The sequence below is a fragment of the Athene noctua genome, chromosome 1, assembly GCF_965140245.1.
Source record: "Athene noctua chromosome 1, bAthNoc1.hap1.1, whole genome shotgun sequence".
Lineage (NCBI taxonomy): Eukaryota > Metazoa > Chordata > Aves > Strigiformes > Strigidae > Athene > Athene noctua.
In genome coordinates this window covers 19,400,917-19,545,095 of record NC_134037.1, presented here as the reverse complement: position 1 = coordinate 19,545,095, position 144,179 = coordinate 19,400,917, and positions in this window count along the sequence as shown.

Here is a 144,179-nt window from a genome sequence, read left to right as displayed (position 1 = left end):
CTGAGCTAGGACAACTGTGCAACCTGGACAGCAAGAATATCTTCTGCAGGTTCTGCTGAAACTTTGGTCCCTGTACAAGTCAGCACATCCATGTAAGCCCCACTAGGCCTGCTGCCTGATCCTGTCTGAGGGCAAAGGATAATGTGTTTGCTCCATGAAGGAACTCCTGTGTCAGGACCCTGAAGCCTTGCTCCGCCTGGTCCATCCTGGACATGGGCCCCACCGAGCCTCGGCCTGTCCCGGTCTCAATGTCTAGGGCTGGGGCTGCCCCTGTGCCCCCAGCTGCCCTTCCCTGCCACCCCAGGGAGACCCCACTGCCCCGGCGCCTGGGTTGCTGCAGGCCCATGTTGTGCCCTGGCATTCTCTATGGCATCCAGCTGGGTCAAAAGGCTTCCTGAAGAAGCAGCAAGGTGAGTTGAGGTTTCCTTTCTCTGTTTCTCACAGGAGACAGTTCTGGTCAGGTGATCCCACTCACCGCCATGCTGTGGTTGGACTCCCAGTCCCATCAGGTCCTTGAGCATCTTCTACTGCTGGTATGTCTATGTAAGGACACACATGGACATGATCCGACAATATTCTGGACCCAAACGGACAAGAGCTAGCGACTACTGGGACTTGGGATTTCAGATGATGTTGATGTCCTTGGTGCATCCAACCTTGCCCAGATGGTACTGTCTTGATACATAAAGGTTCTTCCTCTCATTTTTGAGGGATGGCATCTTTTATTAAATAAACAACTTTTCTGACTCATGTTTATGACACTCATGTCCATCTTCTACAAAATGACTACCACTCACTTCTTAATTAGCCCTTTACAAACAACAGTCCACTGATACAGCTGATACTACTAAAACCACTGTTTGTGAAGAATGGAGCTAGCCAAAGAGTTTCAGTAAAAGTCAGGTTTACAGAAGACAGAAACAGGATATTGTTCCTATCCTAACATGTCTTAGGATTGATTCTAATTTAGCAGTCAGGCAATCCTGGCTTCAAATCCTTTTGGCTGGTGTAGACTTTAGGCCTATTTTCTCCCAGCAGAGTAGCCCTGCCTGCAGTGATTTGACTTCAGCGCTAGTTTTCTATACACAGAGATTGCATGACTTTAGCTACATCACTTCACTCTTGTATGGTATGACATCAGCTATCATCAAGGGTGGATGAAACTATTTTGGTCCATTAGCTCTGCATATCATGGAATTGCCCCCTGCAGAAAAGAAATGTTATACTTGTGTAACCATTTTTTAAAAAGTGTGTTTCTGCATTTGGGGGTATAGTGGTATAACTATTTCTTCTTTTTTTTTTTTAATCACAGAAATCAGCTAAGCCTGTATGTTGACAGGTTATGTTTCCCTGGGGCCTTCAACTGCTCTTGGATAAGGAAAATATTTTTTTCATTAGTTTCACAATGGTATTTAGAGAGACCAAAACCTCTTCTATACATAGAATAGTGCTGAAAATATATCTCATTGTTTTGGGGTATATTTTCTGTCAGTGGAAGTTTATTGGTAGTGTGGGGAAAAAGAAAATTTGAACATATTTAGTAATGGGGAAAAAGAAAGAGAAAAGACAGTATTGCTATAGTTTTATCCATCCACATTATTTTTTGTATGATAGTATTGATGGTTTTTATCTTGAAGAAGAGGAATAACAGGTCTCATTGTAAAGCAAAAAGATACTTCAGAATATAGAAATGATGTAATTAGGATCTTCTGTTTGTCTTGTCTCATTCTGCAATAGCAGGGAAATATTGTGTGAATTTCAAAGGTAGCACAAGCAAGAAACAGACTAATAACTAGCTTTTTCTCACAGAATATGTATAGCCCGTGAAATTCTGACAGATGGTATTACAGAGGTTATCTGGATTTGGAAATGCAAAAAGCAGTTCAGTAACAAAAACATCTACCATTTAAAAAAATATATTTACCATAATTGAATTTGTCAATATCCTCCTTCTAGCTTTATGGTATTGGCCAGCCCATAACTAATATGCCCAGAGGAATTATTTATTAGAACTATCAGTTTTCCTGCCTTCTGAGGTATCTGCTAACTGCTTGACCAAACTAAGCAAGATGGCAAATCATATACAGCAAAAATCTATTGGATCAAATGTATCAAGAATAAAATAAAGTAGAAAGGAACAGAGTGATGGAATGGAGTGATGGAGTGACAGAATGAAAAGGTAAAGGAGAGAAGGATGTGAAAGAAAAGCAGTGATTTACTAGGATGATTTCACAGCTGTTAGACACTATTGAAATTGTACAGTGCTTTAAGTAGAAGTGAACTCATAGACATGAGTGCACTTGTGTATTTCACTCTTCTAATACCATTGTTGAAGACTGTGTAGAGATGCCACGTAGATAAGGCTGAAGGTACAGCTTAATATTTACTCCAGTTTTTAAAGACTTCATTTTTGGGGGTCTGTTTTTCATTATGAAAAAGGAATATCAATTATTGTCTTAATTTTTCAACACATCTGCTATCACAAAATAAGCAAGTTACTCTTAAACCTTACCTCCAAACTGCTTTGTTCTTTTCTTTGATCATGTGCTGTAGGCTGGCTAATTTTCTTATATGGACAACATGCTGCCAAGTAGTGTTTGGGGCATTATGGAGGCTGGGAGGAATTAATTTCAATGTGTTACATTTTGCTGGGACCAGGCACTGAAGAAAAATCAGTCTTGTGTGGTCCGTATATCACATGAAAAGTCTGAGAGACCTTAAAACAGAGGTGTTTGACAGATGCATGGATAAGGATGATCATGAACAGACACTTACTGGAGCTCCTTTGCCATAAGGAATTACATTATCCACTGCTGGTCAAGGTTGGCAGAGTATTATTGTCCTTAACTGTTCAAGAGGAATGAACAGATGTGCTGTAGCTCTGGTACAGCTTCCTGCAGCCTGAAACAGCAAACCTCCTCCTTGTAGTCTGGGGTGGTTCTGTTTTGGTTTTAAGAGGGACTCTTTACTTAGAAAAAAAACCAACACTCTCAGTACGTAAAAGTATTTCAACTGGTAACCTGTAAAAAACGGTAGAAATATGTATGTACATACGTATTTATGCCCCAAAGAGCTAAAGTTTTAATATTTTTCACTTCTAATGGTACTATTTTTGTTTTTTTATATATATATATATATATATAAAGTACATTCACTGATATTGAAAAATACTTGTATTTGGGGCAACAGAACTGTGTGAAGACTGGAGAAAACAGAAAAATGTTGCTATTTTTTCTCTTATTTTGCTCTTTTTCTACTTGTTCTTCCCTCTGCCTCAGCCTACAGTCCTGTCATATTTAACCCACTGAACACAACTCAGAAAACCTGCTGTTTAATTCTAAGGCTACAACTTATACAGAAGTGAAGATTTATATCATATTTTTTCTTCAGCCCACTATCCTAAAAAGCAGGTGCATTTTCTTGCAGTTAGTCCTTCTTGCACTTGGGAACCAGGAATTTTGAGTGAGAGGGAGATTAATCCCCTGTGTGGCAACTTTTGGGTATCCCACACCCCAAAGTCCTGCTTAAAAACGTCCTGTTAGAAGACCTTCTCTGGCTGTAACCTATGGCATGCTCCTTTGTCTCGAGTCCCAGTACTGCAGAGGAGATATTTGAGTGGTCTGATCTGACAGTGCTCTCTTCATGTACTATTAGATTTCTTTCCCCATCAGTTCATATAATTTTCCTTTTTGTCTACTGATTTTTAAACTTAGCCTTTCATTTGTTCTTTTTTCCTTGCCTCTGATGACTCATATTTTGCTGTATTTTAACTGCAGTTTTAATGGTCTTTTAGCCCTCCTGCTGTAACCTCTATGGAAATGTTTTCTTCCCCTGTGCCTGAATACTGGAGGAAAGGGCAAGAAGAAGGACCCAGGAAACTACAGGCCAGTCAACCTTACCTTGACCCCTGGGAAGGTGATGAAGCAGCTGATTGTGGAAACTCTTTCCAGGCATATTAGGGACTGAACATCAGTAAGCAGACTGTTACTGTGAAGGTATCTGAGCACCAGTACAGGTTGTCCAGAGAGGTTGTGGAGGCTCCATCCTTGGACATAATCCAGAATTGTCTGGACATAGACCTGGGCAACCTAGGTGGCCCTGTTTGAGCACAAGTGTTGAACCAGGTTACTTCTGATCCCTTCTAACTTCATAGAGGTCCCTTCCAAAGTCAACCATTCTGTGATTCTGTGAAAGAAAAATTCAGTGCATTGGTAAGGTTTATCTTGATGATTTCTCATTGATGTTGAATGTACATTAGGAAATTACAGTTTTCCCCTTATGCCTACTTTTATATATATATATAAAAAAAAAAGACAACCAAAAAACAACAAACCAACAAAATAGGAAAATGTGCATTTAGAAAATGATGAAGAGCAATTTTTTGTGAAGCAGTATTTCCTTCTTGGATCATTTTGTAGACTGAAGAGATTAGAACCTTAAAATAATCTAGACTGACATGCTATAGAACCCCAGATTTCCTTGAATTATGTCATGGGCTCATATCATCAAAGAATAAATCAGGTTGGAAGGGCGCTAAAGAAGTTTCTAGTTTAACAGCCTGCTCAAAGCAAGGTCAGCTATGAGATCAGACCAGGTTCCTCAGAGCTTGAAAACCTCAAAGAAATGAGACAAACTGTCCCAATGGCTGGCTGTCCTCATGGTTTCTCTTCTTTGAAGGAAGTACATCTCTCAGAAAACATCTAATTTTGATTTAAAATGCTTCAGAAATTGAAACTCCAGCACAGGCCTTCATCAGTTGTTTCAAGGTTTAATTACTTTCATTAGTAAAAAAAAGTTCTGCTTCATTTCAGCTCTAAATTTGTCTCCTTTTAATTGACAGTCACTGCATCTTTTTATATTTCTGTCTATCAGTTTAAAGAGCTCTTTGCTATCATACTCTTTTTCTTCATATATATGTACTCACAAACTGTGACTACTTCTCTCCCTTTGCTAAAGCAAACAGACTGATCTCTTTAGGTCTTTCACTATAAAATGTTTTCAGTCTTTTATCCTGACAGCAATTCTTCTCTAAGTCTCCTCCAGTTTATCTTCCTTCATGAACTGTAGACACCTGAAATTAATATGACTTTTCAGAAACAATCACATGCCACTTCCAGTTATACAGGTAATAAAGCTATTGTTCTACTCAGTAGTTCGCATTTTAACACAGTAACTTGATCAACATCTCTGGTCACAAGTTTTCCCAAGAGCTAGCATTCAGTTATAGATAACTTGCACCTTTAGTTAAAATGGAGAGTCCTTGGCTGACTCTGCATTAATCCTTCCTAAAAAGAAAGCCTTAATAAACTCAAAAATTGTTTTTCTGAAATTCCAAAGAGTTTTTCTGAGTTCTGAGACCTCAGGTGAGCCTACATTTTGCATCACTGCAGTGCGTAAGGGAAATGATGTGGTGCTGCCGTCTCACCATCGGATGGGGTCATAGTTTGGACTTCTGCAAGAGGTGGGTTATTTCAGCTTCCCAAAGGGACAGCTAGGCAGGATCACTTTAAATTGCCGCTAGATGTCAGTACTGTTCCATGAAGATACAATGCAGACTGCATTCTGTATGGCTGTAAATAAGGCAAACTGCAGAAAACTTTGGAAAACCTGTGTTTGACCTTCACCTCTAAAGATTCACTTTCTCATTGGTCTGCAAATTGCATTCGCATGGAATCCCTTCAGGGCTCTCAGCTATGAAAGTCATCTTTCTCCACATCTTTCTACTTGAATTAATCTTTGCTTTATTCTAGAGAGTCTTTTAAATTAATCATCTTTTATTATGCTGCAAATATGCAGCATCAGCTTCTTTTGGCTTAAATTGATTTACATTTAGAAGCCATTTACTAACTACATTTTACATTTGCCAAATGGAAAAAGATGAGATTAAGGATTGATTGTTCCACCACTTAGATTTTCCTTTTTTGCAATATGAACCTTTCAGATCGATACAGCTGGACAATAACGTAAGCAGAGGTCAAGTGTCTTTTTGATACAGGTATGTTGAAAAGGAGAATTTAAATCAGAAGGGACACTTGCAGGCCAGTCTTTCCTGGATGATAAAATGTGCTTGATATCTCCATTCACCAAAACCCTTATTGATTTCTAAAAAGTGAACTCATCAGCCCATGCTTTTTTCAATCTCAGAAGAGATTTATTTTTATCTAATGTAGCCTCTGTATTCCTTCCATTGCAAGAAGCCAGAGCCATGTGTGTGCATGTGTGCACACTTTTCCCCCAACATTTCAAACACTTGACAGCTGGGTGAAGTTTTCCTTCCGCCCAAAGAAGGACTTTTTACATTTCATAATGGATTGCCAGTGCTGCCAGGGCTATTTTCTCTCCAGCTGTGAGAGTGGCCTTTTAAAATGACTCACAAAAGCTGCTAGCCAGCTGCTTCACCTCAGCCTTCACAAGGGCCCTGCATTCTAAACAGGGGTAGTGCTGACTTACTTTAGAAGGGCTCATTTATTTGGATGTTGCAGATGTATTCTGCACACAACAGTTGATCCTAAAGAGACTTCCATTCAGGCAGGTGAGTCATGGGCTTACATCACTGCAGGTGTCGACTTCGTGTTAATGTTGTGAAGAGGAAACATCCCATGTGTTGATCAGTCATCCTTGGACCCCTTCCAGAAAGCACACAAAGCAATGTATGCACGATATGCTAATTTGTAGCTACTGTATGTATGATGCATCTAAAGACATCTGTAAAAATCAGTGTTTACATAGGTATTAAAACAAGAATGTTTTTCATGATGTCCTGAAATAGAAAAAATATTAAGTTGGTTGGTATTTATGTGGCAACTGGTCTTAAATCAAATCACAGAATTATAGTGATTAGGAATTGCAAAGACCTTGATGTCATTCAGACTTCCTTTATACCAGCTCAGAAGTGTTCCCTGCAGCTTTTTGCTAGCATTTGTGGGCTGAGGACAATAAATATTCTCATCAGTAGTCTGGGATCAGCTAGCACTCCCTGATTTGGTGTCAGTCAAGACATCCTTTCAGATTTAGACTTGAGGTCAACAGACAACTTCTTCCTTCTTGAAAACATAAACATTGCTGCCACAAATGTTGATTTTTATTTTTTTTAAAAAAAGCAGGCATTGCTTAAACTCTGCTTTCAGCTAGTTCAAGAACTAGTATCTCATTATTACAAATGATTGTTCATTAGGCATACTCTGCAGACCCCAACCTACATTCCCACTTTCCCTCTTTTATTGGGATTGTAGATACATGTGCTTGAGATGGATCCAGCTCATGTGATTTAGACATAAACAACAGAGGAATCCAGGATTTCCTAGAAAATGGGAGTCAGAGAATTATGGTATTCTGCCCAAGTTTTGATATCAATTCGATGACACAGTGCAGCATGGAACACAAATGTTCTGTGGTCTTGAGAACACCAACTGCCGTTCAAAAAACATGCAACTCTGGAGATGTTTGTTCAGACCAGTGCAGACAAGCCTGAGCTCCTTTGCTGCAAGCTGTCTGGACACATGCCAGTTCCAGTCTGGAATCCACATAGTCATGCTATCCACCGAGCTAATGCACTCTCCCTTGCACTACTTTGCTGAATAATTACTCATGGTTTTCTAGCTCTTTAAATAGGAGCACATATCATCTTATACATAGTACTGTTTTAACATTGGTAAATGTTTTCTGGACTAGAGCTATTTCTTGCCTGGCCCATGTGAAACACAAGCAGTGTATGGTGGACCGGTCTGTACCTCTCCACATAGACTCTGGTATTAAAAAGGCTGTAGAAACTTCTTCCACCTCAATTCCTTCCACATAAATTGTGTTTTAGCTTCCTTAAACACCTTCCAAGTATTTGATAAACCCATTCATATTCTTTCCAGCACTACAAAGCTCTGAAGTCACCTACGTTTATATTCTGAAAGTGTGGAGGGCATTCAGCTGGGAAGAAAGTCTAGAATGCTGCCACTATGGCTACCATGAAAATACAGGCTATTCAGATTTTCCTCAAACTTGAGTAGGCCAAAATCTTTCATCTATGCCAATGCAAAAGAACACCTGTGATTCTCAATATTTTTAAATGTCATTGTGATGGTTTGACTCTGGCTAAATGCCAGGTATCCACCAAGTCTCTCTATCACTTCCCCCCCCCTTCCCTTTGTTTTCTCAACAGGGTAAAGAGGGGAAAGAAGATAAACTAACCCTTGTGGGTGAAACAAAAGCAGTTTTAATATAAGCAAAGCAAAGCAAAAGTCCGCGCGCGGAAGCAAAAGCAAACAGATTTATTCTCTACTTCCCATGAAGAGGCGATGTCGGGCCTTCTCAGGAAGCAGGGCTCCAATACGCGTAGTAGTTGCCTCGGAGGACCAAGGGTGACCCCACCCCCTTCCTCCTTTCTCCCAGCTTTATACTGAGCAGACGTCATATGGTATGGAATATCCCTTTGGTCGGTTTGGGTCAGCTGTCCTGGCTGTGTCCCCTCCCAAGATCTTGCCCACCCCGTCCCACTGGGGAAAATATCAGAAAGAGCCTTGGTGCTGTGTAAGCACTGCTCAGCAGCAGCCACAACACCAGGGTGCTACCAACATCCTGCAGCTCCCAGCATAAACCACAGCACCGTGAGGGCTGCTATAGAGAAAAACCGATTCCAGTTCAGCCAGACCCAGTACAGTCATGAAGACCACTCAAAATGAAAAGGGCTTCTTACAGATAACTGACTACATGGTTTCAGCTGGTAGCTTGGGGCTTTTTCATGTTGTTGAAAGATCATTCATCACTGAAACACATTACAACACCCACTCAGGTTATTTTTAATAAATTTTACACAGAAACTGTGGATGTGACCCAGCAATTAGGATGCATTTCTGCAGGAAGTCAGGTTAATTGGACAGAACTGTTCCTTTTCACCTGAAATCTATGACTCCAAGGAATTTTTTTAGCAAAAGGAGAGAAGGCTTTGAAATATCTGTTCCTATGTCACATTGTTTAGGCCAGAAATCAGGAAAATTCATTTGTTTTGACTTCACAGAGAAAAACGGGATGAACTCAGGGGATATAAATATGTTGAGAGAGAGAAGATTTTCACAGGTTTACACTGAGTCAATAACCCTGATTGTTGGCACTTCTAGCATTCACTATCCATTATTCTGACAACTAAACCTATTTGTTTTCACTGCTGGCAGTTCTCTGCACAGTGTTTAGTACTGTTGTTAGCAAAGATTACAGAATATTTTTCAGTTGCAGTAAGCCTTCATGGCCTCAGAATTCTAGCATTTATTAGGTGGTTTTTTTCAGAACCTATTTTTCACTGTAAATCTTTACTGTGTTTCTATTTCCATTAGCCTTTCCATGTGGTTGGTAAAAACAGCTCTGAAATCAATACCCTTTTCCTATGCACCTAACATCTGTAAATACAACATATGTACTGCTTGACAGAATCCCTTGGGAGAAGGTCCTGAAGGGTACAGGGGTCCAGGAAGGCTGGGCACTCTTTAAGAAGGAAGTCGTTATGGCTCAGGAGCAGACTGTGCCCAGGTGCTGTAAGAGAAGCCGGCGACAGAGAAGACCACCCTGGCTGAACAGGGAGCTTTGGCTGCAACTCAAGGAGAAAAGGAGAGTTTACAGCCTTTGGAAGAAGGGGCTAGCCACTCACAGTGATTACAGAGAGGCTGTGAGGCTATGAGGGCAGAAATCAGGAGGTTTAAAGCCCAGCTGGAAATTATCTGGCTTTAGCAATCAAGGATAACAAGAAATGTTTCTCTAAGTTTGTCAAAAGCAAAACAAACAAAAAAAAAAAAAGGCCAGGGAGAGCCTCCATCCCCTGATAGACACAGGAAGAAACATGGTAACAAGTGATGGGGAAAAGGCTGAAGTGCTTAATGCCTTCTTTGCCTCAGTCTTTAATAACAAGACTAGTTGTATTGAGGGAATCCAGCCTCCTCAGCCAGAAGACAGAGACTGGAAGAACGACCCCACATAATCCAGGAGGAGACAGTCAGTGACCTGCTGCATCACACAGACACACACAAGTCTATGGGACCGGATGGGATACACCCGAGGGTGCTGAAGGAGCTGGCTGGGGTGCTCGCCAAGCTGCTTTCCATCATTTACCAGCAGTCCTGGCTGACCAGGGAGGTCCCAACAGATTGGAAGTTGGCCAGTGTGACACCCATCTTTAAGAAGGGTTGGAAGAATGATTCAGGAAATTACAGGCCTGTCAGCTTGACTTCATTACTCAGGAAGATGATGGAGCAGCTCATCCTGAGTACCATCATACAACATGTGCAGGACAACCAGATGATCAGGCCCAGTCAGCATAGGCAGATCAAGCTTGACAAATGCTTGACTGATCTCCTTCTACAACAGGGCGACCTGCTTCTTGGATGAGGGAAAGGCTGTGCATGTTGTCTACCTTGACTTTAGTAAGGCCTTTGACACCATTTCCCACAGCATTCTTCTGGTGAAACTGGCTGCTCGTGGTTTGGATGGGCACACACTTTGCTGGGTAAAAAACTGGCTGGATGGCCGGGCTCAAAGAGTTGTGGTGAACGGAGTTAAATCCAGTTGGCGGCCAGTCACAAGTGGTGTCCCCCCAGGGCTCGGTTTTGGGGCCACTCCTGTTTAACACCTTTATTGATGATCTAGACGAGGGGATCGAGTGCACCCTCAGTCAGTTTGCAGATGACACCCAGTTGGGTGGGAGTGTTGATCTGCTCGAGGGTAGGGAGGCTCTGCAGAGAGACCTGGACAGGCTGGAGCCATGGGCTGAGGCCAACTGGAGGAGTTTCAATGAGGCCAAATGCCGGGGGCTGCCCTTGGGCCACAACAACCCCCAGTAGTGCTACAGGCCTGGGGAGGAGTGGCTGAAGAGCTGCCAGTCAGAGAGGGACCTGGGGGGGTTGATTGACAGCCGGCTGAACAGGAGCCAGCAGTGTGCCCAGGGGGCCAAGAAGGCCAATGGCATCCTGGCTTGTGTCAGCACTAGCGTGGCCAGCAGGGACAGGGAAGGGATCTGACCCCTGTACTCGGCACTGGTGAGGCCGCACCTCGATTCCTGTGTTCAGTTTTGGGCCCCTCACTCCAAAAAGGACATTGAATGACTCGAGCGGGTCCAGAGAAGGGCAACGGAGCTGGTGCAGGGTCTGGAGCACAGGTCGTACGAGGAGCGGCTGAGGGAACTGGGGGTGTTTAGTCTGGAGAAGAGGAGGCCAAGGGGAGACCTTATCGCCCTCTACAGCTTCCTGAAAGGAGGTTGCAGAGACCTGGGGATGAGTCTCTTTAACAGAGTAATAAGCGATAGGACAAGAGGGAATGGCCTCAAGTTGTCCCAGGGAAGGTTTAGACTGGATATTAGGAAGCATTTCTTTACAGAACGGGTTGTTGGGCGTTGGAATGGGCTGCCCAGGGAGGTGATGGAGTCCCCATCCCTGGAGGTGTTCAAGAGTCACGTTGACATGGAGCTTAAGGATACGGTGTTGTTGGCAACTATCAGTGTTAGATTAATGATTGGACTGGATGATCTTCAAGGTCTTTTCCAACCTTGATGATTCTGTGATTCAAACTCCAGAATGTATCCACCGTATTAATTCCACTGAGTATAATCTTAGGCCCAACTGTGTTTACCATTTGTTTTTTTCCCCATATTTTTTCATACCCCTTTCCATATCCTGTCTTTGCATATTCTGCTTGCTAGGAGACACCAAACATGTAAAGAGCTTAGTGGTCTCTCTTATAAGAAAGAGATGTTTTTCTGGGTGCTAATGCATAAGAAGGCAGCTGGCACTAAATTCCTGTTATACTAAGACAACTTTTTCTTTGTTTGTATTTTTGTCTTTGGTTGCGTCCTCCTCTCCTTATTGTACTGTCATTGCCTGCTTCCCCATAGTCATCACAGGTATCCCCAGATTCCAGAACGAGCACTGACGTCTAAGAGCCAGAACAAGAATTATTCCATGGATGTTTAATATATCCAATAACTGTATGCATGAAACAGCTAGGAGTAAAGAAAACATTCAGGAGAAAATGTTTAAATTGCTTTTCTATTTGAGCACTTGCAGACTGTCCCACTGACATTTTTGGGTAAAACAACACAAAGGATAACAACAAATCTATTTTCTCTTGGTTTAAAAGAACAGATAAGCTAAAGTCTCTGCCAGAGTTTTACAATTACAAGCCAAATAGACATTTTAATCATCTCTCATCTTCAACCAAGATGCATATCTCCATGTAAATGTGAACACTCTGATGCACTGTGCCATGTTTAATCATGTTCTTGATACATGCCTTATGTTGCATGAAGAGGGCCCCAATATGTTGGCATATGCAAACCGTTTTGGACAAGTAGGGCATTTCAACACCCCAGGTTTCTAATAGGGAGCACCTGGCCAAAATAATCTTTCTGTTTTAAAAGAGGGGACTGAAGGAAATCAGTGTCTCCCACATTGAGTGATTCCAGGATGGTCACATCTTCAGATAAAGTCCTATTCAGAGTATTTGAACCATCAGGGAAGATGCCACTGGTGATCTTCAGGGTACACAGCTGAGGAGTTGGCCTCTAAAAAATGATTGTATGTCAGCCCTGGTAAGACCTTTAAGGAGAGTATTCTGCATAATGTTACCTTGAATGTAACTGTAGCTGCACAACAAAAACATCTTGAAGTGACTTCTTATCACATATTGCTGCAATATAAGGTACTTAAAAGAAAATTTTTCTCCTCCGAAAGAAACTTACGACAAGTCCCTCTACCAGAAAAGGAGTGGGACAGGGAGACATAGACTTTTGAGGAAAAAATCATTATGCAAGACATTTCATAGCTTCCATAAACCTCTTTGTTATAATTACTCTTTATTTGTTAACTAACAACATCTGTTTATTCATAGTCTACACTGTATATCACACTCTTTCTGACCTTATTTAAATCCCCCAAAAAAACATTAGATGAAGGAATTTATGCTTCTTAAGCTTAAGCTTAAGTTATTATAGGGGAAAGAGATTATTGTTTTATGTATTTCATTTCTCAATCTTGAATCAATTTTAGAGCTTCATTCCTGAATATATAGTTCCTTTTTTTCCAAAGAAAAACAAACAGTGGCCCACACTAATGTCTGGAAGATTGTTTTAAGACATCAAACTCCCACTGACATGTAAATGAACAATTTTCATTTGCCTGGTGCAATGTATACAAAAGTGATTGATCTACATAAAAGAATGTGATTTCTAAATGTTTTCTGTGGCCCCAGCTGTTCAATGATCCAAACATGTGGAGAATATCAAGGACAAAAACTACAAAGTATGTGCATTTTTTTTTCCAATACAATGATTGAATTGTATACCACAAGAGACTTCCTACTGGCGTATCAGGAAAAACTCATCTAAAGCCAATAAAATGGAATGGATCAATGGATATTTCATCATAGGAAACCCAGCTGCAAGATAACAAAATGGACTGCATTTAGCCCTTCAGCTCTCAAATGTCTGACACTGAAAGTGGGCAGCTGTGACTTTTTGGTTGTGATGTTTGTTTGTTTTGTGGCAGCTGATTGCCTTTAAGAATGTAGTAAATACTAGAGGTTTAATCACTTATTTGAGGGAAGGAGGGGAAATGTTACTTTCTTTTTTTCTCTCTCTTTTTATTTCTGAAGATACTTGGCATGTAGTATTTAATATGACCTAACTATAGGAGAAAAAAGAATACACAACACTTTCAGTGGTGGTGTGCTGAACACCCACACATTAAAAGCGTTCTGTAGAATTTACAATAATAGCTCATTCTGGTTACAGGAGCAATGATTTAAAAAAAAAAAAAAAATTGAAGAACTTTCAAGGCTTGTATATTGCATTCTTAAATCCAAAGAAGATTCATCTTCATAAAGTTTTTCTTTTCCTTTAAAAGAAAATGCTTAACACTTTCCTAACAAGCTCAGGAAGATTCTGTTGGTGGAAGCTTCAATGCATGTTAAATGTTCTGGTGGGCATTCACAAGGCTCTGCAATGTGTCTGATATTGTTCAACAGTTTTCGTCAGCAATCTGGAAGTAAATGTAAAAACCATTCAATAAAAAATTTCCCATACCAGAAACTTGGCAGAGGAATATGGTGGCAAGGCAATAACACTGTGTCCTTGGATCCTTCCATACTGCCTGGGCCTGTTCAAACAATTGCTCTATGTAGCCACGTGTGAAGTGAAATGTCTCAGTGCTGGGAATATGAGAAAGTTCTTCAGCATCTATCCTTGGCTGTGTTCATCCCAATGCGCTTTTGGTACCACTACAAAGTTAGCGCTCTCTCTTATCAGTAGTGAGAGCTGGGTACCTGTGATCTGTGTCCAGAGGGACCAAAGGCTGCAATGACAATACAAAGAACTTACATTACTGTGTTCTCTGAAAAAAAAAAAAAAAACCCAAACAAAAAAACCCAACCAAACCAAACAAAACAAAACAAAACAAAAAAACCCCAAACATTTTGTCCACTCTTATAAAAATTGCAACCTCTCTTCTTGAAAATCATGTCTCTAAAAAACAGGGCATGCTGAATTAGCTGTTAATTTTACATACAGTAAAGTGGAAATCAGAGTAAATGCTGGGCACAGAAAAACAACAGTTTTCTGAACAGCAGGTGAATTGACATTAAAATTAGGCTTGCATTTTCATCAATGGAAATTATTAACTTTGGGAACAGGTTCCTGAAGACAGTGATGCCATCTCCCAGTGTCCTCCCATTAAGATTGATGACTACCTTTTTACAAGGAACACTTTCAGTGGACATAAATAATGTCTCAGCTGAGGACTAGGTGTTAGGCTTCAAGAAACTGAGAAGACATTGATGTTGTAAGGTAAGTCACACACAGGATCTCATATTCTCTCTTCCCTTAAACTCTCTAAGTTCACTAGGCTCCAAAGGCTCATTCAAATATCAATCATTACAGCATCCTTCTGATGTAGATGTTATTTATCCCTTGCAGATCAATAGGGAAACAAGCAGAGAGTAAGAATTTTTCCAAACATATGTGCCAAAAGTCAGATATCTTACTTTGGTACCTGAAGGAAAAAAAGTATTTCAGCCTCCCTATTAATCTAGCCACCAGCATAAAACCAGAAATACTGTTTTAAAATGCGATTTACATTTAAACTCAGAATTGAAACATTTCCATGTTGTGGACACATTGAATCAATGGTAGAATTTGGAGTCCTCACTCTTGGAATTAGTTGTGCTATAAATAGAATCATGTATATGCTATAAAAATACATGCAGTGACTCTGATGCTTTCAGATGTGCACTATGCACTGGAAGTGCACTACAGGGCTTCTCTGTCCAGGCACAAAAAGTCTGAAACATCCTTAAACCCATGTCTAGGATTTTTTAATATCTGTGAACCTGGTCAGATGTGCAACTAGGGATCATGCTGGAAGCAGGTTCATAATCTTAGGAAAACCTGAACAGATACACAAGCTACTCAAATTACCTACAGATGAAACTTCTAAGGGTGCATTTTTTGTAACCCTTTCCTACTTCTTCCTTATTTTATTCAATATCTTTTTAAATGTGAGTAATTTCATAACTGGATTCCCTATCTTCCTATATTTACTCTTCATACCTATACCCTTTTCTGGAATTGAATGCATTCTGCTAATTCTACTTTTGTACTAAAGTCTACATTTAAAATAAGAATATGTCCACAAAAATTTCTGGTATCGCTTCTTTATTCACAAAGGTGCTGTAAACACTAACCTCTTTTTTTAAACATATAGGAGGAGATTTGTTTGGTCTTACATTTACTTACTGAACATTAAATTTCTTGAACAATACATTATAAAAGCAGGAAATATAAATTCACTCAATTCACTCCATTCACAGAATCTCCAAAGCATTTATGAAGGTAAATCTTACAGCATACATTGGTTATGTATAATTTAAGTGCATAATTGTAGAATTCACCTATGTGGGGGTGATACATTTTATTTAGAAAAGTAGATTAACTCCTTATCTGAAGACAGTAACAATTCACATGTAGATTATAGTAATTGATGTTCTTGCAAGTGAAAGTACTCCCTAATTATTTTTCTTTTCCTGTCCTAGAGGGAGTGAAACTCAAGTTGTTTAATTTATGAAGTCATTTTTGTGTTCGGTTAATGCCAAACTGCATTACATTCCGCTAATTTGTTGCCAGGTTGAGTCCCTTATACTTTTCCACTACTGATAATAGAGCCAAACTTGTTGTCAATCCAGACTGGAGTGTCTATTCTGTCAACATGTTGCTGAAACACACCCTGAAGGGAGCATTTTGAAGTTTGCAGGAGCCTCATGTCAAGCATTAACATTTTGCAATACTGTATATTTGAAAGTTATGCCTGAAAACATGTTGATGAAGACTGTAATAGTCTTCAGAGAAAAGATATATATTTTCCAGATATGGGCCCTTTACAGAGATGGAGCAGGGGAGGCTTATGTAGGTTGTAAACAGCTTCAGTATAGTCCCACTGTGACCAGCACCTGATAAGATGTTTGAAATCCCCTACGTCATACTATGTAAGTGTTTGAATCTTAAATACAATATGCATCTGAGGAGGGAGTTTATAAAATGGAAGAATGTATGCACAATCAAGGCAAAATTTTTGCCCTGACAGAAATGTTTATTCCAGGTGCTTCCAGAAGTTGGTGGTTTAGTTTTGGATTTACTAGAGCTACCATGCTGAACAAGAAGAATCAGAGATAAACACCAACCATTCCTAAGAGATATTTTCTCTCCAGATTTTCAATTAAATAATATTTCTATGTATTCAGAAATGTGTTATCTAATAAGTTAATGTTCTCAAATGTATTCTTGGACATGGCACTATGATTGGGATGAACAAGGGACTTCAGTAAGCAGCACCAATAATTATGCAGCCTGGCTGAGGCAAAATGCAAGAATGACTCGATCAAAACTCTGCATAGCTGTGTAATGGTGTTAGAGCTCTGGCAAGCCAGCCCAGACTCTCAGCAGACATTTGGCTGATGTATGCCTTAATGTCTCTGTGTGCATATATATATATATTCTCTGAAGTGTAGAGTTCAAGAGCTGACTTGATTAAGCAGAATCCTGTGATCTGCCAGCCTTCTGGCTTTGTGATTGTCTGTTAGCTCATCTAGAGCTTGGAGTCAGAGTCAGCATGCTCATGGTGTGCCTGGGTACCAGCACTTTGAACACCTTGGCTGTAGTTCTGCCCTACCTGCCCTTCTCTGACCAGACAGTGTGAGTAAGAACTAAGCCAAGAACAGTTCCAAGCAGAAACCAGGCTGAAGTGTTTGTCATATGAGACTCAATCGTTTGAAAATAGGTGGTGGGTGCAACCTTTCTCTCATGGCCTTCAGAAACACTTCTCTCTGTTCATTAATAATGCAAGGAATTTTAGGCACTTGTTTTACAAGACAACTGAAATATAAGCACAGAGTAATTAAAGAATTAAAGATCAACCCTCAGTGATATTAAATTTAAAGAAGACAAGATCAACTCTCAGTGATAGTCCCAGATACGTCGCAGGAATGTAAAACCTGTAACAAGCACCAGTGTTCGTACCTTTGTATCCCATCTTCTGCAAAGGGTGACAATATCCAGTTAATCTGTAAAAATCTACTGTTTCCAATAATTGCTTTGTTTTTTATTTGATGACTTTAAAAAAAAAAAATCATTAAAGCAGGTGCAGTTATAATTTCATTTTAAATACTGGTTTTATGGCACAAAAGTCACGTTTCCTTCAGTTAGTGTCTTCCAGGCTGTCTTTTTGCATTCTTCCACACTGCAAACTTTTTTGAGAGTTATTAGTCAGGTACTCAGATTACTCACTCCCGCACCATATGCGTATATGTAAGTGTGCATTCTCTCTTCTTCTCCCCACACATGTATGTGTTTCAGGAAAACCTACGTTTTAATTGCTTTTGTTTACCATAGTTTTGATACAGCTTATGGCTTCCATTTCCGGACTTCCACACTGAAAAATCCACACTGAAAACTTAAAACATTTTATTTATTTTTCTTGTCAGCCAAATAAAACAAACAGAAAAGAAAGTTTCCAAAACCATTTGTATGTTAAGGGAGAGGATTCTGCTGAAAATTAGTAGGCAGTTGTAATTTCTGAATTAAATCAAGTTCAGAATTTTAACCTTTTTAGCAGACTAAAAAACATTGGATTTTTATATTTTCCCCATTTCTTTCTCTTTCTTTATTTCATTATTTTATTGATATTATTACTCTCTTTGTGCTTTCTTTGTTTTGCTTATGGCCAGACCTGGAAAGACACTGCTGCCCTTCACAACTGTACTGGAGCAGTATTCACAGTAAAGTGGTCATTGGCACTGGGGACAGGCACTGAGGACCTGCCTGCTTCCTGTTCAGTTTTAATGGAGGAACAAAATTGTGTGGTTTTGTTTGAGTTTAATACTGAATGTATCCAAGAATCAGGCACTGCTGTAGTAGGAGAGCGGTGCAATGGCATTTAAACTGGACTACAATGAGGGTTTATTCTGAAGCCTATAAAATCGATCACCTTATGTTCTGATTAGGTCACAGCATTCCTCAGTTACAAGATGATTCCCTTTCTGCCAGTGTTTTTCTCTGAGAATTTCCAGAGATGCAACTGTTAAATTCATAATTGTGATGTAAAAATACCAAACAAATCTAAGCTGGAAATGATGAGGGACCTTTTGCACTTATGCTCATGGTCATAGTAGGCTGCTCACGAGAGAAAGAAAACAGGCTGAGAGGACTATCCTCACTTGAGCTCAGTGAGAGAGAGCCCACTGACGCTTTTGAAGATGGAAATGTCCCAGCTTCACCATGAACTCACATAAGGGATTTGGTCATAACCAGGAGTAGAATATCATCTGCAATCATGGAAGTATACAGCTCTATCTTTAAAACAGATGTCATGTACATAGTAACATACTTTCAAGAATCTGTAAGGACACTTAACCTGCAATGATGGCATATAACACATTCACCCAACTTGGGAGTTTCTGAAAAAACAGGTTTTTAATCTCTTGAGATGTAGCAATGTAAAGGTATAAATTAGATCTTGAAGGCAAAAAGGACTATTACAGAATCTATGCTAGCCTTCTGCACAGCAGTGAAGGTGGTTATCTCATGTCATGGACAAAGCCTTGTACATAACAAAAACATATCTCTCAGATGCATCTTTTCTGCCTTTCTTATTTCTGAGTTAAAAACATCTACGTTACTGCATTAAACTTTATTCATCTCTGAGACTACATCTAGCTCTATCCGTAACATCAGCTGAAGGATAAACAAAAGATGAAGGCTGTACCATTTCTCCTGTTCACTATTTCCAAGTACTAATCACTTTCATTATTATAAGTTTATGTTTTTTTTCCCAAGTAGAATTCATCTGCCTTTAAGTACAGATTTTCATTTGTCTTACATCTTTCAGCTATATTAAGGAAGCCTGAAATATGCAATATTTTCTCCACATGAAAGTGTTTAGACTATTCTACAGTCAAATCAACAATTGATGCATTTGTTGAGTTAAACAGATCAAGCTCCCTAAGTCTCCCATTATAAAGCATTTGTTCCAGTCCGATCATTGTTCTGTGGCTTCTCTCTTCACTTTCTTCAGTTTTACAAGCAAATTTTAAAAAATCCTTTCCTTTTTTTTTTTTTTTTGGTTGAAAGATTTTAGGATGGTAGAGAAAATATCTGTTTGCATTAGCTTTGCCCAAAATACATACACATAAAAAACGCATACCCTAACATTTTTGTCAAATTGTTGACTTTTAAATACTTTCACATTTAACAAGCCTGCATACAGGTCATCTCCTTAAATTCAATGATGGCAGATCTGTACCAGTATCTGTTAGGGCTGTCAGACTGTAGTACTTCATATAGTTGGAGAGAAGTAGTCACGGTGCCAGTCAGCCTAAGAATAACAGAATCATAGAACCATAGAATGGTTTGGGTTGGGAGGGACCTTTAAAGGTCATCTAGTCCAAACCCCTGCAATAAGCAGGGACCTCTTCAACTAGATCAGATTGCAGCATCTACAACCTCTCTTAGCAACCTGTTCTAGTGTTTCACCACCCTCATTGTAAAAAATTTCTTCCTTATATCTAATCTGAGATTTAAAGATTTAAAGGGTAGTAAATAGCTGGAGGATATTTAGAGGGTATGCCTATTCAGTGGTCATATAATTTAGCTCACCAGTTTGGTTCTGTGTCTTGGTCCTATCTGCAGTTCACCTCCACTGCATATATGTTGGTTGATATGTGGGTTTGTTTTTGAATAAATTAAAGTAGTTTCCTCCGAGAAAAAAATCTCCTCCAGATATGATTCTTTGTGGGCTGCATTCATGAGAAACAGCTGAGAAGCATGCTTCCCTCAGCCAAGTTCATCATTAGTCTGTCAGTACTATCCCAGCATGCCTTGACCATCACCACCACACACATACTTAGATGCTACCAATATCCTTGCCCTCATGCTACAAAAATTCCATTCTGGTGTACTCCAGATGCTTTGAGAGGAGAAAACCAAAATACAACAGCAATTATGTTTTACAGCTACATTCCTTCTTGTCTTGGGGTGATCTGTATGTAGTGCACAAGGAAAATGCACAGTCCAGTCCAAACAGAGAATGTTTTAGACACAAATGCTCTGCATCTTCTGGCCTAAGATCTAAGGATTGCTCTTGGTTCTGGATACTTTTGAAACTATAAACTTAGTTAAAGTGGCTGATTAAATGTACCTATCTTTATGGACATTTAAAATTGTTAGGTTCACGATAGATCAATTCTCCATTCCTGGAGGTTTTCAAGACTCTGCTAAATAAGGCCACAACTGATCTGGTCTATTTGGCAATAGTACTGCTTCAGGCAGAAGGTTAGACAAGATGGTTTCCAGTGACTCTTTCCAGTCAATGCTTCTATGACTTCAAGATCCAAGGAGTCTCTGTGATATTCCGGTTGGACGTTCTGCAGAACTGGGAGCAGAAAACTTCAAGCAGGATTTCTTTCTTTAAATTCAGAATTTCTTCCTGAGTTGGTCTTTACTTTCTAAAAATCCCAATCTGTCTTGATTTAAACACATCAGGAACAGAGAAATTCTTTTCTGAATAAGAAAATTACTTTGATTAGCCTCACAGTTCAAAATATGATTGCTGTTTTTTCTTCAAAATTAGAAGTGTAGAGGGGTTATGCCCAGTCTTGCATGCCCTCTCCCTCACTGACATTGACTAATGTCCTTGGTATCAGCTTGCTGGGAAACAACTGTAAAGCTGATGTGTTTTGATAACATTTACAGTGAGTTTTAAGATTTGACCAATTAGCATTTGTAGTAAATCTTGAAATCCTCTGATAGAAGGCACAGAACAAAGGGTGCAATTCTCATCGCCTGGAGCCTGTTAGTGTTGGTGTCATTGGCTGCTGGCATGTTTCCAAGACCACTTTGGCCTAATACAGGGTAATGTATATGAGTGGTGTTTAGTTTGAACAATATTAACAGACTTTCTTCTGAGAAGGAATGCCTTTGATTGGTGTGGTACAGTTAAGTTGTAAGTTGGCTATGGGTTTGTTCTTTCAAAGTAGAGAACACTAGCAGCTGCCATAGGTCCCAAGAAAGTGCAACGTGCTCATTACCTCCAAAAAATCAAGCCAATCACATGGACAATGAGTATGAAAAGCTGGAAGGATCTGATCCTATTTCCATTGAAGGGATTAAGAGATTCCCCATGGTTTTAATGGCAAAATTGATACTAAAGTTATTGGACCAAAACAATCAAAATGGAATTAAAATGCTGAAATGTAGTCAATATTATTTTAACATTACATTTTTATTCACCTTATTCAGCTAAGTCTCAAGCTCAAAATGAACACAAACAACTTTCCTTCTCATCCCCTCACAACTCTGGGTTTTGTCAAAAAATGCTCAATGAAGTGGGTGCTGCAATGTCCCAGTGACAATCACAGCCATGCAGTCAGAAGCATATAAATGAGTAAGAAAATTAGAAGATCTCCACTTAGGATCAGTCGTCTGCCTGTTCACACATGTGAGGACATAAATATGTGTCACAACCTCCAGCCAACTTTTGTTGAATTTAGAAACTATCTTTCACTCCATTTAGCAATGTACTTGAGTCACATATGAATTTTTATTCATTTCCTCCTGACTTCTAAAGCAGTGCAGGGAAGGTGGAAGAAAAGGAATGTTGTAAAAGCACCAACCTGATAGAATGTCACTAGGGAAAGATATAAAGTGGAGCAGAGATAATAATAGCCTGTCTGTCCTTCAGCAACGGGCTACAATAAAAGTTGAGAATCCTAAGTGAGAATAACCATTTAAGCCTAATCACCTTGACATATAATGAGATTGAAAGGGGATGGGAGACAGAAAGACAGGAATCAAAGTTCCTGCTTACTGAAATGCTCCTTTTAACAACAGTATTTATTTCACCTAGGCTGAGCAAAGGCTGTGACTTACCATAGGCTGCCTCAGGAAAAGCATCAATTTGTAATGAATGCTTTTTTTTCCCCCTGCTCACAGTTTTAAGCGGATCTGCATAAAAATATGAAAACCCAGAAAACAATCCTCTACAAATTGAATTTCTTTAAAGAAATAAAACATAAGTGAAAAAATAAATGAAACAGCACCATTATTTGGATTACATTTGTCTTTAATCCACTTTGTCCTCTATATGAAATACAGTATGAAGACATCTGCCAATATTTTAAAGGCTTCTGCTTGTGTCTGAATTATGTTTTTAAATTAGACCCTAAAGCTGCATTCTAATGCATTACTTTCATTTACTGGAGTATGCATATACTATCATACTACTCCCATGACATTCTTTATTTAATCAGTCTGAGAGCTGTACAGACCCATATCTATTCCCACATAAATCTCTGCCAAATACTGCTGACTTTTAGATTTAACCTCACTGGCAATGAATGACCTCCTTGGGAAAGAATGTATAAAATGAACAAATATTTTAGGGGAAGAAGCAATCTTTTTGGATAATCAGTGGAAGGTATGCAAATCTGACTGGTTCAGAATGGAGGTGGTGTCCTTGTGGTGAATAGGAACTGCTGCAGTAAACAACTTTAGCCTTTCCTATTAAAGGTTAGGGGGAGTGATTGATATGTTTGACAACGAAATGTAAGGTCAGGAGCAATAAAGGCAATCTGTTCTTTATACAAAAAGTACATGAAAAGCAGTACATATACTGGGTATTCTCTAGTTGGTTTTGGTGCACCTGTTATTTCAGAATAATAAATGGAGCTGAGTCCTGTTGCAGCTTGTGCAGGTAAGAAGCGTTAACTCACTCTATTCTTTGATCATCAATTAATCTCTAAAAATAAGATAGTCCTAATGAGCATCTCATTGACCCCATTTTAACTTAAAGGCTCACTTTTTTTTTTTTTTTTCCACAGCTGTTAAGGTGCAACTAAATCAACAACTGTCACACTCATTTAAGTAGAACTTCTTGAAGAAAAGTAATATTAAGCTTCAGGTAAGAGTATTAGAATCTGTCCAAATAATTTCAGTCATTTCTTGGGTTAAGGTTTCCAGAAGTATAAATTAAGGATATATCATGACATCATGCTAGAAATGGCTGTTGCTATTGCTTAGGATTTATGTATATACTTTCTATGAGATTCCAAGTGCAGTTACATTGTCTTAAATCACAGTGAATCCTCCTCCAGGCCATGACTACAGGTCTTTATTTAAATTATCTGTTAGTTTAGTTCCTTATCTTACAGTTAGCTCTGAAAGCACAACCCCCTGTCACCAACCCTCTATAGTGAAGGAAACCACATATTTCGTTGTGGGTCTATTAAATGACACATTCACTACAGAAAGTTCGTTGTACAATCTGGACTTCAGATATTAATATATCTTTTATAGCACAAGTGACTTACAGTACAGACAAGTAACTCAGTAGCAACAATTACACAAGTAAACCCAAGTAACCACACAAAGATAAACCTTCCTTTTTCAGTCAAATAACTTGGGGTAACTTGTTTTCCCCCAGTGCAGTTATTTTTCTTACATTAAAGGCAGTAGCAGACAACACAGACATCTTGTAATACTGATAGCAGCCAATAACTGGAATCATACTAGGTGTAGAAAAGACCTTGAGATATTATCTAGCTTTTTCTCTATTTGAAGACAAGGCCAGATATACCTGAACTGTTCCTAACAGCTGTTTTTCTGACTTGTCTTTCAAGTGGTGGCACTTTGGTGGCTTTCTGAGACAATCTGCTCTGTATATCATTAGCTCCTGCACATAAGTTCCTCCCAAGTTTTCTGGTTTTACTAGACCCTTTCAAAGCAGTTTAACATTTAAATAGACTAATAAGCCTGATTCCTTTTTTCACACAAAAGATTCCCTCTAATTGCAGAATATTCCTTATTTCTCAAACCCAAGTCACATTTAGATTGTGGAAGAGAGGTGTATCCAAGGTAGGTCCAATACTGCTAATGGAATCTTGAAACACTACTTCAGCAGCAGGGATTAGGTAACCCATGTACATGCCCAGGACCACAGAAGATCTTATACTGCATATCAGGACATTCAGCTGTTCATTCCATTTCTATGTTGAAAATACAGTAACTGATCAAGGACTAAACTACGTGTCTTGGCTTAATGGACCCAAGCTGAAACCTGTACATCTTCTTCAACAGTTTAAGTGATTGACCTAGGTAGTGACCAAACTCATCTGCAGGACTGGGTCCTCCCAGCTAAGACCAGTCTGCCTGTCTGTTAAATGCTTCTCTCTGAAAGGACCTGATGTTGGGGGAGGTAGGTGGTGCAAAGAGTCTCTTACACAGCTAGCAAAGTTTTCGGCTAAAAGACAGATACTAGTAATAAGTTGCCCATCTGGCTGTACTGAAACTTAGAAACAGAGGAAAGGAAAGAGCCCTCTTGCATTTGGGCTCTGGTGTCAGCCAGAAAGCAACAACTCATTTGCATGAAGAAGGCTGGGAGCACCTTCTGTAACCCCTCCTCAGTTGCAGCTCACTGCTTCATCCATACTCCATATCAGACACAGGTGCAAGACCATCTTATTTCTGACTCTCACAGTCTTCTGACCATAGCTGTGGCCACAGCAATTTGGCTTGAGGATTCAATAGTTTGTCTGTATTGTAAACTGGGCCATAGGCTTGGACTCAAGGAAGGGATCACAGAGATTTCCAGCTTAACTGAAATAGTCATAGCCTACAGCATCACCATGCTATTCCAGGAATCCTGTACCTCTCCTTCTGCCTTCAGTTTTCCCTTTTTTTTTTTCTTTCTCACTGTGCACTCATTCAATCTCACCTCTTTAAACCTATCATTTCATCATCTTTTTTCTTCTTCAGTGGGTAAATCTACCCAAAGCTCTTAACATAAATGCCTGGCCCCTGGACTGAACCCCTCTTTACCGCTTTGCACATCCCACAGAAATAGAATTATTTATTTCAGTAGGTTTATCCTCTGAAGCTAGGATTTTCCAGTTTAGATTCAGCTCTCAGGAGAAAAACTTGCAACATGAGCCATTATATATATCCAGGCAATGACTCTCAGCTGCCAGAAAATTGCAGGCCAATGGGACATTGCTGTAATCTCAGATTCCAACTGGTCCATGCATTTCCAGTGGCTTTGCTTCAAGAGACTCAGAACTGTTCATTAAGTTTGTTGTGAAACCAAGTGTTTAATATCTGTAATTCTGAAGGATCAATAGGAAGTTAAATTGAGTGAAACTAGTTTTGAACTGGTGCAGTTTCAGAGAAACAGCAGTATCACGTATCTCAAAAGAATTCACATTTTAATGTAGCACCATGAGTCTGAAACTATTTCTACTGTTTTGGGCTGATGAGGGTTTTTCATTGTTGTTGTTGATTTGCTTTTTAATGAAAGGCTTCACTGTGCATGTTAAGAAACTGCTGTAAAAAAGCTGCAACGTTCATGAGTAGAAACATTTGTTTTACTGATAGGTTATCAACCACAACCATATTATTTAAAATAGCTTGTCAGCAAGAAGGTTGATTTTGTTTGCTTTTGTACACCTCACTTGCATTTTCATGTTATTATAATACAAATGAAAAAAAACATGTTGGGAACGTTTTTGTCTTTAGTAATAGTTTTTTTGTTATTATGGTTTCTTTTGTCTATTTGGGTACAAATTATCTAGTTCACTGATTAAAATCTATTGGAAACTATGACTGCACTTCTTGGTTTTTCTGTGCAGCTGCTAGTAGAGTAGTATCTCTCCAACAACTGACAGGGTGCCAGAGCCCTGAGGCACCATCAGCACTGCCTGTCCCTGACCTGCCCCCTCAGACCTTCCCCCCACCTAGCCCATGGCCCAGACCCTCATGTTGGCCCCCTGGGTCCATCAGCCCCTGCCCCAGAGATGCTGCAGCAGGTCTGGTCTCCAGTTCTCTACAGCCCGGTCCTGCCCAGCCATGAGTCCCACCAAGCTGGTACACCTATGGGCTTGTGTCCACATCCCCAGGCAGATGTTGATGCCCGGCACAGAAGGCTGCCCTTGACTTCCCCTATCTGTCCTGCTCTAGTCTGGAACGGTGGATCAGGCCCTGGCTGTGTGAATAATTTGTTGTAAAAGGCTACTGTTGGCCTCTGATACATTTTCTTCCAGCAGAGTGGAGGTAGAAGCATTCAGCACAGGGCAGGCTCTTTGGCTCAGGAAGTTAGAAAAGAATTGCCTCTGTGGCAGAGGCAGGCTGTCAAGAGGCAGGCTGCATCAAACAGCTGTTTTCTGTATTTCTCAGAATTTCAAGTGAGTAGAATTTGTGTGATTTTGGGGCATGCTGATGCTGCTGAGCTAAGATGTAGATCATGAGAAATGATAAAGCATTTTGAACAGTCTGATAAAGGAAAATTATAGAGATGTTAATACAGAGGAAATGCATAAGTTTCTCTGGAAATTTCTTTGAAAATTTCTACTTGAAAATGATGTCTTTTATAGCTATTTAGGACAACGGTATAGTTCTCTATTATCTTAGTCAGATTATTTAAAAAGAAAATCTATTGAAATCTATTGAGACTCCTTAATGGCCTTGCTTCTTAGAAGTACTTATGTAGTTGCCTTGAAGGTTGAAAGAAGAGTCCTTGAGAATGTTGTCTGAAATAGATTGTAAGGAATGTGTCATTGCTAGCATGAGAAAAGATATACTCCATTCAATTCTAGGTAGAATGAATACATGCTTGTTAAGAAAAAAGGAGTAGGAGCAGGGGTGAACAAGTTTCACACCATGTCTTCCTTACACAGTAAATTAGAACTTGTTAAGCTGTTACTCCATCAACTGGTACCTTCATAAAACAACTTTCTTGAAGGAGGATTCTGAAACCTCAGGAGATATGAGATGAATGGATCATGGCTTTTTTTCTGTTTTAATGGTTTTTACCTTGTGGGTAGACAAAAAGCTCTAGAAAAAATATGGTACCGTAGTCAACTCTGTGAAGTTGCACTTGTTTGTGTGGGACAGGTCTGCACTCTGACATGTAGCACAGCAAAGCAGTTTTAGCAGCAAGGTAGTATCCATATTGCACAATAGAAAGATGAGCAGAATGAAAGCAATAATGCCATTGTCTCCAGTTACACAAGGGTTAGAAAAAGTAGACTTTTATGTTCCGTTCCTCTTCACTTTTTTTTTTTTTTTTTTTTTCCCTGTTGCTCTGTGAAATAAAAGAACTAGTAAAAACAGATCTACATTTGCTATAAACTAATGATGGACTCGGGATTTCTGCCTTCTGGACTGTGGTGGTTTGTATGAGAAAATGTCAGAAAAAGGGTTTTCTAACAGAGGCTGTCATGAAGAACAGAAGACAGCAGCAAGAGCTCTGAAAGGAATATGGAGCTGAGTGGTTGCATTACCTTATGTTTTATTAATCATAAAATGGAAGGAAAACATTAAAGAATATTCTAAGGCTGAAGTCTGGGAGCCTGCAGAATACAGACTCTGCCCTGCATTTTGCTGCCAGCCTTGACATGATCCCATCTAAGTTACAAACCACAAGAACTGTGATTAACTTGTGATATACTCCTCTGAGACAGCTTTTCCCAAAATAGTACAGATCATTCCTCAGCAAAATTTTTTTCTAGCAGTCTCTTTGTTCTTCATTGTCACATTGTATATTTGTATGGTTGTATACTGGTGAAATAGAAGCTATTTTCTATGATCAGAATATCATCTATAATGTAGCAGATGCTAATAAATATTATTAAAATAGAATAATATATTTTTAAGGCCAGAAGGATCTAATCTTATAATTTAATCTGAACACCTGTGTAAAATGTGCCACATAGTCCCCAATTTACCATAGCTGAGCTCTAATTCCTGTACTGCCAACCCAAACGCAACTGAATAAATACCTAACTTTTTTTGGCTTCTTTTTTGAGAAAAAGCAAGAGGTATGGAAAATTACTTTGATATTGGCTGTTTTTCTTATTCTGTAAACAGCACATGGCCATGCAGTGTCCAGTACAGTATGTACAGCAATATGGAAGTGTTTTCTTGGCAACAACAAGAAAGTAAAGCAAGAGATGTCCAAAGGAACATAAGCGGAAGGCTGGTTGCTGATGGGCAAGATAAGTCTCCCCACCGAACTAGCCTACTTTGTCATTCCAACTGTTCAAAACCTGACATTTTCCAAGATGTAATTAATATTCACTTTGAAGATGCTTTTAATGAGCTATGGATGCTAAGTTAGTCTCTAACAGCTTTCCAGTTGTAAGTAATGATTCATTCAGAGAGTAACAGATTCAGCTTTGGAATGTCCCATCTTACTGCCCAGTCTTGCTATGCTCCTGCCAGCAAAATTCAATGTCTGTAGTGGTCGACCAAGCCATGTGCCACTGGTACTGTGTAGTCTCTTGATATTAACCTGGCATCTATCCCCCTTATTTCAATATTCCTCATTTCATGTTGTTATTAAAGTAGACTCTTATTCTGCTATTATACAGCACCAAGGAACTGTTCAGTCCAGCTATTAATATGCATAGCTAAATGTTCTACTTTATGCATTTTCAAGTGTCAGGGAAAGAAAAGGCATTGAGGATTTGATTCCATTTGTATCCCATATGTACAAATGTGTTCTGTTTATGGCCCTGGAGAGAAACTTTCCAGCTTCCAGAAGTGCATACATAGCCTGGAATGTGAAAATCTGGTTGTTTTCTTTCTCTTATATTATCTTTGATAATAAAGATTGTACAGTCACATAGCTGGCATTTTTACTAGTGACTCATAAGAAAGAATAGAATTCAATTTTCTTGTCCTGAACTATCTTGGCTCTGGTGCTGTAGTAAACAGAAAGCACTTATTGTCAGACAAGTATGTAGATATGACTCAAGGATAGAGGGGGCCACAGATCACTTAAGGGTAAAAAAAAGAAAAAGAACAAAAATCCCAACACCCTGCTCTGTGAGCAAAACAACTAATGAAGCCTGGTTTGTTACAGGCTTCTTACAGACCTCCCAGCACATTTCCTCTTTCCCTTTTCCCTAAAACATCTCCTCATCTGCTTATCTGGATCCATGTCAATTCTGGTTGAAACTGATTAACAGGTTCCTTCACTTAGGGGAAGTGAAGAAATTGATGGCTCCAGAGAAAGACAGACAAGCAGATATTTCATATTCTAGCATTCTGGATATGTCTTGAGGCCCTAACCGATATCCCAGTCCTGCTGCATCACGATGTGTTAGGGCATGAAGAAAAGGAAACAACTCCTTCTGTCTGGTTATTTCCTCCATGTTGACAAGAGGCACATTCAGCTAGAAAATGTATCATGTGTCATGGTCCCCCTGCTATAAGGCTTTGGTTTGTGTTTTCCCTTAAAATATCAGTTCCGATGCAGTTGCACCTATTAGCCTTGAGCAAGAATTAATTCAGAAGTCCCTAAAGTGTTTTTCTTGTAGAAGGTCAGAATAGATGATCAAGTGATTTCTTCCAGTTGTAAAATCTCTCGGCTGAAGAATTGTATATAATCGTGTGAATAGCTTTCCTATTCCAACTAGCTCTTCGTAAAACAATCATCATTTATTTGTTCTCAAAGATGCATTACTAGTTATGAAGGCTACATTTATCAATTGAATTTTCTCTTATCTCTTTTTAAAAGAACGGAAGTCTTTGTTATTTTCTGTTTGTGCAGAATCATATTTGCGAAGGATATGACCACATATGATAGATACTGTGGGCTGATAAATGCTCAGTATCAGTTTGGTCTAGTTGTGGTAAGAAAGGGCCCCATGTATGCAGTATTTCAGAACTATGATGTTCAACATCCTTCACCTTAAGAAGCTCAGTTAAGAGCACTGCATTCCTGCAGTCACTGTTAAATGGATCTCTGTATAGGATGATGGTCCTCATGTTTCTTGAAAGTCCAGAAACCCCCACTACAATTTTCCTCCTTTGTTTCTTCTATTTCGAGTCATCTCCCATCGATATCTCAGCAAATAAAACTTTTCTGAACAAACACACATGTATTGGTAGACAATATACAGAAAAGATCTACAACCATATTTAAGTCATATATGCCGTTTATGAGGTATTCATAAGTAAAATTTTCTACCCTTGACAAAGGATTCAAACTTGTATATATGCATCAAAATGTTTTAATGGTTATATGTTGTAAATTCTTAGGTCTGTTAATGGACTGGAAAACTTGACTGTTAGCATGTATATATAATAGTGCTTGTGCTTGTACTTGGGGTAGGGTTACATCCCATGGACTCAGATATGTGAAGCAGCCCTTAAACACAAATGAAACTGCCAAGCCCAAAATATCCAACACACAGATTAACTCCAGTGTTCTGCATCTGTGTTTTAATTTTACTCTCCCATCCCTTACAGTTCTACCTCTGAACATCTCCAGAAATGTCAAAATATCTCAGCTCTGCCCCAACCTTTTCAAGCACAGATAAACCAAGGGCTCAGCCATCCTTATTACCTGGCTGACCTGGGTTGCCACACATGTTCTTGAACTTATTTTACATATGTGGACAGGATTGTCAGGGCTTATTTGAATTGAAACTCTGGGCATTTTCTTTCAAGGAATGGTAACACTAAAATAATGGATTTTGCATTCAAATAGATATCAGCAAGAAGTGCTACACTTTTTGTATTTTTTCCATATGAAACTCAACTTTTTTCTGCACCGTGCATCTACCTTAAGTTCCAGAAGAAAAGGTTGCATTTTGATTTCACTATTATTAGATCTAGAGTTAGTCGAAGTGATTCAAAGCTTCAGATCAGCACTGATGCTAAAGTCACCTTTAATTTCCACAGTAGATATGATGATAATGACAAGCACTTTGTTGCTTATTGTGCTAAATTTTTCTTTGTCACTTTCATATGAATTCCACATTTTATGTGATTTCCTGGACAGCATGCAGTTCCTAGAAATCAGAAATATTCAGAAAGAAATCAATTCAGGCTCAGCAACCTGAAAATATCTATAAAAAAGTATCTCCAGAAATATTAATATCTAGGCAAGAACAGTTGATCCTTATTGTCCTAGACTACAGTATCTGTTGACACATCTTACAACACACTTCCTGCCTTTTGATTCCATCCCAGCAATTTTTTTCATGAGAAAAACAACTTCCAAATATTTCAGCCCACTAAGCAAAGCTTTAATTGTACTTCTGACATTACCTTATATATTTCATTTTCTCTGTTTACAATGGGTAATCTGTAGCTTGATGATTCCCTGCAATTCTTCATTTTAAATTACACTTTCCTTACAAGTAGGATAAAGGTTAAAACAATATTGTGTAATTTAAACACCTACAACCTCTCTCTATGCCCACTCGATCCACTTGACACTGTCCTATGGGCTTGGATAAGGATGGGGGCCAGGCAAAAGACTTGCCTAGAAACAAGCTGCTAATATGAGATACGTTTTACAAATGTACCTTAATTGAAGCAGTAGAAGATCACGTGCATGCTAGATACTTAATTTGGGGATTTAACAGATCAAAGGTCAGAATCACAACAAAATTAGCTGGTTTCTTTATATCACCACTTATGAGGCAGAAGGTGGGGGATATGTATTGTGAGCACTCTCTAGTTAAACTGTTGTGCTAGCACAAAACATTACTGCATTAGTCTGTAGCCTGTAATCAATCCCAGCTGGAAGCTCATATCAACATTACTGTTCTTCTTGCCAGTTCCCTGTTAATCCTTTAAAAGGGTAGGTAAAAACAGGACTAGTGTCTTATATTACATAGGTTGATTTATAGAACCCAGCTATTCAAACATTTTATTCTACACAGTTTACAGGCCAAATAATTTTATTTCTGAAATGTTTAATTGGTTAATTTAGACCATACAGAATAAATGACAAAAGGCTCCAGAGGAAATTCCATCCCATAGTCTCATTTTGGAGTATTTTGTTCCCATTTGTAATGTCGGGCCTCCCTCTGTTCACTGTAGCAATGCTTTACTGGGCTGAGGAGTGAGCTTTTATATACATATGGAATTCTTAGAAATACTGTCATTGAGCCAGGTATTTCAAAATGTATGTTTTTCCAGAAAACCCAATCTATCAGATAGCATGCTTATCCATGCTGTTTCTCTCCTTTTTCAGAGCTGACACAGGATGGATAAATGGCTCAAGTCCTGCAGTTTTAGCTGCCCTGAGAATGGCAGTAACACCCTGATGTATCTACCATTTCCAAGCCAGTCAGTCCTCTCATAATGAAGCCAAAAGCCCTGTAAGAGACTGTCCCCTGGATGAAAACAGATGAATTGAAGCTGGGGAAAAAACCGATATAATCGTAGCCAGAAAACAATAAGCTAGAACTTTGTAATCTTTTTTTTATTTTGGCTTAAAACCTTCTCTTTCTCCTCCTGTCCCATAATCTTCAAAGTAGTTTGGATCCTTGGAGCCCAGTTGATTCATCATGAATTCTAGATAAGTTAGTAGCCTGTCTGATAAAAAAGCTCTTTTCTTCTGAGAGTTACTGACAAACTCCACCCCCTCTTCACAGGAGAAGCTAGCAGCATAGTGATCCCACATATTGGTTTGTGTATGATTGAATTCCCAAAACATGCTGTTACTAACCCTGAATGCACATCTGTGGTTCTAGCTGGCAGTAAATGCAGCTGCCAAGGCACAGAGGAGCTAGGAACACATCACCTTGTATCCCCTCTTTCTGTCCACTTTTGTTCCCATATGTTGGTCCTGAGTTTCAGTATCATGTATATCCAGGAGCCGGTCTTCTGGGTTAAATAGGAGGCTATTCAGGCTCTGAATACCTCCTAGGGTCACTTAAACTTGCTAAAATATGTTGCCGATTTTACTAAGGAAGTTCTTCAGACAAAAAATGCTGCTGAGGGTAAAACCAGAAAAATCTACAAAAATCACCAAACACAGAAAATACTTCTAGTCTTAAGGTGGTCACTTTGGAAAAATGCTACGTCAAATGGGGTGCAGTTTCAGGATACTATTTGTACACTCAGGGAGACTACAGTCTGTGCCAAATATGCCCTTATGCACAGTTGAGGGAAACGTTTCTTTTATGCTGACTACTTATTTCCAGACTGCAGTGAGCTGTGGTTCAACCACTGATTCTGGTTGGTGTTTTTTTTATTTTGAAGTTTTTTTCTAGCAGAGATAAAAGATTAAAACAGATCAAAGTTTAAGGTAAAGTCTGAATTCCATAAAACAGATTTCAGTCCTTTAGCCAGTAGAGGAAACTGTTCCTTGATAGTCACAGTAGGTAGCCAGAGCCTTGTGGAAAGGACTTTGAGACTTTTTTGATTCAAACCTCTAGTGGATTCCTAGCGGAAAGAAAATTAATTATGTCAGAGTCAAATATAATACACCATTTACTTCACTGACTTTTTTTTTTTTATTTTTTGAAAAACCACCACATCATACTAGAAGCTAGTAACATTTTGGTAAACAGCTTACCTTCCATAGACAAATGGAATAAAAAAATAATTACTTTAAACCTATAGTCAGTCTTACCTTGATTTTCAACTCAAACTTTTACACATCTCCTTGATATTTGAATCCCTATTATATCTTGATCTTAATCTTGCAACTAATTTGTTCTTCTAAACTTGTAACCATAGGTCCAGGGAGGTGGAGAATTTTCTTCCATTTATAGCAAATCTTGTTATGGGGGTTTCTTTAACTGAATTTAAGTCATCATTTTGTATAGAGTGACATTTCCTTTTCTGCATTCTCATTGTCTGACATAAGAAAACCTTTGGTTTAATTATTAATCTCTCAGTTGGCCTTTATCAAACAACACCTCAGAGCTCTGAGCCATCTTTTTGTGAGTTGAGCAAATATTTATTACTGAAATTTCACACAAAGCCAAAACTATAAGAACCCAAAGGTTCTTCTAGGTATAGAAGAAAAGGAGAAAAAAAAAAAAAAAAAAAACCAAAACCAAACCTGAATATTTGCTTTAGCAGAAGCTCATACTGTGCATCAATGAATGGATGTCAGATTTACACTGACCATGACTGCCATTTATTTGGTATACACATGAGGCTTCCAGATTAATGTCAGAATTTCTTGGGTAGAGGTAGGTGCACGTGCACAAAACATTGTATCTGATGTGTTTGGGGTTTATCCAACACTCTGGGCATTATTATATTATTATTATAAAACATTATTTTATGGGAAACCTGTGTTTGTTCTGTGCATCCAAATAGGTTCCGTATGCATCAGGCAGGTCAGTTACACAGCGATATGCAAAGATTCCAATACACCCCAGAATTCTTTGATACACAGGCACTATGTATCTGAACAGCAAATGAACCATAGGCACCTACTTGTCCTGGATGCCTTCCAATCACTGCGTGTCCACCAGGGCTGACCTGAACACACGTTATGATCCACTGCCCAAGGATTTATAGCCAATGCCCTGACTGGTCTGTTCTGTTATGCCAGGAATTTGCTAGAAAAATAACAAAAATCCCCTTTTATGTCTGGATAAAATTTATAGGTGAAAAAAGAGATGTTTAGAGAAAAGCCATAGGCCTAGCAACACTGTATTCAAATGGACAACTGCTCCTTGTCATTAGAAAAAGCACAGAATTTCCTAAAATCTGCTCCTAACAGATCAGGACTGGTTTAAATCATTGTTTCTCTCTGTAACTAATAGAGTAAAAGAGCTCTGCCAGAATTCTAGATAGAATCTGAAGTCTGTGCTTAGATGTGTAATAATTTACGTTTTATGTATTTTCTTTTTGGTAATCTACTTATTATTAAAAGCTTATATTGTTTAAGAAAACTCCAAATGACTAGCAGGATAATTTATTTTGGGACAAGGTACTGTATGATGTTTCATAACCACATTCTCTGTCCTGAGGCAAGTAGTATTTGTGAGGGCCACTCTGACAATCAGTCACGTTTGTGAAGAGAAAGATGTAGTACCTGCTTTAAAGACTTGCCTCTAAGTACTACCACAGAAGCCAACATCTGAAATGGCTGAAAGGTAAAAATACCACCAATGTCCATGACAGCAGAATTCAAAATATTGTATTAGGTGTCTTCATGTACAGTAGATTTCTAATTTATGAATCTGAATTACTGAAAACAATATAAAGAAAATCAAATATTTATAGAACTGGACTCTTTTCTCTATAAGTGGGCAGATAATAATGCTGATATGTTCCAGCATCCTTGTTCTTTGTTTAGTACTGCTGGATCAGTATAAAGATATATGCAGTATAAAGACACATGAAAATATAAAGCGTAAAGATACTATATAATAAAATTACTAAGCATAAGGAACCAGCAACTTCCCAGGTGTACTTTCTTTTGTCCTCAGTATTCACTGACCTTACTAAGTCCCTGATCTTTATCAAATTGAGATTCTGGAAAAGATCGTAGATTAATAGAGTTATGACCCTGTGAAGACAAACTGGCTTGTAGCCTACTAAGAAATTCAAGTGAACTGTTATGTTAATTTTAATGTAAGAAACAGATTCAGGGACTCAAGGACGTTAACATGATCCTATCGTGCTAAGACATGGTTTCAGTCAAAGTTTAAAACCTCCAAGAGTCATTTGCAGAACATATATCTCCACAAAATAGGTGCTTCTTGATTTTTGCAAGGATAATGCTACCTTACCTGTACTGGACATTTTTGACTCAGGTTATCTATTGCAAGCAAATGAAGTTTTCTATTTGTTAAATGTGTTCTATCTTAATGTTTTCATACAGATTTTGCAGAAGATGAACTGTGATTTTGGAATAGTCCCTTGGGAAATGCAAGCTTCATGGGCCCCATAGATCTTCTTCCTTCACCCTTAACTGAAGTTTTTAGCAAACCTTTCTTGTGAACTTAGTGCTTCTACTGATGTAAACATGAAGACCTAAACTTTCACCTTTCAAAACACCTTCATTTTTATTTTGTGAGGGTTGTACAGGTTTATCTAATAATAAAATTTGGCCCTTGTATTTGGATGGAAAAATGGCTGAAAATTCCATGTAAGAAAAATATCTTCTACAAAAGGTTCTCAAAAGCTAAACACTTTCAAGATGTGATAGGCACTTGTATGTCAAAGTTTATTCATTTTATGGGATTTTTTCTGAGGACTGGATTTATTCCTTATGCAATCTCCCAGAAATCTTGGAAAGGCTCTTTTTAAAAGCTGAAAATCTTTATACAAGTTCCTGCATACAAAGAATTCTAAGTGCTTAATATAAAAACATAAAAGTGTCCTTTGAACCATGAGCTCATAGGAAGGATGGATTTAGGCTGTTCGCAGTGCCTCAACTAAAATTTCTTTTTGTGTGAGGTGTCCACATGTTTTATAGTGCTCAAAAAGAAAGTACTTTAAGATGTATTTTTTTCAAGACGATTTATATACCACATTGTCAGTCATCTGTGGCATCACATGGCAGCTTCATAGCAAATATGTTTTCCTAAAGCCACAGTCATTATTACAGCTGGACAATATGGAACAGCTCTATCTCACAAATAATGTAAAAATTCTGAGGGTTTCATTATTCTGCAAGAGACAGAACTGAGTCTTTTCAATGGGTTTAATGAATCTGCCTAAGGACAGTCAATAGGTAAGGGCAAGTGCTTGAATTTGCATTTACCATAAAATACTCTGTGCATTGGTACCTAGGTGAATGGTCACATTAACATGAACTCTCTCTCTTGACCAATCTTACTAGTGAAGTTTCGTAAAAGCTAGTAAATTTCCATTAAAATTTTTCATTTGAGTTGAAATAGTATTTTAGCAGTGGGGGAAAAAAAAGGTGGAAAAATCTTATTTGGCACTTTTTTCTGTTCTCTGATCCTTTTCTCTTTGGTAGCAAATACTAGCAAGTAGTATATTGCAATGGCTAGATACAAAAATGCTTGCAATGATTCCACCAGAGAGTATTTTAAAGAGGAGAAGGAATGCCAGGAAATTTCATGTTATCAACAGGCTTACAATGGCACATTATCATGAACAGAAGAAAGAGACTCAAGAATATAAAAAAATAAACTTTCTCATTTTGTTTTTTACTGTCCTACAGAATTTGAATCCATATCAAATTCATTTCTGCAATATAATTTACTCGTATGGTTCAACAAGTGTGCAGGTCTCTACATAATTGAACAAATACACCCTGTTCTCTTACAGTTTTGGGGTTTGCTTCTGTGGTCTCCAACAATGCTAGTTCTGATTAAAGCTTTCTGTGGTATTGGTCACTGAAACATGCAGGAACTTAATATCCTTGAGAGAACTATCCCTCTGTGCAATTTGGTTGCAATTAAGTATCACATTCAAAAGTTATTAGGGAAGGACTGACTAGCAAACCGGCAGATTCTCTTTCCTGCCACCTCCTCTCCTGCACACAAAATACCCTCTTGAATTTTGGAAACTGGAGTGATATTTCTTAACTGCACCTTGTCAGAGGAATTTCTGGGGTTTGGCTTTAATCCTGTTAAATTCCTTGTAAATTTTCTCTTAGGCAGCTTTTAAGTATTTTTTACATTTTCAAGGCAAACTCTAGATACCTTTTAATTAAGTCTTATACAATTCTTATACAATATACAAATTTTATACAATATACATACACTTCAAGTGTTGTTATTTTTTGTTTGCATATTTAAGAGAGATATTGCGAGGACAACATTTAGAATTGGCTGTGTAAAAGCATGTATGCTGAGACTTCACTGCATATATCTATCGGCGTCAGTCTGTCTTGGTTCCTCAGCACTCCTTGGAAATACTTAAACACATACAGCTGTATCCAGGCAAGCACTGGAGATGTGCAAACATAATCCTACATGGTCATAGGCCACAACATATCACCAAACTAACTTTTTGGGGGTAAATTGTATATTGGTTGCAGCTCTCCCCTCCTATCTGTTCATATTCAAACCAAGTCTGAGCACCAGAGAGAAAGAGCAATGCCCATGCCATGCTCTTGGTGGAACTTCTGTCTCTTATTGAAGTTTTCCATGAGAACATAAAATAAACTGAAAACTCTCACTGTTTGTGTGATTGTGTTGTGTTTCACATACTGTAAATAATCTGAGCCATTTTTAATGGTGTAAGAATCATTCCCTTGCAAGTTATGCATGATATTTTGCACAGCTGGAAGAAATTTGCCTTTTTGGCATCATGAAATGCTGAGTGGTAACAACCAGCAGTTCTCTGGGGGACATGATTTGCTAATGTCATTTGAAATTGCTTGATTCTATAATGGATTTTCAGCTTGAAAGTATTCATCTCTTACATGGTATTTTCTGAATAGCAAAATACCTGTTTAAAACAAACTTTATGTTTCAATAAACACAACACAGACTTAAAATTCTGGCTGCTGCATGCATGGACATTGCTAATTTTATTGCTACCAATGTCACTATAAAAATGTGATAGCATTCTTAACTGTTCAATCCAAGCTGGGTCATGTGGGGTTCTTACTATTGTCAGAACATGGGAACAATTAAGCCTTGTGGAAGCACAAAGGAAGAAAGCAAGCCACTGCTGCTGCCACTTGCAGGAAAACAGACTTGTCATTTACTGTAGAAAACCAATGATTAGACTACAATAGCAGCAGCAGCTTAGTGATTTGCTTAATTTTTTTAGCAAGCAGAACTCAGCACCTGGACAATGAATTTTCCACCTAATCATCATCACAGAGAGGATGTTCAGTTTGACAGGGCAAAGATACCTCTCTAAGGAATTACAGGTTTTCATCTTAAGTATGTGCAATGGGTGCTAATTTACTATTTAGGACATTCAGTGGCTGAGTTTCAAAGCACAAAGCTAAGTCTTAAGTATTCATTTATTGCTTCATAAATTAATCAGAAATTTGTTTTACACATAAAAAAGACAATGTGAACTCACTTTTAAGCCTTATGTGATGTGTGTGTTGCAGCCTTTTGAAGACTCTTCAGTTTCATTTCCGCCTTGTAGACTGACACACTTTTTGCGAAGTTTTGTATTTCTTAGCCAAAAATTTTAATTGTGCAAGAGACAGGCTACTTCTGTGACTGAAAGACTCATCAAGTCTGCCAAAATATTTTTTATAAGTGATCTTTTTAAAGTGATTATTCACCTCCACATTTGATTTCATGAACATATTGCTGTGTACCTGTATCATTACCATTTAATGATATAATCCTGGGAAACATCCTCCTAATTAGTTCTTTACCAATTAGACAAAAGGGTGCCTTTTGTCTTAGGGATTCTTACACCAATGATTTGATGAAAATGGGCTGTTCATGTGCATAATACTTGCCACCAGTTGCAATAACTAGCCTCATCTAGAATCACATGCAGATAGTCAAGTACCTGATAATGCAAATTACAAATACTGTGAAAAACAAGAGGAGATTTTTTTTTTTTTTTTCTGATCTGAGAGTCGAAGAGACTGGATGTACTAAATAAAATATATCTTATATATGACTTTTCAATTTATGATGAGAAAACAGCACAACATCTCAGAGAGAATAGCTGGAACGATATCAAGAACTGGACCTTATAAAGTATCATGTAAAGATCTGTTTTAGACTAGGCACTTCAGAATATTGCACATGGCTGTGAATCCTGAATCCAGAGATGAGTGTTACACCAGCTAAGCTCCAAAATGTTGCTGAAGAAGTTAGGGTTGTCTCTGAAGTTGCAGGCTGGATATACCTTTCCTGGAGTTATTGGCTTGTCAATCATCGAAATGCTCTGGTAAAGGCTCCCTCCTATCTGCAGTATGTCTCATCTATGGATTCTTACAAGATGATAGTTTTGCGATTAGAAACATCAACTTTATATCAGCAGAAAGCTTCCACTAACAAGAGTTGTCCTGCTGTTGCCTGCAGAGCAGGCTGCTGTTCATGTTTTCCAGCCTCCCTGTAACACCAAGGCAAAGACAGGACTTTGACACTTACTATAAAGTAACGAAGCCATGAAGAATGAGAAGGCACAGAACCAGCTCTGGGATATTTATATGAGGACAAGTTGTTTCACACTATTTTTGCACTAGGAACTCTCTGAACTATATCACATATACTACATACATAGATCTGGTTTTATTTGCAAATCCTTTGAAGTCCACCTTTCAGCTTTACCATTGAAAACTTAAGAATAAAAGGCCAGCACATATTTAGGCAGGTTATTTTATTCCTGCACTACCATTTTACCAATTTTGGAAAGGATCTTTGGAAATCATCTGGATATTAAACTCATTCCCTCAAATTAAATTATTGCATAGTCCACTAGAATTTACTCTTCAGAACTGCATATGGACATTCAAACTACACATCCCTTTGCTTATTTTAATCCAATTATTGCTGCTTATGAAGTCTAAAAATCTCTTGTTCCTCCTCCTGTATTTCACTTTGATGCTTGTCATGTCTTCCTCTGCCACTACTGGCTATTCTCTACAGAATTTATTTTTTTTCTTTCTTACTCTTCCCTTATTTTTAGAATATTTAAATTTCCTTTACTTTGTTATCACATTCTTCTATTCTTGATATTAGTAAAATTTTGTATTTTAGCTTTATTTTCATAAGAACTGAAAGTAAAAATTTGCATCTTTTTCTGTCTTGATGAGACCTTGAGGTATTGGGTGGAAGTTGTTTTGTGTATGTTTTTGTACAGTGTCTTAAACTATTTTGGTTTATCATTGCAATTTTATATGGGATTTTTGCCATGGCTTGTTATGCATAGCCTTCTATAAGAATTATTATTTTCTTCTTTTTTTGTCCCCTAGGATTCCTGTGCATTACACTGTGGTTGGTTGTTTTTAGGTAGTGGGTTGGGTTTTTTTTCAGAAACAATAATGCTGCAGATTTCATGTCTTTTAAGATCCTAATTCTTTCAATTAATTCATTTGGTTGTTTATGTACATGAGTGTATATGTTTACTCAACTACATGTCCTCATTAATAATTTTGGAAGTCATTGTTCAGTTTGAACAATTGTTGACAGAAGTTTGAAAGCTCAAATATATTAAGTTCTTAGAAGTTTCATGAAAAATGTCTAGGTAAAGCAAAAAGATTCTGTTATTGTTCCTAATTGAGAGAAAAAGGCTGTTGTGTTAAACCAGAAAACACACACACACACAGATGTTACAAAGGCTTTCATCAAAGGAAGATCTTTTTCACGTTACTCACCTCCCTGGACAACAGAAAATCCACACACCAGACACAAAGCTATTGGAGTCCAACTTCATTGGTTCTCTGTTCATAAAATCATGTGCTTTAGGATAAACTAAATTCATTGTTTCCAGTTCCTTTTTTTTTTTTTTTCCTTCCTGCTTATCTTTGTATATTTTGTCTCTCTGTGAGCTCTGTTACTCTCCCTAAATTGCCTAATGCCTTGTATGAATGACATGAAGATGAGAAATGATAAGGTGTAGGCACCCTTATTTCCAGTGAAGACAGTTAACACTCAGGATACTCGCCATATCTAGAAGTCTACAGGAATAGTAAATGCAAAAAAAATCCATTAATTTTATTATGCCTGAGTCTCGGGGTGTGGAGGACATTCTTTTTGTCGGTTATACTGCCTGAAGGGCTAGTTCTACATATTGTCTGGTCTGAAGAAACAGTATTTTCATCTATGAATTTTTGCTTGACAAGTCAGTGATATCAAAATTTCTACTCAATTCAAAAGGCACTTTGAAAGAACTACTTTATAAAGTAGGTATAGGAAATGAGGCAAATTTTATGTGCCTTGCACCAGCATGAATCACAGACCAGTATTTCCTACCATCTCTGCTAGAATAAGGCACTCCTTTATTATTCTTACAGGCACATCAAATCCTTCAGCTTCTAATCTTCTAGAAATGCTTAAAAAAATATTTCACACTGATGTTTTTATTGGCATTCATCTTCAAAAGTTCAATTTCAGTGCTGAAATAATTCTTGATAGCTTTTTTGCCTATTGTTTATATGACAAGCTCCTGTCCTTTCATTCTATTTTCACCACTTCCAGATTGCTGGGTAGCTGACTTGTAGCAGAGGTACCCCATCACAGCTGCAGTATAAGATAGTAGTGGTATGGCAGGTTTTCTGACTTTGAATGCTGAAATAATTACAAAAATAAATATGAAATACTATCTTACAGAACTATTTTGCTCCACTTTTTTGTGGACAAATGTAAAACAAGGCAAGAAGAAGCTGGATCTGCAGTGTAGCTTTTTCAAAAGACAAATATATGTATATACCTGTATATCTGTATTTGTGTGTATACACACTTTCCAGAAAATAACATATGAAAACATTCTATTCATAAGCCAGTTCTATTAAGTCTGTACATGCTAGGATAGAGCAGCTCTCCTAAATCCTGCATGTTACAGTGCAAGCACCTGACTTCCATGAAAAAACAATTTAGCAAACAAGCACTTATTTTCCAATATGGACTGTAAGACTGTAAAAGAAAAAAAAAAAAAAAAATGCAGAAAGACACATTTTCTTTCCAAGCTTTTTTGTGCTTCAGGTTTAGGCAGATAAATGCTGGCATCCTGCCCAGCTTGCAAGACTGAGTTGTTAGCTGTGCACCAAACCTTCTCATTACAGTATGCACCCCTGGTCTCTCTGCTTACTGACAAAATGAGTCAAAGCCCACCCTTTATTTAGTGATTAACAGTTACCTGGGAACTATCAAGCTTGGAGCCAAGACCCTCCTCAGCCTGAGCAGATTTCTATATGCAGCTCCCACCTTCCCCAGCCACCAGACTGGAGTTTTCTGCCTGAGGGCCCCATGTTTCCTCCCCTCGAACAATTACTGCAGAGGAACTTGGTGCACAAGAGACGTGGGACATAAAGAGGCAGGAGGAAACTCATGAGAGCCACTGGGCTGTTGGACCTAGGGCAGGGAAACCTCCTGCTTCTGGAGTCTCAGGGGAAGTGGGCAGTTGGTTTACAGATTAAGACATTAGATGTCAGTATCTACAGGAGAGCTAGGATCACATAACCATAGGGAGTGGTTTGCTTGATCCTAGAGTAGACATTTTGTCGACTGTGTTAGGGGTCCTGCTGACTGTGTTTCCAACTCCATCAGCTTTAGGTGAAAGTTTTGTTACTTAGGTTGCTTGCAGACACCTATGTGAGGACACTTAAATGCAGACATCTTATTCTGAGATCTGAATCCCACCATTTCTGTTTTCTTTGAAAAGTATAGTACAGAATTCAAGGACTAAGACCAGAAACTCTATTCTGTTCCTTCCCATGAGAAGGTGGCCTTCTTTTGCTCTTTCCATTTCCACCTCATTGTCAACAGAGGGGATGTTGCACTTCTGTTCCCCACATACCTCATATTAAAGTGATTAAGACATGTTCCTGAGATGTAAGTGCTATGGGTTAAACCCCTCATCTCAAGAAGAGTTTACAACCCAGATTTACTCTTTCCAGTGTTTGCTAGCTACTCAGTTACCGTGGAAAACAAATGGGTCAGTGCTCTACGTTTGAAAAAAGGCTCTTCTGTGTCTACTTGCAGGTTGAAGATTGCTATATTTGTAATGCAGTTTATAACTGTGACTGAATGACCTAGATTTCCAAATAGAGATACTTGGCTAGTAGCTGTTTCCACAAATTTATTTAGCTGTCAGTATTCACTATGTAACTGGTGTTGATAATTTTCCATGTCAGCTGACACTGCTGAGCTAAAATACAAGGCCTGTCAGAATGTTTTGGAGTCAATTTGATTCTGAAATATTTTTTATTCCCATTAGATCATGAATAAGTTTGATTTTATCATCTCCAGGACACAGAACATTTAATCTCAAGAGTCTGCTGATTCTTTAATTCAGGGCTTTATCCTCTTTGCTGTATAACCACATTTAGTATTCAGAGATCTTTCTAAATCTTTTCTGTAAGTCACCATTTACCCAGAATTCTGCAGCTAGAATGGCAACTCCCATGCTACCAAATCTGTAATAACATGCTGGAGATCTCTGGGGTTTTACCTTTTATATCAGAGCAAGGATTCTTCTAGCCTAAGATGCTCATTCACCTAACCATATCCATGTTCACCTCTGATTATTTCTGAAGACACAGAACCATAGTTGGGATTTAGGTAGCAATGTAAGGTGTAGTTTGTGTTTAGCAACCATGGAGGTGAGATGTGAGATCATATAGATGCATCTTTATGCTGATTGGTGAAAGGCAGGAAAGCATATTAAGACTACAGAGTTTATTATACCTTCTGTGAGAATTGATATACAGACACTTCACTTCTGAGAATGCAGCAGATATAAAACAGAAATATGGATGTTCTTTTCTGTCCAGACAAGGATGAATCCAATTTTCTTTACTCACTAGAAAGATCTGGATAGCAGCACTGAGTCCCTGTGGAGCTAAGACAACACTGCACTGTCATGCAGAAGAATTAGAGGACAGTCAAATCTGAAATGTCATTACCAGCCAATAGAGACAATATCCCTTTACTTTCTTAACTGTCTGATTTCCCATTTAAAAATTTCTACTGAATGCATTAGAGTACACTGACCTTTGTGATGAATGTGTAATGCATGCTGTAAGAAGATCAGAAAGAAAAGAAAATGAAATGTCAATAGAAAGTAAGAAATATGGATTAAATTAGTTTAATTACAGTGGAATTCCTACTGGATTATATTATAGTCACAGTAATACTTAAAGAGTTCACCATGATTAATGTTATTAAAGTGTATGCCAAATGAAATAACAATTGTTCTCCTTTCATAGGAAAAAGTTTCCACTTACAAGGTAGTAAGATGAGATATTTCACTTTCGCTTTGTAGGTACATTAACATCTGTAATTAAATGAATCAGATACATAAGCACACATAACATTTTCTACAGATGATTTCTCCCTGTTTGACTCCATCTCTGACCCTCTCTTTTCTTCTACCTCAGCTTCTTTCTTTGCATAGGACCTTTTAGTCTTTTTCCTAGCCATACAGAATTTTAAAAAACCCTTTGTTCTCTCTTCAGTTTGTTTTTTGTCCCTACTCTCTTGTTACAGAAGTTTCTCTCTCTCTTTTTTTTTTTTTTTTAATTCCTTACAATTTCTGACCTATTTCAACGGTCCAATACCCTTCTTTCCATCATTTGCCACTTACAATGTCCCTTTCATACTCATCTTGCCTTTTCCCAATTGCAACACTAAATATTCTAGTCAACCCCATTTTTGAGAATAAAATCCTATTTCCTATTTCCTCTGGCACTTCATTTCCTTTCATCTCTGATTTATTGTGTATGATGTTTACAGCTCACCATTAGATGTTCTCTTGCTCACTGTATCGTCATCCTTCCTCAACACAGACTCATCCACTACAGTCCACTGTCCCCTTATAGTTAAGAAGTGATCATTTTTAGCAGAATTTTAGAAAAAGTATTGCACTTTCATTTTCCCAGAACTGTCAGCTACATAGAACACTATCACAAATTGTTTTTTTTTTTTGTTTTTTTTTGGTTTTTTTTTTTTTTTTTTTTAATAATAATCTCTTCTGGTTCTTCTCTTTTCTCTCTTCTTGGACATTTTGTTTAAATTTTTATTTTTTTATTGTTTGGTTTGTTTTTACTATACCTGCTCTATTCTTGTTTCTCTTTTACTTTCTTTAGGTAACCCCAAGATATTTCCTCTCATGCCTTCCTCTTGTCCTTTTTCACGTCATTGAGGAAACAAATTCTAGCAGCATCACTATTCAGTTATTTCACAGATCTGCACTTGTACTGTAAAGTTCTCTTTTTTAACTGAACTAAAATCCCACTCTGAGTATGTCCACACTTCCTCCTCTGCTCTACTTTTTTTCCTCTTGCTCTTTGCAGCAAGGCTACATCCAAATAGCATGACTAAAATATAGCCTTTACAGTCCATATATGACTCGTGTCTCAAATGTTATGTTCTGAAACTAACAAAACACAGTTTCAACACACCTTGCTATATTTAAAATAATGCTGCTCTTGGATCATCACTTTGCTTCTAATACTTCTCTTTTTGCATCCTTCCATTTGCTGTTCCATGAAACAGCTCAAGAAACAAGTTGCTTGTCTTGCATACAGAGATAACCTTTGGTAATTCAACCTTACCACTTCCCAGAGTTAAGAGGTCAGACTCGCCTTCAGTTCCTGAGTCTCACATTTTATTTCAGGCTTAATTTTTACACTGATACTATTATAAATACTCCCTCATCACTTAATTATCCTCCTTCAAATCCAACCCTAAAACTTTCATATATGAATATGTGTGACAGCAGAATGACCAAAGGTGACATGAGAACACTAGCTACTGACAATTGTGTATTATTTCCCTACACACTTTTATATATATATGTATGTTAAATGCTAGCCCAAAGTTTATGCATAAGCCTTCTTAAACTCTCTTCATTAGAAAGCCTCTTTTATTCTGTTTGTCCACCTCCTATTAAAAAATTAAAAAATCGTGGATCATAACCAAGCTCAAAGCTAATACAGCAATACAAGTATAAATAGCGTTTCTGAGTGCTTTGTTTTATATATATTTCATATGCCTGTAGCGCGATGAAAAGATAGATGGCTCAGTTACTTTGAATGAGTTCACCTCACCTAACTTCAGCTGCATCTGTGGTAGATTTCTTTTATAGTCAATAGGGAAAATAGGCACTTCTAGAATATGATTCACTTCCTCTTAATATGGATGTCAAAACTTGGTATGTAGCAAGAACGAAATCCTACACTGCTAATGTTCAGTTGGACTCTTGCCACCAGCTTCAGTAGGGCCAGAATTTATCCCCAAATATGCTAAGAGCTTTTTCAGAGATATGTTCAAATCAACTTTCCAAACTCAATAAAGCACACCAAAATCTTAAGCCAAACCCAGCAGAAGATCCAAAATCAATATGACTTTTCCAATATGCTAACTTCTAAAGTAGAAAGTTTATAAATTTCCACTTAGAACATGACATGAAGTAACAGTGACATGTTGAATAAATAACTAGCTATGATACAATTACATATTTTAATCAGAGACAGGATTTTGGATCACTTCTGTGAAAAAAAATAGATACTGGTGAGCAACCAAGCCATTGCCTCAAAATAAAAATTAATGATCACTACCAACTTAATCCTAATCAAATTCATTAATAAGAGTATATATTAGAACACGAACAGCTAAAACAAGCCAATATTTTAAAGATCCAGTTATCCTCACTCATATTTTAAGAATTCTTGATCTTGTTGAGAGTTTAGGCTTGGCATGTGCTCTAGAGAACTGGTCATTAAACAATTAAAATTGTGAAAAACAATAAATCATAAACAATGCTAGTGATTTTTAAAATGTTAGCATTTTTTTTAGAACTCACTTCCCTAAATTCTAATAACTCAGTCTAAGACTGAGTTATTAGTATCAGTAGAGAAAAATTTCCTAGTAGGAAAACTAGAGGCTGGAAAAGTCATCAAGGTGCAGTTAATGTTTGTATCTCATGCTAATTTCTTCCCAGAAAATAATTAAAGAGAAATACCAGATCAAACTGTGGAATGGTATTATTAAAATAATAATATAATTATCATCTTATCACAATATCTCTGGACTGCTTCCTGTGAAACCCCACTTCAAGTACAAAAACCACTTCCCAATAAACTATAATCATCCCTAAATGAGGAGTAAATCTTGAAATCTGATACCTGAGATTGAAAAATTTTTTTTTCATGATTTACACATGCTTCCCACATAAACATTATGCTTCTCAGGACAGTATCACAACACTGTGTATGAAAATAGGTGTGGTGGTTTGACCTTGACTAAATGCCAGGTACCCACCAAGTCGTTCTATCACTTCCCCCTTCTTCCCCTTTTTTTTTTTTTTTCAACAGGTCAAAGAGGGGAAACACTGTACTGGTTTTGGCTGAGACAGAGTTAACTTTCTTCACAGTAGTTTCTATGGGCCTATGGTTTGGATTTGTGCTCAAAACTGTGATGATAACCCAGGGATATTTCACTTACTGCTGATCAGTGCTTACACAGCACCGAGGCCTTTTCTGCTTCTCACACCACCCCACCAGCGAGTGGGCTGGGGGTGCACGAGGAGTTGGGAGGGGACACAGCCAGGAGAGCTGACCCCAACTGACCAAAGGGATGTCCCAGACCATATGATGTCATGGCCAGCATAGAAAGCTGGGGGAAGGAGGAGGAAGGGGGTGACGTTCAGAGTGATGGCGCTTGCCTTCCCAAGTCACCATTACACATGATGTAGCCCTGCTTTCCTGGAGAAGACTGAACACCTGCCTTACTATGGGAAGTGGTTAATGAATTCCTTGTTTTGCTTTGCTTGTGTGTGCGGCTTTTGCTTTACTTTTTAAACTGTCTTTATCTCAACCCAAAAAGTTGTCTCACCTTTCTATTCTCTTTCCAGTCCCATTGTGGGGGAGTGAGCGAGAAGCTGTGTGTTGGTCTGAGCTGCCTACCAGGGTTAAACCATGACACATATTAAGATATGGATGTGAGTGGCACAATTTACCTGTGCTGCAAGAATAATATTAATCTCTGGGCTTCTGCTTCATACTGTTTAGACCAATGGGGTAAACCAAACATGAAACCTATGGAGAAGTAAAGAATCTGTTATTAAATGCTTGTGTAATAGGTATAGTATATTTTTCTAAGAAATCAGGAAAATCTATGAACAAAATATGTTACTAACACCAGTAACATATTTATACAAAAGATGGACACCAGTAATCAATATAAAAGATCCTTCTTCAAAGTACCACCCTATTTTACAAACATTAAAAGGAGTAAGGAAATCTGCCTACAGTGTTGGAAATTTGCTGAAAAAAAAAGATACCGATTAAAAAATCCCAAACATAAAAAATGTTAAATCCCATTTACAAAGGGGGATGGGTATATATTCGACAACTGGCAAAGGTATAAAACCAAGTTCAAACAAGAACCATAAGTTCCACAATCAAGCGGAAAAAAAAAAAAGATGGGACCACAAGTCGGCTAAATACTGATTCAACTTGCAAGATATCAGTTGGCACTGAGTGATATATGAAATCCCAAAGATTGCCAAAATCCAAACCAGCATAATATTTAAACTATAAAGGGGCCCTGATGACCCATTCCAGAGTTTTCCTTATTTTTTAAATTATAGGTTGGCGTCTTAGACGTGCTTTGGCCAAGCTCTCAAGGCAAGGGATTTAAGCTTTTTCTTTTTTTTGGAATCATCATTTGCTTGAAGTTCATACTTCTCTCTCCAAGGCCTAAGCAAGGGCTGTATTGTCAATGCACAACAGCAGCATAGAGCAGACAGACCACGTACAATGTTACCTTCTGGATATTTCAAGCCATTTTGTCTGTGAAAAAGAACCATGATTCTGAACTGACTTGTAAGTTTAACCAGGTTTGCAGCTGCTTTGCATTGTTGAAGTGGCGCAAAGAAGCAAAACTGGACCAGGGAGTCTGGCCCTGAGAGTTGAAATTCAAAGGATATTGACTAAAACTTATGCACACAGGTTAAACTTGGAAGAAGTATGCTATTTTAATATTTGTGTTAAAGTTTTGGGTTTTTTTTTCCTTAATGGATGAGTAGAACAATTCTCAAAGACTAGAAAATTTAATTTAAGAGGCTGAGATTTTATTATCATGCCTATGCGTTTAATGTCTTTCAATTATGTTGAAGGGCAGGATCAAAATTCTGAGATGTGGCAATTTGTGTGGTATTTGTTTTCTTGCCATACCTCAAAATTCTGGAAATAGAAAACAGTTTGTACTCTCAAGATTTATAGTGAATTTCTAGACTTCCTAGGCTAGCTAATTATGCTATAGACAAGCCCAAATTAATCCTCAGTTCTGGACATCTGCAAACCACAGATCAAATTCAGTATCTACGGTCTGCAGTTTTGTGCTTTTGTAGTTTTCGATGAATTATCTGAATCAAACATTCAAGACGTCAACAACAGGGAAAAAACAGTCAGAAATATATGCCATTTTAAAGATCTTCCAGCTGTTCAGGGAAATAGAGGGATGGCTCCTTCCACAAACCCCTTAGGACTTCTGATCCACCCCAAAAAGCAGCAAGTAGAAGGAACAATATGGAAATAACAGTGGAAGCTGTTCTCACTACCCTCTTACACACTCACATTTTAGGATAGTGCTGTCTGTAAGTGATGACAAGTACTATCTGTCCCTTCTGTGTCCATACGGGATGGCACAGTTCTGTCCCACTTTTTTTTTTTTTTTTTTTAAATGAGACTAGTTGCTTTAATCTAAAACCTCAAAATGTATCTAAAGTCTCAGAAAAGGGAAGAAGGGGGTTAACAGTTAGAAATGTGGTTTTATTGGAAATTCGAGGGGCGACAATAAATTTCTTTTCAGAAAGCAAAATAGAAAATTTTGAGCAGAGGCATAAGAAATCTTACTATAGTTGTTTACATATATATATATATATGGATTATACATTTTTAAAAATTAAGTTCAACTCTGGAGATCTGATCCAGCTATGATTTCAGCTGCGGTCTGTAGATCACCATCTCCCTCACCAACAGTTTCTAATTTATGTACCTCATGTAAGTGCCTAAAGTCACCTTAATCCATATGATACAGCCATACATACAGCCTGTGCCGCTGTGAGACAATAAGAAGCTTTAGGTTCAGCAAGCCTTGAACGGTCTCAGTGCCAAGGATGCCTGGGGTTACAAAGCTGTGACACTACAAAGTCACAGGGCAGTCCCCACAGAAAGTCCTGGACATCTGCAGGCAAAAGTAAATTGGAAAGAGACCAGTCAGGTTTCTGAGAAGCCAGTTAGAAGCTTGATGACATCACTGCATGTCCATTAAACATGAAAACCTACCTTTCTGGAAAATGCCTGACCTATTCTGTGCAATGCTGCCACACTAGGCTTATGATTACTGAAGTACAGAATCACTGAATTTTATAAGAGGCCCTTGTAGGGAAGAATATCAGAAAAATAATTTGGCTTCATTGTATCCCTCAAACTTGAATGTTGTTTTCAGTATAACAAGACTTATCCAGTGCAAGAACAGGAATTTATATGCAGTTGTGTGTACTGCTGAGTGTTCCCTAGAAATAACAAGACAGTTGGGAAATGGGGAAAATGTCTGTAAGAAGACAGACACTTTCTTTTAAATTGTCACATCATAAAGTCTCAAACTGTTACAGAAGATGCATAAACCTTAGATAATTTTCACAGACCCTCTGAAGAGGAATGAGAAGCTATTCAAAACGCTACATTTCTTGTACAGGACTTTACTGATATCCTCTTCAAAGTAATTTCTCAGGTTTTGTTGTGCCTCCGTATTTTCATTTTTCCTTTCCCTTCATTTCTAAAGATACACCAGAGTGGGGTGAGATGCCAAAGTGAATTCATGCCTATAACCCAACTTTCTGAAGAGAGGAATTTGTAAAAATAAAACTGAGGAGTGGTTTTAAAACTGGTATAACTCCTCTGACTACTTTTATATCTTGTGTCATTTTATATCCACAAAGATACAGCTACACAATTTGCTGAGTGGACAGAGTATTCTGTTTTTCATGTGGTGATGACAAGCTCAGAGTAAGTCTGTTACAAGAGAATTAAACAAATGTTAACATGAGGAACAGCCTTGGAGTTGTTACAGAAGAGAGGGTATAGTATAACTGGACTGAATACCAGGTTCTACCACTGGCTGTTTGTGTTAGCCCTAGCCAATTTGCTTACACTTTCTATCTCTCAAATACCTATCTCTTAAAAAGGAATAATACTGCCTTTTTAGCACCTTCTCTATTCTGTCTTGGGCAGAGAGCGATCCTTTTCATGTGTGTTTGCATGACGTCTCTCACGACAGTAGCTGATTAGTAGTTAATACTCAGGGAAAAAAAAAAAAAAAAAAGTATATTTGCTAACTGGACAATAAGGTTTCACTGAAACCAAAATTTTTTGTGGTAACATAATGGTTTCTTTTATCATTAATATATCGCATGGCCAGTTTCTGGAGAAACAAACAGAAAACGCACAGGGCACTTATCTGGAATGCAGAGTTGGCATCCACTTGATTCAAAATAAGGATCTGGACTCAGGTCTCATAGCAGGAAAGTACTTTTTTACAGTCAAGGTCTTTTATCCGATCTTCTGCAACTGTTTGATATCATGTAATTAAATTTTCTGCGGATAAAAAACATCCAATTCACCATGACTAATTTCAGGAACCTAACTGAGGTTCCCTAATTAAAAGCTTAGGTATCCTATATACTCAGTAGAAAGACATAAGCTTCTTGGACTGTTTTCAGACCTTTTTGTTTTTATTTGGAATAAGGAATTAATCCTGAATATTTTGCATCATCAAAGCACAGTCTAACTACATTTCTTTTGTGAGAAATTCCCCAGTTCTTATGACCATTTAGAAGAGTTTCATTTGCAACCCAGCAGAATAACAAACACAATGTTGAAATATCAGATATTTAAAAAGAATATAAAAAATCTTCATACTGCAAGGAAGAAAGAAGCAAATCAGGAAAATGAAGTCAACTCTCTATGGGTTTGATCTACTTCTGGATAGCTAGAAAAAATATATAAAGATAAATAACCCTCTCTGCCCAGACTATGATCTTTCTAAAAATAATGCTTCATCTGCATCCAGAAACACTAAAATAAGATTTATATGGTATCATTGGGGATCATCTTTTGCCATTTTCCAAGTAGAGTAGCATAGCATAAAAATGGTGCAGCAAAGGCATTGTTATGAAGTACAAATGCACCAGGTCCTTAACCAAAGGCTGAAATTAAATTTAGCCCCAATAATCTGTTATACTTACAAGAGATTTACAAATATAAGTAAACATTGCAATTGCTTCATTATTTATTCTGCTTTTAAAAAGCCTGAGCCAATGAAATGGTGTAGTAATTTTTAGTTCCCATTTGGAGAACTAAGAATTGGGGGGGTGATTATTCACTTGAGAATTAGGAGAGTTATTTTCTACATGTCAAACACAGTAGACAACACAGTTATAGTACAGAATTTCATTAACACTGTAGTTCTTGTAGAAGTATATATAGTCATGAAGGGTGACAGATACTTAAACCATTTTGATACTCTAAAATGTAGGACAGTGATGCATTTATGTATATATGTGTATATTTTGCATACATATATTATGAAGGAAAATGGCAAGGCTGCCATTCAGAGAGAACTAGCCAGGCTGAAGGAGTGGGCCAACAGGAGCCTTATGAAATGCAGTGAGGACAAATGCAAAGTCCTGCATCTGGGAAGGAAGAAACATTGGCAGCAATACAGGCTGGGACTGCCTGGCAGAGATGTATCTTGTCAGGGAGCAGCATGGCCCAGCAACCACCCCAGAGGCAGGGAGCTAGAGCTGAGGGTGACCCAATGCTGGCTGTGCCCTCACTCACGGGTAACAGTCCCATGGGGCTGGTAACAAGGTCCATTGACAGCCCCCAACACAAGTGATGAACCGGGACCAAGGTACAACCAGGGGATCCAGCCAGGAGCAAAAGGAGATGGGAGCAGAGACAGGGCTGGAAACTAGCACTGCTGCAGTCTGACTGCGGGGACTGGCAGCCCCAGACTGGGCTAAAGTGGAGTCCTGGGCAGGGATAGTGGGTGGGAGTCCCAGAAGCGTCTGGACAGGGCAGTTAAGCTCTTGATGTACTCAGGGTCCTGAAACAGCTGTTTTAACGGGACCTGGGGATGCTGGTGGACACAAGGTGGACATAGGCCAGCTGTGTGTCCTGGCAGCAAAGAAATCCTGGGTGGTATGAGTAGAAGCATAGCCTGCAGGAAAGGGTTATCCTGCTCTAAGTACTTGTTAGAGCACATGTAGACACTGCATATAATTTTGGGCCCTTAATACAAGGAAGATATTGTAAAACTGGAATAAGTTCAGTGGAGGTCACCAACGTGACCAGGATTGGAGCACTTGCCCTATAAGTGAGGCTAAAGGTACTGGTCTTGTGCAACATGCATCCTCAAAAAAGAGACATCTTCAGCAGGATCTAACAGCAGCCCCCCAGTACCTACTAGGAGGTTATCAAGAAGACCTGAGATATGTGGTGGAAGGCTAAGAAGCAATGAGCACAAGTTGCAACAAAAGAGATTCTATCTGGATATAAGGAAAACCTTTTCACCATAGGGACAGACAAGCAGTCAAACAGGTTGTCTGGAAAGGTCGTGCAGCTTCCATTTTGAAGGTTTTAAAGACCTGAGTAGATAAAGCTCAATGCCACCTGGCCTGATCTCATCTCTTACTCTGCTTTGAGCAGGAGATTAATCCTACGAAAATAAAGAGCAACAGGTACTGATTATACAGGCACCAATAGCTGTTCATGTCTCTAGAACAAATTCAAGCTGAGTACTTCTTGTAACAGGCCAAAATATTTACTGGGCTGTGGAGCCAATTGCACATGTTCAGAATTCTGTGTTTTCAAGACTGAACTTTTGTCAGAGATCTCACTCTTTAGATGGACAATGTAAAACTACAAGTTCATCATATTTTTCTTGTTTATCTTTCCTGTCTGCTCTCCTAAATCACTCATTACCAAAATGCTAGGCTCAGTAAGTTTAAAGTAGTAAATGAAAGTCACAGCAGACATCTTCCTCAACTTCTGCATTAACTTTTGCTTCTATATACTACAGGCTAAGAAATGAAATCAAGTCCATTCACTTATCCCTTTACCCTTAGGCTAGAGGTAGCAGATGTTAGACACATCAAGAACAGTAGTCATTTGTCAGACGCAAGGAGAAGAGTTTGACATTGAGCTCGGTTCTGACTCAATTGTCCACAGTAATGCAAATCAATGATAGTTTCACAACCATGTGCTTCAGAGAAGTAAAAATTCTTAGAAATGCTATGAAATAAATGCACATTGAAAGCTTTTTTTAGAATTGCATTAGTGTGCATATTAGCTATCATTACAAAAATTAGGAAATAGAAATTAGAGGAAGGAGACTTAAAGAACACGTGAAAGCTTGCTTGTGAACATATCATTAAAATATTCAGTCAAAAGTTGGACTGGAAAATCTGGCATGGCCAAAATATGGATTTTTCTTATGGATAATGTTCATGTTTCATTATTGACTGTTTACATTCTCTGACTGGAGCCAAATTCCACAGAAAGGATAGTCTTTAGTCTGACTACTTATCTAATCTCCTTCTAACATCAATGGATAGAGATGGACACCCTCAGAGAACATTTCACCTATCTGTACACCTATCTTAGGAAGGGCTAGTCAGTTTTCTGAAGGCTCCTATCTTTGCCTCCACTGCCTTAAGGAGAAAGTCCAGGAGAATGTCTTGAAACAGATGCTCAACTCTTAGATGAATTCTCCTCTTCTTCACTTCTAACTATCGATTCTACAATGTGTTGAAAGTAACCTACTTTTCAAATGTTTCTTGGACACTTAAAGCATTTCAGTCTTTTCCCTTGTATTGCACCCCTTCCGATTTTGGTGTCATAATTATGGTTAAATTACATTTTAATCTTCATTTAAAAAAACATATCTCTCCAGCTAGATTCTTCCCTATTCTGCAATTCATAGGTCTTTCTTGTAAAAATTACTTTTGGCAAATGTTTCTGAATTGCTATTATGTTTTCCCCTATAAGGTATTTAAACTATTTGCTTATTACATGGCACATTTTCAAATGTCTGTATATAATTCTACATACATTTTCCATGTGCACATTTGATTTCTGTACTATCATTTACTTTTCGTAACTGGATATTATGGGGATGATAACAAAAGCACCTTTCTGAAGTTTCAGATAATTCCTGGAGCTAGAGTTAATAGTGCAGAGGTGAGTCTGACCTGCACTGTGGTGTGCTGTAGAAATGCTTTTCTACAGTAATGCTTCAGACTTGAGTAGTCTCCAGAGATGTGCTCATCTTCCAGGGGAAACAGTGAATATATGTAAGATAACAACATGCACATTTTAAGGCAAAGGCTGACTTAAACAAGTGCACAAAAGTAATGAAAGAGAGAATAGTTTGTTTGAGAGCCTGTTAACAGGGTGCTTTAGTACATATCAATTGCTGTAAGGGCAGTTAGGACTTACTTATGTCTACACCATCTGCTGTCCTTTGCCTATAACCCTCCAAAACAAACCTGCTGTTTGAGATGAGATTCAATACGTTTATAACCTATAACTAATAACCTAGTGACTGACATCTGATATTTCACATTGGTGCTGTATGTATACCTGGTGGTGAAGGAAAAAAAAAGCTCCTGAGTTCTTTTTCTTAATGCAGATTAATGGCAAGGATAGCTAATTAGCAAATGTTTCACAATGTTATCCTCTAAAAAGTTCAGACTTCATCTCACACCTTAGTCTGTAATATATGGGATCAGTAATTATTTATCACAATATTCTGTCAAGTCCATACCCTGTAGATATTTTAAGGCATTTGTCATTCACAGCATTTAAATTCTTCCTAGTGTTCTTAGAAAAGACCCCAAACTGTCCAGCACAGTACACACTGCTCACTCAGCTGTAAAATGATCAGCTTCCCTTGGAATTCATCTCTGAAGCTCCTTGCCATCCGACCCAACACCCTTTCCAGCTGGAACAGCTTCCTATCACCATGGAAAACCAAGTGCCCATTCCCTCAACACCAGATGTCAGTCATCCTCTAAAATCCATCTAGCCTAGAGGGGAGGTACATTTAATTCCCCAGTGTCCCACAGGACAAACTACAAAATGCCAAATGGCAGAGCCTTCCCCAGATTCTCAGCCTAAATTCAGGCCCATTGTCCTCTTGCAGGAGGTAGCAGCGAGGTAGAAGCAGAATAAGTTCTGTTGAGTCATACCTGCTGTCTGCCTCACATATCATTTTCATCTACACTGAAAGCTTCAGCTGAATCCTATTAGGAAGAAAAGAGAACTGGGGCAGGCAACATTTCTAATTTCTAACATGTCTATTTTCTTTCAGTTTGACAACAATATGGCTATAATTTTAGCTGAGACATGTCAGGAAACTACTGAATATATGCAAATTTTTTTAAAAAGACAACAAAATTACGTTACAAATTACATGCTTTACTTTAAAAACTATCGCAGACTTTTACAGAAATCATGCAGTCCTTCAATATATTACTTAAAAAAACCCTGAAAGGCAAGGATTGCCAGTTTAATTTTCCAATATTTGTGATATTTGTTCCATCAAAATGAAATTAATATTGACTCACTTGTATTTCTATTGCATTTTACTTTATGTATTAATGTTTGTTTGAATTAATCTGAATATTCTACATAATTTAAATTTCAGCACATGAACTGAATTAACCTCATTAATGAGAATATTGCCTATGGCACCCCTTTTATAAATGCTTTTCCCATTGAGAACCTTGCTGGGAAGACAGCTTGATTGTGGTTATATTGCCATTCAGCTTGTTACTGCAAATCTCCATTTTGTTTTAGATGTTTTCTTATCTGATGGCTAAATTGCCCTGAAAATGTACAATATGAAGCATTTGATTCATAAGTTCTTGAGGACACTGAACTCAGTACAGTCAGTTTGCTGTGATCAAAGCAATAAATGCTAGCCACTAATAATTTCTCAATTTTAATTATATTAATTATAGGGTCAGTCACTAAGGAAAACATTACAAAAGTTAGATACTAAATATTTTATGAAGGTGACACAAGACCTGCTCTACTTCCCATTTGGATTCATGTGATTTTAATATCTTTAGTTGTATTAGACCACTTACCTTTTCAATATAAGAAGCATATTTTAGGTCCTAATATCACTATTTTTTCCTATGGACAATTTGATAAGTGATACTGATTTCTCTTACTTATCATTATACAGAATATATATTATCCAGTTACAGATAAATAATGCCTCAGTATAGAAACTCTTCCCATTCTTGTTAACATATTTGTAGAAGAAACAGAGAGAACAACTGAAACCAAATGACATTTCAGGTGACAAATTTCTCATTCTGTAATTGTGACATATATGTTTATATAATGGTTTGATTTCCTCTCTGACACTTCCTATAAAATACTGAGGGTTCAGCCAACAGACATAGCTATTCTCAACTGCAAGGAATCTATTACTAGTCATTGGTCACCTTGCTACTATTAGGGTGGTAACAATATGCATGTAAATTTGTTACCTAGAAAACTGGAGGCAGAAGTTAGTGAAGTTAGCATGCCACAGTACTGGAGCATGTTACAAAGCCATCATTTCCACACTACAAGGAAATTGGATACACAGATATCTAGTCCAGAATGTACTTAGGTTTTTTACAAATATTTCTATGCAATGTTCAAACCATATGCTATGAATGATGATCCATTTTAATCAAATTATTTTGAATACAATTCATTAGGTTACAATAACTTTTTTATCCTTTGGATGAAGTTATTTTATAGCATGGATCAGGTAGAGAACATAAATAAATTGACTAGTTCTTAGGTAGCTCCATGTTGGGGCTAATTTTCAGAACTTAAGACTCAAACTACATTCACTTATACCGGCTGAAAATTTCTCTTAGCATTTAAGTTGAGTATCAACTATGTTTTATTAGAAAGTCTCTGTAACCACCATAAACCAGCCTTGAATATACCTGAAAAAGAAAGTGCTGCTAGTCGTCCTGAGGTCACAGGACCAAGGGTTGAGAGGGGTAGATTTCTTATTGCCAAAGGAAAAGCATTTGCCTACGCCTTGGTTTCTATAACTGCATAGCAAAGATGTATTCAGGGTGTAGTGTAGTGCACTGTTCATTACCAGTAACTCTCATGATATCAGATATATCAGCATAGCAGAGCTAATCTGTGGTCTCAACAGTGCAGTCTCATCACATCAATGATACAGCTCAGTTGCTTTTCAGTCATTGCCAGTTCCAAAATCTCCACATGTGACCTTGATGTGCCTTTTCCAAGTGCTCTAAGATCTCTGGATGAAAAGTTCAGTGCAAGATTTAGGTGGCATTTCCATAGCTCTTCTGCCAAGCTACCTATAAGTCTTAATTCAAAAGCCTCTTTATCAGCCTGCTCACTCTCCTCTTTGTAATAAACTTCACCCTGATAACATTATTATGAAACAGCTTTCATTAGCCCATGTTAACTAGATCCTGAAAGTAATAATAACCTGATCTCTAACCTTGTGCCCACCACAAGCTTCCTTGTACACGAAAGACCTATGGAGCTCAGATGACAAGGGAATATAGCATACTCTCGCACCGAATTGTTTTATTTTACTTTAAATGTTCTTTCTGGGAACAGGAGGTTTTGTGAAATGCTTGTGCCATACACTGGATACTATTCAGAAAATAGAGAAAAGTTAAGAATTTCCTCCAATAAGGTGCAACAGTATTCACCCTTAGTGAGCGAGGGGTTAAAGGCAGCTGGCAGGTAGATTCTTTAATCAGATAAAACTACAGACCAGTTTAACCCTGGCATGAGTGACTAAAAACCAGCTGAGAGAAACAAACTTGTAATCCTATAGGACCAAAGCTGAGTATTTTCCCTGTAACCAAAGCTGTCCTGCTGCTCCAGTTCTTTGTTCCATCTGGATTGTTTAGTTTGTATATATTAGTATGTATTTCTTTTTACCCTTCTTCATTGTCTCCCATAATGCACTGGCTTCCTGTTGGCTAGGCTTCTTTTCAGCACCTTCTTTTTGCATTTGATCAAAGCAACCTTATTAACTTTGCATCTTCTGAAAGTTTTCTTTCTAATTATTATTACCAGAAATTCCCCCTGCTGGACCAACACTAGACTGCTTGTCTTCCACCAAACATATCTGAAGCTTTACTTATTTAATATTTAACTTATTAGGAATACTTGTAAAAAGCTTAAAGATATTTTTGGAATATTCCACCATCTTTAGAGAACTAGGCATGTTATATATCCAAAAGCTAGTAAAACAATCACTTTCTCTGGTGTCTTGTTTTAACTGCTGAGACAGAGAGAGAAAAAGAGAGACTGTGAAAGTGGTCTTCTGGGATGACAGGAGAGTGAAATCCACTCCAGAAACACTGGTTGGGCACCTCAACTCATACTTCAGGTTACCTAAAGTCAGTTCTCCTTTGAAAGTGGCTCTTCACCATCAGTGAGCCAAGAGCCCATCAGTCTCCTACCTTAGCTGCTTCAGTTAGGATCTTAAAGTTGGATGTGATGAATTCAAACCTTAGAGACCAAAATAGCTAGTAAGTCTTTGAGAGATTATTTCCAGAGGGAAAAAATAAAAATTTAAAAAATCAAAATAGATTAAGGTGAGATTTGACAGTACATTTACCACTATGTGCTGTCTCTCTGTATGACTACATCCCAGCAAAGTTGAGATATATAATTTCACTTTCCATGTAACATATTTATTTGCATTTACTGTACATGAAGAGCACTCAGATGGAAAGGTGACAAGGAATAGCTAACCCCAGCTTGCCCTGTGGTAACATCCATCTGAATAGAATCTCTAAAACTGTGGGTCTATTCTATAGAAATTAAGTTAAAGAGTCATTCAGCAATACACAGGCTACTTGATATGTAGCTCAGACTTGAAGTCCTAAGTCTTTTGTGGGTTTTGTCCTCAAGATTTAGATGTGAGCGCAGTCAGCAATAATGACAGGGAATTCAAACTGTGGAGGCTTGTGTTTGTTCTCCAAACATATTTATTAACAAATTTGCTAGCATATGGATATTCGAGCAGCATCCTCAGGGTTTTAGACTGAGCATACATATCCTATCAGGGGCTTGAGGGACTCATCCCCAGACAGCCAAACTGGAAAGCTTGTGAACACATGGGTGGATGGCTTCCTTCTGGTTTATGTGTCTTGTCTCTTATCTTATGGCACAGCTCACTCTTTCATGAAGTCAGAAGACAGCTGGAGGCAGCTGGAAGCAACTTCCAAAGTGAAAAATCACTATATTTATGTACATATATCACCTATGGAAGATTAACCGGAAAAAAAAAAGGCCATGGACTTTCTAAGAATATCTAGGAGACAGTGATTAGAACTTGAAAAAACACACTTCCAGTGCTCATTTTCTAATAATTTTATGTGTTTAGTAGAACAAAGAAACATTCTTGTATGCTCACCAACTAAACAGAGATGTTCTGTGCTCATGATATAAGTCTTGGTGGTTTATAATGAATTGATGATGCTGTTCTTTTCCTGGATGTTCAACTATGTAAGAGTCATTTACAGCAAAATGAAGAAAACAAATGTCTTCACTGTCTGATGCATTTTTGTAGCTTTAATATTGGTTCCACTGATAACACTGAGAGAAAAGGAATTCCTGAGCTAAAAAGTCCATTTTACTTGGAGAAAATGCATTATCTGATTTGCTTTTTTTACTCCTTCCTTCACCCAAGATTTCACAATCTTCAGCATTAACAGCACTTATGTGACACTCCTCTAAGAGAGATAATGGAAAAGATGACAGCATTAATGGGAATTTTAACCATTAATTTTCTTGGCTTTCCACCTGATGTCGAAGGTGATCACTCCTTTAATACCAGAATATTAACGTTGTTATTTAAAAGTAATAGGATCTGGTTGTCACATGCTGACCTCTATGGAGAGTCATTTGCACTGGCAAAAAAAAAAAAAAAAGTCCATCTATTACTAAATCAAGACAATCATGTTTTGAATTTGCTTTACCCAAAGGTGAAAGTACAAGGCTCTGCAAAATCACATACCATACTGACATGTAGCTGAAACACCTCTTCTGTTGGGAAAGTACTGCTGGTTTACAAAGGTCACATTTACAGTTCAGTTACAGAGAAAATTACAGACAATTATATCTGTAACAGATATTTTTTGGAGGGACGGCTGCTCTTTTTGTGCTCTCAGAATCTTTAATAAACACCTCCCAATTCTGGGTGAGAGGATGTGGTTTCTATCAGAAACCTTTAGAAGATAATCAACAAGAGTAGAAAAACACACCTACGCAGTCACAGGTGCCTTCAGATCCTCCAGCCAATGGTGAATAAGTAGCCAGACCAAATGTATTAATGTTCTCTCTTTTCTATTACTTTGTGAACTAAGCTTAACCAGATATATAAGTTGTTTGATTTGGTTTTTTTTTTAAGTGAGAGAATGCACTATGTTGAAGGTATTTGTCTTTGTAAATGACCATAGTTTCAGTTGGACCAGAGGATGTTTACTTCTCACCTTGCAGCTATCACATGACTTAAATTAAAACTCTTACATAAAAATACAATAGCCCATAGCTTGGTGACAGGTTGACACTTTATGTAGTTCCATGCTGTTTTTGTTCCAAATAAGATATGTATATATCTATGGGGTCTCCTGAAGATCATCAAAATGTCTTCTAGACATCTTATCTTTGCTATGTTTTTCTAACATTAATAATCATGTCCTAAAGACTGTAGCCTTTATTTCTAGATGGTAAATTTGAGCTTACTTAAAATGGCGATATTCAAAGGTGGGGTGTGCCTTCTGTTTTGTGGAAAATCCCCTTGGTATAATACCTCCTACTGATCACCCTCTTTTTACTTTCACAAACTATGCTCTGGAAAAAGGCCTCTGTCTGAAATGCTGCTCTCTTTAGAAAACTGACTGGATGCATTAGTACATCTGGGCTGTTTAACACTCTCCTATGAGCTTGAAGGCTTAATAAAGTGGCTGTACCCACACAGTTAGTCAAAAGCACAGCTGCTCGGCATCAGTCAAATGGAATGATGAAAACTGGTGCAGGACCTGAACCAGGTGAAGGAAGAATTAAGTAGTATCTTCAAAGTGGTACATTCCATATCTTTACACAATGTTGTTTTCTTAAGGATCACAGTAGTATAGACAGGGCTTTGCTGGGTAGAAAAATGAGGAAGAAAAAGAAAGAAGAGTCCAGATCATTAGTAAGCAGCAGAGGGGGAATATTTTGTGTCAGCCATATGGACACAGAGTGCTGGAGGAGGTGTAAGGGAACAGCACAAGAGGGCAGGGGCACATGCAAGAGCAGTGAATGGGAGCCCATGGAGAAACCTTGAGACAAACCTGGGGGTCAGTACCTGAAGTGCAGTTCCAAGCTTCAAATCTCCCCTCTGTGATTTGGATTATTCCACTATACCTGGTTTCTGTAGTGGGGGGAAGGAAAATGGCATAGAAAATTGCATGCAACTAGGTAAAAGCCTCTTCTGTTCAATCTAAGGCAGTTACGGATTGGACGCTAATGGTCCAAGATTTCTCCCTTGATACCTTGTAAAGAGTATTTCTAACTTGTGGATACCGTGGAGGGTGGGATATGTGGATCAGAGGAAGTCCTTAAGCAAATTGTTGAAGGCTGAGTGAGTGTTCCGGAGAAAGGGAAAAACTGTTTTCTTGTTCTTATACTAGAAGGACTCAGTGTGACCAACTATAGAGCTGCTTATGTTATATTTAGTGATGCTCTAAACCAGCAGGAACTGTTCATCTTAACATTAGATAATGTCACCTTGAGAAAAGCTGTAGTGTGCCAGCAGACTGAGTTTCTATTATCAGGTTTCGTCTCTTTTTTTCTCACAATTGCACGTGTTGTGTTTCTTCTCAATCTATAGAAAATCTGTGCTTTTCAGGGTAAGTATTGTTCCACAATTGTACAAATACTGGTATTCTTTTCCATCTCAGTTGTGACTCTGATGCTACATAAGAAAAAGAGAATGTAAGGAAAAAAAAAAAGTGAAGTAGAGCTAGGTGTATCATGATGGCTTTTCAAGGAGAAATGCTTTCATTTCTATAATGTGTATCAAGTCATCACACCCTTTTTGCAGCCCCAGTCATCTCAGTGCAAGTGGCTTACTAGCAAATTCCCATTCATTTCTTTCTAAAAGAGGAATATGTTGTTTGGCTTAGTTCAGGGTAGATGAGAGTGAACCTTGATTTTCTTTAATAATTTTTTAGCAACTCCGTGGCTAAAATAACTACAAACCTTTCATACACTAAAAAAAACCATGTACAGGGCTGCAAAAATCTGTCAGTGCATTTGCAGGAGGAACAAACAGCATCTAATGTAAGTATAATGGAATTTGGAGTGACACCCAGGCTGTGAGCAGCCTTATGTTGTCATGCCTGGTGTGCAGAATATCAAAAACTCTTTTAAGAACTCTAGCTTGCTTTTCATCAGGATGTTTCTCTTTATGTTCTTCTGTGAGCAATGCATGAACCAGCAGTGCTAAAACGGACATTTGTTCTGCAAGTGCAGCTCTGCCACTGTTCTGGACTTGCATCGGTCCACTAAATCACACCTCCAAACACAACATGGCAGATGACGAGAGAGGCCTTTAGCATTTAATGTTACATTACTTCCCAGAAGCTCTTCCTGAAATGGGAAGAATCTTTCCATTCAATATTGTTTATGAGCACAGTAGGTGACAGTTGTTATCCTGAAGACCTTACAACATTGGAAAACAAAAGCAGAGGGGAAAAGTGATTTTCTGTGTAGATCAGTGCACTCTGTGAGTCCCCAAGCCTATAATACAGTCCTCATCTTACCAAGCTTATTTTGCAGGGAAATCAGCTACTAGTTACAATAAATCTTAACATTTTTAGGCAATAATAAATTACCTGTTGTGAAACTATAATAAACTGACATTACATATGAAAGGCCCCCTCTCTGCTTCAGATACAGATGAAGTTTATGAGTGAACCTGTTTTACAATATTGACAAATCCTGGAAAAACCAAGATTGCCTATTTAAGCATTTTGTTGCAAAATCAAAATATAATTGGATAAAATTCAACTCAAATTTATGTGAAACTAAGAATTTATAGATTTTAATATACAGTCAGGTAAAAACATGGCTTTCTTGACTGAATTTCTTTTTGTACTGGTAAGTTTTTTTGAACTGAATGTTGAAGTGGATGAAATTGCCTGCTTCTGGGAGTAGAGTAATGAAAATCTCACTGCATTTTTAGGGATTATGTTTCCTGAGAATTTCTTCTGTCTGGCTCCTAACTTAATGGTGGTTTTGAGGTATTGGACCTCAGAAATGGCCACATTTGGGGGCAGAGGGTAACTTCATTCTTCCAGCTTTTGAATTTTTTGATATCTTGATTTTCATTTTAAAATCGTAACTTTAGGAAATTTTCAAAACAAGTGACATGCTATATTGTTTAGAAATGAGGATCTACATGTGAACAGTTCATAATTATCTATATAAAGCCTATTAAGGCAGGTGAGACAAATTAATCTCTCTGCAAAAGTGCAGGAAATCAACCCACTGCCAAAGCAGACATGTTTTAAGGTGGCAGGTCAAATGATGCTAAAATTTTTTGCTAGTTTTTTATAGATGACTGACTTTATCCTAAATGTGCAAAGAAAAGGTGGGCAAATATCATTTAGACTGTGTCTATGATCACCACCTAGAATTAGGAGTTTGGCTGCCAGAGTTCAGCCACCAATTAGGGAAGATAAATAGAACCATCGACATAATAGCAAGTATATAGGGACAAAGATGAAATAAAAGAGCGGAAGTTGGCTACATGTGTAGTGGAGGCTATAAAAGGCTACAGTATGATCTGAAAAGGAATTGGATCTGCCAACCTTGCTGTTTTTCACTGAGCTTCATCTTTTTACTGTTCTGTTTCTCATTGACACATTAGCTGCTGCACCAATACATCACATGCACACGGCTAAGTCAATCCTGAATTAGATGAGCCATGGAAAACCATAGAATCTGCCAACAGAGAAGAGATTTAGCCAAATATTTCTAAGTAAAGCTCGAGTATGCTCAAACTGCCAAAGAGCAGCATTTGCAAAGACAGCGGGGAGGTAGACGGACCCACTCTGCACTGATCTAATCAACTGATCTTAAACCTTTGCTTGTCTGACACTTCTTGCTCATAATACCATGGAAGGAAGATTGTACAGGAACAAGCTGTATTGAAAAGTCAAGTTCCTAAATGATTAAATGAACTAAAATGAAAGATCGAAGGCCTTTGAGGCAAGTTTTGCATTTCAGATGATTACAGAATAGGCACCAGTATTACATCAGGTCTAAGTAAATATGATCTTCTAAATAAACCAGAAAAAGTAATTGTTTTTTCTCATCCTGTCCTATGCAAGTGCTTCACCTATTTTTACTGCCAGCATAAGGTAAATGTGATATGACATGTTACTTTTTTTGATCAACCACAAAGAAGTTTTCCAACATCTATGGAGCTCAGTTAGTAAGCACAATTTATAAAACAATGAATGACTAACCCCTGTAACCATTTTAATGACCCTAAAATAAAGTGCTTAGAGCAACATCTGTCTCAGCAGCTGGGTTCTCTGCATGAGTGGGCAGAGCGACACATTGGGACAAATTCTGTTCTCCCTTTTGACAGAAACAATTGCAGCAGATCATTTTTATCGTAATCAATTTAGGTACAGTTTCTTGGAAACCATCTGTGTAGTGTTCATAGATTGTGCTTAAGAATTTAAATGTGTGTATTTTTGGTTGCTTGATGTAGCATCTGCTAATGACCACATAAGTTCCACTTTTTATGCATAAAGCTGTTTCCTTGTAAAAGGATTAGTAGAATGACTACTTGATTTTATCCTTTTAACTACCCAATAAGCTGTCGCAGCTTGAATGACATCCGCCACAGAGTGTAAGTTACAGAATTAATTGCATTTTTGAGCTGGAGTTGAAGCCATAAGGATAACAAAGCATTAGCAAAACATTTTATTACATTTCTCTCTCAAGTTAGTAATTTAAAATTAATACAGGTTTTGTGTGAGCATTTTAAACTAAAGAGGAACAAATGCCTTTTTAGATAACAGATACTCTTTCAATGTTTTGCTGGTATTTATGCTGTTTATAAGTTCTTTAATTTAGTAACATTCTAAACAAGTGGACTAGTTAAAGATCAAAACCATATTTTATCTCTCAGGGTTATTTGAGAATTGTCTGAAAAGACAATGATTTTGAAAATGCTGGGAATATACTGGGGAGGGCATTCTTATTGAAAAGAATATGAAACATTAAACTTCTTTTAAATAATAAAGATGAGACTCAGGTCTGATTCATTTCTAGTTTCACACAATATTTAATATCTTAATAAGCCATTATTATTAATGCTTTTATGATTTCACAGAATCATCTAAGTTGGAAAAGACCTTGAAGATCATCTAGTCCAACAATTAACACTGACATTTCATATAAGTGTAGCACATAAAATCTATAGAGCAACCATCCACTGTGCTAACAGGTGCTCAGGTAGGCCCTGTAACTGTGCATTGGAGACTGGGATTCACAGAAAACTTTCCTAGGGGAGAAATACCAAAGGAAAACTCAGAGGAATTAAACAAAACACTTCAGAAGATAGATATTTACAATTTTCTTGTTTAAAAGGAGTTTGATGATGGAGCTCTGGAATGCTCTTTCCCAAACTGAAAATATAGTGCCACTTCTCAAAATAATTAAAGGAAAAACACCTTTTCCCTCAAGGACTGGGGAAAACTATTCCTAACAGTTCTATAGAAATTTCTAACAGCTAAGCAGCCTGGTGAGTGCACAACACCAGAGTTGATGTATATGTGTGTGTTTGTGAGACATACATCAGTCGTTTTATACACAAAGTACAAACCAACGATAAACTACCAGTTAATTTACCCTGTTGTGATGAATGGACAACATCTGTGAGAAGACTCTCTATATATTTCAAGGAAATATATTCGCCTCTGCTTGTGAGAATTTATTGAAGTCAATTCAGTTGTGAACAACAAGGAAAAAGATGCAAAGGTTTGTATGCTTCCAAAACTAGCTCAGAGTCAGAAAGCAGGAGAGGCATGATACTAAAACATTAGCAACAGAATTTTTCAAGGATGCATCAGATATGAAGGAATGATTGAAGATATTTATTAATTATGCAGAAATGGGGTCAAGTAGTAGATAGTAAAATTTGCAGATAACATGAATTTATTTAGGTTTTATTCAGATCCAGAGGGACAGTGAAAAATTTCAGAAAGGGTAAGCCACACTAAAATAAAACAGTGGCAGATTAGCACACTTGACTAAATTTGAAGGGAGCCAGTTGAAAATGTATAAAAGAAGGAAAAACAGACAATGTGCAGTTAGACTTCATGAATCATTGACAGTAGATACTGCTAAGGCCAGGAGTTTAGCAAAAGTCAGTGGGGAACTGGACATATATATATGAATACTGAAAATATGCAGAGTTATAATAGTGAATATTAAAAATAGATTATGAGAAGGATTGTAAACCTCATGTTCAGGGTTTTAAGCCAACTTCCAACTATTAGGAATAAAGAGAAGAGAATTTCAGAAGCGTGTGACTGACTTCTTGCTTATCACTGTGAGACCTGTTGTGCTGTCCTGTGGATGTAGGGCCTTGGAGAGCAGGCACAGGGCAAAGGCTGCACAAGTCTAACCCAGCTTGGAAAGCCACATATCCTCTGGATCACCATTTTCTGTGCTAAACTCTATGCCCAAACAAACCTTCTTCCCTGTGATTTGTAGATATTAAATCTACACTGTAAGTTCCTAGACAAACAGGATTTTCAATAAGTTTGTGGAAAACTTTTCAAGTTCCAGGGGCCATGCTTATAGAATCTCTTATAGGAGATTAGGGTGATGAGTCCCACATGAAGCATGTGCCTCGTAGGATCTTTGTGTCATCAAGACCCACACCAAACTTGCAAACATAGCCTAGAACAAGCCCAGAAAGGCTCTATGGATTAATCCACTTCCACAGCCCAACAGACCATTTCAGAAAAAATATGTTGCTAACTAAAAGTGTCTTTGGTAGCAGAAAGGCCATGTAGTCTGAGGTCCTAATGAGCCCACCTTTTACAGACAGTTTTATTGTTTAGATGAGTATTCATTACTATATTCTTTAAAGGTTGTTACATTTTTTTCCTTTTGGATTCTTTTTTATTTTCAACGTAAAGAGAAAATGCAGAGATAATACTAACCCTTAGCAACAGAGGCGTCTGATAGTACAGGCAAACAACGCCATTAGCTGATAGCAAACCATCTAGTCTGTGGGATTACCTGTGTACGAAGGAGTTTACCCTTACCCTTCAGTATAAGATGGATAAACTATTTTACTTTTGCTCTGCTGTAATATTTTGCACCGAAGCATCCACTGAAACAACCCTGGAAGCCACTGGGCTTTAAAATCATACCACAGTTTACCTTGCTGTAACTTTTCTCATATGTCAGTGCCCTAAATTTGTCCAGAAGTGAGTGAAAAGCTTTTTGTAACTGTGATCTGCATCATGGAAATAAATTCAAACTCCTATCAGATTTCTGGGGTAGCACAGGATATGAATTTGATATGTTCCTTATCTGAGCTGCTTTATTCATCTCTGCTGCATAATTAGTGCCCTTTGTGTGAGGAACACAAGGCTATCATATAAAATATTCCCCTGTTAAAAGATATAAAATGGTAACCAGCTGCAGAAATGTCTCAGAAGCAGCTTCGGTTGGTAAATGGTTAGGCCAAATGCTACTATCATTTTAAACATTACTTCCTACACATGCTGAATGCATACAAACACACCGGGGTACAGAATCTTTTACCATATTCCTCCCTTGTAGGTTTCCACTGTGATTTAGAGGGAGATTTTTTTTTTCTCCCAAATGATGACATTCAGTGTTACAGCCCTGAAAGATTTAATCACAGCCTGTTATCATTAGCTGGTGTTTCCAGTGTGTTCAAAGCACTACAAGGTGAATGCTAGTAGTGTACAGCAGCACATCTTTCTTCCATTCCCTGCAAGCATATCAATCTATTGCTCAACAAACAATGAACTGTGCCAAAAGAAACCCCCAAAAGAAGGGTGTGCAACAGTGGTAGGTAAAGGACATAATCTAAAGTTAAACAAAGCAGTAGTGTACTCAAGAGGATAAATTATTTGTTTTAATAATAATAGCTCTAAGCACAGATTATAAACATAATTTGGCATGAATCAACAATAATGCTAAAACCATTCTCATAATCTCTCATTTGCTTTCCCATATGAACAGTGCCTTGGAAACAGTGAATAATGAATGACCTGTATTTTATACTTTAATACATGTTTTAGTAGCACATTTATCCAAACAATGGTAATTTTGGTTGGATGACCTACACAGGCTCTTGGTGGATTTTATAAACCCTCTGTTTTCTCTGTGTTCTTAAGAGATGATTTTACAGTCCTCAGTGTTTTGCTTAGTTTCTGTGCTGTATGTATTACATACACAGAGCTATGAGGAATGAGCTTCCTTGCCTTTCCCAGTGATAGCTGGATGATTTCTTCCAGAAGAAAATTAACAAACACTGTATGATTTGAGAATCTCATTCCTTTCCCTTTCCCTTCAGTCACAGTCCCTACATTTTTCAGTCACAGATAGAGACCATTGTTGCCTGCTCTCCTCAACTTTTGCTACCTTGCCTCCTATTTCCATTTCTATGGCCATTCCTGATCCCATTTTCTGAATTCCAACATGGCTACTCTCACACCTCACTACTTTTTCATAGTCTTCCTTCCTCTACCTTGTACTTATTTCCTTTCACAGTAAAAGCATTCTTCAGCTTCTCCTTGTTTAATAAATTTTATTACAGATAAAAAATAATTTAAAAAACTATCAAGTGAGCTACCCTGTTTCTCCAACTGTTATTCTTACTGTCATCTTTCATTTTTAAAATTACAGTTTATATTCTTAATGTTAATTGTGAAGATTTGTTCTCACTATGTTTTTTTTCATCTCCAGTTCCCTTTCTCCTCTTTTCCTCCCCTCTTTTCTTGTGCTCTACAGAATCTGCTCCTAACAAAGTTTCTAGTGCTTTTTACTTTTTAGCCAAAATTCCACGGGAGTGTTTTGTACTCACCCTGACCCAACATCAGTCCTTATCTTTCTCTTGCCTGACAATTCTCTCTCTTGAAATCTTACCATTGCTTGGCTTCCATGACTGTATTTCTTACATTTCTCCTCTTAAACTTTCTATTCTTCCTATGTTAACTTTTTCCCTCTAGATAGTTCCAGCCTCAGTCACCTTCATCCTCCTGTAGAGTCCACCAAATCATTATAGGTCCCCTTTTCACTTTTTTCACCTCACCTCACATCACCCCATCAGCTAATTCAAATACACATTCAACAGCTGTTTGTATACAAAGATCTACCTTTCTGCTTTCGACCACCCCTTTTCACACTAAAACCTTATCCTGAGCACCTCTTTGTGCATCCCTACTCATTTATTCTGTTCAATGTGGATGAAACAAAGTTCTTCATATTTCTACTTCCAAATCTCAAGCTCTTTCCCTTTTTTCTTTTTTTTTTCTCAGTCATGTTCGCCACCATCCTACAACCTATAAAGTAAAATAAATCCTTTAAAGACTTCCCCTCAAAAAGTGTGTTTAATTCAACCTATTAAGTAGCAGGCTGGTAGCAGAGGAACCATTTTTTGGTACAAACACCAGGAATATTTGTGATTAATACAGTGATTGTAGGACATGAGGATACAGTTGAATCTGTGACACATTACAGTTATGTTTCCCTAAAGAAAGAAGGCATTGCTGCTCTGAATAGAAAATCTCATTTGCTAATAGCTAGTCACAACAAATTTATTCCAGACTTTTGATTTTGTAAAAAAGCAACTGCAATAAAAAGGCTTCAGACGTTCTTTACAGAAGCCCTCCGAAAAGAATAAACAGAAAAGCTAGCAGTGCTCTCTACCAGAAAATCTAAACATGAACTTTATTAATATTCTTAATAACCCGAAAGCAATTAGTGGAGTGCCATAGTTCCATTGAAATTATTACTGTTAAATGGAAATAATACTTTTTTTTCTTGAAGTTATACACACCCTTTTTATAGCTAGAAAATACTCATAAGACTATTGTGCACAGACCCTAAGTAGAAAACTAGGCGATTGTCTGTGCCTGCATTCATTTGTAGATAGCACAGCCAAGGGTCATTAGTTTAATCGGATATTGTTTTTTTCTGTCTCTCTAAAACGTCTGTTGAAACATCCTCCCAGGAGCCAAATTGAAGAGGTGAGGAAATAAACAGCAACTGACAGTTTTGATCACTGACAGCCAGAGATCCATTCAGTCCAGAAAGTACCATAGCATAGGAATCAGAAAACATTCACAGAACAAGGAAATAACAACCACGAAAACGATGATGTTCAATGCCTGAGGTAAGCACACTCTGAACAGAGGACACATGGAAAGAAGACCATATAGAGGACCACAGACAGAAAACAAATACAGGAAGCCAATTTATGGGTCATGCAATGAGGGAGATTGGTGCCCACAGAAGTGAATATCTGAGGTGGAAAGAAAATAGGAAGATTAAGAAGGAGCTGCTGGGTTATATATATGCATGGGTTAAAAGGTGAACAAAGTATTTCAGCAATAGTTTCCTTGCTTAAATGGGGACAGTGGATAGTATTTGAGTGATTTCATTTGGTATTTGATTCACCAATTATCTTTTTCAGCCAGCAACACAGTTTGAGCTCCAGTATGATGCCTATGTGTCTGTGGAGAGATATAAAAGGGATTGATTGCTGCAGAACTTGTTGCCTTCCCTACAGTGATGTGCTGAAGGGGAGATTTCAGGGACAGCTGGGAGTGATTTATGATTGTTATAATTTCACTGCCAAACTGAAGGTAAAATTGGGATGATTCCCCTACCTCTGATAAAATTCTATCTTTGTCTAGATAGTACTGAATAATCTCTGCCAGAGATGAGTCACCTGTCAGGGACACAAAATGGTGCTGAAGAACTTTCTCAGGACTTCAGAATGATTGTTTGGTATTGATGACAGGTATTTTCAATGTGTTGCAAGTAGGGATATATGTGGAAGCCATCTCATCCCCGGTTCGAGCTTTACAACCAGAGAGATCAAGTTGTACCATAAATATATATCAAAATATATCCATGGTATATCAAGAGTAATCTTTTCTTCAAGTACGAACTTAAAGCCTAAAGTATCTTTGACAACTTCTGTTCACTCTTTCCTTACCATTGTTAGCAGAAAGTAATTTTGTTGAAGGGGTAAGAGGGACATAAACTTCAGAATATTTCCTCTTTTTTTCCATAAGTCAAGTAATTCCTTCCACTTAACATAGCATTAACCTGAAGAAACATGGGGGTTTGTGTTGAAAATCACTATATTAAAATACCAGTAGCATATCACAGCTTTGTTGTGTTATACTTTCATGGGTGAAAACTGTTTTCCTGTAGAATATTTAAGGTTTTATTTAGATCTGGTATTTTACATTGTTCTGGTTTACTTTGGTCTGTGTTAAGAGAGCTTCCTTAGTTTCATTATAACCCTCAACACAATACACTCAGCTCACAGTCTTCTAATACAATATTTCTAGGAAGGACTTCTCTGGTCTTGCTGCCTCGGTTAGATGGTGGCCCACCAAACATCCCCATCTAGGGCAGAGTATTTCCCCTGGAAGAGAGGAGGAGCAGCCATTCATGCATCAAAAGCAGTGCTAACAGCTGAGAGCCATCTCCTGCTCCCAACACACTCAACACATGGAGCAAAGCCACTGATGTCACCTGTGGGAGGGAGTGTGGACACTTTCCCTCACCTCCTCGAAAATATCTCCTTTCTCTGGCAGCAGCAGCACCAGCTGAACGTCTGTGTCAGGCTGCAGCTGTGAGGGGAGAAATGTCACATGCCCAGTTGGAGGGCAAAAAATCTCCATCTGGCCCTTGCTGTTGCTAGGATTAGACCACCTCTGACTTACATAATTAAGATATAAGTAAACAAATATAGAAGCAGCATAAATGTAGCAATAAATGAATGTCTAAAAAGCATTCTAATTCACTTCCAAATGCATTATTTTTATGATATACAGCCATATTTACTTAAGGGTCCTCGCATGTAGAAGATTGTAAATGAAGTATTGGGGAGGATGAAATTTCATTTTTGCAGGATTAAGAAAAGAAGTAGACCCCAAACAGTAACATCAAGCTTAGAAGCAATTACATAGAACCACATAAATATTAAATGGCGTAGTCCTTACTTCTGTTTTATTGTATCTTATAATTACTAATTGTTTATGACTTTAAGTATGCTTAGCTTTTCTGCTTCATATTTTCCACTGTTTCACTTGCCTCTCTTTGTTTGAGTTTTAACCTGAACTTACCTCTCTCTCTGCTCAATTCATTTTGCTCGTGGAGGGAAGTCCACAATTATCCTGTGATATAAATACCAAAATAAGCAGCAACCTGGAAAATGGTGAGCCATCAACTGTTGCCTTACTTCTCATTATTTGGCTCATGTTTCTGTAAGTGAAATACAAATAACTCCTTCCTCAGCCGCATTTCAGTGCAGTATACAGTTTTCTCACCAAACTCTCCCTTCTTTGCAGACTTCATGGATGTGGTTTGGAGAATGCAGTAACACAAATAATCCCCCTTCTTGAAAGAGCTGCAGAGTAAACATCCATCAGAGCTGCCCATAAACTTTTGTATTTTCAACAACTCTGTCAGTGAGGAAACTCAGTTTCAGACTGCTGACATCCAGCAAAACTGCACTGTGTGTGCATTATGAAATGATCCTGAAAATGTAGAGCTGACGCTTGACATTGCACACACCTGCATATTCGGGGAACAGAAAGCCTTCCTGTCCTTGAGTGTGCCCACATCCTGTGCAGGTGCCTGAAGAGGGATGCATACACAACCAATCTTCTCCAGGGAGACTGGGAAATTAGCTCTGACAGAGAAGTTTGCAGTTGATACTGCTCATCTTCAGCTGATAGATCCATCGCTTATGCACCAAGACTGATTTGGGGATCCAGTAAAAATACCGTTGCTTACTTTCACTCTTCATCAAACACAAAAATGGCTTCTAGCACAGATCAATGTCAAAACACAAACTAAAAAGGATGAAAGTCAATTACTTGATAATGTCTAAAAATAATAAAAAATAATCCCCCTTCAGCTCTTGAGTTTGTGAAGGAAGTCTGAGTGTTAGGTATGGGAGACTTCTGGATTTAGGCTGACAAGGTTTAAGACAGCCTTCAGCCACTGAAGCCTGACAAAAAGCCACTTTTGCCTTAAGAAAGGAACAACCTTGTGGAGGTTGCATCAAGAAGGCTTGGTCCAATCCTATTTCTTGAAACAAGATCACCCGTAATGTTCATTAACACACAATGGGGATGACCCAGTTAAACCACTAGTTATTATTCTGCTGTCATTAGACTGACTGCTTATCTCCTGGTCAGTGCTGGATTTTCCAGGAGACGCAGTTTTCCTGTGTCCGGCTTTTGTGCGGCAATGTTTAAAATGCAAGAAGGGCTTTTCCTCACACTAAGCAGGGTTCGTCTTAAACAAAACAATATTTTATTGTCTATGTTTCCATAGTAATGACCAAGGAGCTGCTCAGTTCCTTGTCACTTTACCTGGGCCCTGAAACAGCACCATGCAACTGGTTATCTCCATTCTGCTGGAGCTCGTGACAGGCATACAATAACTCACCAAGTTTAGTTTCCTGCATAAAGACTGGAGACACAACATGCTACAGAGAATAGGAAGACTATATAGTGGGTTTTTTTCCCAGTCCTGTGAGCACGTGTTACTCACCTGCCCACTCTTTGACACACTTTCTCAAATACTGCGAAGTCTGCACATCAGGGTGCCTCTCCGGAGTGTACAATAATATCATCTCCTTGGGTAAAGACTCCTGGTTCACTAGGGCATTGGAGAAAGGTGAGGATGAAGTAATCCTTCACATTATGAGATCCTGAGAGGGGACATGTCACTGTCTCTGTATTACCTCTGCACAGACCTGCAGCTTCCTGGAAGACCCACAAAGGATCCTGTGAAACTATTAATTATTATTTCCCATTGCAGCAGGCCTCAAATATTTCTACAACTAAACCACTACAGTAGTAGCATTTGCAGTATTTCTGTAAGTGCCTAGAGATAATCTCATTGTGAAAGACATCTCATAAAAACAAATATTACTCTCCCTTACCCAAAACCCATCTATTTTTGGCTTTTGACTGCAGATTATATGACTTCTACCTGCCTCATTGTGGGGGTCATAAAGAGAAGGAAACATTCTCTGACATACTTCTTAATATGCTCTCCACTTAATGTAGCGTTTAGATTAACACACCATGACACAATGCACACTGTATAATTTTTTCTTTTTTTTTTTTTTAGAAAGTGTTGAGGGGATGGCATAGGGAATAGAGTGAAGCTTATCATTAACAGAGCTAGCAAATGCCCCATCTGAAACCCAGGTGGGTTTGGCAGATGGATATAAAGTAGTAAACGGAATATATCAGTAGAGTGTGCAAGCTGGTGAGAGCTAACTGCCTGAGTTATTTTTGTTCAGTTGAGCCGATGATTGCTATTTTCTATAATGATAAATGAATTTGTTCTTCCAGATTTTAAATTGGTATATTTTTCTGAATTTTCCTTATTTCTGAAAAAATAAAAGAATCATTTAGAAATTAATGTAACCAGGTGGGGGAAAAAAAAAAAAAAAGTGTGGAAAAGCATAAAAGGCTATTTTTATTGTATATACAAAAATGTATATTTAAATTCACACCATATTATATATCTCCCAATACATACTGAATAGACATTTTATTATCAGATTTACAGATCTGCGAAGAACTCTGTCTTGTGCAGAAGAGTACAATAAAAAGCCCAATCCACCTATGGCAAGCCCTCCCTTTTTGGTTTTTTTGCCTTTTTGTTTTTTTCACTGTGGTAACATTCAGCTTTTAGAACAGCAATTTCCTTATATATTCATAGCAAGTAACTTGAACCTACCTGAAGTAAATGTCACATAAAAATGAGGAAAAAAACCCATGTAAATAAGTTGTGATGCTCTATCGTTATCTCTTGTCCCCAAATCTGACATCTTCCTATGCCTAGATACCCATTATTTTCATTTGCACCAGTTTGGGTTTGCCATTTCCTGATGTAAAGACTTATAGCTCCAAAAAGTGGGCAACTGTTAAATGACTTGTTAAAATGGAAGAGCTATTATGGCAGTTCAGATTTCACATATAGGGAATATATGTACATCTATGCATAGTCTTCTCAGGTTAGGGATTGGGACAGCTCGTAACCACATCCCAGTCTCAGCTGCATCCTAGAATAAGTTTCTGTCTAAAGCTTGTTTTCTTTTCAGCTCAGGCCTGCATCTATATATGCTGCAAGGTACTAGCAGTCAGACAGCAAAGCTTGTCGTTTTGGGAAGGGCTCCTCTGTGTTTTCTTCAGGGTCAGCAGAATGGAGTACAGGTTTTGGATGGAGATGTCTGCTTATTCATTTAACAAAATTCTGTGCTTCACTTCAAATCAGTCTTCTGAGTGTTTGTTTAAGCATCAAATGCCTAGCATGAACTCTTCTTTGGTGATGAAACCCATGAAATTCTTGCCGTGTTCCAAGGCTGTTAGCACTTAATGATTTGACTGTTCATACTAATATATATTTCATTGTTTCTGAACTCTCCAGGCAGCCAGAAAGCATAGAGGGACTGACGGTCCTCTACCACTTGGGTTCTGCTCCTCTTTCTATACCCTTAGACAGTAGCTGGGTTTTAAAGCAATTAACAGAGATTCTAAGACTTCTTTCTGAACAGTGGGAGAAGAGAACAATCCCCTATTAAATTCCAAAGTCTGTCACTGCTGGCGAGTGCCTTTGCCTGCTTTGTGCTCCCCCCTGAATTCATGCACAGCTTTTGTCTGTTCCAGGAGTCACTGAAGCAGAGACTTCGCAGAGTTCCAATCAGCGCATCTTGTGGCAAGTTATCTCCCACTGCAGTCTGAAATAGGAGATTTTTAGCCCTGCTTGAGTGGCTAAATTGGCCATAGATTTTTTTATACCATACCTAATTCTGTTTCAAAATTCCATTATAAAGAAGGCAATCACTGAACAGGAAGTTTCAGCAGTTTACACACCATAGCAACTACAATAACATCTATATTATTTTGGACTTTTTTAGCTCACATGTTGGGAGGTTTTTTGGTTGGGTTTTGTTTTTTTTTTTTCTTTTTCCATAATGGCATAATTGTTAAAGAGAAAGACGACTGGCATTGTTAGAACATTTCTATTTGTCCTGCAACATCATGTCTTCACTGTGAATTCTGTCATAACTTTTCTAACACTGAATTCTGCTTGTTATTTGAGGTTGTATTTCATGGGTATACACACAACCTTCAATATGTGGAGATGAGTTAGACATAACACTAGTGTTGTTGGAGATGGGGATATATAATACATATAATTATATTATATATAAAATATATAATTGCCTTAGCAAAGGAGAAGTGCATGTGGTGTTTGTACAATTCCTTCAGCACACAAAAGACACAAGAAACACTTGAAAGCTTTCTGGATGTGGTGTTTTCAAAATTTGCAATGGATAACAATGGAGCCACTGTTGGTACTGAAGTATTCAGGATGACTAAACCAACTTGTTTACTTAAAACCAGAGCTGATAAATCTTACACTCCCCACCCCAGGTTCCTTCTTACTTACAAAATTTTGGGACATTGAAAAAAATCCAGGCTCAGAAACAGAGTCAGACCTCAAGTATTGCTACATCTATTGATCTACTACCTCTGTTCATTGTGTGGCATGATTATAGGATCCTGCAGGATAACAGGCTTTATGCAAATATACCACAAGATATACTTCCCAACTTCTTCTCAGCAATGTTTCTGCATAAACACAAAATAAAACATGTTAATGTTTTTTATCAAGCTTTCTGATCATGCAACCGTGTTCTATAAAGCAGATGCGTGTTCTCTGAGGATGTCTTCTTTTAGAGGAAGCATTCTCCTTTCTGGTATTGCTTAAACATGTAAAAAGTGATATTCCAACATTCAAGGTAGGAATACACTGAATAATACTTTTAAAGTTTGTGGGTTTGATCCACTAATTACTAAAGCACACACTAAAAATTTTACCTTGATTACTGACCTCTCCTGCCCGTGTGAACTGCAACTATTACACTGAAAATCTGATGGTTTAGTTTTGTATCTGGAGTCCACTGTCTAGAGTCCTCACCACTAATGGGAACCAACTAGCTCTATGCTGAGAATATTAAATGTCAAACAGGCCTCCTCTTAGTGTGGCAGTGGGGGGTCCTGACTAGGTACAGTCAGACCTCATGGTTCAATACCTTTTCACCTGCATGTCTAACATATATATATAGCTGGCTAAATCTGTTACAAATATTTTCTTTTATTTCAAGCATTTTCCATTACTTTGATTCAAGAAAAGTGAGAAATAAGAAGCAAAATGGTCTGGAAGACTATATATCCTTATGAGTACTGATTTCCTTTCAGTATAAGAGAAGACAATTGGTTAATCGATCTGTTGATTTCTTCCCACCCAGCCATCTATTCATCCATCCTTTTCTTCTCATACAAAGATAAGGCAACAGTCTGATAGTGTGTTGTTTTCATCAGCAACTTGGGTTCAGGGTATGCAGACCTGCACAGGACACCATTCCTTCAGTAATATCAACCCATTTGCAGTTCATGCTGTGAGCTAAATCATGGAAGAGTTCTGACTTTAAAAAACAGCAATATCATAACACATAAATTTTGAGGGTTTTGGTTTTGTTTTTGTTTTTAAGACAGATTAGCTTTCTGATCCAGTTCAGAGGTAGTTCTCATTAATTATTATGTTAGAATGGGGACAACACAAGTCACTGAAGGCAGTGCACTGGTGAAGCCTCACCCAACATTAAAATTAAAATGCAAGTAATGACTTGAAACCTGATGTTCATTTCCAGAAGCAGAACAATTCTTAAACTCATTTTTAAAAATAGGCACCTTATTATATATGTATAAAAAGGAAATGCCTGCATTTCTTTTTTTTCTCAGGATGCCTGAGGATCAATGTAAGGACGCCCAGATACTTTGACTCTGAGTGGAGCACAGATGTCTAAGACAGGCAATGTTTGTAGCACTTCCTTTCCAGGGTATATTTAAGAGTGAACATGCAGAAAACACAGTATATAACAGCTCAGATACATAAGCAGAACAGTTACCATCAGTATAGGTGCTCCCCCATTAAGTCCCAGTTTCTCAGAGAAAGATACTCAAACTTGGGTGTTTGACTCTTCTTTTATACTAGTCAGATAGATACATTATTGAAGCATCACAGATGCTTTTATACTTCAATTTATACTTCAACTGACCTCATCTGAATTAATCCAATTACTTTAGAGATTACTTTGGTCCATGTAGTTATTTATAGCTGTCAGGTTTTATGCGGAAAACCTCTGCACTGTAAGAAACAGGCCACCAACAAAATAAATTTGCTAAGTATATTAAAAAGTTGTTTTCCCTTCCCCAGGGGTAAACAGAGAATTGCAACCAAGGAGAAGTCATTGAATAATCAGTCACTTGCCAGCTATCACCTGATGATGGTGAGTCTATAATACTTCTTATTCAGAATACAGAGGAAAAGTATGATATTCTCAGATGTATGGGAACTGCTGGCAAATGCTACATTTTAAAGTGGTGTATGATGTATGTTCCTTATTATAAATATTGTATCCAAATGTGGAAGAGCACAGAGAGCTGTTTGAACACGTGGAATATATTTTAAAAATTTCAGTATTCAGAGACAGATGCCTTAGCCAGGTACACCTTTTTCTTATGAAAAACAAAACAACAAAAAAAACCTAAAAAAATAGAGCAGAAGAGATCTTTATACCGGCAGTTACTGCACTGAATTGGAATGTGGAAGGGTTCATGTCTTAAATTCAATGTATCCTAACATTTTACAAAGCAGAACAGTTCCTTCAGGACACAAAGATAGAGATTCATGTGAAGAATTGTTCAGTCTGGTTCATAAACATGCAGCTCAGATGTTGATGACTGACACTCGAATCTGTGCTTCAGATCATGCTCAGATGAGATGTGAAAAAAAGATTTCACTTTTTAGGTGAATTCTTTAACTATCTTGTCAAATGGGGGATGGACGGACACATCTTCCTCATGCCTTTTCCTGTGGTTCAGCAGGTAAAGATGCTGTGAGGAAACCTCAATGTTCAGAACACCCTTGTTCTGTGGGACACCATGTCTGACAAGTCTTCTACTAAGGTTGTAGTACCAATAACTTAATCTCATCAGGATTTTAACGATTATCTATACATACATTGGCAGAAACTTATTCACGCAGCTTGAGTTATGCGATAGAACCAATGTGCTCCACAGAACGCTCCTGAGTCTCATCCCATGAATAGCCAAGTTGGGGGACCTACTGGAGTATCTAATGCTACCCTCCTGGCCTAAGACCTGTGCCTTCTCTGCAAAGAGACAGATACTGGGGAGACATGTGCAAGAAGCAGATCCAGGTGCCTTTCTGATGCTACAAGGATGCCAGGCCAGATTTAGGAAACATTCCCAGATCTCACAATTTAGATATAATCCTTGCCCTCAGGGGTAAAAAACAAACAAACAAATGACTCTGAGGGACTTACTGTTGATGCCCACAGCAGGGGCCCCATACCATTTGTACCTGGACAAACCAAATTACCGACAGCCAACCCACTCACCACATCACAGAGACTCGCTTTGTCCAGTCACATCAGAGAAGTCTCAGTAGAAAATGAAATACATAGCACCATCACGGTGTTGAAATACCTTACTCACACCAGAATTTCTGTGGGTAGTGCCATTCTGTTAGACCTTCCCAGTTCATTCCAGGTATTTTAGCTCAGCTCTAGTCTTTCTATCTAATAGATAGTTAAAAATCAACTCTAAATATAGAGTAGTGTAACTGTGTAATGATATGTTTATGTTCAGCTAGGGGAAAAAAAGTAAGTGAAAAGAGTAACAGTTAACAGTGTCACCTCCTGTTGTGCCCAAACTGTGAGATGCAGAAACTGGAGACAGCCTGCATAAAATTAACAAATAGCTGATCTGTGGAACCATATATTCAAACCTGTCTACAAAAGATTCCTCTCCCTCTGCTCTCCTACTACATCAAGCTGTATTACGACTGAATATGACAAAAATATTTCAACAATGTAAAGTAAATACCTGGAACTATCTAAAACAGGTAATTTTAAAGACATTTTTGCCATTACAAATCCCACTCATTTTAACTATATTAAAGCTATTAAAAAATAGAAACATGAGGATGGATAAAGCTGCTTTGTTGTAGCTGTGTTAGAAAAATTAGTGGTTCCCCAGGGATTAACAATTGCTTTGCTCCGATCAGACTGAAGGGTGGTGCAATTTTAATTTATTTTTCCTTTTTTTTTTTCTTAAATTTTAATTAGTTTGTCATTAGACAAGGTATCTGTGAGTTTAATTTATCACGATGCCTCCTAAAAACTGAACCAACAGGAATCCAGAAATAGTTTCAAATAACAGACTTTGAATCTGGATTTCAACACATGAAATTCAATCTGGCATTTTGGTATAGACTTTGATACAGATAAAAAGACATTTCCAAAACTGATCTTCGGAGCAGTTAGTTTTGTAACACTGACAGCCCTGTAACCCAGAAACATTTCAATCCAGGGATTTTGTTTAGTGTCTCTTTCTGCCTATCTCTGTGTTTTCTTTCTAAACACTTTGTAAAGATCAGAAGCTGGTGGAGAGCAGTCCAGAACCTGCCAATACTTTAGTGATGCTATCTGTAGCAAGGAGTTACAGCTCATGGCCAAAGGTGCTCTGCACAAAATGTATTATGAAAAATTTTAGGGCATATATGCTTGAAATTTTAGTATTGCTTTTCTCAATTATTTATGACCATGGTTGAATGGAAGATACGGGTGTATGGGGCCCTGTTTAGCCATCCCAATGCATGGCAGAAACGTCTTTTAAAAGTGTGCTTTGTCATGAAATGAGACAACAGGATCTTCTTATTAGAGTATTTGAACATTCAGATCTAAGTAAAGGATCCCTCTTTCTAGAACCGATTGCCTGAAAAAATCAAACAGGTGATATCATAGTTGAATTAATCTGAAACCTCATACACTCTCTGTATCTCTGATCCAAATACCAAGTGTATGAAGAAGCCATCAAAGAAAAGTTTCTTTCAAACTGAGCAGGCATCTCTTATGTCAAGGTCTGTCATCCATCTCAATGGCCAAATGATCTCTTTGTAAATCTGAAAGTCTTGAAGCTACTCTGGGTCTAAATCTTTTGTGGATTCAAAAAAAAAAATCATAAACTTTTAACCTCTATATCAGGAATTCAGACATATTTGTACCCATAATTCACTGTTTCTTATTTAGGAACAATAGCTTTTCTTCAGATTGAAGACCTCCTTGTAGTTCTTCATTCATGGCAATGGATCCCTCTGAAATCTGTGAGTAGATAGGTGATGTGAGCTTCTTTTGATAATCACTAAATTTGACATCCCGTGTAGTTTATGGGATTAGTCAAAATTAGAGTGTTTTTCTTTCTCAACGAATAAAATGCAAACATGATTTGCCTGGTATATGACTCTAAGGTAGACGTTTCAAAACTCTTCCTTTTTTCAAAATGCAGACAAGAGCTAGATGTATTTCATTTAGGCTTATTACAAGAATCATAAAACTGTTTGTCTGAGTTGGTAGTTTTGTAGACAGTTCTTTGACAAGCTATGATGTTACTCTAATCAGTGTAGAAAAATTCCTAACAAACTAAGAATTTTCTCCACAGGTAATAAGTACAGTGTTTTGTGAAGCAAACATCCCAGTCATTTATTTCAATGATCTGGTGACCCCGTTCTGAAGTCTCCATCTACACTCAGTAATTTAATTTTTTATTCACATTTCTACGCACTGCTTTGACTATGCTTTTCCTAAGAATGACAATGTACTGGCAGTCAAAATCCTGTTTAAAAAAAGTTCTTAATCCAGTTTGATGGTGCAGGAGCTTTGAGAACTAAGCGTAAACTCGTAATGAAGTCCAACACTTAGATGTGTTTATTGTAAAACTATGCATTTTTTAAAGGATTAATCTCTAACAAAAACATCCCAGTCCCTGGAAAACTTGGAGTAAAGTTGTTTTAATTTTTACTTCTCTGCTACTAAAACTCCGCAGAAGATGCCATGTATCCTTACACAGCAGAGAATACTGCCTCTGAATGCTTTTATTTGTGCTGCAGTTGGACAGTCCAGAAGCTGAATTTGACATATCTTGTGTTTTGTGGACTGGATCTTTTTGGTGGCTTGCCAGAGTGGATAAGTCTTTGTGCTGGTTCAGAGGAGCAATTTGGCCAATGCCCAAAGAGAAGCACAATGGGGGGAGCATTTGGCAATGTCCACAAATACCCCAGAATCTGCAGCGGCCGCTGCAACACAGTGGCGTGTGAAATGACAGTATCAGAGAGAAGGACTCTGGCTTTCCGTGTCCATATTTTATGCGCCTTTTTCTGACAGCATATCACTCTTGCTGAGGCTGTGTGCTGATTTTCTAGGATTAAGCTATATCTTCAATAAAGACAGTAATAATAGATCAACAGTGCATTTTAAAAAGCTTCAGCCAACCTCCCTGCATTATTGCAGAGTCAGATAAAAATCCTGGAGTAACTGCAACAGAAGCATTGTTTGCTCTAGTGCATGCACCTCAGTCACCTTCCAACCCATGTTCTGTAAAATAAATTTTAGTTAATAGAGTTCTTGACCTTGCAGCTATGATTTCTAATTATGTAAACTTAGTCAGTGAGCTCTTATTTTTCTAACACTGCATTCCTCGTGTGGTGGCTGCTCAACTCACTACCCACCACATCGGTTATTTTAACTAAAAACTTGCTTTAATATACTCCACAGCACCTAGAACAAGAAGCACACACACTGTATATCCGTCATTTCCATCTCGATGAGGAGAAAACAAAGGGATAATTATAAACTACATCTCATATTGTTACTCTTACACTCGACATGTGCATCTATTTTTTTTTTTTTTTCCACAGTAAAGTGATTCTGCTGTGGAGATAGCACCAGGTGCATGGGGGTGACCTCACACACACACCAAATCGGGAGCTGACATCCATCACACTTTGAAATTTTGGATTTCATCATTTCCTGATCTTTCTAAAGGGATCACAGCACCTGGCCCTCACAGCTGTAGTTCATTTAGAAAGCAATTTAAAAACCGAGAAAAAAGCAAATGACATCTTGCTGCCTCAGCCTTGTCATTAAGTATAGCAGAATGGCCTTCATTTATGAGACACATGGCTAAGAATTAATATCTTTCAGTGCTTTCTCAAGTCGAGATTACAAAAGGTTTGAAAGACCACTAAATAATTAGTAGTATGACTGAGCAAGCAAAAAAAAAAAAAAAAAAAAAAAAAGAAAGAAAGAAACAACCTCTCTTCTTCATTATGAAGAATATTGAGAATCACACTGACTTCAACATGCTCCAAATGCTGTGGCCTTTGAGCATTTTGTCCCCACTATACAGTAAACCTTTAGCTTTTATTTCTCCCCCTTTCATTCTCTGTAGCACTGGAAGCTTTGTACATATATGGATACCTTCTCTGTACAGTTAAATGCCTTTATGCGCACAAACCGCATCTGCAGGGGCTGGACTTCAACACGGAAGTGAAAGTATTTTAAAGTTTTGCACAATACCATCCCTTATCCTTCATTGTTCTGTTACATAGTGGTTTGCTTTTTTTTTTTTTTCATTTTATTTTATTTATAATTTTATGGCTGACTTTAATGCTTATGAAATGAGTGGCTAATGACACTGGCTAGAGCCAGTTATTGTGCGGGCAGGTGCTGTGCAAACTCTCCCCAAGCAGCTCTGCCAATGCATTGCAGACTCGCAGCATCCTGCCACGCTGCTTGCCTCCCTCCTCCCCCATGCCCCTACAGATCCCCTCTCCGGCAGAGCCCAGTGCTCACACCGCCCGGCCAAACTGCACGGAGGCTTTTTAAAGGAGAGTTCAGAAGTTATTATTAATCTAAGAAAAATTCGGTCTTTCAAGTCTGAAGAAAAGCCCCCAGTCTTGGATGTGTGCCCATTCTATTGTCTGTGTGGTTCGAACCACAGGGGAGGAATCATACCTGTCTAAGTCATTTTGCTGGGAGTCTTCATGTTGGGTTCAAATCTGTACTCTCCAAAGTTTCCTCCCATCCCTTTCTTTGCATAAAACTAATTTTCTGGAAGTGTTTATAAAAACAGGGCTCACATACTGGTTAAATAGAACTGTTTAACCCTTTCAGGCATTGTAGCTGGAGTTACTCTATTTCAGATGTCACCTGATAACAGACCCAGTTCTTCATATTTATCCCATAGAGTTAATAAGGCAGCAAAAATCTCATTTGTTCTGAATTGTAGTGTTTTGTTTGTTGACTCAGCATCCTTGGATGAGTTTGAAAAGATTGTACATGCAAATGCAATTCGAATAACAAATAACAATAATTATTTTTCTTCTTTTGTATCATCTCATTGCACTACTAGCTGCCATGATTAGGTGGCTCCTGTTTCAGTTCAGGGAAGTGCAAATTGGTGTTTTTGGGCTTCCAGAGTTACTTCTGAATATTTCCCTTGGAGAATGCTTTCAAGCTTAGCACTAAAGAGGATGCCAGCATCCACAAGTTTTGGGTTCATCTGACTGGACAGAGTAAGGCACCGTGTTTGTAAATAGGAACTGGATGCTGGGACTGTGTGTGTGTGTGTGAGCTTGTGTGTGGGCTTAATAGCTCAGTGCTGGATCTCAGCCTCTTAGCAATGATACCTAAATGAATTCTTACTTAGCACATTGCTGAACTCTTCTGGGACAGAATCCACTTACTCTCAATATCAAACTAAACAATTACAGCTGTATATTTAAAATAATTTCCATTACGAGGTAAACATTTCAGGCCTAAGAGAAAGCCCACTGAAATCAATTAACCCTTCTGTGGATTTCAAAAGGATTTTCATCCTTTCATTTCCACTACAACCATTCTCTCATCTCCCCCATCTCCAAGAAAATCCTCTGCCTGAAAAGCTGTGCTGCATTTTATTTAAACTACTCGTTGTCTTAGGACTCTACTGATCAGAAATTCATTTTCCTCTGGGCCTTCTTGGGCTGCCCTGCCTTGGCATGTGGCTTCAGACAACAGCAGGACACATCCTCTCACTTGCCAAACGGTATTTCTGTCTCCTCTCCTAACTCATTTCCCAAAATGCCACAACCACACCCAGCTCTTTCCTCCCAGAGCCATATCTGACTGACTCTGTGCATGCAGAGCTTTCACTAGTAAATAATCTCAGGGAGCCAAATGATGTGTTCAGGAGGGGGTAGTGCTCTCAGAGGCTATTGGCAGTCATTCAGATGACAACCAGCTGCAAAGAGCTTTAAGAACAGTGTTATACACATACACATACACACAAAGAAAAGAAAAAAGGGAAAATTGTTGACTGAAGACATATTGCCCTTGACTGAATAGTGAGGAACCTGCTGTCAAGAAAATAGATATTTGGGAAACTGAAGAAGAAAAAAAAAAAGGTTTGCCCATTTTGCTGGCTGTAGATCAGCCTTCAATTGTCAGCCTTCAATTGCTGAGGACAGACAATGGCGATTTCTGCTTGATTAGCCCCTGAGTTCACAAAAATTGCTTTTCCGGTTGCCTGTTGATTTTTACTACAAGGACATTGTTGCCTGTAGTTTTGTGAGTAGGGAGCTCTGTAAGAGGAGAGTAACTCATGAGCACTGTAATTTGCCTGGCTCCTTATAAAAGGTATTGACAGAAAGAATAGCAGAAAGCCTGCATGTCCTAACCATATTCACTACTAGACTGTGGCCTTCCAGTCTTTCACACCACACACTTTGACAAAGGTATATATGGTGCTAATATTTTTTATTAAAATTGCATTACACATAACTGGTTTCTGAGTCCCTAGGAGAGTAGACCTTACAGGGTTTTTGTTGTCCCTTGAAAGGGATGGAATTGAAATATAAATACAGATGTATAACTTCTGTGTGGGGGGCAAGTCAGTTCCTATTATAGGGAAAAACAAAATATTAATCAGTGTTTCCAGATACCAATATAAAATTATTTTTGCAAAGTTAATATCTATGGAGAGGAACAGGGAAAAAAAAGAACAACAAAATATTAAATGTATGCTGGTAAAACTTTGTTCTTTTTTGTCAGATACTTCTGTACAATGATCAAAACACCTCTGTCAATTTCTGAGATGTACCATCTTTCTTTTCCACGTTCTGAGTTCCCATAAGAAAAAACTGGTCTCTACTGGATATTCTGTCTATTTGCCTCGACATGAGCTGATTTTCCCAGCAGTTATTTGTGCATGTCAACATTTCTATGAACTCTGTAGGAAGGGAATGGCAATTAGGATGAGGATTTAAAAAGTAGGTGTCAGGCTTAAGCTCAGCTTGTATTCACATCAGCCCCTTGAAACAGCAGAATTGTCTACTGGAAGCATTACCTCTCTTGACTGTAGACAAAGCCTGGAAAACTCACACAGATGACTAAAGTCACACTTATGACTGACATGCAACAAAGTTACCACAGTCTAAGCAAACATCAGCCCAGCTATAGTACCCATACATGCTCTCTGAGTCTGCGAGTGCAGTGTGATTTGAGTTTCTTTATCCTGCAGTCAGCAAGAGTCACACTAAATCACATTGTGTTGCATTTGCCATAGAAAATAAAATGCATACTGACTGTTCAACTTGCTAAGTTATAGCAACCCGTTAGGTGTCCGAGCACTTAATAGGTGCGCAAACACAGTCCGAGACTGCTTTGCATCCATAGGTATTGATGTATGTATGTAACCAATGACGATGTCAACAGAGCGCATGGCTACACGCTTGGGCATGCTTGCTCTCAGCGCTAGCGGCAAAAGAGGAAAAGGATTCAAAGATTGTTCCTCACCTGAAGAACTCCAAGAACATCAGCGGACACAGAGAAATTTACCCAAATTTTGCTGAATCTGTACATTAGCAGAGACCTAAGGAACATCAGACTGTCATTTCCACAAACACTAAAATTTATTATGCTTAAAAGTCTTTTATAATACTATGTACATTCTGCATATTTTAAATTACATAACTGGGTACATAGATCGATCTCCCAGCATAAATAATTAACTTATCTTAACACCCTGAAGTGCAAAACTCATCTCTGAAAATCATTTTTGTTAACCACAAGCTGCTCGAATTTGTATGAGGCAAAAAGGGTTTATTAAGAAACACATACATATGTATGTATTTCTACATGTATACATACACAGAGAGAACATATATCATCCTTCTTTTTGACTGTCATGTTCTGCACAATCCTGCATTTAAAACATTGCAAGGTTTTATGCTTTCATCTCTGTATGCTTTCCATTTGAGTATCCCAGATTTACTGTGTTCTGAGAGTGAAACTATACAATAGTTAAAAGTTAATTTTCTTTTCTGCCCCCAAAAAACAAACAACAGAAGAATGAATTTAACCTCATATCCTCACTCTGAAATTAGCTCTATTGTCAAAAGATGACAGCTGTATCCTGATTTCAAGAATTTCATGTTGGAATTAAGCAGCATTTTTGAAACCATTGTGTTACTTCAAACAGATCCATAATGGTCCCTCAGCAAACCATTTTCAGAAGACTTGTGTAAGTAAGATAAAAAGACACCATTTCTGAAGAGATGCTTTTATGGGCTAGGTCAGAGTGCTCTTTCCATGTTGTTCATTCCCAGTCGAATTTCCTAATAGCCTATCTCCTCAGCTAACAGATGCCCAGCCTCATGTCGGAACCAGATCGAGCCACCACTGAGATGATATCCAGCTCCTTTCTTATTGAGCCGTTTCCCTAGCAGATGGTGCAATGCTGCAGGCACACTCCTTCCTGTTAATTACCAGCCTTCGCTACAGATGGAAATGTCAGTCAGCCTCACAGGTCCTGGTTCCTGCCATTGCCTCAGTCCATAGCCCTCTACCTAGGCAAGATGCTGCCAACACACACCATGTGTTTTGTGACTGCTGACTAGGCAGGCAACAAAAAACAACTTAGTTCATGAATATTCATGGAGGAATGTTTAGAGTTCTGTTCATCTGCAATGCTTATAGATCTGCTTAAAGGAGATTGCACTTTCCGAGGAGCCCTGTGCCCCTTGTTTTACTATGGTGCGGGCAGATGAGTTATCAAAGTGTGTTGCTATAGTAACATATAAAGGGCTATTAAATGTCTGTCATTTGGAGACTTCTATAGGCACATCAGTTTCTGCCTGCCATTTTTTACATACCTTAGGTGCCCTTTAATTTTTCTTGTCCTGCAATAACAGACCAATAGTCACCAGGCTGAACTGATTATCTAATGACTGTTGATTTTCATCAAAGCCTGATTACTGCATTATAAGTAACCAATATGAAGTCCTTGATCTTTCCTGATATCTAAGCACAGTAAAACCAAACAAATGAAATTCTGTGTAACCTTTATAAATTTGTTAGACACATTTATTTTAATGGCTATAGAAATCCTGTTAGTAATCGAAAATACATTTTCAGAAAGATTTTATATAAAGTTTGAGTTAAAAGATTAAGAAAACATCTACCATGCCTCTCTTCTTTTTCTTTCTTTTTTTTTTCTTTTTCTTTTTTTGTCTGGAGGTAATTCATTCTCTTGTGAGAATCTGTGCAAGTGTAATGTGTAGATATTAAAATAGCAATATGACTCAGAACGTGCCAATAATATTCTTCATTTTTTTTTGACTCATGACTGTTCATGAAGTGAGACTTTAGATGTTCCAAATCAGAAAAGCAGGCATCTAGTTATGTTAAGAACACACTTTTCAAGAAAAGGAGAATTGTATTCCATTTCCAGCATGCAGAATGAGCAGTATATATGGGAGTAGGGGATGTTTAAACAACAGTATTTTAAATCCACTCTGGGCTGATTGTTGTCAGTCTGCTAATGCTTCAGCAACACAGCAGAGCACCCAGAAATACCTGAGAAAGACACATGCTGTTTCTCTGAAAGAACTGCAAGTCTGACCAAAAAAAAAGTTCTTACAAATCCATCAAGTATACTTTTCAAGCACTACTTCTTTCCTTCAGTTTTATCTCCATGCAAGGGTTGACACTGACTGCTGAATTTTGTCTCTTTCTTGCTCTGTTTATATTGTTCTAATGGTTTGGACTGTACTTGCTTTTAAATTGTTAACTGCTAAGGGATGGTAGTTTTCAAGATGCTGAAGTCCTTTCTATAGCCCCAGAGAGTGCAAAAGCTGTGATGTTTGTTGATCCACTATGCTTTGTATTTTCGCAGAAATATATTCTGGGTTTATTTTTATTTTCATTACAGTGAATCCCCAAAAGCAATGAAAGGTATTTCCAAGGTTTATTTCAATTTCTAGGTCCTATAACATTGTACTACAATGTAAATAATAAAATGTAATACTATAACCTATACAGTTCTAAAATATATTTAGCTTTATCCTTCCAAGCCAAAACTACAAAACATATGCTATTAGCAAATTTCTGTCAGCTGCACTAGGAAACTGAAATTGCAAAATACCACAGGGTTCAAAAAGGGTGCAAAAGTTTGGGGATTACATTATGGGCTCATAAAACTGAAACTTGACTTTGTAAATCACTATCTGAATCAATACATAAGCTACACACACATGTGACTCTCTATGTTGTAAACTAATTACTGTCCTTCAAAACCAGCCACAACATGAGAGGGCATGACATTCCCACTGGCAAAGCTCAGGTCTTCTGTGGGGCAACTAGACATCTATTAAAGCTCATGTGCTCATAAATAGTCTTCTATTCTATGCAAGTTTGATAATATTCTACAACAACATACAAAGGGTGGCATAGTCTTCAATGTCCAACACTTGGCTGGCTCTAGGTCAGCTAAATTTATACTCAGTGGAAAGTGATTTCACCCTAAATTTTCTCAGCCTTTCTCAACTTGCACCCTAGGAGTACTTACTTATTTCCAATTACAGTAATCTTTTCTTGTTTTCATAAAAGGGCCAGATATGACTTGTTGAGACTTAACCACTGACACATTGAGATGGGTGAAGCAAATCTACTCCAACCACGCAGCAGCTCTGGCAGTACCTATGCTGCAGGGCAGGTCTATGGAGACTGTTTGGGAGCACTCCACCTCCCTTCTAGTGCCTGTGTTCTTTCCACAGGGATCAGGTCACAGGCAGTAGTGTGGATATTTTATTACAGCCTGCTGCATGGATAATATATTTGCAATGAGTTTCAAAGCAATGTGCTAAGGTAATTCAGGTTACTGTCTCAGAAAACTGTCAGGCAGTGGCAAATTCGGTGTAGTTTTGTGGGTGGGATTTCAGCAGGCAGGCACAGTAACCTCCTGGTCTGGTATGTTCTCATCTTGGTGCCAGCACGTGCACTGCCCTACAGGTAAAAAAAAGAGATTTTACCAAGGATGATAAAGCTCTGGTGGAGCAGACTCATAGTCACCAAGAAAAACACTGTACCTGTTGCGGGCACTGCAAGTACTATAAGTTTAATAGACCAAGTCGGCAAGATTCACAGCAACCCAAGGAACCCATTTCTGATTGTTTGGTTAGGCTAATACAATACAGGTCTAAAAGCCAAATTACCACATTCATTCTAAAAAAAAAAAAAAAATATTGTTCTTATTTTTATTCTTTTAATCACTACAGTAATCTGACTGACCTAAGTGGGCTATTCAGAGAAATGAACATTCAGAAACTATTCCACGTTATGCCTTATTGTATCTTTATTGCAGCAGAACCTGAGATATTTTTCATAGCTTCTTGAGGCCTACATATCCTGATGTTCCTTCCATCATTAAGTGAAGATGGCAGCTGAGAGGATGACAAAGTTGCTCTAGGTTAAAAAAGCAAGATTAAAAAAAATAGATGGACCAAGTTAGGCATGTGTGGGTGAGAATGACAAGACAATCATATTTTTTGAAATTAGCAATGACACATTTCAAATGTCATCTCATTTATTAAGCCTTAAATAATTGAAGTTGTAACCACTGTTCAAGCACCTGCAACAGTGAGATGCATTTTAGCTAAGGGGAACATACAGCCTGGCATAGAAGTATGCAGGGACTGTATACATCAACCTGTATCTCATAACCTGACCAAAAGAAAGGCTCATTTCTGATTATATGAAAGAACACACAAGTGATGTGTTGCGACACATGCCCATTTCCATCCCATGACTACCACACTTATCCATCCCATATAGCAAGTTAATCTTATAACATGGTGAAGAAAATACTACAGGGTTTTCAGAAAACAAAGGAAGAGAAGATAAATAATTACAATTCTCACAGACAATTAACTCTACTTCCTGACTGGATATAGACTACCAGCCACAGACTGGATCCTACATTAGATATATAACAAATAGCTGGGTTACATCAAAATGTCACAAATATTTTTTTCAATTCTTTAAAATTTTTACAGCCTTTAGTGATTCCAGCTTCACACCATCCCTTTGGTGGGTTTTGAGTTGCATGGTTTGTTTGGCTGCAATTACTGATGTAGGTTTGCAAGTCTGTAGACCTTTTTTTTTTTTTTTTTTAATGTATTCTGTATTTCAGCACCTAACCAAAACTGTTTGAGTGCAAATATATACAAGAGGAAAGTGCAGAATCAAAAATGGAAACTATGAATAATCTATTTGCTGCCAGTATTTTGCCTGCAAGGACTTGACTCTTTCCTTTGCATCAAAGAAGGCCAGGAACAACTTTGTGATGAACTCTCAGGGAGATCAAAGGGAAAATTATTAAATCTCAGAACTGTTGTTACATAGTAATACTCACTTGTTACTCAAGCATGCCTATTCTGTAGGAATTGAATTAATTTATATTGCTCAAGGAGAAGCACAGAGGGACCACAGTTTTCATTATATGATGCTGAGTAATAAGCAGGTAGGGGAGAATGGGTATGTGCACTGAAACAAGGATTCTCTGGAGCTGGACAAATCAGATCTTGTTAAAGCCTGTGATCCCATAGGTTAAGAACCCGTCACCACAGATCCCATACTGACAGTTGGGGTTTAAAACACTTTCACAACCAGGGCTCCTAGGCATCAGAGTGGGGATTAACCCCATCCACCTAGCTGCAGAGAAACAGAATCCCACTTCTTTATAACTTGTTATTTTTGGCTGCCTTTGCCACCTTTTCTACTCATCCCCTTCTCAGTCTAACTGCTGCCATGGCAACATACAACCTTGCTCCTTCCCAGCTGGAATGGCTAAAGGCTAGATTCTTCTGAAGTCAGAAAGGACTTGCTCACTGGGTCAGCTGGTGGGAGGCTGTCGTCTAAGAAAAGAGTGAACAGACTTAGCATGTATCCAAGAGTGCTTGTGTTGAGATTCCTTTTATTCTTCTGCACTGTGGTTAAGAAGCCTTAAGTACTGCAATTACAGGTGCAGCATACAGTTTGTGAGGTCCTTAGCCTTTTTATTTTACCTGTCTTCTTCAAGAATTATTACAGAGAAGCAAGTCAACCACGATGTTTCTTCATACTGGATGGAAAACACAGCTTCCTTTCTCTCAGTATTATACATTTATATAAGCATATATGTGTGCATGTTGATGGCTGCAATAAAAAATACAACAGTAAAGTTGCTTGGATTGTAAAGTGAATCAAATGTTAGGAAATACCAGATATATGGGCACCCATCTCTAATTATGTTTCTGACATACCTTCAAAACACTGAGCAATGTCAGATTTTAATGAGAACTATCAATAGATTTATAGCTAAAACCATATTAAGGCTGTCTGGAAAGTCCTTAATCTACAGGACATGGACTTTGCAGCCTAAGCGATGTTCTTTTAGGAATACCATTACATACATTTTGGTAGAGAAAAGGTAGAATTCAACACTGCTATATACCAGAAAATCCTGATGGTCCAGTATCACAGCACAGACTACCAGTGTCTTTTATCTGTCCAGGAGATCAGCAAGGGGGCTCCTTTCCCAGTACATTGTCCAAGGAAGAGGTGGTCATCTTAACATTACCTGCTGATTGCACGACCTGAAGATAAGAAAGTCTGGGTCACTATCTACCATGATTGACAACCAGCCTTCCCTTTCAGTATTCCCAGAACAGTGCTGTTGGCCTCAGTTCTCCTGCTGCTTTTTTGGTAATGTTTTGCGTTAGGTTCTCTGGAATGTTCCAGGATTGTAGCAATCATTAATATTTTCCTGGAAAAGCTAAGGACATGGCAATGCTCAACACTACACAGTTCAGCCAATCTGATGGAATTCCATCATAGAAAGGAAATATACTACTCTCACCTGTAGGGATACCACATGCCAAGTTGCAAAGCCTTGCAATGGAGGTATTAGAATTTCTCAAATGCCACACAGAATCCTTTAGATGTTCTACAGAGTGAGATTTCCTGGCAGGTCCTTCCTTAATGATTAGTGAAATCTTCCAGTCTCCTGACATCTCAAGCAAGCACATCATATAAACTACTCCAGAAGCTGATCAAAGTGTATAATTATTTTGTATCAATAGCTGAAACTGCGGTTGAGAAAATGACAAGTTTTTAATACAAGCTGCTCTAATTTGGCTCAAGGATTGTTAAAAAGTATGCAGATACACAGAAAAATAACGATGACGGTCAGTACATGTCCAGAGATGGCCAGCTGGGACAAAGGACTAAAGGTTTAACGTTAGGGTTATCCAACATGCTCTGGGTGGTGTGATGGGAGAAAGACTGTGTAGCCCTGCAGGTGTTCAGCATCTCCTTCTAATAGTGTCTACCTGGTTCTCTTGGCATATGTCCAGAAAGGCTATGACTTTTTCCTTTGTCCTTGGAGTCCCCTTTTGTTTTGTGAATACCATTCACAATCTCAATTTCTTAAATGGATTTCTATAATTTCTTTCCCTATGTTTCAACACTTTTCCCCAGGGCTCATTTTCCTCTCCATACTACTGTACAACTGAGACTGTATTATCTGGGTTTTTTGTGGTTTTATATTTAGCTTGCCAACTACTAATTACTGCAAAACCATTTTCTTGTATGTCTTCCACTTTTAGCATTAAGTTTTTTCTTCCTTCTGTGCCCCAGGAAGCAGCTCTTTCCAACCCAATACAGGTGAATGAGAAAACAGCTAGACAACTTTGCTGTTTCTAGCAAAGATTATTGATCTCATTTGACTTTTTCACTCAGTTCTGGAGAGCATCAGCACAGTCTTGGTTAATACAGTAGCTCACCACGACATATAAAGCACTTTGTAAACTACTGCAAATTAATTGAGAGATTAGGATTTAGAGGAACTCTTAAAAATACAATTGAAACAACAATTCTGCAGAATTTCAGAATGTGAAAGCAAGGGGAAAAAAAAGCATAACTAGTTTCCTGAACCAGGACCCCAACAGTTTGGAGTTAGTATCTCATTCCATCACAGACTTTCAGTGAACCTTTGTGTAAGAGATTTCAATGCTTCAACTGTAAAACAGGGATAATATTTCCTTCTGCCAACATGCTATTTCTCTTGTGCATGTTGAATATAAATTATCTGGGATCAGGATTGTTGGGTTGTGATTTATACACTGAATTTCAGACATCTACAATGCTGATATGTATGTCAAAGGCAAGGTTTATCAATAGAAAGGGAGGAAATTTAGGGAAGTTACTGGTTCATTATTATAGAAACTTCCTTTAAGAATGAGTCATACAAGAAATACGTACTGACTATACATACTAATCATTTTAGTTATCTACTTTTAGTTGGACCTAAGTCACTTCACTGTGCCAAACATGCATTTGTGTGAAATACAATGGGGCATATATGTATCTTTACTTAATTCCTATTCTGAACAGATGTGTGACTTATTATAGTTGAGTCTGCTTCAAGCAGTAAGGTTTCCTCAAGAGGATGATTCATGAAAACATCTTGACATAAAAGTTTTGATCTTTTCTTCTTTTTTTAAAATCTTTTTAAAACTGCAGGAGAAAATGACTGATTATAGTTGTTAAAGTGCTTTGTCTGCTTGTGGTTAATTAGCAGGTGTCATTTCCCTGAAGTAGTGTGAATTATTCTAATGTAGGGGCAAAGCTTGAAAATAATGAAGTTATTAAACTTGTTTACATTCAGTGACAGACAAACTAACTTTGCCTAATTATGATTCTACTTTTACAGGGTTGGGTTAAGAGTTCAGTTCTAATGTTTGCTGGACTTATCTTCTGCTTTGAAGAAAATGTGGAGAACTAATAGATACCTTTTTTAAAGAAAAAGAAAAAAATTCCAAAACAGACAAGCAGAGAAAGACTATAGGAATGAGCCAGGTAGGGAAGAAAAATAATAATTATATGAATAAAACTCTACTAATAAAATTGTACTGATAAAATAGTCATTTGCCATCTTCTGGATATAGTTCTTTTAAAAGAATCAAATTTTTAATCTCCTAAATGTATTAGAAATTATTTTTTTGAATACTGCATAATATAAAAACAATTATCTGTACTATAGCTATGCATTTCTTCTAGCTGCACTATCTTCTAAAAATAAAACAATATATGAAAAATATCCTTTGTTTAAATGACAAGAGGGTAGTTCAGAAATTTTGAAATCTCCTCCCTCAAAGTCAGAAGCTCTCAAGCTCATTTATTTATCTATCATTTGTTAAGTTTTCTTCTTTAATAATGCAATGGATTCAGTCACAGACTGTTTCTCAGAACCTGCTTCTCAGAGCTCTGGCTTCCTAAACAAACAATCCCCATCCTACTGTCTTCTTCCTTTTATATTTTTATTTCTGTCTTTGCCATTACATGTGATCCCTTCTCAGTGCATGAAATGATCTCCAGCAACAAACAAAGAGCTATTTATTTAGCTCCCTGCATATTTTGTCCAGCTTATTGCTATATTGTATCAACAGATTAATATTAATATTCATCTTGGAGGTTGAAATGCTTTAATATATATGTTGCAGTAGTCTCTATTACTCTAAAAAGTGGTCTGTTTTAAACTGTACCATCGGGAATTAGGTAAATGCTGTCAGCTGTGGATGATTTTATTTTCAGAGATTGACAAAGGCCCAATATAAGCCATATATGATTATTTGTTCCTTTTTTTTTTTAAAAAAAAAAAAAAATATAGGATAAACTTTGCTTAGAGAACATTCTGTGTTGGGATTCTTTCACCTCTGTCCCCTCACTGATAGTGACAGATGGAGAGCTATCCATGAAGCTTTTATCTTTCCTCTAACATGTCCATTGAAGATACTGCTCCCGTGTTTGTGATCACAATTTGCTTTCTTAGGGTACATTAACTCTTCCAAGAATTCTAAACTCTTCTATTTCTTCTTCAGGAACTGAGTACTGTACCAGCACACAGGATAAGACTCCCTTGTGTCAGAAGAGGTCTCTGTCCAAACAGACAAGACATTGAGTGGGTGTGATTTGTTGGAGGCAGCACAGCAAGTTAGCTTTAGAGGAAAAGACAAACCAAAGGGTGGAATTAATCTCAGCTGACTCTAGATGCCAACATCTGAACAAGTTGCCTGAAGTTCATTTATAGTTAGTAGACAAATAAACAGAGAATATGACATTGTTTAGTTGACCTGTATTAGATACCTACTTTTAGATTAGAAGAAACAGACCTGGAAATGCCCATTTCTTTCCATCAGCAGCAAAAGGATTCTAGACAGCTACTAGTTCAAACACATTTTACTCTCTATGGATGGTTAAGTGAATCTCACCTAGTATTCTGTTCTTTATGCCAATGCTTTAATAAGAAAAATCATATTGTTTATGGCGTGTTTCTTAAACCTTTTATAGACTTGTTGGGTTTTTTTCCTTAACAATGCACCTTTCCTTCCTTATTCACAAGTTATGTTGTCATGCAGGTTATCCTTTTAAGCTTAATAGTTCAATAATCTTTCAAGCAAGCCTTCTACTGAATTTAGAGTAGCCAAACTGATCAAGCCAGTATCTTACTGAATCTACATAGGTCTTTTTTTTTTCCATCTCCCGCTCCATTTCTAGCAAGAAGGAATAAAAAGCATACTGGCCACATAAATGAAAAAACCTTTCAGTACAATTTTTGTGAATATTTTTTAAACAACCAAACCTTTGCCTTAAAAATATCAGTAGAATTAGAAACAGTTTTCTTTGTAAGAAAGAAAAAAAAAAAACACATTTGGAAACGGCTTCTTAATAAAATAAACACCAAATTAATTTCACAAGAGGCCTTTTCTGTGTAAAGCTGCCTCTTTCGCTGTGGTGCTGGTGATAAGTATTCTTTTAACATGGAAATTACCACTGTGGAACTGCCAGTATGCGATCTCAGATCACTCTTTTGGCTTTGAAATTCAAACCTAATAGAAATCCTGCCAAGTTATTCAATGCTAGAATCCAAGAAAACTTAGCCCCATGTTAAGCTATTGCTAATCAAGAGCTATCCCTCGACACCTGAATGAGTGGATTCTACAAAGAAAAGAAAGGAGAGGTGTCTTTGCAACTTTGCTCAGTTTGCTGCCCAGCTGCAGCAATTTTGTTCTATAAGCAGTCAAAAAAGAATAAAGTGAAGAAAGCAGCTGTATGGGATTATAGGCACATTTGCAAGATGCTCCATGTGTGGGTTTTTCCCCCCCCTTTAAATGCAGTGTGAGTGCAGTGTGACTAATTATACCAGAGAGGAAAGCAGAAGCTCTCTAGTTAAAGTATTTGGGTAATCATGTTTACTGCGGGGAAAGTACGTCTGCATTAAATAAGTCAAAACACGGTGTGTAAAATGTGGAATGACTTTGTAGGCACTGCAAGAGAGAGGAAGATGTAGAAATGATATAAGTCTCATTTGTCCAACTAGAAGCACTACCAAAAAAGATAAACCATCTGCTTCAACTAACTCAGCTCCACTTGAAAAATGCTAATTGTACAAGAGGAGGAGGTTTAAACTTATTTCAATAAAAAACCAAAACCCAACAAAAACTTTGAAAGCTAGCATGTTGCAAAGTGGTTTGACAAAAATGATACTACCCACAACCTGGTGTTGGGGTGATAAGGACTGGTTCTGCCCCTTCCAGGTCTCAATTTCTATTTCTTTGATGCTTTAGGTAGGTGCCATCTGCCCCTGGTTACCAGGCAGTAAATTTGTGCCAGGGACGCACATTCCTTCAGTTACTTATTGTCCTTCAAATCCATCTTAAAAATCTCCTTTGCCATGATGCCTGATAGATATTGGCAGTGGTTCCGCAGCCAATGTGCCGAGATCACCGTCTCCCCTGGTGAGCTAATGCGGTTTCCTTGTGCTCTGCCACTCTATGTCCACCTGCTATTTCTTCTCAAACTGTTAGTTTGCTAGCTGTTCAAAAATGTTTTCCACTAGCTGTTAGTAAGACAGAAAAGACAAAAGTTTGGTTTTTGTTTGGAGTAAAGTTGGAAGCACATCTATAACATGTGACTGAAGAAAAACTTGGTTGCAGGATTAATTTAGCTCTATCAATCTAGCCTGCAACCAAGAGTCCTGAAAGAGCCAGGGAAACAACTTCTGGCCTTGTTAGTTTTCATTGCATCTTTGAATAGCAGAGAAATTATAAGTGAAAAGGTTGGGGCAATATATAAAAGGGCAAATGAAATGACTTGGATAAGCATAAGATAGCTGGCCTAAATCTAATTCTGGGCTAAATAATGAAAACATATGGGGATACAATTGAGAGGGAATTAATTCATAGGTACACAATATTTATGATTTTATGTCAAAATATTTTTAAGGAAGATAATATACGAGAACAAAAGGGATTTCATTATTTGAGTGAGATTATAGTTTGGCTGATAGACAATTGCATAAATGTAATATAGTTCCCCAATATATTTGGGATTTCTGATTTAACTTTCTGATATTTTAAAAAAAACACCCAACCAATAACAAAGAACAGGCATATGTTATGTTTATTGGGAACCAATATATCAAGAGCCAGTGAAATCACTGGATGTATGAAAGTGATGTCACAAGTAAATCAGAGTATTTATTTTACCTTGGAAAACAAAACAAAAGAAATGGACCAGTACTGCATCAATTTTTGGGCTTCATATTACCTATAGGGCTACAAGATAACAGTAGGAGGCATTAGATAAGCATGATCACTATCCTTTTAAGTCTGCAGAGAATTCATTCAAGAGTTTAGACTCTTTCATTTCTCAGAAGGAATGCGTGATGACCTGAATGCTATGCAGAAATACATTGCTGGTTTGATGAAGTTCCAGATAATCTTATTATGCCTTAGATTTCAGGTATTCATTAAAATTGAAAATCCAGTTCTATTTATCTAAAGAAGAACGGCAAAACAAGAATCAATAGCTGGAAGTTCACATCAGTGAATTTCCAATTTGAAATCACATACAAATATTTAGGGGGAGAACAAATAACCATGTGAAAAAAAAATGACAAATGAAGAATCAACCATATATGAGTATCTTGAAATCAAAATTACATGAAAGTTATGTTTTAATAATCAGGTTTTCTAGAGGGATATGTAGGTGAAATTTCACAGCCTGTTTGATGCAGAATGCTAGACATAATACAAAATGGAGCTTTGTAACACCAAAAGAAATGAACTACTTCATTGTTATTTTCCACTAAAAATAGGGGTTTAGATACTGCAATGTTTGTATGTCCTTCAACCCCAATTTTAGATACAGGCTTGCAAGCAATTTCATTGCTTGTCTGATAACAAGGTGTTGCAGATCATCCATTTTTCAGCAAAAAATGATTAAACATCTCTCAGCAGTAAGGATTAGCATGTCAAAACTGGGAAAAAAAAAATTCAGAATAAAATGAAAAGATTTCATATTAGTGAAATAAAATTAAAAATCAGGGAAGAGATTAGTTTCTAGTATTAATAGAATAGATCAGTTTTGACTATAACTAAGTTCAAGTTTTCAAGGATATTTTGATATACTTGCAAACTGACAAAAAGAAAAACTTTTTATTTATTTTTTAATCATTCCTTTATTTTCTGTGCTTCTTGCTCCTCATACAAGTATTTCACATAGATTTTATTTGAGAGCTAGGTCTTACAAAAAAGAAAATCCTGCTGTAATGGTTTTCACAGGCTGAAAATCACAACCTTGACCAGCTGTAGAGGGGACAGTAAATAACTTATGTGTGATCTTCAGGGAAAAAATCGGTGACAAATTTTCAGCCCCAGTCATTTTTTTACACCGGGTTATGTTTCCAAGGATATTCTTCTCTTTTAAAAGAAATCCTTTACCCATGCTACTATATCCTTTTTTTCTCCTATAAAAGAAAGCTTAGCTTCAAAAAACATATGAGTGTTCATGCTAAAATACAGTATTAGCATGCTAGCTATATGCTAAAATTCACCAGATTGCACACTAATATCTCCAGTGGCTTATTTGGACAATGCATTTGGACAATGGTCTCTTGCAAAATGTTAAGAAAAATATTAGCGTTTATGTCCAGACCTCAGCAAAAGCAGTTGGGCTCCAGTCCTGCAGCACATTCACAGTAAGAAACGTAGTGTTTCACATCTTTATAGACTGGAATATATTCTCAAAGAACCCTCTTGTTAAACCCCCCTCATATCTTTTTGCTGACCTTTCTCTTTGTGGTGTGATTATAAGGAAAAGAGGCCAGTTGAGGATGGGGAAGGGTAATAAAAGCTTCTTTCAAATCCATACTAAAAAATGCTATGATGGGCTTCTGGACCTATAATGACCAAACTCCACTACCCCACGTTATGACCACATTGTTATAATGGTCTACCAGTATATCAGGAAAAATGCACAGCTGGAAAAAAACTCTCTGATGACATCTGGCACACGGATTTGCATGGAAAGTCAAGTCAAAGAGCAGTGCCAAGATTCTTAACAATATTCACTATGTCGAAATGAGAAAGCGGGAACATACATACATAAAAGGATTAGCTTCCTTGCAATCTAGTTCTCAGCTAGGAATACGGTTGTTCTTAGGCATTCAACCAGGAACACAATGCAAAATGACTCCACCAGCATGGAGACAGAATTTGGAAGTTTCACAGAGAAAAAGTATACTCTGTTTCATATTGAAAACACACTGTGCAGAAAAATCATGTAATTCTGCAGTCCACAGAATTGAAATCTGAGGCTCAACAGGAATTGTGACTTGGTTCCAAGAAAGTGCGGGTGGAAAGAGGAAGGTATTACTGAAATGCGTGTCTGCCTAAACAATGCAGTAAGGATAAAATTCCTTTGCTATCTGCTGTGCTGTTAAAATTAATTTCTATTTTTTATTCCTTTTCTTTTCCTGTTCACCTCAATCAGATACTGTTACAGATTCTGTTTAAAATGTTGATTGTTGCGCTGCCAGAACTTAACCAGGGATTGGTTGTGTGGCTGAAAAAAACCCTGGCTGGTTGACATGAAGATAGGACAAAAACTGACAAGAAGTTTAATTGGGATGTTTATTCTTAAAACCGATGGTACCTGCATGGTGATGATCAGAAACTTTACTTCATGAAGAATGACCTTCTCATTTAGCTGGCAATCAAGAATTTCTTCTTACTTTATTTTCTTAATAGATGTTTTCAAACTGCATCTGAAAAAACTGACATTCAGATTTCATGTTGAAGAAACCTAAATGAGAAAAGACACACATTTGCACTCAGCAAAGCTACATCATATAAAGCTACACTCGACATTCATATTTCTGCTCTAAGAGTTTCAAAGCAAATTTGAACCTATACCTTGTATATACTGAGTCCTTTAATGACATAATTTACTGCGTCTTTCCTTCTACCTTGTTTCCAATTTACTACTTTTATTTTATAATTTATGAAAACTACTCTACCTCCTAAAAGACAAACAGTATCCTAACTTTTAGCACACTTACCTGTGAGATTTACCATGAAGTAGGAAGCAAAGCTAGATCACTAGGTTATTCTTCAGAGATAAGAGTCACGTTAGAAAAGAGAGATGACTGTATAAGTAGCTTTGCATCACGAACAAAGGAATTCACCTTGGACAGTACATAGACATGTTGCTAGTAGATTATTTTTACAACACCAGAAGGATTTAGAAAAAAAAAAAAAAAAAAAAAAACTGACTAATTTTGACAGGATAGTTTTATACTTACTTTATTCAGATTTATTTATATAGTCATAAACCAAAGAGGATTACAGTTGCAAAAGTTAACTTCTCACCACATAAGATGGACAAGAATCACTCAATGTACAGCTGTTTGATATATATTTTACCCTTCTTGCTTCCTTACTTCCTTACCCTTGTTCTTCTAATCTCCTTACTTCAATCCTTTTCACCACCTTTTTCTGAGGGAACAAGCTATGATAATTCAATATTTTTGCATATAATTGCCCCAAGCAGGTAAAACTACAAGGTAAGGTAACATTCACCTGCCCCGAGTCTCAAGTCCCTGTTACAAAGACTAGAGAGAAATAAGCATCCCCAAATTAATTTCATCCTAAGGTAGGTTAGAGACAGAGAACCACTAGAAGTGTCTGTGTTCCTTAATTAAAACAGGTGCCAGTAATGACTAACTTAGATTTAGACATCTAGACGTTTAGACCTCTAAAGTAAGGTGAGATTAATCTAATTGGTGGTGGCCACCCTTAAAGGGCTACTTTGAAATTACTTCCCTAGCCTTGTAGTTCTTTGGGGTAGTCACAGAGGCCAATAACTCAGAGAAAATGCCACCAATTCACTGCAAGACCATCTTTCTCTATTCCCAGCTTCTAACTTTTGCCACAACTGTGGCAGACAGCAGGTCTATCTGTTGCATCAGTTCTCTGTCAAGTCTGCTTTCAGCACTGAAGGGCAGTGAGTCCTCGTGGAAAACAAGTGCACAATCATGCAGCTATGGGTCAGAGGCAAGCCTGGGGAGAAGCAACAGGTCAGGCATGCCTCTAGCCTGTGCTTAAGTGCACAGCATTGGCACAGCTACTTTCGTCTGTGGTTTCTTAATGCTTTTCAACAAAGCTAGCTGAAAAGAAAGCAAAGCCATCATGTGACACTGTTTTGACTTTGCTGTGAGTCAGCAGCTACTTGAAAACTTTATATCTACTGCAGAGACCTCTCCTACATGAAAAAACTGCAGTAACTGAGAATGCATTGATTTGCCTTTGTGGGTCTGTTCTTGTACTCTTCCTGAGGCATTTACTGCTGGAGGAGACAGGGTGTTGGGTTAGGTGGTCTGACCCAGCGGAGTCAGTCTGATGAATTTACCATTAATAGCGGCAAGGCTGCCAGAGGTTTCATGAAAATTGCTGGCAGCAGGGACAGTAGGGCTTAAGATTCTCTGGCTTTCTGCAGACTTGAAGTGAGTAAATGCTGATGCACACAGAGCTGTCGGCCACTTCTACCTCTCCTATCTCCCTGCCTGAACTCCGTTTTTCAGCATTAGCCTCCAACCTCAGCCAATTTCAATTACCATCTCCTGCTCCAGTCAATTGCTGCTTCCACTGCAAGTTTCCCATCCAGGCTCCACTACTAGGATGCTAATGCTAGTACAGAGCTCCCAGGTCCAAATTACCATCTTCACTCGACCATTCGTATTCCCTCACTTGTAGATCCAGCACCCAGTCCAGAGGCCATGACTACCTCCTTATTTCTTTTACCAGCCTGGTCCCACACTGGCAGGAGAGCAGCATTTAGAAAAACAAAAAAAAACAGTCCTGGTGTATAGTAAGCCCTGCTGCAGAGGTTTCTTATACATGGGTTTGTCAGGATGTATGAGTGACTGGAGCACAGCTAACATCTATAGAGTCCTTAGTCTCTACCTGTAGTCTAAGATTTCTCTAGTGGGAATCTACGAACTTACTGTGCAGAGTGGGATCTGTAAACCACCCTTCTTATTTTTACTCCATTTTGTCTGAGTTTCTCCACTCAGAAAATGTAATTATTACAGTGTTTGTTCAAATGAAGTCTAACCTCAGAATTTACTCCTCCCCTTCTTGGAGTCCCTGTGTCTGGAGGTGTTTAAGAGTCCTGTCAACTTAGTGCTGAGGGGTGTGGTGTAGTTGGGAACTGTTAATATTGGGTTGGACTGGATGACCTTCAAGGTCTTTTCAAACCTAAATAATTCTGTGATTCTTTTTTACCCCTAGTGTGTTCACTCTAAGGAAAAGACAAAGACCAAAACCTCAAAGCTGTGGACATATTAGGGTTCCATCACAGTGATATTTTTCAAATACACATTTCTGGCTAAATTTGCAAAGCTCTTGTAAACACAGAACTTGTCACAGATCTAACACCACCTCTCTTCTCATCAGCCCTCTTTGTCTAATCTTGTCTTCCAATACTCTAGCCCCAGCTTATACAAATTTGACTGCCATTCCTTAAGTACTACATTTTTTCATGGGAAAATGATTTAATTTTGTTTAGCAAGTTCTGAAAAATAGCCATATATTTTGATCAGAAATTTTCAAAGTTCTCCATCTTAAGGGGACCCTCAATATGAGAAATTTCAGCCCAAATAATTCAATTTTTGTAAACACATAAACAACCCAAGCCAGGTTCAGATAATGATAAATATCAGTTTCAAAAGGCAATGTTACCAGCCACCACTGTAATTTTATGAGATCAGATTTCAAGCTGAGGTTTTCCCTAAAAACAGTGTGAAGAATAATCAGGTCTGAGAGGAGGAAAGGGAAATCACAATTGTTTCCTTGCTGGAACTGATCCACTCATGATAATTTATGCTTTATCCTTCATTTCATCCAGTGATATCAGCCTTCCATCAGTCCCATCCACCACAGCTTGAAAAATCCTGTTTCAAGTGAATCCCATTCAAATCCAAATGGCGAGGCCAGGTGTTCAACTTAAGAGCAGTAGCTTTAGAATTCCCGACTTTTCCTTTCAGAAAGCCCCACAGAAAACAGCCCAATTATTATTGTTGTTGTTATTATTATTCAAAAACTAGTTCTGAGAAATACTTTAAATAACAGAGGAAAGCAAAAATGCTAATCCTCTTACATAACACAAATCCCAGATGGCCTTGTGTAGAGGGGAGGAAGATGCCATAATAGCAGTCACTATTATCAATTGTGCTGGGTGACAGATGTTAAAATGATGCAAGTGCTTGTGCTCACTCGCAGAACTTCAGTAAGTCTTTTCTTGTCATATTTCCCACAGAATAAAATCATAAATAAATAAAAAGTCATGTGCAGTCAAGCACTAATCTTCACTGCAAGTGCACAACTCATTCTGAATAATACTTAAGTAAAGCTATTACAGTCTTCATTTGCAATTCTACTCCTTAGCTAGAGAAAACTGCCACAGTAGCAGTACTGTCCTGTAGATCTCAATTTCTTATCCCTCCAACACTCTATAAAATAATCAAATAGTAGCACTGATTACTAGTGATATCTATACAAGTCCTATCAGCTACTGCATCACATACTACATGCACATTAACATGGAAATAGCTTTTTTTCTCTGGCCCTAAATTGCTTCAGATTAATGGCAGGTTCATGTGACATAAAGAGTATACAGGTACCCATTTCCCAGAGGATTTTGTCTCAGGGATAACCTCATAGTTAAGGATGACAGGGCTGCAGTGGAGGGTGAAGGAGGTACCTATCTGCCAGGAGGCAGTGATTACTTTAATAAAAACATCCCTAGAGCCTGCATAGAAATGCTCACTCAGCAAATGTACAGTTCAGGAACAGAAACATTTATAAGAAATAGCTTCATTCTCCTATTTCACTAGTGTTTGTCCAGAGTGAGTAAGGAACTAGGCTTGCTCAGACCTTGTCAGCTCTCAGAGTAACATCACCAAGTCACTGGGAACCAGGCATCAAACAAAACCAAGCAGAACCTGTTGTATATGATGTTACAAACAAATGTGGGGACAACCTGAGGTCAACACAAGAAGTCTCCTTGTCTACCTCTATTGGACCCTCTCCAATTCCCATAATTCTGAAATCACTGTTTCCTGTCCTTTTCCCAGGGATTCATGAGAATGACAGCTATCTCTCCCATTGCACTTCCTCAGACACAGGTGCTGCTGTAAAACAGGACTTGATGCAGGTGTCCTGTCCCAGGGAAACAGGGAGGAGTTCTTGCCCCACAAGGCGGTAGTATGTGTTTGCTAAGCAGCTGTCCTAGAAAAACTAAGAACCATCCTGCAACTGCCCGTTAAGCAACATGTATTCAGTGTGTTACTCCATTTCCACTAATAGAGAGTTAAATGTGGATATTCTGAGCCATGTGTATTAGGAACAAAAAAAGTCCCTAATCCTCAAGTAGAGGTTGCACACCCTTATTCCCTTCCCTTTCCTATAGCTACCATGAATATCAGGGATACCAGCCTTCCAGTCATGCTATTGGTCTGCATATGCATGTGTGCAGAGATTAATTTATTAAAATATGCCTCTCAGAACTGTGTCTGTACTGGTGGAGAAAATATCCAAGAAAGCAGTCTCACTGGTGCATGAGATTTGGCTTGTAGAAATGATCTGTTCTTAGATTTAAAACATAGTTGCTCCCCTTCCAATCCCTCTGCCTGCCCATTGCAATAATCATGAAACAATTGCTCCCAAGCACCAAGGCAGGAGCAGAATTTAGGTACAGAACAACAAAATGATCCTTTAGGGTATGCAGACTACAGTCCCTTTGCTGCTCTTCTTTTGTCTCCTACTCTTCTACATCTCTTCTGGTTCCTGCAAATAAACACAGCCAGTGCAGTACACTGTACATCATCTGGTTGGTAAGGGATTCCTTCAAAGGCTCAGCAGGATGATGACAGTGGGCTCCTTGTTCTAACCCCACTGGCATCCCACTGAGGTACTATTCAGCCAGGAAGGTGACTTTAAGAAGCAAGGTCACACTCAGAAAGGAAAATAATGAGGTTCCCCCCTTTTCCTCTTGCAAGCCCAGAAAAGTCTTTTTGCTTAGCCTTATTTCATTTTCCCTTGCAGAGCAAACATTAATTCAAACTACAGTTTTAAATGTCTCCTCAAAGAGTTAACTTATTATAAATGATCATGAAAGAAAATGCCCGTTTACACTCAAATTATAGAGAAGTCTCTTGTCTTTATCAAGTCTCAAGTGTATTTGCACTTAAAAGCTTCCCCCCCCACCCCCTGAAACAATAGTGCAGGTGCATTGCCCTTCAGCGTACAATGTACTTATCCTGGGAGGCAGGAAGTTGGTTTCACACCTGTTTCTTCTTTTTATTTGTTCTTGGCCTGGCTAATTTGCCGAATGTCATGATTGGTACAGCTGAGGCTGTCAGAAAGAATTACCACTTTGTAACATGACGGCCTAATTCTGGCAGTTCAGATTTTACAATGATTTGCCTTTTGTTCTTTCTTTCAGAAGCGGTCTGTTTTCTGTATTGCACACAAAACGAATTTGATAAGTAGTAACAGAAAATGTAAGAATAAGATAGGCTGCTTTATTATATGACTGGCCTTTTTTGATATTATGTTATAAAGGTTCTAAAGACAATGAGGTTAAGTCTCTGATATGGATAAAAAGGGTCTTGACATGGGCTGAAACAAATATTATTTTGCGGGAATTCATGACCTAGACTTTGCAAAATTTTTGGTCAGAATTCAAGGACTACTGAAAATGGAGAGATACTCTGTTTTCACATGAATGTTAAAGAAGTAGCAAGATGTGGTGGATATTTAGTACCCATATATACCTTTAGGTTTTAACTTTCTTCCCAGTCCACAATTTTTTAGTGTAAATCAAAGTGGGCACTTTCAGGAACTGCATTATCATGTTGATGACCATTTAGACTCTGCAGTTGACAGCTAGGAAGTTTTCTCTAAGAGTAAGTCAGCTCAGCCTGTGAAAGAACAATTTATGTAATTAATTTACTTTTGATCTTAAACATTTAAAGAGAGATAGAACTCTCTTAACATCCTTCTCCACCCCCAGTTTCTTTCTTACCAGATGTAAATAAAGATCAGACTATCGAGGATTTTTATAGCCTATACAGTTTTCTTCCAAGAACTATCCCAACAAGGACACCCCTTCACAGGCCACTCTGTTTACCTCTGTATTGCGGCCCTTTAAGGAACCTCCACTGTGTCCGAGCATGTCCACATTTCACAGAATCTGCAAGCACAGCACCCACCACCCTACAGCCCTTCCAGAATTCACCACCCTGGGTTCATCCACACCAGGTGTACCACCTGCAGCAATAAGTGATCTGGGATCTCATCTTTCATACTAATCTTGTCATGGTAGCAAAAACTTATTAGCTACAGCTTGGTAGGATGGGGATGGAGAGAGAGGGAGCAGGACTGAATCATGGCAGGATCACCAAAATGCAGCCTTTTCTCTTAAGCCATGTTATGACCAGAGGGATTGTGAGATACTTCTCAGCTCCTCTGTAGTACAGAAGTGTAGTATAAACACTGTAGGCCATCAGTACAAAGATCAAGCCATCTTTCTTTAACTTTTATGGGACACATATCATGAGCATTTCCATGTGAAACCACATCTTCCTATAGACAGACAGCTGCTGATTTCAGACAGCAAAAGGGTACCTAGCCGGCCCTTTGCCAGGAAATGGTGATAGTTCCAGAGCAACAGCACACTATTTTCCGGACCCTATCTTCATAGGGTCATTAGCTTCACTAAAGTGGCTGTATCAGACATTTATAGAGATGAGGTTTTACAGTTCCAAGTTAGCAAATCTTTTATTGCTGTCATTATCAAGGAGCTTGTGCAAGGCTGTTCTCCATCTGCTTCATCCTTGACAAGATTTATGACAACTCAGGCTTCATTGCCATGTTCCATAAGAATACCATATCCAGCCGCTCCAAGACTATCAACAGAACACACTTCCCCCGCAGTCTTCGTTGAATCTATCTAGGTTTATATTAATCATACCATGATGCTTCATCATTGTAGGCCAGTTGCATACGTTGTCTTCACCAGCCATGCTTATATTGCCAATCTATTTCAAATCTCTGGCACCTTCCTCCTTATGTGACTAAAAAGGATCAACATATCTTCTTATGTGAAGGAAAATACCAATAGCTGCACCCTAAGCCAAACTAACTTAACCCCAACCAAGCATTTTTGCCTTCTGCTTATGTTTTTTTGACCATTACACTCCTAGAGAGCATGCACCAATATTTTCAGGTTCTGCCAGACATTTGTCGCTGCGCATTTAGTTGTTTTAGGACCTTGACAGTGAGAACAGTTCAATGCTAGTGTGGAAAACGTCATCAAGATGCTTTCTACACACTTGACATGAGGAGAATGGAGACTTTATAAGCTACACAGCCTCTGAGAAGACTACATGAACCAGAGAATTCTTGCCCAATTCAGTGGCAAGTTTGTGTATAGTTTATACTGACAGCTTCCAAAACCAAAAGGACTGCCCAGGGTGCCATGTATATATATGTTCTACGTATATACATCATGTAAAATAAATCTGTGGATTCACTGTGTGTTCTTCACCTGCCCTTCAATGGCATGACTTATGAGACAGTAGTACTGAGATTCTAGATTACCCTTTCTCCTGTTCTGCACAAATCTTCCAAAATCTAAAGGACTGCCCAGGGTGCCATGTATATATATGTTCTACGTATATACATCATGTAAAATAAATCTGTGGATTCACTGTGTGTTCTTCACCTGCCCTTCAATGGCATGACTTATGAGACAGTAGTACTGAGATTCTAGATTACCCTTTCTCCTGTTCTGCACAAATCCCTCTTCCTACTCTAAATAAGTTTTCCTATAGACTTATCCCCCACCTTTTTTCCCTCTGCAAACACATTCCTTTCCCTCTATTCATATAAATGCACATAATTTCTGCATTGCTCTACCACCTTATACTTAATATACCTAATGTGAATATGTATTTACTCTCTCCTGGTCTCTTCACACACAAGAGCTAAGAAATGGGACTCAGAAGGCCTGTTCCCTCTCCTTCCGCTCTCTTTCCTCCACATTCAGAGAACACGGTACATCATACATCAAACAATGCAACACATACCAACGCTCACCACTGGAGAATGTTAGAGAATTGAGACAAACTACTTCCTAACGTCCTGTTACATTTTGCTATCCCTGGCCAGGATTTTTCTATTCACTAATCTACAGTTCTCCTGACTGGAGGGAGTGAAAAATAGGATCAATACTGGGTGAAAAGCTTTCCTCTGCAAAGGGAGAGACAGTGGGCCACTGGCGCTTATGCCTGGTGGAGAATAAGCTCATTTTTTCTACCTGACACAGTCAAGAAAACTGCCAGGTGCTATTAAATACAGAAATGTCTCATTACCATCCAAAAAAAAATATTCTGAAGTTGTTCAGCAAATACATTGTTTGCTGTTTGTACAGGTGAAATGTATTGGTTCCATAGAGAGAGACTGCTCGGCAGGGAGACCTTTGATCATCATCCTGCACTGGAAATTGCCCAGATACACCCACCTCTTACCAAAGGACAAGTTTACAGACCGTGTCCTTCCTATTGAAAGGAATTCAGGAGAGGAGTAGTTCAATGACAGTCCCTAAGGACTAGCTAACCTGCTTTGCTGGGGTCCTATCAGCACAGTCATAATCTGAGTCATTTAGAACAGATTAAGTGCACACAGAAGCCCTTTTAAGGCCACAGATGGGGACAGACTGAACAAAAGCATCTGACAATCTAGTATTAATACATACCCATAAAAGGAGAGCAAGCGAGAAAGTCTCCAAATTATGGACTGCCTTTCCATGTACTTGATAGAAATGTCTGCTCTATGGTCTGAAGAGATGAAAAGAAAAACAAAATAAAAAGACTAGGAATCCCAGTTTACCCCAAGTTAAAGCAAAAAAAATCCCTTCTTCTAACCTTTCCCAGAAAAGTTATCCAAAGTGAAGAGAATGCTATAAATTTTCAGTCCCACCTACAGGAATAATTTCCAGAAACTCTTTTACACCTCTGTTTCAGTGCCAGACCATCTACCTGTTGGTGACATTGAGGGCACAGTGATGCTACTTCTGTTCTATCTTCAGTAGGTCCAACCTACCGCCTTGGCTTGGACATATAATAAAATTGTTGGTGAGTTGACTCCCTAGCTGCCCACCACTGCAGAAATGCCTGACACCAAAGCAGGGGAGCTGTGATACTATTGCAGGCCCATGAAAATCTGTCAAGGTCTTACACAAAGAATCATTCACCATCAAAGATCATTCGTACCACTGGTATCTCCACTCTTAGCTGGAGTCCTAGAACAAGACTGGAAATTCCTCATAGAATTGTTGTCTGTCACTCCTCCCATCCCTGTCTTTCATAGTTTACAGTGTGTTATCCCAGGACATCCAGGTGACACACAGGCCTTGATAATGCAAAAATGGCCATCTGCTACCTGATCCACTGCTGGGGCATAGCAATAAGATGCTCCTACACTGCCAGAAATGGAGATGTTGGCTGCTGAAGTGCTTACTTCTTTTCAGAAGTAAGATTTTGGAAAACTGCAGTAATACAGCCTTGTTAGATGGTGCTAAAAAAAAGAAAATGGAGAACCTGGTAGAACTTCAGTACAACAATAAACTGAACCTGAAATCCCCAAAATGCCGCAAGTACATTCATATTACATGGAAATACTGGACATAACTAAATGAAAAAGACCATCCCAGAGATTCATAGAATGTTGATAATTAAAGTGATAAGAAAGATGGTATTTTATGCTCTATATGTCAAATTCTTGTTTGCAAATAACTGTCATGTAGACACTCCAGCAGGTGACTGTATAGCAAACTAACTGCTTAATATAAAAAGCAGTACCGTTGCTAGAACCTGTTGAGGTCACTTTTGCACGACTTGTAGCAAAGAAAGATACAGGAACAAAAATCCTTCAGACAAATTTTATTTCAGAATTAGATTTTAAAGAATAAACTGAGGTAGTTGATGCAGATTGTTTTGTGAAGACAATGGTTGTGAATTTCATTGTCTGGATAAAAGAAGGGAAGATTCAAATTCTTTTGGAAGAGTTGCTCATACTAATCTGAACTGGTAGAATTATATCTTGTGATGTAGTCCCAAGAAAATAATTAACCGATTGCAACATTAAAAATTAAAATCGAGGGATTAGTTTACGACAATTCTTGTGTTCCATATGTATTAGTGCCATAAAAAGCACAAGGGGTAAACACTTGTTTATTTAATTGAAAATGGCATTTAAAATTGGCACAGATACAGTGAATTTAGGGACAGAGGGGACTGTTTTGATCCGGCAGTTTAACTTACATAAAGCAGGACAAAGAATTTAAAATTTCTGTTGTGAGGGAACTGCTATTTGACTGTACATATTTTATTTAAAGACTTAAATAGTATTTAAATGTTAAAAATTATTCTCTATGGCAATAATTATTTTTAATTGTATCCCATTTTTCTCTGAAAAAAATAACAAATTAAGTTCCCAAGGATCTAGTACTCTGAACTGTTAAACAGTGAAAAATATTACATCTTCTGAGGAAATGGGTTAAAACCAAAAAAGTTTAGATAGAAAGTTCATGGATTGGAGTTTTTCATGTTTAATCAGATTTCATACCAACAAGTTTTCATGTAGCTCAGTGCTAGGAAGAGTTCAGTGGTGCTTATCCACTTTTAATCTATAGCTATAGGGCAGTCAGCAGCTCCATGCAGGTTCAGTTCTAACTCTGGAATTTGGTCTCCACAGTTCTGTCTCCTGAAATTATAATGAGGTTCCATCACTCGCCATAAAGCAGTACAAAGAAATCCTTTTTTTTTTATCTTGTGATCCTGTGTTATGCCACTAGTTACAGAGCATTACCGTTTTAATTTCACAGTGCCGGTTGCAGTTTGCTACTTCTGTTTCCTGAAACAGTTCAGCTATACTAAACAAGAGGTCTCCTCCTCTGGTTTACCTTCATCTGTGTTTTAGCTCCTTTTTAGATATGGTAAGTCTGCTGATCAGACTTACCACCCCTTTCTGACAAGGAGACATGTCCATTCACCAAGCCCTGTTTGAGACCATTTCCATGCACAATACTTCCTTGCATTGTCTTCTGAAGCATCTAAAAAGGTATGATGGGAATCTGTAGGCCAGATACTGTTTAGAAATAATGAAGGTGTCTACAAAAGGGAGGATTTAGAGAGTCTTTTTGTTTCTGTCATGAAAGAGGGGTTGATAATCCAGTGCATTCTCTCTCTCCAGAAGAATTAAGAAGGGCTCACCTTTGTCCCAATTCTGTACAATTTCTACCTCAGGTACGTTAGAGTCTAACTGCTGTAGGCAGCATCTACATCTCTTACCTTTGATGTATGCACGTCATGTTTCTCTTCTTACTGAAGATTTGCAGCCCTGATATGCTTTTGTCAGGATGAAGAGGCTCAGCTCTGTGGTACATCCGTATGTATCAAGGCCAGGTAGAGAATTTTTGAAGGGGAGAGGTGTAAACAGTGATGTTCATACACAGAAGAATGGATCAGATAAACAGCACACGTTTGATTGCTCACAGACTCTGTCATACAGAGGCTGGGGATGACACATTGTTTGTTTTGAATTCTTGGAGTCAGGAGCTCTCTTTCTGACTAAGCCCTACCCAAACTTCCTGTTCCTCGCACGGACTTCCTTTGTGAAATCGAGTTGTAATGCCTGAGGGGAGTAAAGTTTTAGGGCCGAAAATACAGACTTATATATATATATATATATATATATATATATATATATATAAACTTTATAAAAGCAGAATATGGTTTCTCACTTGTTGTCTGACAATAATTGTTATTTAAATGCATTCAGCTTACATTTAAAGAAACATTACTTCCAACTATTATGTCTACAAATTCCAGCTGGACTTGGAAGATCATTGCCATTTGTATGCTATCAACAGTAATGACAGCTTCAGAGCTCCAGTGAGCCCTTTGGATACAATCAAGTTAGGTTTGATTAAGATACGAGATTTTCCACTGCTTCCCATAGACTTCTGCAGATATAATGGAATGGAACTTAGCAAACAGTTCAGCTGAGCTATTGCACAAGAATCCATCTCCATCTTTCTTAGGCACATTGTCTTTCCAAGGCTAAGAGAATGATACACTGTTTGAAATGTATATGTCATCCTATAAGTGGCATCTTTAGAAGATGTAAATGAAAACAGTTAAACTGAAGCTAAGAAAAGTGCATTGCTTCACACCACCTGAAAAGCTGGATCACAGTCTTCACTAACTCCAAACCATGAGTGAATGAAATTGTATGTGGTTTTTAATTGATGCAAAAAATTATTTCATGAAGTTGAAAGGAAAATTGGCTTCATCTTCATGTCATCTTTTTGAATGCTAATGGCTTTCCTTACATTCACCATTCTTCCAAATTTCTGAAAAAACACATCTGGCTTTTTATAAAACAATCAATTATTGTGATTAAGATGTGTACACTGTTCCTTAAAAAAAAAAAAAAAAAAAAAAATCAGAGATAACAGAGTAACACAATGGTTCAACATGCACTTTATACAGAATTCAGGTTCTCAGTACATGAAGCCAGAGAGGTAACTCAATCTATCATGCTGAGATAACCATCTAAATAATCCTGCGCAGTACTGAAAGATGTAAACAATTCTTGAGAGCAGACAGGTGGTACAAAACCATAGCAACAGAAGGTCTGGACAATGTGGTACAAATGCAAACAGAACTCTCCATATGTATTGTTTTATCCTCTGCCTAATGTAAAATTGTACTTTAGCTCCAGTGTATTTCAAATTTAAATTAATTTCCTTGCACTTGCTATGTCATCTCTTCATTCCTTGCACCTGTCTCCCTCTTGTCTTCTGGTTTTCATCAACATTTGGTGACTAGGTACTGTTCAATATCCAACCAGGACCTGAGCTCAAACTGTGTACCTGTTTCCTTACCAGAAAGCCCTACCCCTGCTTTTTCTCCCATCAGACCTGTCACACACTATTGTGTACTGCCAGAGTGGGTGCCAGGCTGCTATTTTCCTCACGTGTCCCATATAATCAACACAGGGTGAGGAAGTGCCAGCAAAGACTTCCAGAGGAAAATCTTGTACTCCTTAGTTCATCTAGTGAATTGATGATCTGGCAGCTCCCAGAGATATGTACTTTTCACCAATTCCATCAGGATTTTAGGCAGTTATGTCAAGAGGATTGTTTCATTACAATTTTAAATTTTATATGCAAACTGTCTGTCTTAGGCTGCATTTACATTAGCATATTGGTTCAGAGCAGTTGTGCAGTCTTGAAATAACTCTCTCAGTCATCCCCACTTATTGCACATTGGCTGAGTTCACAGATAGGGTTTTGTGTTTACAAACCAGAACCCTTCTGGAGGCTGTGTTATAGGTGCACACCAAATGTGCTTCGGCCCTTCAAGGGATGTAGGAATCTCAACCAACAATTGGCCTTTTAGGTAGCTTGGAAACATATTCATTGTAGGGGTGTTCAGTCCAGGACACCACACTAAATCTTGACTGAAGTAAAATCCCCAAACTGTGTACAGCACAGATATAAAGATCTCACACTGATTGCTTTAATCTGTGTGTTCTGTTAAGTTATATTATTTTCTAATATAGTCATATCTTTATGACAACTGAATTCAGACTCCAAGTCTCCCCCTCTTCTACTGTTTCTCTACTTCTGCTTTTCTTCCCTTGCTTCCAACTAGTGTGCACCTCCCCTGACATTACTTTTCCTGTAATAGCTCTCTTTTATATTTTTCCCACCCAGAATCTTTCCATTTTAGTAATTCAATCCATTAGCAATTACCCAGCACATCTTTGACTAGCAATAAAAGTGAATGTAGCTGTCTACAACTGAGCCATTGTTGAGAACTCTCCTTATAAGCAATAGAAAGAAATAGGCACTTCTGGGTATGATTCATCTTAACCTACAGTAGACACTGAATATAGGTCAGATGAATCATGTCTTTAAAGTGCCTACTTCTCCTTATCGACTATAAAGGGAGCCTAGTGTGACTAGATCAGATTTATATCTCCACACTGCAGCCATCTAAGATCAGCTGTTTTCCAGGCTGTCTTCTATCTTTTCCAGTTTGTTTTTCCTTTAATATGAGTGACAGAAAAGCCCTACAATCTGGATGAAACTAGATAAAACAAGGCCATAAGGCACATGCTCTTCTGGGGAGAAGGGGGAGACTTGGATCCTGAGGAAACAGTACCTGAACATATTTTCTGTAGTGGGAGAATGGGTGGATTAGCTTTCAAACTATGTATATGCTAGGTGATATTTGTGTTAACCTCTTCTGCCTGATTCAGATCAAAGGAGAAAGAGCTCATGCTTGCTTCGCACTGGTTTCAGCTGAGTCAAAAAGCAGCATTTAATTCCCACCTAGGTTCACTGCTGGCACCTTCCTAGATGAGACAACTGCGCAACGGTGTGAATGGAAAGATAGATAAAAGCAATTAAAGTCATCAGTGAACATTGCAATAATGAATCACTAAGAATCAGAGTATTCACCTCCTGAGGAAAAGGAATGACTTCAGATTTACCCAAAGGTGAACCAGAGCACTATTTGGATGCAGCTATGTGTCTATGAAATGAGAACTGGGTAGAGTGTGGGGATTTGTTTTCATGTGCAGATTGCATTTACAGGGCATGTTAAGTACTTCAGTATTTAATAAAAAAACAATTAGTTATCTATGCAGAGGACAATAAGACTCCTTTGGAAATATCCATCTCATTACCATTAAAAGCAAATAAAGTGATTATGAACAGTGTAACCATACAATTAACTGATTAAATCCACACTCTTGCCTATACCGGACCTGCTTTTCAATATGACTTTTATGATTAAAAAAATAGGATTGTACATGGTGATGCATACCGAAGCCTTCTGAGCATAAGTGAAATTTTTTATTAAAATTGTATGTTTCAAGATAAAACAGCTTTTTCAAATGTAGGATAATGAAAGAATAAGACTGTTGACAGAGGTGTAGAACTCACAAAAATGGCTTTGGGGAGAGGGGAAGGTAATTAACTGCCGAACAATGCTTAAGTATTTGAAAATTACAAAAATCATTTATTGTAAAGATACTCCCAAACTACAGATACAATTCTAATTATATCGCAAAACAAAAGACAGTCAACAAACTACAATGTTATGAAAAGTAGAAGGGATCAAGCAGCCTTTTCTCTTGTAGGCTTGAAAATATTTTATTGTTCTTGCCCAAAATTCTCCACGATGAAATAAATTAAAAGACCTATAATCAAGCACTCTGGACTGTAGGGAATTTGGACTAAAATGGAGGCCATGGAAGGAAATATGATGACTGGACAACAGAATAGCCTCTCCTCCAAACACCAATTATGATTTAGGCCAAACAGCAGGGTATTTAATTTTTTAAGTTTGTTAGTGTAAGTTTCCATGTCATGTGTTAAAAGTTATTTTTTGTTCAAATGTATTTTGTTGTGAATAACTGAAATCCATTTTCCTGAAAAAGGTACCTAAGGAGTAATTTATTTGACGATTGTTGCATAAAGGCAAAGAATTCAATTTTCAGTATTTAAAGATCACGGTATCCCCCCGAAACATTTAAAGTATTGTATTTGACACTGAAAGATCAAAAAGTGGTTACAGTTCTGTATATAAGGAGTGTCATTCATGAGATTACTTTTTTTTTTCATGTCTTAATGTACATTTTAGTATACTGACCAATCTACATAAAGAATAAGAAACACCAGAGTTTTGAAGGTGCTAAAACCTAGCAAGACACCAAACTTGTCAAGAGAGTGAATGAGAAACATTCTAAGCCAGCTGCAGAGGAAATAAAATGTTTTCTTAGTGTACTCACTATAAGAAAAAAAAGAGAGTTTTGTGATTTTTTTGCGTTAAGAGCTTCAGGAGTAATTATATGCATTTCACAGAAAAGAATCATCATATCTAGCAATGAACAATGCAGAATGTGAGAAAAAACTATGTCCTGACAGTGTAGGATGTTTTTTGCTAGAAGTATATTTTTCATGCATCAGTCAGTCTGTTTTACATTTTACAAGCAGTAGTACTAAAGATTGCCTGAAACTTATAAGTTTAGAGAAAAAGACCTAACAGCAAATTGCTTGGGATGTCTGATAATATAATAAGACTACTCAAGCTTCCTCTGTATGGAAAGCAGGCCTGAATTCCCAAACAAAGTGAAATACATAAGTGGATTTTCAAAATGTGTGTCACAAGAATTTATATTGGTTGAGGAATGAGAGAGGTTTAGCAAATATTCAGCTGAAGAGCAGTTAGTCTTGTTTTCTGATAAGCTGTCAGAAAACAGCTTTATATTTTGAGCTTGGATGGGCCTAATAGTTTAGTCACCATGTCAAGCATCAGTAAAACTTCATTCTGTCAGCAGTAGACTTTCAGCGTGCCACTACATTTTAAAATGAAGAGTTGGCGTGAACTCTGTTAACCATAACCTCAGGCTCTTCCTGGAACTGTGATACACCCACGCCATGCAGCCTTCACTGAATATCATGTTAACACTCCTCCCCCATGCACGGCTGTTATGCTGTATGTGAACAGCAACAGTCAAATATAAGACTAAGAACCAGCTGCACCCTATTATTCAGTTCACTTTCAGATTTGCATACTTACCAAATATTCCCTCAGTGGGATATTCGTTATTTCTAGTATTTTACTTAGCACCAGTACAGAATTTCCCACTAAAATAAGTTTTCATCAGAAGGGACTTTTATTCCTTGAAAAGGCATTGGATCGCAGATATATATTACTTCCAATGAATTTCCACTGAAGCACAAGGGAATTTGGCCTAGAATTTCAGAGACTGCAGTTTCAAGGCAGCTCCATCATGTGCATTGCTTTAAGTTCAGGCATGTTAAGGCTTCCAGGGAACTTTCATACAGAATTAAGAACCTGAATACTAGAAGCCCCCTCTCTCTCTTTTTTACCTAAAGAGCATGCTAGAACTTAGGGACCAAAAGTTTATGCTAAATTTGGAAAAAAAATTCTATCTTTCAAAAATCTGTGAAAATCTAACTTTTTTTCCCCAAAGTTAAGTAGCTTGGGACCTCATTCTCTGCTTCAGCTTCAGGAATGAAAATTCTTTGTTTTCATGACCTCTACTTCTAGACCAGGAAAAGGTACATTGTCTGACTGGTAGTGCTTAAACTGAAACTGAAATTGTTGCTGAAATCACTCAGGGACTGTCCCCTGGGAGCTACAAAGTTTGCTAGATTACATAGTTCACTACACTTCCAGTAAAGCAGTGTTATAAGCTAAATTAGAAAGTCAAGGCACTTCCCGTAGAAAAATGAAAATTTTATATTTTCATAAATCAGAACAAAAGGAATCTGCAAATTCATTGAATTTACCACTTTTAAGTTGGTGACATATCTTTCAGCAATGAGACCAAGGGTAGCTGGGGTTACTTTTACATGTTTTCTTCCTTTTGGGGAACTGCTAAAGATACACATGGTGGTCTCCTAAACCACCAGCCTGGACATGACATCAGCTCTTAACAGCCTGCCATAGCAGCTGGTAGGGTTCACAACAGAACTAATCACCTTCAGCTTACATCTGCTCAAACCCCATGGGACTTAATATGACCACTGATACAATTTGTAATTTTTCTTAGAAAGAAATTAGAAAATAAAAGGACTGGGGATAACTAAAATGTAAAGGTAGGCAACAGCAAGAAAAAAGTGAAGCCATGAGGCAGCTGAAGAAGAAAAAGTGAAAGAAAAAGAGTAGGAGGAAGAGAAAACAAATCTCAGTGAAACAATAAAATGGCATTGTCATAATGCAAATCAGCTACCTGTGACTGCCTAATTGACAGGATAGTCACATCTATTCCTACATGTTCTGCCTTAGTTTTAAAAAATTGAGCTGGGCTTGATTAAGTTAATTGCTCTAGGGGCTGAAATGAATGAAGGATATAAGTGGCTTGAGAGAAGTAAAAATAAGGATTCAGTATACTACAGTATATGTATAGAAGGGGTAAAGGGCAAGAGGAGACTCTGCAGTGGCATCTGTAAGGGATCATGCACTTCACCAAGTGCTGCTAGTGGGAAAGTTGCAGTCTCCTTTGACTCCCAGCTAAATCTAATCCTGGCAGAAATAAGGTAAAGGCAGTAAGATCTGTTGTATAGTCATTAGAATCATATAATAATAACATCATTGTATCAATACATCAGTTCTGTGAGATAGTCAAAGAAATAGGAAGTGGCAGTACAAGTGAAATGGGATTACCTTGGATCACAAATACATTAGGAAAGCATTGTAAAGGAGTTCATCCTTAAACAGTGTGAGATGCATGCAGCCCATCAATTTAATCTGAATATGGCTCAATATTTGTAGAACACTTTAGACACACATGCATACATACAAAACACACAACGCACTGCTGGGAATTACGTGACCATGGGAGACCAACTGCCTGCACGCAGAATGGGAATGAGATGCCACTAGTAACGCAAGAGCTCTCCTATCTGTGGAAGTGACAGCTCACTAATTGTAGCCTCCAAAGGGAAGCTGCCCAAGCTGTTTCAGCTAAGGTGCCTCTAAGTCACGAAGCTGAGACCAGCCTTTCTAGAGGTAGAGTCAGACCTTCCATGGGTTGACTCATCTTCTGAAGTTGTCTGTCTCTCCTTATTGACTGCAGAGGAAGCCTACTACCTCACATGTTATTTTCGGCTTATTTCTGGTAAGCAGAAAAGGCTTTATAGAAGGCCTAATCACAGAAGAAACCTTGCACTGAGTAATGATAAACTGATTCAGTTTTAATGAAACAAATGTACGGACTCAGTTTTTAATTCAAGAAACGGACTGTGGGTAATTAAGGTAATTAGTGAGTGATGTCAACTGGGCTGATGAGCTCAAAGACTCATATGTGAGGCCTGGAATTTCTTTGTCAAATTTATGAATTTGTCTGTCATTCATTATTCAAGAAAGAAGAAAACATATTACATATAAGAGGATAAATAATTACCTGAGAAGGGATGTTAGAGGCAAGCAGAGGTACATAGGCAGCTGGGAAAAAACCCTGAAAATACATATCTTTATATATATATATATATCTTGAAGGTGAGAAAGTGAAGGAAAAAAGTGAGAACTGCCATAGTATAGCTGAGTTACATATCACAGAAAAAAATTAAGACAAATACCCTTGACCATATAAGCAAGAAGAGATGAAGGAAAGAAGAAAGAGTTCCCCACCACTGAGGGTGAGATAGCATAAGAGAAATTAATTAAACAAGCTACATAATGTCTAGGTAGCAAAGGAAAATTTTGCCCCAGTTTTCCATGAAAAGAATGCTGAATGGGAAGAGGTAAAGGAAAGAAGTCAAAGAGAAATGAAAGCATTGAAATTAAAATTATATCCAATATAGACACAGAACACAGAGCTCAACCTGAAGAAGGTATGGGAGGGAGGGGATACAGTCTAGAATATTGAAAGAACTAACACAAGAAAATGCAAGTCTTATATGTGGGATTTTATGGGACCAATCAAATCAGGTAATATATGAGGAAAGACCAGCAAATAAACCAGTAATATTTAAGAAGGTAAAAATTAGGATTCCATTAGTGGGGCCTCAGGAATGTGCATTGTTTAGAATGTAATTAGAAGGAAATAATAATTTTCCATGGAATTATATTGAAAATGGGCTAAACACAGTAACAGTTTACCATGAAATATTTTTTTTAATGAACAGTATAATTCTTCCTTAATTTTTTTAATAAAAGAAAATTCAGATTTATTCTAAGGTATAGCTCATCTATCTAGACTTTGCTAAATCATTTAAAATTTTTTTACACTGGCAGTTAACAGAGGAGCTGAGGTTTAGCTAAGAATTGTATAGTAAATACAAAATGGAGCTAACTAGGAGATGGCAGCAGTTTGTACTAAGAGGTCATTTGTATTTCAGGGACAATATTCTTAAAGATTCTTAAAACCCTAAAACCCATGACAGACCAAATGATTGAGAGCTTTCACAGATAACAAGACATAATGTAATAATGTACAAATTCAGGTTGGGTGCTGGCATAAAGCTGAGAGACACCATTAGTATGGAAGAGAACTAGAATATCACACAGTAGGCTGAGCTAATAGAAATTCATGAATTACCTGATTAATACAACATATGGAAGCTCTTGCAATTACAGGTTCATAACAAGAATAATTCCTGTAAGTTAGGAGCTCTTATGTGTCAGTGACAGCAAAGAGGAAGGTCAGTGTTATCATTTCAATATTGATCATTCGGAGTTTCATCTGACCTAACTTCAGATGTCTACAGTGTAGACATATTTCCTCTAACTCCTCAATCCAGCCTGCTTTTGCAGTCACAGGAGACAAACAGGCACTTCCAGACATTATTGATCTGACCTTTTCCAGACCTTTACTTCAGAATGAGATGAATCACTTATTTCTCTCTATTGATTATGAAAGAAGTCTAGACAATTATATGAGTTTGGGATATCTACACTCTGAGTATACTTGCAGTGAATAGGCATGTAGAGCCAATATGAAAAAGATAAATGCAATATTCTAACATGTTACTCAAGATCTTTCTCTAAAGCAAAGAATTTTGGTTTTGTTTTTTTTACTAAGCACTATGAAAAAAATTATCTGGAATTCTGTGTAAAAGCTTACTAATTCATATTCCAGCAAGATACATTAAAGCTGTTCATAAAGAAGGGATAATGGGATGACCTGGGGAAAGGAGAGATTACTGTATGAGAGGAGACTAAAGGAGCTTGCATTGTTTGGTTAGCAAAACACAGCCTAAGAGGAAATATGACTGCTTTCTATAAAAAAATTGCTGAAAACCAGCAAGGGAAATAATGCTGCTGAAGCTAAAGGCTATGTTTACAAACACAGTTGGATAGCTCAGTTCTCACCTTCACTCCATTATGCGTATTGCCTGCGCATCTACTCATGTGAAATATTTATTCACTTCCAGGACCTCTTCAGGAAGCAACCAACCAGTTCCCGCCAAAAGAGAATGTAGGAGTCCTCAAGCATCCCCAGCACATATATGCCACAGCCCAGAGCACGCAACATCTACTCTCTATCTCATGCCATGGGAACACCATTCTGTGAACTGCAACACAGTTCTCACACTTTTAAATATGATGAACCCCACCACCACCATCCCCAACAAAAACAGTCGTCATGTTTTAGATGTATGTGAGCACCATATGGCCAGTATGTGTGGACTGGGTTCATCTGCCCATCTGCTCTACAGAGGATTAACCTTGAGTATCAGCCAGTCTGCACTGCTTGGGCCAGAGGACTAGAGATCACTCTGTGGGATGGGTGTGCTTAGCAATGTAGCTGTAGCCAATGTTGTAAATAGATGGGTAGAAAAGGGCCATAGCCATGAAGACGTTCATGATGGAAATTAGTTTCTAACCATCACAGAATGACACTAATAAACAGTTTCCTACTGTTGCTGTGAGGACAAGAAACTAATCAGCTTCAAAAGGAAGATGATGTGTTTCGTGATGCCTGCCACATTAGGGGATAATTTTTAGGCTGGGTCTGAGATGTCATGTTCTTATCCACGAATCATCTATACTTCCAACAGATACTACTTTTATCTTACTTTCTAGTATATGCCAAATGGTGTCTCAGTGTAATTCTTCAAGTCCAAAATGGAGTCTGGTTCACTTTTGCATCATGCCCTTTTGCAATGATGTGTGCTTTCAGTCTTGCTTTCCTATATACTCTGTTCCCACTTGCTAGGAAGTTTTACAAAGAGCAGTCTCTCTTTTTTTTTAATGTGAAGAGCACTCTGAGAAGTTCAAAGAGTCTCTAACGCCAAGAAATCAGCCCTCACCTAATTAAGAGCTCATTTACTCCAAACAGAATTGCTACAGTGAGCTACAGACTGTTTCTGATCTGCTTGGAAAACACCTTTTCTGATGATGCCAGATGAAATACCATACACAGATTTTTTTTCAAGCACATATACTTGGTTCTCTTTCATATGTAATGAAGATAAAAGCTCTATCTGCACACAGGTTTTCTGAATATCTAACCATATGCACTTGTCTACATCTATATACACAGAGACATATACACAAGCTGTATTAGCAGTCCATGAAGGTGAGCAAAAAGTAACATCTTTCTTCTTTTTCTTTTGCTTTCATTTTTTATTTCCTTTTCACCATTCCCTTCTTCTCTGTTTTCTTAGCCGTGTTTCCTACAGCCATAGTGTAACAAGGTACTTAAGCACACACCCAACACAGTAAATCTATTTCACATATATAGAGAGCATGAATGCAGGTCCCTAAGCCACGAAGCAGTGCACATTTTCCAGGGCAGGCTAAGGAACAGTCACCCACGTCCTTCCTTCCCCTCTTCCCATCATTTACACTGTCCTTCACAGCATGCTCCCATCAAAGCCGTGTGATGTGGTTGCAGTAACATGGACGTATGCCCTTCCCTGCTCACACTGCAGCTTACTGAACAGTCAATTTGACAGTTATAAGAATCATCCGAGGCTCTGGGCTGAAACTGGTGACAGAGCATCACAGTGCCTTACATTTACTGTTTGTAAGGAATAGTGTCTGGGATTTACCTGCAACTGTCACGGACGAGCTCCTACTAATGAAATCTGAGCTAGTGTCAAAAAGGAGAGGACTCCCTTAGTTTGTTTATCACCTCATTAGCAAAATTAATTAGCAAAAACACTTCACCATGACAATCACAAATGAATCCCCAGGATATCTACCTGGAGATTTTGGGATAAAACCTCTTCCGGAGGACTATTTTCTCCGGAATCTGGTTAACTCAAGCGTTAGCCCCTTTCAGGTTTGCATTTTCTATGTGCTCGCAAGGATATAAGGAAGCTCTGAAAATAATTGGAAGTGCTTGATGTATTCACTGTCTGCAATACTTTGCAAAGCTTCTTCAGAATTGTGCTTTTCAAACATGAGGATAACATTCAGCAGTATGAAATCTTCAGGAACAATTAACTTCTGAATTTTGTACTCAAAAATATTTACAATCCTCTACTGAATGAATGATAGCATGATGCTAAAATCACAAAACCAGATCACAAATATACAGATTATAGATTCTCTGGCCACTCTTAAAAGCAAAGCATAATTACATTAGTAAAATGAAAAGAGAACCTGAAAGTCAGGATTCACACAGTAAAACCAAACAAAAATGTGTTAATTAAATGCCAAATCAAACTGGTGCACTTTTTAACAAGATTTTAGCTCTTGCAATGATTTGCTTATTCTGCTAAACAAAAGGATAGGAGTTTCACAGCATGGGACCTGAGAAGAGAAACACCCGAAAACCGACATCATCTATTTAACAAACAGAGCTGGAAAAAGAATTTTTATTCAGCTAATAAATAGGTATTGTTTTCTTTAACTACTGGTAAATGTGCACCAGAAAGAAATAGAAAATATTTCAGTTTACTGCCTTATTCCCAGCCCCATGCCATTCTGTTCTGTTACAAAAAATTTGGCAGCTGCTAAGCAGCCAGTGAATGCAAGTGAGTGACGTTCCAGAGAATGGGATGACCTTGCCACCAGTAAATCCATGTGGACAGGTTGGAAGAAAGCTCATGTCTACAGGGCAAGACAGACAGATGACAGTTTTTTCCCAGGGTAAGACAACTCACTTGGTGGACACAACAGACAATCTGGCTACTGCATCTGTAATCCAGATGGTCATTAGTATTTGAGAATGGCTCACTATTACTGAGCCCAGTCTAGTTCATTTAATGTAGATGACCTTCTCTGCATCACCTCTAAACCAGACAGCCATTTCTTGCCTAGAGGACCCCCAGCTTTAAATATGATGAGCATTAAAGTACGCTACTGCATGCAGACCCAGACATTTAGTTTGTGCTGGTATTTGTGCAGTTTATAAAAAGTACATCAGGAATAATACACTGTATTTTGAGACATAACACAACAACCCATGACATGTTTCCAATGTGCATAATTTGGGTATAACGAGGGGTTTTTTGTTTTGCTTTGGTTTTTTGTGAAACCATTTGAAGATCAGATTTTTCAAGTGATAAAAGTGGGTAGAGTTTCTCTAAGATTATCAGCTGAAGAGCTGAATCTTAAAGCTCTATTTTAAAAACCATGCAGAGAACGAGCTTTCAGAGGGCTGAAAGAACAAATATGACAAGACTGGATGCAAAATAGATCTCAGCCTTTTCTTGAATTTTAGATCATTACTGCTTGAAATTAAAATAAGTATTATGTTTTGAGCAAATAATACATCGCTAAAAGATTTTGGAAGGGATTAAAACAAAATTTACCTCAACCTATTTCCCTAACAGTTTTCTTTGTGGGTAAAGTAGAAACACAGTTTGGAGACTAAACCACTGGAATCCTTTTTCTTCTTCTTTTTTTTTTTTTTTTACTGATTTTATGTACCACCTGAACAGTTCAAGTATTTCAGCAGATTTAAGAGCATACCCTCTAAACCCTTTCCTTATTCCTGTAAGCATTTGTGCATATTTTTCTTCATCCTTGAGATGGGAGCTACGATTCAAAAAAAAAAATATAGTAATTTTAACTGGGTCAGTGTTTGCAGTTCACAGTGTAAACCTATCAGAGGGATTCTGCAGATGTCCAGAAGGTGATATTTATCCACCCTCTCAATTATATGATACATAAAGTGTCCTAGAATGGATAGGCAAAAATTGAGATCCTTGTGTTTGTCATCTATTTAAAAAGCGCTGCTCAGTGAATGTAAGTGAAACATCATTTTGTGGTTAAGACTCTTGGGAAGAATATGAGTAATTTCTTTCCAGTTCTTACAGATTTCCAGGATGACTTTGGACAGGTGACATAAGGTATTGAAAGATATTTTCATGTATAAGATTTACAGTGGATTTATACACTATTCAGGAGATCTAAACAACTAAGCCAAGGATGTTTTTAGGCTGATCAGAAAGATTTAAGCATGAGTGTAAGAACTGTAAAACCTTGACCATTTAGATTACATAAGAAGTGAGTAAATGCCACATCGTTTGCATGAGAAGGGCATAAACTTTCAGTTGCATCACTAGCTGTGACGACTGCTCCATTGTGGTTCAGTGAAAGGCAACAGCTACATACAGTCTGTTGGAGTGCCAAAACAGCTTTTTTAGCTGACACTTACACACCCTTGAAAATGACACTAAGCATCAAATTCAGCCTAAAATCAAACTAGTGGTACTCTTCTTCATTTTAAAAAAATGACATTTTTACCCAAAAAATGGGTCACGCTGCCTTCAACTTAAAGTCTTTCCAAACTACTTCTGTCCCTACCCAGCCAAAAATCCAACTGCTTATACACTGGTCTTTCTTCCTGTCCTTCCTGTTGAAAGTGGGCTACTGTATCCAAAAGCATGAAAGACTCATGGCACTAGAGAGGAAGAATAAATGAAAGAGTCTGGATTTATAGCTCACTGCCAGGAAAACTCTGGAAATGAGGAATCTTAAATTCTGTTCCTTGCTTCAGGGATGGCAAATGTTTTTTCAGCTGAGTATTTGGATGCTTAAACAATGTAGTATGAAGTCTGAGTGTGACTCCATATCTCAGTTACCTCTCTCTAGGAAGCAAGAAGACTTCCCTTTCCTATCCTTTATCCATCCTGACATTACATTAGCATTTTCAGAATGGAATTTTCAGGGCAAGGACAGCTCTTTGTAAAACCCATGTGGAAAATGCTCCATGCAATAAAGCCTGTTGTACACCAAAGATACTTTTTTCTCAGCTGCAGGCCCACATACCTCTCCACTTGACACCCAAGAACAAAATGTCTCTGTATGCCTAATATCTGTTCTAGAAAAACCCAGAAACTCTGGACTGCGGTTACCTACTGTGCTCATAACGCCATCCCTAGCAAAGCAGTGCAGTGCAGCGGCACAGCTGCCACCACCCTGTGTCAGCTGGGCTCGTTGTCAGGCAGGGATGCCCCAGGAAGCACAGCTGATGTTTGTGCTCCTGCACAGATGGGCCTTCCCTTTCTGAGCTGGTGTTTGCTGGAGTCCGGGAGTGGGGGCTGCAGCAGGGTGGAGCTGAACCATAATGTCCCCCAGACATCCTTGTCGTCCACCATCCCTCTCCAGTGCCCTTCAGCTGGGTAGCTCTGCTGTCTGTCTCCACTGGACACTGGCACTAGTGTGACCTCTGCAGCCCTGAACCCTTTTTCAACAGACACCAAGACCCCTTCTGCATTCTTAAAAGGTCAATTCAGAAATCAGAAGCATCAGCAACAAAAGGACATTCCCAAGCTGTCAGGGTTCACATGAAAAAAAAAAAAATCCACAACCGTTAAAAAAAAAAAAAATTAGTTAAGTACTACAGTACCACTGGATTTCACTTCTCTTTACATCCCGACTAGTTTTCTGTCAGTGTTTCTAGAGTTTCAAGAGGGGGAGCTAGTTAGCTAACAGAGTCTAGGTTGTTACAAAAACTTCCTTGACAGCAGCCCACAGCTTTAAGATTTTAGGTGAAACAGAATGAAAACCGAGTTCAGAGCTTCAGACTCATCCCTGAGAAGTACTTTCTACGGCATTGCTACTCCTGCTTTCCCCTTAAACCTGACTGATAATTGAAGATATCTTATACACACAGCATGAAAGCTGATTATGTTTTGACATGAGAAACGACATAAACAGAATTTTTAATCCTGAGACACACAAATGAGCTTGTAAAAAGTTTAAGTGTGTATAATATACAGATCTAAATAACCAAGGGAATATAAACTTACATACAGAATGACCCGTGATTGAAATTCTTGCATCAAAGGTTTTAACATAGTACAGAATTTCACAGAGGAAATGTCAGGGAAAGTAAGTGACTCATATCTATGCATTCACTTGCTCTTAAGAAACATGGAGGAGTCTTGGGCCTTTGCAGAATGTTGTAGCAGTTTCCTTGTTACATGGAAGAGCAAGTAACTTTTACAGCTCTTGCTGTCTCTGAGTTTTGAGAACAAAGATCAAGCATAGTCCCTTTGTGTGGTTTATCTCTTCATGCGCTATTCTTCCTCCTTAGTTACGAGCTCCCCACCCACACACACACCTGTGTGCTCATCTGCCCTGGAGCTGCTGTAAGTGGCAGAGCCCTGATTCTGCTGCTCCCTGGGCAAACATTCACACTTAAGTGTGTGTGGCATGTGCCGAGAAATGTTGTAACCCCTGTACGAGAGCTCACTGTGAAATGGCATGCAAGGTTTTGTGCAAGATCACTGCTCTACTCCCTGAATATAATATTCTGCCTTTTTTTTTTTTTTTTAAGATATACTTTTTTAATTGAAAACAATTTGGCAAAATTGCTAGCTGTTACTTCAGTCGCTGGAAGTGTTCAGCAGGCCACAAGTGTTATGCTGCATTTGTCCCATCCAACTCTATCAAGCCAGGCAGTTCAAATGGCAAACGACTTCTATAAGCCCTTCTTCCCACAAAGCTCTCACTCTGAACATTGAGCCCTGGCAACAGTGGAGCTGTAAAAGGCCCGTGCTGTGCTCTGAAAGTCACACATGGAGACTCTTGTTCTAAAATCATGTTTATTTCTCATTCTTGCTACAAAGCAATACCGTGACAGGTCAGGTCCCCCTGCATGTAGCTGTTGCCAAACATTGACTCCATTCCCCTTTATTCCATTTCTGACTCTAGCTCTTCTAAACAGTGTTTCATGGCCAAAATCATTTGCTGAGCAGAAGCAAGTAGCATATCACGCTACTATTGTCAATGTCTCTCCATGATTCTGTGAGGAAAATCTTCCACCATTGATGTATTAACTCTTCTTTTCTGTAATACTGTCTTCCTTAAGGAGACAAATCTTCTGCTCCATGGTAAAACTGGTGCTATTTATATGTGTCTTCTGCTAAGAATGAAATGTTAAAAATCAGTGAAATCATGGTCACTGGTTTCTTTCAATTCTTGACTTAGAATCGTAAAGCTACTGAGGATACCATGAATATGGGGAAAGTCCCAGAAAACTCCAGGATTTCATACTCTGGAAACATGAACTCATTTTTATTTTGTATTTGCATTATTGTATGTTTTCATTTTCAACCCATTTTCTGAATAATATGATGTAACTTTCTTTCTGCTTTGCACGTCAACTGTTCTACAGATCAGCCTTCCTCACTTAGACACATGTCAAAAGAGAGTAAGAGCTGATTGTTACTCACAGAAATGACAATATTTTTGGTATGCTTGCCAACAAATTCCCCTCCCGATATACAAAGCTATAAGCAAAGGAGATTGCTTCAGAACAATCTGGCCAAAGCTAGCCACTGTAGTCATTGCATTCCAAATGCCATTGTGGCTCCCAGCTGAAACCATGAAAGGTAAGAGACTTTCCATTACCCTTTAGTTACTTCGCAAATACTAATCACCAGTGAAGGATCCTTGTAATAGGAAAGGAGGGGAGGTGTGTAATATGACACCTACAAGGACAATAGTAAAGCTAATATTATAGTAACTTTAATAAATTACAATAGTAAAGCAAAATAAATATTATTCCTTTTTAAGGAAGTGCTTTACCCCTTGCACTTTATTCCTGGAGACAAAGAAGTAATTGTGTGCTCACTGAGTGTACTCAGTGGTCAGTGTCTGTTAAGGTGATCATGGTATGTTGCAGACTTGGAAGATGCAAAACCACTATGCAATTTTCTTCTGTCATGCTGCTTGAATTTGAGAGTGCTTGTCTCTCCTTATGTTTATGGTTAAGTATAATCCTGCTCTTCAGTCTGTTGATGAAATGCACAGTTGTATCGTTGTCCATGGGTACAAGTGCTGGGGAAGAGGCAAGAGTCTACCCTCATCTGACAGACACTTACCTACCAGGCAGCCAGGTGGATTGTATGACAGTCTTTTTAAGAGCATTGCAGATGCAGAAGCAGAGGGTAACATGGATAAACTCTGAGCCCAAAGGAAGCATGCATCAGCAGAATCCTTGCAGATTACCTTGTGAGTAGATATACTGATTTTAATCACTTTTGCATGGCAAATTGCATCACTGTGGTTGCACACCATGGCTCACAGTTATGAGGCGAACTCTCCCTGAGCTCGTTATGAGTTTGAAGTAGAGAAGCAATCTGAATCACTGTTGTCTCAAACTTTTCTGAACTAGAATTTAATAATGCTCCTACAAACATCAAGTTAACAAATTGAAACCAGTGTGTTATTTCCTTTGCTGTTAAGAGTTTCCTACTTAGGGAGAATAATGTTATCAATTTTAGTTGAACGGTTTCTTTCAAGACATAAGACCCATCAAGTCATATTGTTTTACATTTGGATAGTGTTTTATGCCTTGATGTAGGTACTGGAAGTATGAAGTTAGCTGGCAGTGGAGGTAGAGATAGAGTTCATCATTCATTGCCTCCATGGATGAAGCTGAGCTGTCTCTAGGTTCTGAGACAGGGCACAGTCCCTCTTCAGAACATGAAACCTCAGTGAATTTGTTTGGTACGCAGGAGATGAAAAACTTTCCATTCTTTGGGATGGGAAAGGCATGTGAATATCTGCTCCTGAGCTCCTCCTTCCCTGTAATCCTTGTGCTAGACAAATGCAGTAGTCACTGATGGGACAAGAAATTAATAGTGTCCTTTGTTCACAATGTGGTGTTCCAAGGTGGTGTCAGTCCTGGTTTCAGAAAATAAAACTGATGAACAAAGGACAGCAAATTAAAACATGACATGTAGAAAATAATAAACTTTTGGATGATTCTGTCTCCATCTTGCTGCACAAAATGATTCATGAATTAATTCTCAGTCTGAATGGCAGCAGCACATGGAAGAGGCAGTTCATGATAAAATAAAGCAGAGGAGCACCTTCTAAGGCCAGGTTGCTCCTTTCCAAGTCTGGGTCCCCCAGGAAGACCTGTCTGGAGTCATGAAAAGAAGGCTGGATTCCCACTCTAGTCTAGACAGACTGCTCCAGAGTCGTTCACCACCATGTTCCTCACTTCTGCAGCGCTCACCAGTCAGAGGCAGATGCCACAGCACACAGTCCACTAATCTGATCCACTTCAACAATTTATAAACATTTATTCTATCTTATCTAATTAAAGTTAATTATCTTTTACCATCACATTATCATTTTCTTCTGTGATAAAAATACAAAACTTAGTAGCAGCATTTAAGACTCCCCAACATAATGTTTACTCCTGTATAGAGATTTTTGTAACACTTCTGTTTTCTTGCTTTTTATTTAGATTCCATGGCGTTTACAATTATACCAGAATGGGGCTATCAGCTGAAAAGCAGTGAACTTGCTAACTGAAGCCTACAAGCTTTGTGAGACTTGTTTACCAGGCTTGTGAATTCTGGCAAAGAGGCAACTGTAGATTTTCACTTAAATGAACAGATTTGCACAGAGCCCTAATACCTGACCTGAACTGTTCACTAGTCAGAAAATCACTGCATTCCTCTTTTAACTCCTTACCTATTAATATAAGCCAGTAAGAACTATTGCTTTCAAACCCATGGGCCACATTCTTTCCTCTCATGGGGTGGTTCAAATGTCCTTCTATAAAAGTTTGCATGACCACAGAGGGGCTATCTAGAGAATCCAGTCTAGAAAATCCAGTTTATCTGTGGTGAAAATCTCAAATACCAGGGAGGTAGATATCATATGTTTAGAGATCAAAACTCCTTTTCTTGAAGCTTTGGGCTTCTGACAGCCGCCTTCTGGCTTCTGGAGTTGTGAATCTGTCAGGATATCATGCCTCTTAACTGGTTCTCCCAGGGACCTTCTCTGAGTGTGTCTCCACGCAGCTCAGGGGTGCTTTCTTTAACTTTCGGATTTCTGCTGCTCTTGAGGAGTAATGATCACCACAACCTTGATTACCTCAATGACACATTTATTTCTCCTTTGCTTGCTTAGTCTTTACCTATTAAAGAGATGGCTGAATCCCCAAAGAAGTAAAATCCCACCGGCATTTTGCAGAGTGCTTCACACTGCATGGATCCTAACAGAAGCTATCTATGGGCACAAGTCTTCATTCGTGGTTCAAGCTGAGCAACCCTAAAGAGGATGGAAGGAAAAGTTAATCCTTCAGATGACACTGGCATGGTTACAATAAGACCAATAGTCAGTCCTTTAGCACCTTTTGTATAGAGAGTTTGAAAGGCACCTGGCTATCAGTGAAATGCCTCCTGGAGTGTGTTTGTAGGTACAATACAAAATTTCCATCTGCCTGGGTGGCATTGCACTAATTGCCAACTGGCATTTGGACTATTGTACACAAAAGGTGTCTTGTGATTGCCCGTCAGTGATGTCACAGCTACGTCAATAACCTTCAGTAAACACACAAAGTCTGACTTTTATCCTTTTCCTTACAATTTCCATTACATAATACCTAAGAGACTCTCCAGGCATTGCATTTCTAAGGCGATTAGTGTATTTCTTGAGAAGCTAATGTCACTTGGCCTCTGGCTCCATGCCTCAGAGCTCCACAACTGGTGAAAGTATTAACCATCCAAATGGCAGTGCTTGTTATGCCTGCTGCCTAATCAAACAGCTACATAAATGCCTTAAGTGTAAATTGCTTTAAAGCCACTCTAAATGCAGGAAAATATTGCAGAAAAATTAGGAAAAAAAAAATTTTCCCCCTCTTATCTCCTGATAAAGAACATGAGAAGCTTCCAAGCCAAAGTTAGTATTCCTGAGAATTCACAATTAAAATCTTAAGTCTTCTCTGTGTGATAAAAAAATCCTTATTTTCTTTCTCATAGAGTGGGATTAAATCGACCATGTTTACTATGCCTCCTTATAGACAGTACAAGCAGACCAGAATCTGGAGTGGCAATAGTAAAACCTCAGAATGAAATAATGTGTTCACTAACTGAAGTGCTGGATGACTCTCTGTGGTAGCAGAAAACAACATATTCCATTGCACTTACTGCCAAAAATATGTACATAAAAGCAATGGGACTAGCATGCTGTTTCAGCTCAGTTATGGGGGAAAGATCTGCAGTTTCCTCATCCTCCCAGCCACCTTTCTGCTCTCAGTCTCACTGCTTCAGCTAGCACTGGGTTTGCTGTGAGTTGTCTCGTCACGGGTGATAGGCTTGCTGGGGCAAGAGGTGCAAGATGAGATTCACACTGGCTGACTTTCTGGGATGCAGAGGTCTCATTGTCACTGGCAGCAGTTCTGAGGTAGAGGAAAACACAATGCATCATAACACCTCGGGTCTTTGAAAAGTGGATTTGAATGCATTATAGTACTAAGCAGGCAGCTGGGGAATTTATTAACCATGATTTTAGAAAATTGAAACTCGGCTTTATAAGGCATTTTTTTTGCTTTTTAAAGAGTAAATCAGATCTGAGTTCATTGCTCACTGACTGAATCTTCATTATGAACTAACAGCAGAGTCTCATGTCATAAAATAAATGTTTTTCTCATTCTCCTCCCAAACCTCTGATAGCTCTTGAATCTGAAGTTTGAGCATGGAGAATACAAGGGGTTTAGATGTGGAGGAAAAGAAATGAGCAGTGACCTTGAAAAGAGTCTTCCATAACATATGTTTTGAAACCCTGAATTTCTTTTTCCAATTTGGTAATTTCCATCCTTCTGGTTTTGGGGTGGCAGGCTATATTTGTACAGTATCTGTCTCAGAGTAAGGATGTACATTTCAGTGTTTGAACCCTTTCAATCTCTAAGAGCTACAACCAGCTAAAACCATCAAAACCACCTGACATTTTGTGACATAAAACTATCTTGTTTTAACAAAGAAACAGAAGCTGAAGACTTTCATATTCTCAGTGGCAACTCCCCAGGGGTCTGGTTGTCTCCAAACTCTTACAAAGTAGCACAGTGGGCTACTTGTTGGATGAAATGCCACTGATTGCATTACATGTATGTAAGCATTACATTGTGTAGGAAAGGCTCAAAGGATCTTGCTTTTTAAATGGGTGAACACTACTCATTTCAATCTGTTTCTTTCTTGGTCAATCATATTAAAAGAATTGTTCATTTGTATTTTATTTCCTTAATGCACTATTTAAAAATTATATTATGTTCCAAGATAGTTCTAAGATAAACCAATTTAAGATAATGAACCTAATTCTTCCTTTTGTTTAGCTCTGCTTAATGCTCCTCTGCCAGAGATAATACCATTTTTAGGTGGCAGCTATTAACTACAGAGACACAGATATTTGAAACAAAAAGAGCCTTCCTATTTCTAGGTGCTGGTATTATTCCTCTTCTGTTCTTTCCCCAAAAGTTTTGCTATGCAGACCTCCTATGGAATGTTCTTGGGGAGCACAGTGTTGCACTGGCAAGCTTATCACTCTGTTCTGTACTGGATTTTTTTGTTTCTGTTCAAGTGGGTATCCCAACAGCTATAGATGCAGTGGCCATCCTGATACCCTGGTGGTCATGTAGTATTGTCATGTAAAGACAATTCTAGCTATTTGGAGGATAGCTAGAATGCACTCACTTAAGACAATCGATTCCCATTCAGCCAAAAGGAAACTTCCACCCAAGAAAGGGTGGAAGGTTCAGCTGGCCAAAAAATTCTGATTAAACATTTTTTCTTTCTTTGAAATTCTCAACATTTCATGAAAATAGTGAACTTCACTAGAATTCTGGTTACCCTTCATCACCAAGACACCTGCATCACCTGCATCCTCTGTGTGGACTTATTCTATTAACAGAGGATAATATGGCCTAAATGTCCCCAGAATATCAGGTCAAGCACCCAGACAAGCTGCCTTTAACACGGGTTGTTTGGGTTGTTCAAGTTTGCCCAGTCTGCTGCTCACTGAGCTCCAAAGTCCTGAATGTAACAGCTACAATAAGGCAACTTCTAGCAATAGTACTTTGGTAAAAGTAAATTTAGATCTGGTACAACTCGTTACAGAATCTGCCAGAACAAGTTGCATAGAAATAGAAGGCATTATGTGTCCCTCATAATCCCAGTAATATACACCTCTGTAGCAGATTTCTAGAGAACATGGAGGGCTTTGTCCCATATACATCACACTGTTTTCCATTTACACAGAACAGTTCCCTTATCAAAGAATAGGCTTGATCAAAGGAGGAAATCATCATGATCTGATCCTTCTAATTCCTTATGGTTTAGCTAAGGGAGGGGCTGGCCTATTTTATTACCTGAGTTATTTTTTTCTCAGCTGACAACAGGACCATAGTGGATGCAAAGAGCAGAGGCCAAATGTTAACTTCATCTGAAGTGTAACAAACAGAAAAGAACAAAGCGGGGCAGGAGGTGGAATATGTGATATATTTCTGCAATGTCCATGAGAGCAGCTGGCAACAGCATATCACCAAAGCATTTTGCTTGGTTCAAGGTTTTACAGCAGTTTCTGAATTGTACTAAACTAATCCCACATTTTTTACAGTTTAGCTTTCAGAATTCATTTTCAAGATCAGACACAGGCATGGAAATGTATTGCCTTGAAAGCACTTTACATAACTGTTTCAGTAATGACTGTAGGTAACTACAGTGATATCTGCAGTGACTCAAAGCCACTAACAAGGAATCCGTTTAGAAAACTATCTTTCCAGTTTCACAAGCATCCATGGAGCTATAAAAAATCTGTACTGTAATATGCTTGTCAGGTGACTAATGACCAGAATTAATTTGTTTTCACATCCCAAGATTCCTTTTCTGTTTTATCAACATTTAATTAAAATCATTCAAACCGTTTTGTGGAGTGTAAGTTTCTCCACAAATTCAACTACTATAAAGACTGTGAAAACACATAATAATGAATCTTGGTGTACAGTGATATTTGCCACAGCAATGAGATTTGGTCTTGATCTGAGCTTCCAGCTTTAGGCTTATCTCTGTAAACAGCAACACTTTTCATGATAGACTTGAAGCATAGGTGAATTATCTTATTCAGGAATATGGTCAAACGAAAAATGATTGCTAGTATCTCCAGTTCTATTTTCTGTTGTCAATTTCAAAGGTGGGTTTTTTTTTATTTCTTTGGAAGCAACAATTTCAGTTTAAAGAGAAGAGTGAGAAGAATAAACTGATTAGGTAGTGAAGGTCTCCCGGTTCCATTCAGTAACCACCCATGCTATGAGGTTTATCGAGTGATGCAAATGTTTGCTGTGCAACATTTTCTCAGTGGTACCATTCAGAAAGTTAAACTTGCTCTCCAGAAACCAGTTTGATATAACAACTCTTATAATGCAAATGTACTTGTCTGTGTACCACTATCCATACTCTAGCAGCACGTCCCAGTCACAATGAGGATCCTAACGTCTCCACAAGGTAGAGAGATGGCCTTTGTCCCACTGAATTTGCAGTGATCTAAACAGAAATATTTTTCAAGAGAAACTGAGTCAGAAAAAATAAGAACTTTTTCCAGTATGTCATATCTAATGACTAGATTTAAATGACGACCTAATACTACTTTGAGAATATACATGTGCAAAATGTTGTATTTTCTGGCATGCCATTAACATACAATACCATCTTTTACAACAGCATTAAAATTATCAACTTGTCAAGTATTCATCCAGATACTCACTTTTAAAATTTCTTCCTGTGCTTTTAGCATTATGGGAAATGAAGGAGGTAAGCTCCAAGTCACATATGCATTTCTTAGGGTGTTCCCCAAGGAGGACAAATTGAGTTTCACCACCTTCAATTCATAAAGAGGTATTTAAGGCAAAGACAGTTTAAATCATTTCTCAAAGTTCATGCAGAATATCTGCAGCACAGATGGGATTACACCCAAATTTCTTGAGTTCTCATCCAAAATACCATCCTTCCATTTTATTTTAATCATTTAATGTCTAGATGAAAAGTTCTTATAAACAAAAGGTTTTGTCTTCTTAATCACATGACAACACTTTGTAACTTTCTGATAACATCTTCAGGAAAAAATTTATAAATTGGATGTCTTTTTTTTTTATATAATATGGGAAGTTATGTGATTGAATTCAGACAGCTACAGCCAACATTTATCTCGTGAGATATTTACATCAGGTTTGTCTTGCACACATTGTTATAGTTCTGTATAAATATGCTTCCTACCAGCAATGATGTAAAGTGTTAAAAGATGCCAAGTTATTGCTTAAAATGTTGCACCGATTCCCAGCATTTGTTCCTTGGAGATAGGGAAAAGTCTGGCATCATGTATCACTGTCTTCTAAATATGAACATCTTGAACAAAGCAATCACAGTGAACCCCTGTTATTGTTGTCCTGTCTATAAAACTAATATTTCAACAGAGTATCAATAGGAACTCCCAGTCCACAGGTTAGGATTAGATTAATCCTGTAAAGGTGAATGCAAAGGAAGATTCTTTCAACAGGGCAAAACAAAGATTTGTTTTGGAGTACTCACATCTCTGTAAATCACTGAAAGTCTGCATGCAAATTGACTCAGAAAAGGTGAGTAATTTACAGTTTCTTGTCAAATTGGCAATTTCATATCGTCTCAAAGGAAGAACAACAATGTAATTTCTTCTGAATTCTAGATCAAACAAGAAAATTACTACTTATGGACACAATGCATTTTACATTGCTAAACTGAATTAGTATTACAAAAGCTGAAGAGTGTTTGCAATCTGATTTGTAATTTTTATCTATATTTTAGCCACCTAATGAAATGACATAAAGCAACAGTTGGAAAAATCTGGCCATCTAGAAAAAATGTGGGCTTTAAAGTTGACCTGAATTTTACTTCTAGTGCTTAATTTCTGTTTTCACTTAAGGAAAAAAAAACAAACAAACCAAAAATAAACAATGAAAGGAGGGAAGAAGAAAAAGTCTTCCTAGTCACAGTCAGTTTGGCCTCAAAAAAAAATTGGCAACAATTAACATAAATTGTATTGTCTTCAAATAGAATAGGCACATGAGTTTTCCAAAAAGCTATGCCTACACAGAAAATTGTTAACAGCTAATAAAAATAATATTTTAAACGAGAAAACTTTTTTTTTTGAAGTTCAAATGCCTCACTGGTGTAAATAGAAAACCTTTTTATTTTATCCACCATTTCACATGCACCTTTTAGCAATCTCTAACACAGGAATGATTTGGTGAATTGCTTTCAAACACTGCAGAAACATTTACCTTTAGATTTTACCTAGAAAAAAACTGGGAGTCTGCAGACAAACGTATTTTCCCAGCCTAAATTAAAGGATGAGGAGGGCTAAAATAAAACTTTTCAATCGTTACTTTGCTGCAGACCTTAAAATTGGGCAGACTTTCCCTCTTCCATGACCTACAGAAAAACCTGTCACTGCTTTCTTGACAAATATATCAGCACTATGTTCAATGTGGCTGTGTGGCAGTGATGGCATTTCTACAAAGCAGAGTTTAGAGATTGCTATGCCATGTTCATTTTCAATGAAGCCTCACACAGGTACTGGATTTTTTCCTGGTGAATTTTCATTTTTTCTTCTCTGCCCTTTTCAATTCATTTATTATATTACTAAGACAGAGCATATATGGTTCATCTTTGATTGTTAATAAATTACTAATCACAGTCTACCAAATAGTTTGAATTAAAATTATATCTGTCACAGTAAGCTGTACACTTCTGTCACTTGCAGACAGCACTGAAACAGAAATATTTCCTCTCCCAAATATCTAATACTCCCACAATTTCCTCCCAAATTCATGTGTTATCTCACTCCTCAATAATAAAATAGCATTTGCAAATGTAATGGGAACATAAAACAGATTAAGAAGTGCCTTGAATTGTTCCCTGCAGAGTTCTGTAGAGCTGTCTTCACATGTAGGTTCTGTCGTGTCCACAAGATTGCTCAGTGTTTGCAGGCCAGGCTGCTCTGAGGGGAGGTTGTTTCTTGGGTGCCACACTGCAGCAGGCTTCAGCTCCCTCAGAGCCCTCATATTATTCATGTAATTAGCTCACACAAACTGATTAAGAACAATGTCCTTAAGCCCAGGTAACCAGAGTTTTCACTCTACCAGATAATTAATTCAGCCAGTTAGGGCTTCTGGAAGTCAGGATAGTTTTGATCCACATGCTATGATATGAATGTAGGAGTTTAATCACTGACCTGGACATGGAACTGTTGCTTTAAGACAACACAATGCTGCTATTAAAAGAAAGAAAAATGAGTAAAAGTAAGAAGTAAGTAATAAAACCATGGAGACATCATGATTTTCCCACAGTGAATTTTGTGACTTCTCATTACAAGGTTGTACAGAGGAGTGAAAAATGAAATCATTACATTTTAACGTTTTGTGTTCTTAATGTTCCCACATTAAGTACAGGGCATAGATACAGCAGAAACACCACTGTGGCTGGCACAGTTCACAGTTCAGTTTATGCTTCAGTCAAACGTCAAGATAGTTTTTCTAAAACTATCCAACATGTATAGAAATGCGTCATAAGCATCTTTTGACTGATTAAAATTTCATAGTTAGAACTATCTAGTTACAAATACGGGGTTTTTTTCAGAAATGAAATTTTAACAGAAATTGTTGGCATCAGTTTTTAATTCATTTCTTCAGTATCACTATGTGGAAATTCATTATCACTGGGGATATTGACCAGTGATTCCTTCATATGTTTGAAAGTAACTTGTTACTGAGTAGAAAATATAAAAAATAATAGAAAATATAAAAAAAAAATACATGACATGAAAAATAGCCAGGAGAAACGATAACAGCTTTGACATGTTTTTCCAGATGGAGGTTTTTCTTCTGCATGAGATAGACAGCAGTTAAGACTTCTGATGGGTTTTAATATTCAGATCAATCAGCTTCCCGAGAGTTAGAGTTAACCTGGTGCAGGAAGCAGTTACCAAGGAGAAAGTGTGATGCTATTTGTTTGTCTGCATGTGGTCTGTGGGCCTCTGCAGCAGAAATAGTTGTGCAGCTCATTTGGCTATCAGAGGGTTTGACCGAGATGGCCCAAGAGCAGCTTCACAATGAGCCTGTCCAGGGAAAAGGCTGAATGTTAGGACGAGATATTCTGCTCTCAGTGCAGAGATAGCTTACAACTGCAGCTCTTATTAAAGAGTGCTGCTGAATTGCTAAGAACTAAGCATTTTGCTTGTTCTGGCAAAAAGTCAATGAGTGAAAGTAAAATTGCACACACACGCCCTTCTATTGTTCTGTTTGGAAACCTTCCATTGCTTAACAACCCTTTTCTATGAAAGGGAAGAAATGATGAAAACAATATCCCTATCTGAGGATTTGATAACACTCATTTAAACCTCCTCTCCAAAATTTCTATCTACTGCAAAGATCCAGGTGAAAATTTCTTTTGTGAGATATTTAGTTCTGCAATCATTATCACAATAGCTTTCAGCCACCCACCTGGAATTCCTGAAAGAACTACCAGTATTTTATGCTGAAAGTCCCTTTTATAGATAAGATTATAACTTACATATTAATGAACTAATTTGATAGAATTATTCTGCACAGTAAGTCATACCACAGCTAACAGTCGTATCAAAAGGCCTAACTTTTGTGTCTGTGATTATTTTGCGAAATCCTTAATCTTTGTCTGACAGGTTCACTGCAATTTTGCTTCTCCAGGGAAACCTTTATCTCCTGTACAAGTTCAGACTCCCCATTTTCATTATCTGTACAATGTGTTGACATATGATATAACTAGCAACCGCACAGAATAGTAACACTGAATGGCGGGAGAACATCTCCCTGTTTATATTACATGAAGGTTGATTTGATGGGCTGCAGCAATTGCCTCTGAGAGGAGACATAAGAGCAGCCTGACTCTTTCAAGTTGACACTTTGCAAATACCATGCAGGGCTTGCCACGGCTGCATGCTTTGTATCAATTGCGCCAGGAGATACAGCAAATGTCACTCCCCAAAGCTGCACATTACTAAATTAGTCCTAGTGTCAATTGTTATCTGGCAGCGGTCAGTTGCCAAGCCAGCACTGTATTTTCAAGGGCTTGCTGTTTTACAATGAAAAAGCACAGGCCCAAGAGGGCTGAAGAACTACAGACACCGGCAGCTGGAACACGTGAGGATTGCCAAGCGGCACTATTTCCTTTTGTGCTGCCTAATAAGGCAAGTCATGTCATTCCCTGGGTGCTTGCTTACAAACAGAAGACCAAATTTGTCCCTCTATTGTACTCTTCTATAAGCACCACTGAGTGGAACCAGTGGCAGAACCTGGTCCAAAGGGTACAACTGCAAAAGCAAATACAGTGTGACACAGCCCAGACAGAAGACATAGTTTTCCTGATGA